We start from the raw sequence: 144,179 nt of genomic DNA on the forward strand, positions 1-144,179 counted from the left end.
ATAGAATGACAGAGCTTTATATAAAATGGAGCTTCATACAGATGAAAAAGCTGAAGTGAACTGTAAATGACCTGCTCAGTATCAAAGGTTAATATTCAGAAGTTTCCCATGGTCTACTGGACAGGATAACCACTTGCCAAATATCTGAGGTTGGACAATATTAATTATCCCACGTTTGTGTGGAGTTTAGAAATAAACACATGGAAAATCCACCATACCAATGAAACTCACAGTTCCAAAATGCTATTAACATAAATATCCTACTGATAAATTAATCGGTTACACTCATCTAACTGATATTTATTAAGTTCCTGCTATGTTGAAATATTATATAATCTTCTGGTTCAATATCAAAGATCACTGACATATTTTCACTTTTACGTCCTTTTTGCTTTTCTTTTATATTAGGTCAAAGATCAAGTATCTTTTCTCATATAAATGTTGTTACTCAATTCAGAGAAAATTGAGACATTAGGAAATTAGTATGATTTGTTCATTTTTGTTTTTTCTTTTCTTCAAATTAATAAATTAATCTTCTGGTATTTCAAGGATACTTTGAGTGGTTTTGATTTATTTTTTCTTAGCCTCTTAGATATTTTTATGGATGCCAGTAATCAATCAATATTCAAATCACAGAACTTCAAAACATAACCACTTCATCTCTGGAAGATTGTATAGCTCCTCTTTAAATAGCAGTTTATTTGTATACAACACAAAGATAGCTGGCACCTATACATTTTTCCTTAACTGGAATTTGAATCCATAGCCCCTTATTTGTTAAGTAGGTGCTCTGCCACTTGAGCTGTGCCCCCAGTTATTTTCACATACTTTTTTTCCTGAATAGGGTCTTGCATTTTTTTCATGACCAGTCTCAAACTGCAATGGCATACCCATGCCTTCTGAAGCATCAGAAGTACAGGTTTATGCCAGCTTATTGGTTGAGATGGGGACTCAGTAACTTTTTCCCCCTGGTTGGTCTCAAAATGCACTCCTTCTGATCTCTGCCTCCAAATGAGCTGAGATAACTGGTTTAAGCCACTGTACTGGTCATTAGATTTATTTTAATTAAATAAGATAATATATGAACATGGCACGATATGCAGAAAATCAAACAGTGCATTTTCTGTATTTTTATATTGTGATATATTTGGACATATATTGGACTTTATATACTCATATTATGTTTCTTAAAAATTGATTTAGCAAACGATAACACAAGCAGAATAGGAAAATAATAACATGTGTTTGGAGGTCAGACTTTGGCAAGGTCATTTCTAAGGAAAACCTGGAATCCAGAAATGGGTATAAAAGTTTGGTTTTGTGTGTGTGTGTGTGTGTGTGATGATTCACTGAAATGCTTAGAGTTCATCATTTTTGGAAGATGCCTAAGGAAACTTATTAGAAAACAGAGATATTTTAAATTATGTCTTCATCCAATGCATGTGGATACTTGAATTCCCTTGCAACAATACATTAAAAACCAAATATTAATGAAGAGAGCCAAATGCAAAGTGAGCATATTAATAAGCCAAAATCCAACAATTTTAGTAGGAATGAAAGATAAAAATATGTTTCATAGTCTCATATAATTTTAGCCAAAGAGGTAACTTTGAATCCTACAAACTATTACTTTCATATGCTATCTACAAGATTAACAAAGGAATAAAATAAGAAGTATAGTTCAAACTAATTTAACTTTCTCCATATTTTGTTGCTATGACAAAATTACTTTGACTGAAATTTTTAAGGGAAAGAAATTTGTTTAGTTCACTGCTCTGAAAGGCAGAAATACAAGGTTGGGAAGTCTAATGTGATGTGGGAATTGCACTGTGTCATAAAAAGGGAGGAAAGCAAAAGAGTAAGTGGTCTGTAAAGAAGAATGCAAAAACAGGAGCAATTCATACAGTAATTAAGGCAATTCTGGAAAGTGGGAACTTACTCACTCCTTCAGGAATTAACCCAGTCTTGGCTTTTAATGACATCTGTCTCTGATGTCATTTTCTTCATATTCTTCTTATAGTTCTTCTCTCCTTTGCCCAGTTAATGTTGAATCCTCCTGTTTTCAATCTATGGACTCCTTCTCTCTATATGTTTTAGTGATTTCATATAATTTCATAGCTTAAAGTGGCTATTCATAGTATATGCACTTAAATCTGTACCCCAGACTTCTGTCCTAAACTGTAGACTCATGTATTCAACTCTCATCAATTTGTCCCCTGAGATTGATAATAATCGTAACAACATTACAAAAAAGTGAAATCTAAATCTTTTCCTATTTCCACTGTTCAGAAATACAATACTAGAGTTTTAAGCTAAGATTTCTCTTCTCATATAGCCAGTATTATCACTACCTCCAAAATATATTCAAAACTTCACTTATTTTTACCATCATAAATTTTTCTTTGCCTTTCTGCATAATTTAACCATAATTAGAATGACAAAGACTGTGAAGACTATGAAACAGATGGCTACCCAGGATTCATATTGTCCAAAGGTAGCAATACCTAATACCAACTGGGAATTGCATTGCAAAAGCTTTGGTAATGAGAAGAATGATGGAGTGAATTCAACTACAATATATTGTAGAAACTTTTACACATGTCACAATGTACCTTCAGTAACACAATAGCATAATAAAAATGAAAAAACTCCCCCAAAAGTATTAGGTTGATTGCTGTATGCAATCACTTGATTGAATTTAAAAGGGAGTATGCTGGGTGAAAGAAGCCAGTTTTAAAAACATATGTAGCATATGATCCATTTAAATGACATTCCCAAAAATACAAAATCATAGATATTTAAAAAAGATCAATTGGTCAGGTTTAGATTTGGAAGGAAGGTTTAGCTACAAGGGGGCATCACCAGAAAGTTCATTGGATTAACTGAGCTGTAAATTTATCTTACACAAAATCTATACTTGTAGCAAAACTTATGAAAGTGTGCACAAGTGAAAGGAAATTTTAGCATATGCTAATTTAAAAATATATATAAATGCAAAGCATGGTAACACTCATATCCATTGACACAAGATAGCCTTCTACTCATTTCCCAACACAAGTATTACAATGTTGTAACATTCTGTATAAAGAACTTGTTTAACATGTTCCATTTTTGTTGTCTGTTCCTTTCACTAGAATGTAAACTCCAATGTACAAGAATGGAGATTTTTTTTTCTGCTTCCTACTGACTTAGTCCCATTATTTGAAAAGTGTATTGCAAATAGTTGATTATAAATAAGTTCAAGTTGAATGAACAAATGAAGGCATTTTAGAACACATTAAAATATTCTCACTTTAAGTCACAGGACATATGCATAATGATAGTTCATCGAAAACTGAGTCCTCCTGTTCAAATATTTCATATTTCATCATAAAAAATGGATAATATAAAAGAGAAGAAATTGCTAATTGTACTTTGATTCTCTTATCGCAGTGGACTTTGTCTTGCTAATCAACTTGTATTATGTATTAGTTTCTTTCTTAGTAGTAAGGTAGTTGCAGAAATTGAAATAGTCTTTTCATGTATTTTATCAAAATGCAATGTCTTAAAATATGTAATTGTAACACGATGTACCAAGAATTATAGTTATAATATAACTACATATTTTGCTTTTTGGCATATTTAATTTTATGATTGTTAATGGTCAATATTTGAATTATTTTCTTATATACCAAATAGATGAAGACAAGTTATCTTTTTTTCAAATGTTTCCTTTCTTTTCCAGTGCAGGAATTTGAAAAATATTTTTAGATGAAACATACTGCCAGTTGTAATTAAATCTGAGTTTATTGGGGGGTAGAGTTTAAGTTTTAGTCTTAATGCACTAATTTCTTTAGCATTTTAATTCCTTCAATATTGAAAAGCAGAGAAGTAACTTCCTTCTCAAGAACTAAAGTCTGGCCCACCTTCATCACTCATTCATCACTTACTATAGTTGGTGAAAATTTGCCCAAATCTATTGTCACTATCAGAAAGACATAGTTTGATAACTAGTACAATTTTCCTTTTTAATAGGTTTGATACGATATAGAAATTTTTCCAATATTAATTAAATAGCTAAAAATATTTCAATGATTGTGTTAAAACTTTGAAAGCTCCTCTAGTGAACTTCTTGACTTAACATTGAACTCTCAGTCACCAGCTTGCAATCCTGATTCAGTTTCTTCCAGGCTATTTCATCTACTTAAAACTAAAACCATGTTTTGTGAGCACACTAAGTTGCAGTGTAAAGCTGCTTTACTAATACCACTACTAATAAATACTATTAAAATACCTACTTTTAATAAAAGATTTCAATTTGCCACAAATTTTCACAGCATTAAATTATTATTTAAAACTCTATTAATGAGCATTTTAAATCATGTTTGCCAATGTCATTATATAACTGTGAATAAATTAAAATTATATTTGAAGGCTAGAGGTATACAGACGTTTCCTTTATATTTTTGATCCTCCAGCACAGTGGTTCTGTAAGGCTGGTACAGGGATCCCTGGGGTTACAAAAACAGTCAGGGGCTCCATAGTTCAAAACCGTGTTTGTGATAATGCAAAGATATCATATCTCTTTCGGATTTTCAATTTCTCATCAGTGTATTCAAATAGTAATGCTATAGTCGAGTATTAGTGGGAGCAAATATGAGAAAATAGTCAGTATGTATTAAACTAAACATTAAAGAGATGTGCAAAAGTGAAAACCATATCATTTTCTTAACTTGGGGAAGGGGTAAAAATAACATTTTTCTTTAAAATATTCTTTTAACATGCAGCAGTTAATATTAATATGTTTAAATGAGAATTTTTAAAATATTCATATTTAATTTAAAATATAGAAAATGTTTGTAGATAAAACCCACATTAACAGAAGTTCTTTGGAAACTTCATTACTTTTGAAAACAGAAAGGGATCTTGAAAGTAAAATATTAGAGTACCAGTGATTTGGTGAATAGTGATTAGAGCAGTGCACATATAACAAATTCTAGATTTAAATTTCTCATTCTTTCTAACATAAATTTTGTGCTCTGTATTCTTGAGTCAATAATAGAGCCTGGATGTTTTGAATTTACCTTTAGTTATTCAAGTAAGTCTTTAGGAAAATTTTTAAAACAAAATAGGGCCTCAGTAAATAATACCAAAGAAATTTCTTGAATGTTCTGAATTCATTAGTTCATATTTTATTCCTCAAGTCATTGGGTAAAAATGTGATTGTCTACTTTGTTAGTTGTCAAAAAATGTAAAGAAGAAACAACACTCCAAATGTTGTAGCAATAGAAGACATCCACGAATGAAGAGAACAACATACTCCTTCCTAAGTAGAGAAACACCCACCTCCTCACTGAGAAGAATTCAGTAGTTTCTGTCCATTGAATTTGTTACTATAACTCAATTGACCAATAACTGGGATCTTATTGGGCAAAGATGCAAGGATTCTGCATTTTTAAGTAGTTGCACACTGGTTTTGTTTTCAACAATCTTAGACATTTTACTTACTTACTATGTTTCAAGCATAATGTCCCCAGGAGAACTCTTGATGGGTAGTTGTAGTTAAAAAAGCAGCTAGCAGTAACATATTTCCTGAAGCAATTGGATGCATTTGCATTCAAAGACACCATCATGTGTAATTATCTTCACTTCAGCATAATTTAAGTCAAACTTTCTGACAATAGATAATCAATAGATCCTATGATGGGTGAGTCTTGTTCATATTATACTTGTATTATTTTATTTCTATACATGTCTTAGTGAACACATAAGGTTTAAGATACAAATCTGATATTTCATGTTTGCAATTGTAAGTCGATCTATGAAATTGTATTGTTATTTGCTCTGATTTTAGAAATATTGTATGTTTTGAAGAAATATTAATAGTGCAGTACTTTTACCTGGGTAATAGAGGGTGGCTGCTGAAGACTCAGAAAACCTTAGTGGTACAAGTCTTAAATTTTCATCTTCTGTGGGAAATCACCTAACTGATAGTTTTCTTCTGCAGTACTTTTGGTAAAATGTACTTGCTTTATTCACATACTCTGTTGCAAGCAAGTTTGTATAACAGTTTGTCTGTATAGGAAAATAAAATATTTCTTTAACTTATATGAACTAATTATATTCTATTCCTTAGGAATAAAAATAATAGCCTAAATATTTTATATGATGGTATAAAACCTACTGACTTTAGCCATTATGTTCCCTTCTAAATCATCTATTTCTCTAGGTGTTGCTAGTTCTTGTAAATGCTTATAATATAAAAATAACAAAAATGTATCAATTGGAGTAGAACAACATGATACTGGCATAGAAACAGACATAAAGACAAATGGAAAAGCATGCAGGACCCAGAAATAAACCCACACAGCTATCGTTATCTGATTTTTGACAAAAGAGCCTACAACATACTTTGGTGCTAGGGAAACTGTTTATGCAGCAGACTGCAAGTAGATCCAAACAAAAATAAATTCAAAATGGATCAAATATATTAATCTAAGTTCTGAAACTTTGAAACCACTATAGGAAAGCGTAGGGAAAACAGTGGCAGATATAGAAAAAGGCAATTATTTTCTGAAATATAAGAAAAGAAGTAAAAACAAGAATTGATAGACCGGATTGAAACAAATAAAAAAAAATTTCTGCTCATCAAATAAGACAACTACAATAATCAAGAGACAACCAACAGAATGGAAGGTGAATTTTACATCTATTGAATAGATAAAGGATTAATATCCAAAATAAAGATCTCAAAAAATTAAACACCAAAAGAACAAATAATACAATTAATAAACGGACAAATGAATTGAGCAGACAGTTCTCCAAAGAAGTAAAAGTGACTAATAAATATATGAAGAAATGTTCAACCTCCTTAGCTATAAAGGAAATGCAAATCAAACTACATTGAGATTTCATCTCACCCCAACTAGAATGGGTAATCATCAAGAAAACAAATTCCAAATGCCAGTGAGGATGCAGGGAAAAAAGCAACTTTTATATACTATTGGGAGAATGTACATTAGTGCAACCACTATAGAAATTAATATAGGGTTTCATTCATAACTAAAAATAGACCTATCTTATGAACCTGATATCCCACTATTGAGCATATACCCAAAGGAGTATAAATGAATTTACAAGAGAGATATTGTCACACAATATTTGTTGCAGTGCTGTTCACTATAATCAAATTGTATGATCAGTCTAGGTGCTTCACAATGGGAAGCAGATTGGGGCAAAGCAGTAAAGGGGTAGAGGCTTTTTATAAAATTTAAGTTGTTATTATCACTATAAATTATTATAACTGTGGAAATTTTTTATATAATACTTATGATAACACAAAGGAACTATCTATGTACTATAAATAAAAGGAAATAAGAAAGGATTAAAAATATGTCACTATAAAAATTAACACAAAGGAAGACAATAAGGATGAAAATGAAAGCAGATAAAAACTTTACAATCTATTCAACACCATTTACAAAATGGCAGTAATAATCTTTTCAATATCAGTAAATTCCTTTAGTGTAATTGGATTAAATTACCTCTCTGTGTTAGTAAGCTATCTGCTGCTGTGACAAAATGCCCAAGAAAAACAACTTAAAGGAAGAAAGGCTTATTTTGGCTCATAGTGTCAACCTATGGTCAGCTGCTTTTTAGCCCTGTGTTGAGGCAAAACATCATGGCAATGGGAACTCATGTCAGAGGCGGCTGCTCACCTCTTCCATCCAAGACACAGAAAAAGCCTGAGAAGAAGCCAAGGACAAGATACAGTGTCAAGGGCATGCCCCGGCCCCCAGTGTCATATCTCTTCCAGTTAAGTTCTGTTCCAAGTAGCCCATTCAGCTATGAACTTATCAATGACTTATTCCATTCATGAAGTCAGAAGCCTCATGACCCAATCAACTCTGACTACTTCTGCTGGACCAAACTTCAATGCAGGAGGCTTCAGGGGACATTCAAACCACATCTAAATCACAGATTGTGACACAACTTGCTACCATCTTAATAAGCTCAAAATTTGTTTAACTAGGTCTCTACTGATTTATTGATTAATTTAGAAGGTATCAATGCTCTTATAAATTGAGCCTTTCTATGTTAAAACAGAGTATAATTTTTCAGTAGAATATCATGGTAAATTTTTCTTACATGGCTTTCGGAGGAGTATAAGTATTTTCTTAAGAGAGGTCCTACAATTTGTTTTATTTCTAACTAGGTTACTTAGTAAAGGATCTTTCCTTATAAATATTTTCTAAGAATTTTTATTTCCATATACTGTTTAAGAATAAAATTAATATTTTATTAATTTTGCAGCTAACATTCAATAACTTTGAGTCTTTTCATTGACTCTCTTGTATTTTCATGTTAAACATTCATTTCTTCTTCTTGTTTAGTACTTCTATTTATTTAAACAACCAAAAGAATGTAGTGTACAATTTTTGTTTTCTTCTTTGTAAGTGTGGTTGTTGAAAATTTCAAATTGCTTATGGTTTTGTACTTTAGGGGAATAAGTTTTATCATTGTTGCCCTTTACTTTTACAGCATTATAATTTACATGTTGAAAATTTAAAACATATAATTTGACAGGTTTCATCATAGTCATCCATAAGAAACAAGGTAATGACTATATCCATTACCCCAAAAAGATCCTTGTGTTCATCTACAGTCTTTTACTTCTAACCTTACCCTTGACCTCAGCATCTTTTAAACTACTCTCAATTGTTCTACTTTCTGTCATTGTAGAGTAACTTTCATTTTCTAATATTATATGCAAATGGAATCATATACTATGTGTTCACTATTGTTTCTTCTATGCTATTGAATGTATTGGGGTGGAACAGATTTTTTTTCTTTTTATCTTTTTATCTTATTTCCTAGGGCCCTTTAAATTACATTAGCTAAGGACAGACTAACAAGAGAAAAGAAGTTTACTGATACATTTATCATTATTGATCTTATACATGTTAGCATTCAAAGACAAGTAATTTGAAGGAAACTAGAATGGTGAATTTTATAGCAGGTTAGTCAAAGAACAGTTTCTTTCATCTATAAATGTGGTATATTTTAGGGTAGCCTGAACATAGAAATTGACTTAATTTAAGTATAATTTTAAGTGGACTTGAATCACCTAATTTTACTCTCAAGCTCTTATCTTTTCATATTCTTTATAAAAATTATCTTCAGAAATATTTTTAATTTTATATAATATGTAAATATTTGAAGGATTTCTGACTGTTTCACATGATTCATAAAGATACTGTCCAAAATGGAGGTAAGATATTTCAGAAATAATTTGATGAATCCACTAAGGATGTTTTCTTATATTAAGTTCGCAGACATTTTTTTTTCTTTTTGGCAATATTGGGATTTGAACCACTGGCCTCTCAATTGTTCAGTTAGGCCTGTGCTCTAACTACCTGACCTATACTCACAACCCTCTTTTGCTTTAATTATTTTAAGGTTGGGTCTTATATTTTTGCCCAGGACCTCCTGCTTAACTAGGACTACAGATAAAAGCCACCACACCCAGTTTATTGGTCAAGTTGAGGTCTCACTAACTTTTTGTCCAAGCTGACTTCGAACCACAATCTTCCTTATCTCAGCTTCCTGAGTAGCTAGGATTATAGGCATGAGCAATCAGCTCCCAGATACTATGTTTTCTTGTTTAGCAAAATTAGAATAATTTTCAGTAATGCAGTAAAACTAGTAGATAACATTTCAAAATGAAGTAAGATAAAACAAATAGTAAATCATTGTTTTTTTCTATTGTGTAACTGAATCCCCAATTTCCTCAAATAATTCTTTTTTTCCTTCCTTTCTTCCTTCTTTCCTTCTAAGGCAGGGCCTCACTATGTACTCCAGGCTGGCCTAAAATTCACGATCCTCCTGCCTCAGCCTGCCAAGTGCTGTGAAAATAATATTTTCATACAAATAAAGCAAATTAAGGAGACTGGCCTATAAATTTTCCCACAAAATTAATATGGAAAGGCATTTTAAAAATTTACTATAATTCATTTCCCTCATTATGTAAAGAAAATGTTACTTTGCAGATTTTATAAATTAAAATTTAAAAGTATGATAGCTCTGTTGAATGAAAATGATTAATCTGTAAGTGTTTTTGTAATGAACTCATCATCGAGGAGACATCAGTGACTAAGAGAGGCACAAAGGACTGTGCTCACATGTGGATTTAATTGATTAGGATTTTGGTAAATAACCCTTAGATTGTATTTGAGGATACAGTCAGAAAAACTAACCATTACACTGCCTTCTCATGGGTGTAGTTTTGATGATGTCAATTTACATTTTAACCCTTGGATTTTTTTTTCAACTTGAATTTAATTTTCCAATTTTAAAGAAATGCAATTTTACAGATGTAAGCCCTAAGAACTCTTATCAGCAGAATTAATTTTCAAGCTGTGGATTTCAGCATATTCCTTGCATACTTATGCTGTACCAGGAACTTTACAAAAAGGAAGATAATTTGGCCACACAGGTATTTAGCTAGTCTCAAAGTTTTAATCCAGCCCAAGAAACCAACTTGCAAATTTCTATGTTCCATGGCTGAATCCTGTGCTGGAGATTCAGATGAATGAACAACATGGGCAGCCTTTATAGGTGAAGAGTATGAGGTAGGCAGGGGACTGTGGACCATATGGGAGAGGCATGGCAAGGACAGGAAGTGAGCTGCTTCTGGAATTTCTAATTCTCTCTTGAAGCCATGGTACTGAAGCCTGGTGTCTACTGTTTACCTTCTCCTCAGTGGAGGGACATTTACACTAACTGGAGCTGTTCTATGACTCTAAGGAACTAGGAAGCTAATCTCTGAACCATTTAAGACCCCACATCTCAATTGTGCCACCATCCCCAGACCCTCCCCCCACTCCCGCAGAACCTGTTTTGTCCTCCTATTCTCCAATTTTGTAGAAAAAAAAAAAAAGAGATGGCCTCCCTAATCCACTTCCCATGGTGGCCCTGGCCAGTTTTAGATTTCTATATTCATTCCTGTACAGTGAGTACATCAACCACATTCAAGGTTTTGTTTTCCTTCCCTTGCCCTATCCCTCCTGTGCACAGCCTCCCCTTAGTGTGATTTGTGTCCCATAATAGTGCTGCATTTGTTTTAGGTCTATAATCTGCATATGAAGGAGAACACGTGGCTTTTGGCCTTCTGAGCTTAGCTGAGTTCACTTAAGATGACATTCTCCACTTCCATCCATTTACCTGCAAATGACAAAATTTCATTCTTCTTAGTGTCTGAATAAAATTGAATTGTGAATAAATACTTTTTCTTAATCCACTTGTCAGTAGTGGGGCATCTTGGCTGTTTCCATAGCTTGACTCTTGTGAATAGTACTGCAATAAATATTAGTATACAGGTGCCTTTGCAATAATCTGAGTCTCATCCCTTTGGGTATATCCCTAGGAGAGGTATTGATGGATCATATGGCAGATCTATGTTGAGTTTTTTAAGAAGCCTCCACATTGTTTTCCAAAGTGGTTGTACTAGCTTACATTCCCACCAGCAGTGTATGAGGGTTCCTTTGTCACCTGCATCCTCAGCAACATTTGTTGTTGGTGGTATTCTTGATGGTAGCCATTCTAATAGGGGTGAGATGGAATCTTAGTGTGGTGTTGATTTGTATTTCTTATATGGCCAGAGATGGTGAGCATTTCTTCATGTGCTTTTCAGCCATTTGGACTTCTTCCTTTGAAAATGTTCAGTTGGGTTCATTTGCCCATTTTTTCATTTGGTCACTGATTTTTTGGGAATTTAGGTTTTTGTCTGATGTATAGCTAAATAAGATTTTCTCTCACTTTTTGGGTGGTCTCTTCAGTTTAGAGACCATTTCTTTTGTTGTGTAGAAGCTTTTTAGTTTCATGTAGTCCCATTTGTCTATCCTTTGTCCTAGTTGCTGAGCCACCAGAAGAGTTTCATTTTTGTGAGTCTAACAATTGTTAACGATCGGTTAACTATTACTTATTAAGCATCTGCATGATTTTCATGTGGCAAATAGAATCTAAATAAATTATTTTTCTGATGTATTAAGAGAATACATATGATGTATGTAGAAGGTTATTCATATAATAAATAATGAAGTTCTGTTATGATTTAAAGCTAAACATATCATTACTCTCAGTCTTAATGAACCATCTGTAAAATGGAAATTATAAATGCTTAGTAGGATTTGATAAGGATTAATGATTATATTGGTGAGATAATACATAATACTCATACTTAAAACAAGTAGCAACATAATATGTATCTAATGTTGGTTATTTTTAAATCATTTAAAAATTTACATTAATTTTTGATATATAAAAGTCTAAAAAAATTTACATGTAAATATTATGGAAATTCTGAAAAGGCCAAAACCTTTAAAGCTGAAGAGGCCTATTGAATCTTAATGCAAGAACTGAAACATGGAGAAAGGTAGGTAGATCTTGAGAAAAATTGCTATAAAAATGGTGGGACTAAAAATCTTGCAATGTTTTTGGAGAAAGCTGAGAACAAAGATACTGATTTTGATTTCAAAACTGTTGACTTTAGAGAAATGAAAGTAAATCCTATAAGCTGTGTTCCACTGGTTCATGCCTGTAATCCTACTTGGGAGGCTAGGATTGGGAAGATCACAGTTAGAGGCCATCTGGGGCAAATAGTTTGCAAGATCCCATCTCAAAATAATCAGAACAAAATGAACAAATGGTATGGCTAAAGCATAGAGCACCTGCTATTCAAGTGCAAAACGCTGAGTTCAAAATTCAGTTCTCTCCAAAAAGAAAAAGAAAATATATGTAAGTAAAAATGTACAACAGAAAGTTAGATATATTGCATCTTAGGTGAGAAAATGAAGCTACAAAAATGTACAGTGAAAAGTAAAGCATATAGTAAGTTAGCTAAAAGAAAAACTAGAAAAAAAATTGAGTAGTTTTTTACATAGAGATGACAACTGAATGGTGAGATCTCTGACAGATAGGAGCATAAGATAAAAAGAGGTCTGAAGTAATTTTAAAAGTGAGGAACCTTTTTTTTGGGGGGGGGGCTGGTCCATGTTGTGAAATCTAGTCCAATATTGTTTTGACAGTCATGAAAAATAATGTCCACTTTCAGAAAGCAAATGTTTTTCCTTAAAATCCTATCTCCCCCAACATACGACACAAATCAAATTCTATTTTATCCAACATGTTGTTAAAAAAATAGATTAGATAGCTACATCCTTTCTTAGGGAAGAATTATTTCTCCAAATATTTTATTCCTTTGGTATAGAAAATCTTAGTGGTAGAGGAAAGTATCTTTATTTTCTAGTAATGTGCATTTGAAAAGAGTCCAAGCAAAGGTAAATTTTAGACAAAGATCATGCATTGACTTTAAGGGCCCTAAATTAATACTGATAATAAATCTATCAAATCTTTTTTTGTACCTGAAACAGAGCCTGATATTGCAAAGTAGCTAGGCAATTGCTGAATAAATAAACAAAAAATCTGCCTCATACAAATAGTTTTTAGAAATATCCTGGGGAAAGTCCAGATTATGTATTTAGCTAAATATATCTGTGATAAAAAAATACACATACTATGTAAAATATTTAAAACCTGGCAAATTAGTTTTCTATTTCTCCCCTCACTTCTAATGAATAGTCACTTATATCTGAATATTTATTATAATTTGATGGAATAAAGGCTAGGGTTCATGAAGAAATTTATGGTTGTATTAATATGGCAAGTGCTAAATAAATTGCCTGATATGTTCATGAAAAATTGTATTTTAGAAAATGATCCAATTTGCTTTAGTTGTAAATGTGGTAGCAAATGATCTTTCCAGTTTTCTACATGATATAAAAGTCAGAATCTATCAGTTTTGAAGTATTAAGTAAAATGGGTTCATTTTTGGGAAATCCTGTTGTTAAAAGTGACCTATCAAAAAAATAGAAATTCTTACCAACGAATTGTTCATGAAGAATCTCATATACTATTCCCACCAAAACATTTCTTGGAGCAGAGTTGATTTTCATGCCAGCAAACCAAGTGACTATCCAAACAAAGTACCTCATTAGGAGTTCTATGAGGTCTTGTTTCCGGTCATCTGGGTAAGAGTAAACAGTATTGTAGGTATACTGCAAGTGACATGTAACTATGAATTTTTTCTGGATTATACTTACTTTGAATTTAATTTAAATAACTTAGTCTAAGACTAAAATTAACCCCAAAAAGCAGTATGACTTTATATTGTAGCTATAGGTTCACAGACATTCTAAGGAGGAGCAATGACAATGTTGGTATGATAACCTTTATTAAACATATTCCTAATGAAAACATCAGGGACATTTGCAAACATAAACTGTCTTCATTAGCCTGTATTCTCATTAAATTAGACAGTTTTCCTGTTGTTTTCTAAAGAATTTCCCAACTTGGGACTTTCTCACATAGTTAGTGAAGTGGCGGTGGGAGTATCATTCACTGGTTTGTACTCTGTAATGCACAACTGACATTAGTTAACACGTCAACATGTTAAAATGGTCATGCAAACTTCAAAATGTGGAGAATGTGAATATTAGACCTGGACAGGTTTTCTTGGTCCAATTGCTCTTCATCGGCCTGGAAAAGTTAAATTAAGCCCATACTTCCCTTTCACACATGTCTTTTTTTCCTTTTTTAAGTTATTATTATACTGGAGCTACATTGTGACACTTACCAAAACTTTTACAATATATTGTAGTTGAATTGACCCCCTGCACCATTCCCCTTTATTTTCTCCCATGCTTGGAATACTTTTAACAGTTTTCATTTTTCCATTTTTATACAAGAGTATGTAATATTTCCAGTACATTGTGCTTCCTTTACCCTTCCATATATCCTCCCCCTCCCACCTGTACCATTCTCAAACAGGATCTGTTTTACCTTCCTGTTCTCCGATTTTGTTTTTTTACAAATGATATCTAAGGAGTTTCACTGTGACGTTTCCATGTATATATGTATATATGTATTATAACTTGAATTGGTTTGGGCCCTCTATTTTTCTCCTTTCTACCTTAGTCCCCTTCTTATGGTGATTTCAGTAGGTTTAAAAATTCTATATTCATGCTTGTATAGAAAGTACACCAATAATATTCATCTTTTTTTAGTTTCCTTCTTTTACATTTCCTTTCCCATTAGTGACCTTGCCTTAGTGTGACCTGTTTTTGAAAATATCATTTGCATTTGTATTGGGTATGTATTCTACATATGAGAGAGAACGTGTGGCCTTTGGCTTTCTGAGCCTGGCTAACTTCACTTAAGGTGATGTTCTCCAGTTCCATCCACATTCCTGCAAATGACAAAATTTCATTCTTCTTTTGGCTGAATAGATTCCCTTGTATATGCATACCACATTTTCTGAATCCACCCATCAGTAGTGGACATCTTGGCTGTCCACATAGCTTAGCTATTGTGAAAAGCTCTGCAATAAACCTGGGTGTGCAGGTGCCTTCATTGTAACCTGACTCACGTTCCTTTGGGTATATCTTGAACTTATCATTGATGTGGATGGACACTGAAGCCCGTCTTGGAAAATGGCTGATGTAGTCTTGATGACAGATTTGTAAAGAGCACATCTTAGACATGATTTCTTTTGAGAACTGCCTTATTACTGTCATTTAACTTACATTTAAAATTCACATGCAGCAGCCAGTTAATTAATAAACACTTTTCCAATTAGGCTAGAGGTGAAAAAGCAAAGAAACTGAATGTCCATGTTTCAATGAGAATTTACTATCATTAAGCCCTTTACAGATTTGGAATTGGAAATTAATTTCATGGAATCCTATGAATGTAGTTCAATGTAGATTTTACTTATTATCTTTAGAAGTATGAAATCACTTTATTGGATTATAAAACACAAATTTCTAATCTGGTTTCAGGTTCTTATTTTCTTTCCAATGAAATATGGTTTTGGGTGCATAGAAAGTATTTATTGCAAAGTAGGTAAATCTCACCATACTGAAAATATGGGATTAATGTCAGAGCATCCTCTAGTTACTTTATTTCTAGTTAATTCAACTGATACTTGTGAAACTTCTACTTCAGGACTGTATTCATAAAATAGTCATTCTAGAGAAATATTCATCAATTTAAATTTCTTAGTCATTTTTATCTTGCATATTTTCCATATGTAAATGAATATTTCATATTTGAAAGTTTTTTTCCTGTAATAATTTTCTTAAAAATAAAATTTCTATGGAAATGCAGTAAAGAAAATTATTATTATTTTAGAAGTTTTAGGATTATTTTCAGGAATGTGATATATTTTCAATATTTATGACAACTAATAACATTTTCCTGAGACATTCATTTTTATTATTTCCATTTAGTGGGAATTTTAGAGTGGTGGTAATATTACACAGACAAAATAATTTTTTACATACCATATGATGAATACTTACTAGGAATAAATCTACTTTTATCTATTTGTTCCTGGAGGATTAAAAGGCACTCTTTGAATATTGACATGTTAGGTGTTTTTCAACGACCTAGATTTGAAACAATGAAATCTTTGCCATCTATTTTTGTCCATTCAGGTTGATCTAACAAGATAGTATAAACTCAAGTAGTTTTTAAGCAACACAAACTCATTTCTCACAATTGTGGAATCTACACAAAGCAAGATTTAGGCTCCAGCAGATTTGAAGTCTGGTGAAGACCTATTTCCTGTCTCACAGATGGTGCCTTTGCATTGTGTCTTCAGAAGGTAAAAAGGGCAAAAGCCTTTTCTTAGGACATTTAAAATAAAATCCTAACGCCATTTGTAAAGGTCCTATCCCCGATCCTAGTCACCTTGAAAAGAGCCCACCTTAAAATACATTCACCTTGGTGGCGAGGATTTCAACATATAAATATTATGGAAGCATAAACATTTAGGCCCTTGCACCACCATAGTTCACAATCAGTTCAAAGCCAGGCATGTTGGCATTCCTGCCACCCTGGAACTTGGGAGGCTGAGGCAAGAGGATCAGGATTTCAGGGTCAGTCTGTGCTATGTAGCAAGAATCTGTCTCACAAAAGGAAAATGAATACAGATGTGATGAAACAAATAAACTTTTTTCATCAAGTGGCAAAACATGAGATTAATTTTCTATTTAATTTTACGATTACTTATTGTGATACTCCTTTTATGATTTTTTTCTCAGTTTTATCATTTTATTCAGGGTATGTGTGCATATCATCTCCTGATTTGTGAAGACAATTGTTAAGTTACGTAATGGAATGCCAAAGAAGGCTTTAGATAGTATACAGAATATAATTAGCAACCTCATGATCCACAGTAGATACACCTAAAATTTCATCATTAGAATTCATAATCCATATGTATTCTGTGGCAAGCTACTCTAATTAAGGGATCCAGATATTCAGTCATTGAAAGAAAATACATTATTTCTCTCTCATTTAATATTCACAGAGAGATGAACGGTCTTGGTGAATAGATAAGTAAGGTCTAAAAGGTAGTCCAGCAATCTAAGACCCTTCTAATGTTTTAATCTCCTGCCTCCTGAGGAATACATGCTCAAAGCTCTCTTATAAAAATCAATCTGTATTTGGTTCATAGAAAGAATTAAGAAGAAAATGAATGTAGAGACTATATGTATGGAGTTTGGTTTCATTCCAGTGGCTGGAATTTTGTCAGATAGGCAAAGCAACATGAGAGACTGAAAAAATATACTCCATAGGCAGAAAGTCACAAGTCCCATTCTACCACTAAAAGGAAGAAAAGGCAGAAAATGAAGAATTAGTTCTACTGGTAGTCAGACTGCAATAAACAATGTTTTTTTTTTTTCAATGACACCATATTGCTGCAGCAAAAATTGACTTTGAGTGTGTTCCTGCTTTGTTACCAATTAAGTCTGTAGCTTAGCTTTGCTTCTCCTACCTCCTGAAGAAGGATTATGACACCTGGCAACTGGCTTGCTGAATTGCCCTTGCTATGGACATTATCCAATCCAGGTCGAGTCTCTTCTTCCTTAACTGATCTTTATAGTCACATAGCACAAATTCAAACACTATAATAAACCTCTTCCAAATTCATCTTACTAATATAATCTGCTCTTCCTTGTTTGGCTACAATTGTGTTCCTGATGGTCTGTGGCTGGTGGGACTTGACATGGCAGAACTGTTATGAGTATATAAATGGATAGTCACTGCTTTATCCTGGTCCATGCAAAATACCATCGAGGACTTCTGAATTAAATAAGGACAGGCAAGGCACAGTTCCCTCTAAGAGTCTGAGTCTTACATGACTACTAGAAGCAACTGGATAATTTTAATATGAGATAACTTACAATAGGACTATAATAAAAGAAAAAAAATCCATCATTATAGGAGGATAGGAGGAAGAAATCAATGGTCTTGAGAGTAAGGAGAAGGTTTTAAGGAGCTCTTTGAAAGATGACTGATATCAAGTAGGCCTTGAAATGAGGATTTAATTTACATTAAGAAAGGACAAACCAGATTCTTGACCATGTAAACATAAATATAAGCTTAACAAGTGGAAGAGACTTATTAGATGCAGGAGAGTGAGTCAATTACAAGATTTAAGATGAAATGGAAACACAAAATACATGGAGTTTTAACAAAAGATTACTAAGTTTGGTTCTGCGTTTCTAGACTATAAGTATTATTGAAATATAACAGTGGAACTCTGACTAGTTGAATTATTTTCAAAGGGAGAAGTAGATGGGTTTACTTTAGGAGAACAGATAACTCTAATGATTTTGAAGTATGGAAAATAAGCTAGGAAGCATTACAATAACCTAATTTAAAGTTACAAATTATTGCAGCAGTAGTGAAGTGAAAAGAAAGGACTGCATATTAAATATTGAGAGAGAATATGCAAGACAAAAAGTGTCTCTATGTTTCTGAACAAAAAAATCTGAAAATTTTGAGCCTACGTGACTTTGAGAAAAGTAAAGACATTAATTGAGATAGAGAGTTAGATAAGAAACAGTCTTTATGGAGGAGTTCAGTTTCAGGTCTGCTAAAGGTGAGTGATCTGAAATCTAGTGTCTGAAGCTTGTGGGAAAAGTCATGTCTAGAGAATGAAGCCTGGAAAGTCTTCTGTCCCAGCCATCTGTGATGACAGCACTTGAGGACATATCAGCACGCTCAAGTATCTTATCTTCTGGAAGTTCTTCACACAGCTCCTATTCTTGTTTTTTTTCATGATGGTGCTATCTACTTTTCTTACTGTGTCTTCTTCTAAATTTCTTTGCTTCCAGTGTTTATTGTGTGTCCCTAGGTAGGAGTCTGGGTTTCCTTTTTTTTTTTTTTAACATTTGTGTCTACATTTTCTTTGAGCTTCCAGAAATTACAACTCAATTACAGCAACTCCTAGAGCCTCTTTCTAGCTCTCCTCCACTCCCCATGTGGTCATTGTCTATTATTTTTCTTTTTTGCATGGTTCTCTGAAAGCAATAGGAACATTCTTGGTGATTTAGTTATTTGAAGTACCTTTGTATCATCACTGTGAAAATCAGATTTTTGTTTTCTCCTTTGTCACACTCTGGTGGCTAGCAACATTAGAAATCAGCATATATCTTTCAAAATCTTGCAACTTTTAACCTAAAGTACATATTTGATATACATGATTTAACTGACACATTTGAAATTCTGAAATGCAAATTTAAAAGTCTGAAGACATCAGATCTATGAAGAGAGTATTTTAGCACTGATATGTTTAATTACAGTCAGTGTCAATAACCAGATTTTATTCTGTCTCAATCTTGTTGTTTACAATTTATTCTATTGCTTGAACCAATTCAACTTTTTGGCTATTTTGCTTTAGCCAGTTTTAATTTTTTTGTTTACTATTTGTATACTTTGTTTGTATGTATTTGTTTAAATTTGTATATTACTAATAAAAAATTCAAATTAGCTGTCCAATAAATCAGTACATTTTGTTAAGATGGCTTTTTTCCTTATCATATGTGGTTTCTTTTTGTTTGTAACTGAATATGTTTCCATTATGGTTATGACTAAACTTATCTTCAAAGCAATTCATAAACATATTGCTCCTCAATTTGCTGAAGTCCATTGGCAGACCAGAAACAGAGCAGGTTGAGGTGTGGATCAAAGCACAAGAGAAATTTCTTAAGGCAAAGGCCAGCTCATTGCCAGAAAGAGACACCAGGATATGAAGTGGAAAATAGGAAAATTTAAAATCACATAAAGTTTTTAATTAGAAAGCAGAAAAGCTATTATTTAAAATATTCTTATAACTAAAGTATAAAGAAAACTAATGAAAACTTTATGGATTCAGTTATAATTTAAAGATGTACAAAGCTAGAAAGAAGTTTGCTGTTACTCTTTTTTTCTTTCTTACGATGGTACTGTGGTTTCAGCTCAGGGGTAAGCTGTTGTTCTACCACTTGAACCACACCCCCACACCATTTTTGCTTTAGTTATATTTTGGAAAGGATCCCCTGTTTTCTTCAGTGCTGGCCTCTACCCTTATCTTCATACCTACACCTCCCACCTAGGTGAGATTATAGTTGTGTTCCACCACAGCTGCCTTATTTGTTGAGATGGAGGTCTCAGTAACTTTTTGTTCAGGCTAGCTAGCCTTAAGCCATGATTCTCCTGATCTCTGCCTCTTGAGTAGCTGGGATGACAGGCATTCACCAGGTCTGGCTCTACTCTTACTGTTTTTTTTTTATCATTATTATTCATTTATTCACATGTGCGTACATTTTTTGGGTCATTTCTACTCTTACTCTTGAAAGAAGAAAAAAAGTTGGACAAACTGTTAATAAACTATTGTCCTTTATATCAACAGAGAACTATAATTGTGCAGAAAATAACCTGAAATTTAAGTTTTATCCATGTTGCTATCTGAATCAACATTTAGAACTTTTCATTCCTAAGTAGGTTTCCATTGTATACTGGTAGTGATGGTCACTTTAATTATTTCCAGTTTGAGGAAATTATGAATAAAGATATTATGGAAATTGTCATACAAAATTTACAATCATCTAATCTCTATCACTCACTAGGATTTGGATTTTGATTATTTGAAAATATAGCAAATTATGGAGAATTGGCAGTTTAACCATATCAAATTTTCCAGCCCATGCAAATAATACCTCTTCACTTATTTTGATCTTCATTGACTTCTTTCATCACAGTTATGAAGTTTTCAGAAGAGATTATCTATATATATTTAGTAATATTTATACCCAACTTCTCACTTTGGTACGGCTATAAGCGATTTTCTATTTGCTTCTATGTTTATATCTTAGCTTTGCTTCCAGTTGGTCGTTGCTGTTATGCTGGAGCTCAACTGACTGCATATTGGCCTTATATTCTGTGGCCTTGCCACCAGTACATGATGCTCATAAAGGATTTTGACATTAATGGATTTCTCCACATAAGTAATTATTTGGTCTATAAGTAGAGAGTACATCTTTCTATGACATTGAACTTAGCTTTCTGCCCAGTGGGGCCATTCTGTGGTGATTCTCATCTTGTTTCCAGTAACTAGGAGTTTTCTGATCACTCTAGAGTCTTGTACTAATCCAGCTTTGCTGAATTTTATTGTTTCTGTTAATACACATATTCAGATTGACCCAAAAGTGAGCTGCTCACCTCTGTGTGACTACGTTTTAATGTACATTCTTTTGAAAAGGTAGTGACAGACTATGCACAGAACTCAAATATTTTTTCAGTCAGTCTGACTCTGGGAGAGTAAAGCTGCAAAAATGGTAATAGTCTATAATAACTCATTCCATTCTCAGTCACCCCATGGATAAACATTTTTCTTAGCACTTTGTACATAAAAAGGTGTGTGTTTAAATAAGTAAATACACTTACCCATGGTTTGTCAGTTATCAATAGTACAGCCTCCATTTTTACCCATATTTTTCATATTAAATTCTTTGTACTCAAAACACCATACTTGCTTAAACTAGTGGTGAAACAGATTCTAAAAATTTTACTGTAATGACTGACAAGTGTTTACAATATGATTTCTGATAATTAAATTAGTGCTATACATAAATAAATAGATAAATAAAATGTTGACTTATTTCTGAATTTACCTGCCCACATATCTCACTGTTATGTTTTCTTGTTATAAATTTGGTTGGTTGTCAACCTTAGGATTAATAACAAGATATGGATTGGCTTTTATTTAATTATTACTTCTTGTGAAACACTATCATTTTTTTTACCTGCATGCATTTGATTTAAAAACTTTCTGTACCTAAATAAAAGCAGGCATAAAAAAATAACATACTCAAATGGCCAGGAAAGAGACTTACATCTTCAAAGCATAGGGTGGCAGAAAGTACAGAAATTATTTGTATAAATAGCTATAAATCCTGTTGTGTCATCTCAAGCCTTGTGATTCAAGAAACTTGCTCTGTGATTGGCTTTATCATATTAAGTGTCACATTATCTTTTAATTGCCAGTTCCCAATGTTTTACAACTTGTATTTTTCAAATATGCTTCTTTGTTCGGTGAGAACTTAAATTCATGCAGAGACAAAACAATTATTAAAGAGTACTCAAGTAATGAAGTAAATACAGTTTTGAAAAGAGAAAAATAATTAAAATAACTATTTTTATGTTCTTAAGATAGTTCCTAGCTTCTAGAAATCAAAGATTATCTAGGAGCATGGTTATTAATTAACTTTGATTCTCAGAGAAATATTTATACAAACTACTTCCAGGGTTAAGGCTTTTAGCAATTGCATGTTGAACAGAGGCATATTAAAAATTGATAGGCTAGTGGGGGTGCAATAAAACTTTATGAGTGGGTCAATATATACCTGAGTAATTTCCCCTGATCCTCACTTTAACAACCTTACCAACTCCAACACAACGTAGCAAATAGGACGGCTATGAAATAAGGTAAGTGCTTAGATCCTACTACACAGCTACTTTCATTTTTCTAAGCAAATGAACTTTTCCTTGATTCATGTTAGCAATGCTCTTATCTTCACTTGTTTAAAATAGTGAAATAATAAAGATCTAAGATGCCATTTTAAATATAGAGTCCCTTGCACCAAACCCTGAGAAAAACATTCTAATTTTTAAGATTGAGAATATTTTCTTTGTCCTGTCCACCATTATAAATTTATCAGAATTAGGTAGAATTCATAGCAATTTCTGTTTAAATATTTTCTATAGAAGAAAAGAAGATTGAAAAATATTTTTGAAAAATGCAGGGTTAGTCTAAATTATGACAACATACATTTTCTTTGATAGAGGCAGAGTAGAATGCTAGATTTATAACCTATTTAAGATTTAAGATCTGTCATCAAGCTACCACTCATTTTAAGAGGACATTCATATGTGATTTCCCAAAAAAGTTTTACTTGAAATTATTGTGCTTCTAAAACATATGATCACTGTAATTACCAAGTGCAGAAAAAGGGTAAGTTTAGTACTTATTGCTTGTGAGCACTCATATGTCTAATTTAATTTGGGGACAGGAATTTTGTTCTAATTTTTTTAGATAAAGGAAGGTTTTGTCATTATAGCTTGTGTGTATTTTATTTTTTACTTTCATTTATAAAATGAAAAACATATTCCTTCTTTCCGGCTAAATGAAACATAACTAGGATATTGCTTTAAGTTTCAAGTTAAATATTTAAATTAGCTAAATGTTAAAAATGACCATGTTACTTTTCACATAAAATTGAGCATCTAGGTTTTGTTTTTAAAAAGCTTCATATGTCAGAGAATGCTTTGTATCATGAAGACTAACCTTAACTTATAGTGAGTTTAGTTTCTTTGAATATTACTGATGTAATAAACAGCTTAGCTTATATATTCACAATAGGAAACTATGCTGAAATTGAATGCTAATCTTTAAATATTAATTAATAAATACTATTAAAATAATCTTGTGCTTACTCATATCAGTCTCTGAATGACTTTCATGATTCATAATATGAAGAATGTAAAAAATGTCATTGAAGAAATTCACATAGGCATAGACATGCTTGTGCTATGGTAAAATGGATGGAAAATAGATTAATTATGACCCCAACTGTAGGAATAGGCTCACTCTAAACCATGCCAGTTGATTCCTATAGTAGATGGGCAGGAGTTAAAGAAGCTTTAGCAGTAGGTAAAATGGAGGAAGGGTATCAAAATATGCTGCAGTGTTAAGGGAGAGGATGAAGGTTTAATTCTGAAATAGTTTGGATACAAAATCAGTAGCGCTTACTTGATAACTGAATGTGGTAGAAAAATACGGGAGAGGGAAAAAGGTTTTAGGTTGGGAAAACTGGGTACAATAAATAACATATGGTTTCAGGGACAGGGATCATGGTGAAGGAGAAAAAATTAAAACGAGCAATTTATAAATCATTTACCATGAAAAGTCTAAATTCTACCTGGATATATGCCAGAATACAGAAAGTCCATGGAAACGTCAAGACCTGGAAAAAGTGAGAGATATGCAGTAAAATTAAATTAAATATGATTTCAGACAATTATTGTGGAAGAGTTCTTTGATAATTTAATTTGGTATTGTCTGTGTTGTATCTCAAATGCAAGAAGTTAACTCTCTAAGGTGAGAATTTACTGTACATGTTACACCTGTTATTTCATGGAAGAACTTAGTGTCATATATTTTGAAATGTTTTAAGATATAGCAAAATCTGTCAAATAAATACTATATTTCCAAATATATATATTTACATCATTTTCCACAATATTGTTATATTAAAGAAGTGTTGAAATTGGAGCATTCATGGGTTAGACTATGAAGAACTGAATTATTTTAATTTGAGGTATAATTTATTCTCTCTCATTTTAGAATTCTAAATTACAGAAGTCAGAATAGTGAAAGTTAAAAAATAAAGAAGTTTTCTTTGTCTTGAAAAATGTTTTAGGGTGTGAATTTGGTCAAAGTGCATTATATGAATAATACATGGAAATATTACAATGAAGCCCCTTTGTACAATTAATGTATGTTGAAGGAGAGACAGAGAGAGATACTTTAAAAGGAGAGGACAAAACACATGAGTACATGAGCTTGGAGATTCTTTATCTTCTCTTTTTTCATCTTAGTTGCTATGTGATCTGCACTGCTTTTACTTAATGCTGTGTGTGTTGCTTTCATTTTTGTCAAGTAATCAATGTAGATTACTTTAGATTAAAAAGTGATAAAGCTATCTGCATCAGTTTGCATTGTGCTTAGTAAATTATATATATGAAACTTCATAATTGATTGTGTTTTATTGTAATTATCTATTTTACATTTTAAACACAATTTTCTTTCTTTCTTTAGATGGCAAGGAAGAAGTTTAGCGCATTAGAAATCTCTCTGATTGTCCTCTTTGCCATTGTTACTATAATAGCTATTGCCCTAGTCATTGTTTTAGCAACTAATACACCTGCTGTTGATGGTAAGTAGTATTACACATTCTTAGACATTATGGTGAAGTTATGAAAATGCTATTGCATAGTTTTGGATTTTAAACATAATTTGTGAGAAATGAAATATGTAAAACAATCTGGGGTTAAGTTATACAATTACCCCCAACTTTTTCTGTTCATTATGCTCCAGTTATCTCAATGAAAATGCACTAAAATTAAGGAACTCCTGTGTTTTGACACTAATGGATTTTCTTATTTCTGTTACCTGAGAAAGAGAAAACAGGTAAAGGAAGAAGTGTTTAGGTAGGGTAGAATTAATTCTATCTTTTAAGTGTTTTTACTTTTCAGTGAAAGTTTAAATTTCACGAATGAGACAAAAGAAGCATTGAAACAATATTTACAATAATGAAAGAAACAGTTTTGAAAAGAAAAACCCAACTGAAACTTTTATATTTTTAAGGTAGTTCCTAGCTTCTAGAAATCAGACTATGGTATTTTAAAATGTTATTAGGATCTTTTTTTTTATGACAAAGTATTGAAGTTTTGGATGTTTTTAAATGCAAATTTGATTTAAAATTTTTAATTATATGCATATTTATAAATTCTTTCTTTGCTTGGAATTTTTCATTTCTTGAAAAATCCATAAAAATGATTTAATGTCATGCTTTATTTTCCTTCCTCAGAAATAACTCCTACTTCAACTCCAGCTGGTTTAGGAAAATGTCCCAGTGAGATAAATGATGCCACCAATGAGAGAATAAACTGCATTCCAGAACAATTTCCAACACAGGTCTGCAAAACAAATTCTTACTATCTTAATGAGCATACATGTTATTACCCTAAGATAACTGCTCAGTATTTTGTAATTTCACATTATTAAAATCTAGGCATAAATTTATGGTACCTCCATATAAACAGATGATAAATAACCTAAAAATAACTGATATTACTAAATGTGTTTTTCTGTATCTCTGTTATTTCAAATTAATGTTTAGTATTCTTTCATGTTTAATAAGATATTTTAATATAATAAACCTTAATAAATTCTAATTTCTTATATCTCCTTCTTAGAGAAAATATAACCTTTGATAACATAAGATATTTGATTGAGAATACTTATGTTCTTTTATAGTGTTTGTAATGATGGTATTAAGAAGAATTTGACAAAAATAAAATAACACTCACTTAAAAATATTTTTTATTATTTGGCAGTTAGGAGTGAAGAAGCACAATGGAGAAAATTAAGGGTAGCTGACTGGATTCATGTGCCCTTATATCGACTTTCCCTTTTTAATTCATGAAACTATGAGAATAAAAGGTCAATGAATGTATGTGTGTGTGTATATATTTCATATCTTCACATTTAAATTCTGTAATATTCATGCAAAATCTCACCTCTCCAACTCTCCCCACTACACCCAAAATAACTGCTTTTGCTACATTGGAGTTAACACATAATTTTTTGATTGTAACATTTTTCTGTTGGGAAACACTAGAAATAGCAAATCCTATGGCTTACTCACTGATATAAAAAAAGCTGTACAACATACTGGGGCACACTGAGGAAAGTAGCTATTTGTCAAGAAATGATTGAGGCTTAACATAAAATTTTATTATGAAAAAATGCAGGTTGTAAGTCTGAAAGGGAAACATTTAAAAACCAGTGGTTTAAGGTTTTAATGCTTACTCTTATACTTTAATGTTAATCTAACCTGTTAGGTTGCTGAAGAGTGTTTTCAATTTGAAACAGATTATTCTTCAGTAAACATTTCTACATGTGTCATTTAAGAATACAAAGTGCACTTATTGTAAAAGTGTAACTTAGCACATCTAAATTTCTTTTTGTTTGTTTCTTTTTGCAGTGCTAGATACCTAAGCCAGGGTCTCATACCTGTGTGTGTTGTATACTCTGCCATTGAGCTACACAAGAGGCTTCACATGAATTTAAATGGTGCACTGAAATTTCTAACTAGAAAAATAATAATTTTAATGAGTTTCTGATATTAAATAAATTCTCATCCACTGAATTTTAGACTTCTATGGGAACTTATAGAGATTGTCACTGCTAAATGAATATGTCAGAGTCATTCTGCTAGCTCATTGGCAAAGCTGGAAATAGAAACGTGGTATGACTAGTTCAAGATGAACACATGTTCCATGGTCTCAGTAGTCACTGCTATTATCAGCATCTTGTGATTTTTCTCTTATTGGATGAGTTTTGCAAGGTAATATTTTTCTACTATGGAAAAATTGATTAAAATCATGATGAATGAAAAACTAAATTCTACCTGAAAATAGGAAAAACTTTAAAGTTTTTCTTCATTTCCTTTCTGAAGTGTGAATTTCAAATGAGATTTTATTCAAAGTCTTTTACTTGTATTAAATTTAGTTAAATATATTTGTATACTTTCAATAATATTTTATCACTATTACCTTGGAAGATTCTTTAAGATACTTCAAATATTAATTTTCCATCATCTTAAGTAAACACCTTAAGACTTATCTCCTTAATATATGTGCATATATACTTGAAATTCTAATTTTGAGAAGTGTATACTTGAATATTTTTAGCTAAACATGGTAGTTAAGATTGACTTTAACAAAAAGAAGATCTTCTAATAATTTCCTGAATTTTTTTTAATTAAAAACTTCTGGGGCTTGGAGTGTAGCTCAAGCTGTAGAGCACCTGTCTAGCAAGTGCAAGGCCCTGAGTTCAAACTCTAGTACCACTCAAAAAATTCTATTAGTTTATATATATACATACATAGATATATGTTTATGTATACATATGAAAAAAGATCATGATTGCAAAATACCTCAAAATAAAAAATTGGTTATATTAAATTTATTGCCTATATACCTTATTTTAATTAGTTATATTAGTTGTACAAAGGATTTTTATTGTGGTATTTCTATATGTGCACATAATGTACTTTGTTCAGGTTCACCCCCTTCTATTACTCTCCTTATAACACTACCTACTTCTTGCCTTTTTACCTTTTTAGTGGGTTTCATGATGCTATTTCATACATGCATTAAACATATTTCAATCATATTCACCCCACTAACACCTTCTCCTTTTCTTCTACAGTTCTCCCTGCACAGTCCCACTTTTACATTCATCTCATAGCATTATTATTTTCTTTTTAGGTCTCTATTCCACATGTGAGAGAAAACTGGTTTCCATAGTGGCTATAATAATTTACTTTGCCACCAAAAGTATATAAGCATTTCTTTTTTTCCCTACATCCTTGTCAGCATTTATTTTTTTGATTTTATGATGATAATCATTTTGACTGGGATGAGATGGAATCTTAATGTCATTTAATTAGCATTTTCTTCATGGCTAAGGATATTGAACATGTCTTCATGTATGTATACATATTTGTACTTCTTTTGAGAACTGCCTGTTTAATGGACTTGTCCATTTATTACTTGGAAGTTTTGCTCTTTGGTGTTTAATTATTTGAACACTATATGTTTTCTGAATATTAATTCTTCATCTGAAGGATAGCTAGAAAAGTTTTTTTTTTCCATAATGTAAGCTAACATTGTTTCCTTTCAGGTACAGAAACTTTCTTAATTTGATGCAACTCTGTTGATCAATTCTTGTTCTTATTTCTTGAGCAACTGGAGTTGAATTTAGAAATTCTTTGACTATGCTGTGTCTTCAACAATTTTTCCTATGATTTCTTCTAGAAGTTTAAAAATTTCAGATCTTCCTTTAAGATCTTGATTCCTTTTGAATTTATCTTTTTGCATGGTGGGATCTGTTTCAGTTTTAAACACATGGATATCTAGCTTCCAAACACCACTTGTGGAAGAGGCTGTATTTTTCCAAATTAAATATTTGTAACTTTGTGGAAAATCAGAGAGCTGTGATGTGTGGAATTTTCTCTGCTTTTCTATTCTATCCCACTGTTCTACGTGTCTGTTTTGGGGCTAGTACCATGCTCTTTATTTGGTTTCTGTGTTGTATTACATTTACTGATTTGCATATGATTAGCCATCCTTGATAGCTTGAAAATACTTATGATCTTTTTAATGTGTTGTTTAATTTTCTTAGTACATTTTTTAATGAGAATTTTTGTGTTTATGTCTATTAATTCTTTTCTTTGTGTGTCCTTATTCTGCTTTGGTATCAAGATAATACATGTCTCATGGAATGAATTTGTTAGTGTCCCTTCTCTTTCTGTTTTATGGAATAGCTTGAGGAGTCTTGATATCACTTGTTTAAAAGTCAGGTAACATTCAGCAGTGACTCCTTTTTGCCCTGGGCTTTTCTTTGTTGGAGGATCCCTTCTTAATGCTTCAATGTCATTGCTTGTTATAGATTTGTTTAAGTTGCTCATATCTTCTTGTTTCAACTAAGTCATACATGTCTGGAATTTACTCATCCCTTCTAGGTTTCTAAGTTATTTAGAATATAAATTTTTGAAGTATTCCCTAATAAGCCTCTAAATTGCATGGGTATTCATTATGATAGCCCCTTTTCATCATCAATTTTATGAATTTTGGTCTTATTTAATTTGTTTTGGTTAGTTTAGCTAAGGTTTTGTCAACCTTGTTTGTATTTTAAAAGAGCCAGCTGTTTGTTTCATTGATTCTTTGTACTGTTCCTTTAGTCTCATAGCTCATAGCTACAAACTTTCATCTTAGTACTAAGTTTGCTGTATCCAAAATGTCCTGGTAAGTTGTATTTCTATTTTCATTTAATGCTATGAGGTTTTAAATTACCTCTCTTATTTCTTCAATGATGCATTGATCAGTCAAAAATGTATTGTTTGGTCTCCATTTGTTTGAATAATTTGTGAAACCTCCTTTGCTATTATTTCTAGTTTTATTCCATTGTTGCTTTGATAAAATTCCAGAATTTATTTAAATTTTTTGCATTGTTTTATGTCCTAAAATACAATATATTTCAGAGAAAGTTCTGTGGAATGCTGAGAAGAGTATAAAACTGTGACTATTTGGTGCAATATTCTTAAATATTTGTTGTCTATTTGATCTATAGTGTTGTTTAATTTTGAAACTTCTTTGTTGATCTCGTTTGACCTATCTATTGGTGACACTAGGTTGAGTAAGTCATTTATTATTATGTTGGGGTCTTTTGTGCTTTTATGTCTAGTAGTGTTTGTTTCATGAAATTGCGGGCATAGATATTTGGTGCATATATGGTTACAGTTGTAATATTCTCTTGATCATTTGTTTCCTTTATCAATAGGAAGTGACTTTCTTTGACTATTTTGACTAACTTTTCTTTGAATCTGCTTTGTCTGATATATCTGTGGTTATTCCAGATAACTTTGAGGTTCTGTGTGCATGGAATACTTTTTTTCCATCCTTTTATTTCAATCCTGTTTTAGTCTTTGCCAGTGAGTTGTGTTTCTTGTAGGCAAAGAAAAAAAATAGTTTTGTGTCTTGTTTTCTATTCCAAACTGCCAGTGTACCTCTTTGAATTAGAAAATTGAGACCCTATACATTCAGAATTATATTGAAAAGTTTGTAGCAATTCTTGTCATTTTGATGTTTGTGTAATGTTTGATTCTTTATCCATATTTGCTCATCTATTCATCTAGAGATACTTATTTCTTGCAATATTTTTATGGTTGCATTTATCTAACTCTTCTTTGTGTAGAGTTCCTTTAAATATCTTCTAGAGTCTTGGCTTACTTGTCAGGAATTCCTTTATGTTTTGTTTATCATGATAAGTTTTTATTTCTCCTTCAATTTGAAATAGATCTTTGCTGAATACAGTTGATTGGAAGTTACTTTTTTTCATGGCTTGAAATGCATCATTCCACGACCAACCTGCTTTTAGAGATTCTGTTGAGAAATCTTCCAATGAGTTTTCCTTGATATGTGACTTAGCACTTCTTTCTTGCAGCTTTCAACATTCTTTTTCTTATTCTGTATACTTAATGTTTTAACTATGGTAAGGTTTGGGGAGGTTCTTTTATTGTCTGTTTGATGTTCTAAAAGCTTCCTGTACCTGAATCATATTTCTTTCTGAATATTTTGGAAATTTTCTGCCATTATTTTATTTAAATATGTATTCTATATTTTCAGTTTTTACTTCTTCCCTGTCTTCTATGTTCAGACTTTGTAGATTTAATCTTTTAATGGTATCCCAGTGGTCTTTCATGTTCCTTCCTTACTTTATTTTCATCTTTATCTTGATGTTGACACTTACCTTCCTTATTTTCAGCTCTGATATTTTATCTTCAAGTTGATCCAGTATACTGGAGATGCTTTCTACTTAATTTTGTTTTCCAGATGTCAATTTGAATATTTTTTAGGAACTCTTTATCTTCATTGAATTCCTCTTTCATATACTATATTTTCTTCCTTATTTCACTATACTCTTTTTTTTGCATTTTGTTTGAATTTATTTGGCTGTTTATATATGTTTTCCTAGAATTAATTCAGGTACTTATATCCATCCTCTTTAATTTCTTTAATCATTCTTTGAATTCTTTGTGTAGGATTTCATCTATTTCACTCTCATTGGTGTCTATTCTTGCAGAATTGTTGAATTTTAGATGAATTTTTCTAATATTTCTTGCATTTGTTATAGTTTTTGTGTTTATGCATTGGGATTTGTGCATCTGATACCAAGTTTTTAATGTAAGTTTTAATAACCTGTACTCTCTCATTTTGAGTATTTTCCAAGTTCAGTCAAGGCTAGTGTAGTGGCAGTGTTGAGTTGTAGTTTCTCACCACTGGAGTTGAGGAATAGCTCACTAGCCAAACATTTGGCCATGCTTTCAGGGCACTGAACCTGATTTCCTGTACCCTCAAAATAGAGGGAAGGGAACTAGCTAGTGTCTCCTGTAGTTCTTTGTGTGCAAGTTGGCATTATATGTACTTTGAGAGAGAGAGACTGGTCAAGATTCAGCTGTCCATGCCTGTGCTCCTCTCACTTTGGATGCTTCCCTTTTTTGTATACTTCCCTTTTTTGTATACTGGAGTCCACTGAGAGCCACAAGGAGATTTGCTGACAGTAGGCCTGGCAGGTTCCCATTTGCTCCTCAGGTTCCCATATGTAGCCCTAATGACAGCAAGTACAAAAGCAGAAGGCTATCCCTGTATGTGTCAGTTAGTGGGAGAAGTAAAAAGAGTCCTGATTCTGCACTGGTGGTGCAGAACTGAGGGATTCATATGCTTAGCTGCCAGTCGCAATGCTTTCATACCTCATTCAGCAGTTCATACCCTATGGGAGTGAAGAATGTTGGGAAATTTTATTATTCACAGTACCTGTGCTTTGAGCTGACAGTCTGGCCTATAAGCAAACATCCACACTGAAGCTAGCAGACCACTCCCAGAGGCTGAACACTTTGCCAGCAGTGGGATTGGTGCTCTCTTTCTGTAGTGATCCTCAGATGTTGGGACTTGTTCTCCACCAGGGAGAATGTGTCTACTGACTTCTGCACCCTTGACTTGCCTAACTTCCCACTGCTTAAACTTGTCAGTGGGCACAGGTAAGACCCTCTCCTTCTCTCTATCCACATCTTATGGTCATTCAATTCTTTAGACATTGTGGCAGGGTTTCCAAGACACTCTGGGAAATGATTTTCCCATGCTTTCAATACCCTAGGATATCTCTATTTTGAACAGTAAGCCATTTTTCAAGATGATGTCTTGCTCTAGTTTTTCAAGTTGTGGGGAGCAAAAATTGTCTTTTTTTTCTCCAATACCAGACTTTCACACAGGAAATATCACCATCACACCAAAGCCCTGCACTGCATTTGGGGATTGGGGGATGTATGGCATTGTCCCCCGGGTAGGTCTGCCTATCTGTCTCCAAGACTTTTCAGCTTACCTTATGGTGGAGGATTTGGCTTTTCCCCCTTCCCCAGGGAGTCAGAACTAAAGCTAAAATCCCTCTACTCTGTCACATTTCTGTTTCTCTGTGATTTTCAGATGTCCATTTCTTCTTTTTTGGTACCCAATGTTCTTCCTCTCTTCATCATTTCAGTATACTATATCTCTTTTGTTATCTGATTTTTCTAATTTACTGTGTCAAACAGAGAAAGCTTCTACTTCACCACTTTGTTCTGAATTCCTATAATTCATTTTTAATTAGAAGTCACACATACTTATTTTGCAATGAGAAAATGCAGAATATTCAAGATACTAATTTTAAACACAGGCATCATTCCATGCAGAGTGCATTAGTCAGCCCAGGCTGACTTATAAAATCACCATTTCTACTGGATTAGGGACACACCCTTATGACATCCTGTAACCTTAATTGCCTTCTTAATACTTTATCTCCAAAAATACACATACTGTGGGTCAGAGATTCAACAGATGAGTTTGAGAGGAACACAATTCAGTTTATAACAATGAACCAATCTACTGTGTATTGTTATCTATAAATCAATGTATAGACTTGTGATTCTAGTCTATGTACATACTCATATACAAATATAAGAAAATAAGAATATGATAAATTCATTGAATTTTTGCATAATAAAATTTAATGAAAATATTAATGCATGTATATTGTACTTTAATTTTGTGCTTCTTAAAATGAAGTCTAAGAAACTTGTAGTTAGATGACAATTAAAAATACAGTGGAAAATATTTAAAATCCAGAAAAATAAGAACAATCAAACATACAAGAAAAACAATAAAATATTCACAAATTAAACTAAAATTAATAACATTTTTATTTTGAAATGCATACTTGTATACTTTCAATAATGTTTTCTCATGAAGATGTTTGAAAATCCCTTAAAATAATTCACATATAAACTTTCTATCATCTGAAATAATCACCTAAGGCAATGATATATCACATATATGTAGATATATTATTTGAAATTGCAAATATGGGATGTTTATTTAACAATATGAATGGGATATGGGTTTTTAAACTAATACTTTGGTGTGAGTTGAGTGATGCCCTCCCATAATTCATGGCTCCCTGGGATTCCAGAATGTGACTTTATTTGGAAATGTAATGCATATGTAATTATTTAAGACTAAGTCATATGGGATTAAAGTGTATCCTAAATCTAATGACCAGTGTCTTTGTAAGATGAGGAGATTTCTCAGTGAAAAATGAGAAACTCACGTCAAGTGGAAGCAGAGGTGGGAACTATGCAACTAGAAGACAAGGATGCAAACTGCTGGAAGCCACAAGAAGCCAGGAATAAAACAAGGGAGGAATTTTCCCTTTCAGAAGCATCATGCTTCTTTTGCCCCTTGAATTAGGGCTTCTGGCTTGAAGAACAGTGAGAGAATTAATTTCTGTTGCTTTAAGCCATTTCTTCATGATAATTATGTCTACCCTAGGAAACTAAGGTAGTATATTTCGAGAAACTTAATGTCTATTTTAATATTTTTTGTCAAAATATCATTATAATGTGCTTGTTTTTTTTCTCTTGTATTTAAAACAATCATAACTTTACCTTTCCAAATCATTGTTATCTGTATTTTGTTTTCTGCTAATATTTAAAAATATATATCTTAGAAATACTGCTATGAGTGATAATTTTTGTAGAATAATTTCTTTGTATGGCAGGGACACTTTCCACAAGTTAGGTAATTCTAGGTAAAATTGCCCAGTTAAAAAAAATCACACTTTCTTGACTTCCTGGTAGATATCAGTCCTCCACAATGGTAGGATCCATTGGTACTATTGTTTGTAATTTACACGTATGCATATATGCATGTATCTATATATCTTTGTGTGGATCTGAAACAATTTCATTTGATGTGAAAATATGAAAGAGATTGATCTATTCTTTTACTCAATTAAGCATGGAGACTTTTATTTATTTTTGAAACAAGCAGCCCAGAAAAATATCTCAATAGGTATGCAAATTATGAAATGTGTGACAATATTTAATTTTATTATTAGGTAAACTTTCACCAATAGCTTTGTTAATGCATAGCATTACCAGGTTGCTCAAATTTTTTTAAACAGGACCTTACAGATTTTTCCACTTCACATAATATTTTTTAAAAAATTTTATTTTTGAGTGAGCATGCATTAATAACACAATGGGAGCTACTTTGTGATAATTCCATATATGTGTGCAGTGCACTTTGAATAAGTTCACTCTCTTTATTATATTACCTACCATTCCTCCTCTCACTTCTTCTATTCTTCAAACAGTGTTTGGTGGGTTTCTATAAAGGAGACTACATAATACAAAATCACAAACTCTTTTCATATAGATAACAAGCTTCTTAAAACTCTTAAGAGCTTTTTTTTTTTGTCATCTAACTGGGGTTTGAACTCAGGGCTTCACTCATATTATACAGTTGCTCTTTTAAAATTCTTTTACTCATTGGATTGCAGTAAGTGATTGTGATCATTGGCATATAAAGTAGTTAAAATACTTCAAATAGTTAAATGTCGAAGTAATAAATACCTGAAAATAACTCTGTTAAAATCTTTCTAGGTGATTGAGTTTATGTCTGTATGCAACTTGAAACAATTTTTACAGAATAAGTATTTCAATTCTTTATCAATACTATGCCAAGAGTAAATTATAATTTTGCAGAGGGCAGGAATCTTATTTTTGTGGTAGTAATGGTGTTTGTACTCAGGATTTCATGCTTGCTTTGCAAGTTCCCTATACTTGAGCCACACCCCTAGCTCTTCATTTAGGAGATGTCACTTTTGCTCAGGTCAGCCTGGACCTAGATCATTCTATTTTATTCTTCCCACTGTTGCTGGTATGACAAGCATGTGCCAACACTTTAATTTTTTGTACCATTGAGATGAAGTCTCTTTTTGACTGGACTGGCCTTGAACCATGATTTGCCTGATCTCAGTCTGCCAAGTAGCTAGGATTGCAGGTGTGAGCCACTAGTGCTAAGCAAGGAACATTTAAAATACATGACTTTACAATGATGTATGTGGATGCATGAATTTGATAAGTCACAACACAGAACATATATACTGGAACTGGAACTGATGGAAATAATTCAGTTTTTTCAATATTTATATTCCTTCCAAGTTGAAAGGAATAGAAGAACAAATGGTGTTAGGGCATATTAGGTATTAAACTTTTTACAAGCTTTCATTCATTGGACAAATAAAGCCTAGCATATCTGATAACAGAAATATTCATATTATTCATTAAAAATTTTTTTCAGGTAGTTTGTGAGCAACGAGGCTGCTGCTGGAGGCCATGGAATAACTCTGTTGTTCCTTGGTGCTTCTTTGTAGATAACCATGGTTATAATGTTGAGAAAATTGAAAGAAAAAGTACTGGTGAGGACTGCCCTGTCATTATAATTTAATAATACATAATTTAATATAATGTGTTATAATGGAAAATGAATTTTAAATTTTCCTTTAGAAAAACATCTTGAATAGAATCAAATAATAAATATGTACACCAAAAGTGCAAATTAGCTGTACTGAAGATTTATTTATTTGCATGACTACATCTTGAAAATTACAAAAACACATTATATGTGATAAGTGCAAACAACTGTAAATATCTGTATAATATTTAATAATTGTTAAATTTTAACAATGAACAATGAATTCACTCATACTTATTTTGATTCCTTTTTTAAGGACTTGAAGGCAATTTAAACAGAATACCTTCTCCTACACTATTTGGGGATGATATTAACAGTGTACTCCTCACAACTGAAAATCAGACTCCCAGCCGTTTACGGTTTAAGGTTTGGTTTTTGATGTTTCTAAGAAAATTTGATAATATTATATCAGTTACTTCACTTCTCTGAGTCTGCTTGCTAAAATATAACTTAATAATAATACCATCTCCTGCACTTATTTGAGTACTATAATCTATGTAAAATTTCTTGGGGAGAATAAATGCTCAATAAATGTCAGTAATTTTTTGAAATTATTTCAACTGTGTTAGTTTAAATTTTAATTTGAAAATATGTGAAGTGTTATATGAATGCAATTTATATTCACCATTTCTTTTTACTAGTTGACACTCATATATATGCTTAATTTTAAAGAAAATAATTCTGCTATTTTAAATAAGCAGCTTAGTAGCATTTTTTAAATTCAAGATGAATACATTGCTATATGCTTTGTACAGTTACCTTTTTAGCAACAAATTCACATGAATTAAGTGATATTTATATTTAGTTAGCTAATATTTGTGTGCTGTGAGTTGAACACAGGGCAGTTATTGTCCATGCTAGACAAATGTTCTACTACTACGCTATACCCACAGACCTGAGATATTTTTAAACAAATTTTCCTATCCTTAGAGATTATCTAAGCAGGTGAATGGTAAACAGGTCCTAGATAATGAAATTCCTAAGTCTAGTATTAAAAATCAGTATTTGATAATACTCTCACAGATATTTATAGCCATCAGTGTAAATCTTTACCTGATTTTATATGCAGAATTTTAAAGCTAATTATTATACCTTTTCATAACAATTTATATACTTTATCTGTGCATAGCCATTCTAAAATGTTAAAATTTAGGTTGTGATCATGTTTATAAAGACTATGCTCCTTTATAAATGTATTATGTTTGGAGAAAGCATTTAGTAATTCACATTTGGAAAATTTTGAATTAATTTGTTTTCATTTATTTCAATCTTTGCAGATTACAGATCCAAATAATGAAAGATATGAAGTTCCTCATCAGTTTGTAAAAGAATTTACTGGACACACACTTTCTGAAACATTGTATGATGTGGAGGTTGCAGAAAAGCCATTCAGCATCAAAGTTACCAGAAAAAGCAATAACAAGGTTTTGTAAGTAAGAATTTCACATCAATAATCACTTGGATAACTAACCCATTTTATTAGATTACTATGGAATAGAGATGTCTTAATGTTAAAACGCTGTCAGAAAGAATAAATTTCCTCCCCAGTGAGAGTGTGTGTAAAACTTTGTAAAGATTCTGATGATAAGAGTTTTGTTTTCTGTGGAGGAAAAGTACTAAACACGAATGAGGAAATGTTCACGGGTGACAATCAAAGGTGAGGGTGGAGAAAATAACTGTTACATTTGAAGTTTTGTCTACATTTTTACATTTGTGGAAGTCTTTTGTGTCTTGTCCTCATTATGTATTGTATTCTTTTGGAAGTTTGCCAGCTCAAGTGGTTACTATTAGTGAGGTAATAATTACCATGGTAAACTTAAAAGAATTTTCTTTTGTGTATATTAAATGAAGTATAGGTAGAACTCGCATGTAGAATTCATTGGCTGGGGGCAGGTGTAATAGAGACTAGGGATTTAGAAACATCCTGTAAGAAAAACTTCAGGATGATTGCTCTTTCATTTGCCCAAAATGTTAATTAACCAATGGTGAAACCAGACTCTCAAAAATTGCTTTCATGAAATAGATTTTAATATTTTTTGCAATTGGCTTTGCTCTCAATCATAAATTCTAAGTGAAAGAAGGCAGACAGACATATGATACACAATTTCAGTTAGATGCGGAATCTATAAAAGCTGAAATCATAAAATCATAGAGTAGTTGGTTATCAGGAATTAGGGGAAGATTTTGGTGAAAGTATTAGGAAGAATAAGTTTTCAATATCTATGGCATCATGACTTTAGTTAATAATTTAATGCATATTTCAATATTACAAGAATAGACTAAATGGTCACACCACAGAAGTAATAAATATGTGTAGTGATGGTTATGTTAAAATAGCTTGATTTAATTATTTTGAAGTGTATATTAAACGCTCACATTATACTTTATAAGTGCATATAACATTACAGTTTGCTAATGAAAATTAAAACTATCCAATGCCAGCTAACATTTCGTATACTACATGTTTTGGCCTGCATAACATTTGTGACCAGTTTTCCTTTTTAGGAAAAATGATTTTGAAATTTATTTTGGCATAAATGCTAGATATGTGAAAAGAATATGTAATAATAATAAAATAAGTATTATAAATCTTAATTCCTGGAGCAAGGCAGGACTGGGTTCAAAACCTGACTCACATGTCTACCTTTTGTAATATTTGAAAATATGAATTTTTTTCCCATTTTGTGTCATCTATGCAATGGGATTGATGATGGTCATTATGCTCGTTGGTTGTGGTGAATATCAAAGGAGAAAATGCATATGGAAAATCACATGGGAGATGGGAGAAATTGTGTTAATGTGACAAACAAGCTCTAGTTATGCAGTAATTTATGTGCTCCTGAAAGTGAACACAGCTAAAGACTAAGGTCTTTAAAATCAAATATTCCAGATGTGGTTAACCTAAAGCCATATTTTTGTAGAACACTTTATGTGTTTCTATGTCATTTCTTTCTTTCTTTCTCTCATGATTCAGATTTGATACCAGCATTGGTCCCCTTGTATACTCAAATCAGTACTTACAGATTTCAACCAAACTTCCAAGTGAATATATGTATGGTCTTGGGGAGCATAATCATAAGAGATTTCGTCATGATTTATACTGGAAAACATGGCCAATCTTTACTCGAGATGAAGCTCCTGGTGATGTAAGAAATTATCTTTCTTGTTATGAATAAAATGAGTACATCGAGCAGATAATATTTGTGGCCTATTTGAACCATAGTTTCTTTGCCATTACTAGTTAAATTACTTGGGTATCAGTGATACCTAATCCAGAAGTCTATTTATTTTAGTGATGATATACAGTCAACTCATACATTAACTCAGTGGCTAACAGATTTTGTGAATGTTTGAACAGGCATTTCTAGTTCCCGAAAGTTTTCTTTTGACTTTCATTTTTATATCTCATCATTCCTTTTCAATCACCTTTGTATTTTGCACACATAAAACATGGTGTTTGAAATTATTCTAGCTTAGTGTTACACCTGTTACTAATGTTAAACTAGAGTAATACCAAGCACCAAGTTTCACATGTTCCTGTGGCATCTTCCTGTTTTTCAAATGCCATCTCTTGCTTCTTTGTCCATTTTCCCTGATCCACAACGTGTGGTAATATTCTGTCACTTCCAGTCATTGCAAGGCGGTTGGTTTTCTTTCTCAGGACTGAACTTTGAGTTTTTTCATCATACAGTATGTCATTGAGGCTTCATCTGAAGTTTAACCACATAAGAACTTTTCCCAAGCTCTTCTATGAATAGTCTTTGCTTTCCAACTCTTCATTTACTTACATGGTAGTGTAGACAACAATCACAATGTATTAAGTCTGTACACTGTATTTCTTTCTCCTGGGTTGTGAGATTCTTGAGGACAAAGAGTGCACCATTTATTTTTATTTGTGTTAATGAGCTTTAAATGTCAATGTTAACTATTTAATTCCACAAATGAATAAGTGAGTGGTTATTTTAAGAACCCCTTGGCACAATAAATTCTATTGTCTATATCATTGTTATCTGTAATAAACACCAGACCGAGACCCTCATACCTATCTCTCTCCCTCCCTCCCTCTCTTCCTCCTTCCTTCCTTCCTTCATTTATTTTTTTAAGGTCTTGGGATTGAACTCAGAATCTCACACTTAAAGCTTTTTGCCACTTTAGCCATGTTCCCAGCTCTTTTTGCTAATATTTTTCAGATAAGGTCTCATGCTTTTGCCTGGGGCTGTCCTCGGACTGGTATTCTCCAACCTCTACCTCCAAAATAACTGAAATTAAAGACATGAACCATCACATCCAGCTTTTAAGATAGGGTCTTTCTAACTTTTTGCTCAGGCTATTCTCAAACTGCATCCTTCCTATCTCTACCTCTCATATAGCTGGGATTACAGGTATGAGCTACTATGCCCAGTCTACCTTCTTTATTTTAACTATCCATATACAATCATTCAGGTCAGGAATGAGGTGTAATGGATAAAAACACCATTAAATCATTGCAAATAGATTATTAAGCTTATCAAGTTATAATAAAAGATGAATAAAAGTAAATAAGCTACCAACATATTGCATATATTGTTATATGCCTTATATGTTAATATAAAATAATTATATGTTTTATGCTGCAATGTTTGGTATGGAAAAAAAGTATTTATAAAGGCCATTTATACATATTTAACCTCTAAATTTACTTGTGATTTTAATTTTCAAATGTTTGCTTTGTAGAATAATCATAATTTGTATGGCCATCAGACATTTTTCATGTGCATTGAAGATATTACTGGAAAATCCTTTGGTGTATTTTTAATGAACAGCAATGCAATGGGTAAAAGTCATTTATTTAGTATATTTAAATGAAATGTTTTACTACTGTCTTTATGCCAATCATAGAGAACAAATGTCAGAGTAAACTCCTTTGCAAATGATATTTGCCATGTGAAATTCTTATAAATAGGTCTTGAAAGTAGTAAGATAATTATTTTTCATATCCATGTTTCTATCTTAGAAAGAGGTAGCTTTGTTGTGACATAAGGCTCTTTCCTTTCCCTTCAGAGCAAAAGTAAAAATCAAAGAATGCTCTCATTCCACAGACTCACTAAGCCAGATAAGTTAATATGCCACTGCCACTAACAACAAGAATGGTCTTTGTCAGGACAGAAATTGAAGGAACAATTTTTAGTGCACTATAATTCAGACAACGTAAAATCTTTGCTTTTGGTTGTGAATGAAATTTATAATTCGTGGGTGAATCATTGGTAGTAAAAGTTTATAAACAGTAATGTTCCAGAAGGAGCAGTATGTTACGCGATTATCCAATTATATAAAAATTGTTAAATTAAAAACCTTATTTTTTCCTTAGAAGTTAATACATTTTGGAAAACTTTGAATTGAAATGACTAATTGATACCATTGTGGAAAGAAATATATTTCTTTGAAGAAGCTGAATCCTTTACTCCTTGCTAAAAAATTTCCAGAAGAGTTTGGCCAATTCTGTAAAAGAAAATTTTATACTACCCAGTCTTAAACCTCATACATGGGGCACTCCATTTTTTAAAAATGTTATTCCTAGTGTCAATATGTTATTTCTTACTAATTTTTTTCAAAATAGTATGAAATAATGTAGTTAATTCAAAGTACTTTAATTTTTCACTATGGTTGTTTTATTACTATGTATGTTCTCTTCACACATAATTTTCCAAATTTTGTTTTATAGAGATTCTCATCCAGCCTACCCCAATAGTAACTTACAGAGTTATTGGCGGCATTCTGGACTTCTATATATTTCTGGGAGACACCCCAGAACAAGTAGTTCAGCAGTATCAAGAGGTGTGTGTGTTCAGGGATGTTCTAAACAATGATTATCTGCTATATTTTTTTTTCTTGTAACAAGTCCACATACTTAAATAACTTTTTTTTTCATATTTGGGACTGCTTAAGTATATATATTTTACATTTTACCATTTTAAAGATATGAATAGGTAGTTTTTATTTTTCCCCTGTAAAATGAAACCTACATGTTTTTATGTGTCTGTATTATTTATTTCAAAATTTTTTAAAATTTTAGACAACTACGCTCAGAAGTAATATTTCTTTGATATATTGCATAGTAAGTCTTTACTTGTTCATGACCTACTTTACTGGAATTAAGCAAAAGGTAGTATCTAAATTTCAACCCTGAGAATAAACAATGAAACTGTGGGACAGAGGTTACTTTGATAAAAATAAGAGTGGTGTGTAGGAGAACAACTTCCCGATTATCTTTTATTCTCTTCTTTTAATTCTGTGATGTATATATACATACATATATTTATCTATGTCTTGGCAAATGCTACTTTCTCAAGTGGTGCATTTTCTGATTTATTTTAACACAAAATAAACAGAAGATGAGTTTCAGAATATGAACTTTATTGAGGGTCTCCCAAAAATTGTAATAGTAAATGCAAGAAAAATTTTAGGATGTAATTAATACTAAACCTTTATTTATAATTTGTAGAGTACTTGAGAAGCAGAATTAAAAGCACATTCATATTAGTTACTAATGATAAATGTATTTATCTTTATTAAAACTAATTAAATATCATTTGCCTCAAGCTCGTTGGATTACCAGCAATGCCACCATATTGGGCTTTAGGATTCCAGCTGAGTCGCTGGAATTACCAATCATTGGATGTAGTGAAAGAGGTAGTACAAAGAAACCGAGAAGCTGGCATACCGTATGTAAGTAGGAAGGAGATTTTGTGGGAATATATATGCCTCCTTAAATATTGATAATCAAATAGAGAGTTACCAAGGATATTTCACTAAACATTGTTGCATAATAAGTGTAATGAATTGTCAGTACATTCTTTAGCAGACAGCTGCTTTTTTCATGGTAAAGTATATTTTGTCACCATATACAATGTTCAACCACTTAACTGAAAGTTATAATATATACTTTTGAACAAATATTATAAATTATACTAGAATACATGTTTAACTGTGAATAAAATTATATTTACATTAAAAAAAAGCCTAGTATTTTAAAAATAGTTTCCTGAATTATGTAGATTTTTTTTGATGCAATGAAATTTATGTATATAAGTATGTACATATATACTCACAAACACTTACATATAAAGTATTTAGTCATCACTGAAAAAAATGCAAATTGTCATTTAATGCTTTTATACTTAAGAATTAGAAAGACAAGGATCAGAGGTAGAGTGTTTGCCTAGCTAGCATTCTTGAGGTCCTGAGTTCAAACCCCAGCCCTTGGAAAAGAAAAAAAAATAATTAGAATACCACTAGAATGTCTTTTTCAACTATTTAAGGAAACATATTACGCTAATTTTCAGGATGTACAAATCACTGACATTGACTACATGGAAGACAAGAAGGACTTTACTTATGATCACAATACATTTAATGGGCTTCCTGAGTTTGTTAAAGATTTGCATGAACATGGCCAGAAATATGTTATCATCTTGGTAATGATAAATTTAATATTAAAATACTTTTTGTACTCAAAATTTTTTAATTAATAGAGGTTACACAGTTTCTTTGTTGTTGTTAGGACCCTGCAATTTCTATAACTAACCGTTCCAATGGAGACCCATATGAAACCTATGAGAGGGGAAATGAAAAACATGTTTGGGTAAATGAATCCGATGGAACTACAGCACTTATTGGAGAGGTAAATGATGACCATCAGCTTATGTGGCTCATATTTTCTGTTCTGCAACAGCAAAACTTCTGAAAATATCTGTGAATATATTTGTTTTCATCTTTTGACTTGGTATCATGATTGTGGAGAGAAAGTTAGAATGGTTAAAACAATTCAGTTACACAAAAAGTAAATAGAGAGCAAATAATTTACATGACTATAAACCTAGCTAGAGCTAATGAATTAGAATGTATAACTCATATTCTTACCAAAACTTTGAGAACTATATGCAGAAATTTGATATAGAATAATTAGTAATATAATTTGAGTGCCATTTTGTTGGGCACTGAGTTTTCAGATTTGCATTTGGTCCTCACAATAAAGCAACAAGATATTATTAAAATTCCTTAGAGGTGAGAAACTGAAATATAGAGCAGTGAAATAGGTTTCCTAAGATCATGGGACCAATGAGGAAAAAAGTAGAGAAACTGAACAGATCTTCAATGTATTTTTATCTAGAAAAAATATTCTATTGGCAGCAAATTTATAAGACGTGTCAAAAACCACAATAATGTCTCGGCAAATTGAATTGGTTATTCTACTTCTGTGATTTAACAAAAATAAATAAAATGAGGAAATAAAATATCTGTCCAAAATACTTCTTTGTTATATTATTAACATCAATGAAGAATATTCTATTTCTACTGACTACATCCCTTAAACTGAAAATTTCTGATGACAAACTTTTTTAATTATTGCAAGCTTCATTAGACCCTTACATTTTCTTACTCAGAATCCTAGAAATGACCTAAACAATGTATACACATGTGAATAAATGAATAATAAAAAACTTTAAAAAAATCTATTAGTATTTCACAGAATATATTTTATTAACATCTTTTCTGTTGGACATAAACAGATCAGATAACTTCTCTAGATTATTTCAATATAAAACAGTATAATTTATCCTAGTATATTCAAAATTGAATTCTTATTGTGTAATGTTATGACTTAACATAATAAGTAAAGTAAAATAATTTAAAGAAGCATAATTGATAAAAGGGCAGCATATTGTTCTGTATTTAGTAGCATGGACTGAGGTACAAAATTGTTTGGGTTTGAATTCTTCCTGCACCATCTATTAATAAGGGTACTTTAGATAATTTGTTTAATTTCTCGCTGTATCATTTTATTTATCTGTAAGGCACATTTACATATAGTACCAAAACCATATGTAAAATAATGATACAAATCATATCTTCCTCCTAAATTTCTAATAAAGATTATTTGTTAATAATTACAAAAATGCTTAGACCAGTACCTAGCACTTATTAAGTGTCATACCTATGTTCATTGATAAGAAATAAATAAGAGTTTTTCCTTGGACTATTTGGAAGAAAATGCCTTTGGTGATGAACTAATATATAGTTATTTTTATTTATTAACCTAACCTACAAGAATGTTCAGAAATAAATTTAGGTGCAGTCAAAATATCAACTTCATCCAATGTTTTATATCTTTTCTTTCTAAGATACTTTATGCTTTTCTTCTCTTTCTCTTTAAATGTTCTCTCTTGAATGGATCTTAACATATGAAGAGATTATTTTCAATGTAGATGGTGTATGAGTCACACATACCTACAGTAGTACAATATTATAACGTTAACATTTTTTAATATTCTTTTGAACTACATTAGTTTGAAATTCTATTTATTTTATTTTATTTATGCATATATGTAAATGATCTATTCATGTAGGTGTGGCCAGGATTAACAGTGTACCCAGATTTCACTAATCCAGACTGCATAGATTGGTGGGCAGAAGAATGCTATACTTTCCATAAAGAAGTGGAGTATGATGGAATTTGGATTGTAAGTAGCTGTCTTAAGCCAGTTATTTAAGACAAGGAATGCAAATGATTTATCCATAAAAGTTAATGATGTATGTTTTTCTAATTTATTCAACCTAAATTTAAATCTCTTACATTGTTTTTATGTAATGTATGAATATGAAACCTGTCATATTCACAAGATGGGAAGGACAAAAAATGACTAAAATTAAATTGTGTTTTTCTTCTCTAATAATGCAATTTATGGAATAGATTTCATCTTTGTAACTAAAGTGTTATATTTTTATGATTAGTAGTTTATCTGAAAAAGAGAAAATGAGATTTAGAGATAAACCTATAGGAGTACAATTCCAAAAACATTTATGGAAGTCTGCAATAATCAAGCAATTATAGTAATGTTAAAGTGAATAAGTCCCACACCATAGAAACTTTCGTTTGAGTAAGCTGTGGAATTGAACAAATAAAAATTAGCAATAGGTTGTGTTTTATCTCAAAAACCAGTAACAAACCATATCCTAGATTACTTGTAAAATTGCTAAAGGAAAACACAATCTTTTGAAGTTTCTTTGGATGAAGTTTCATACATGTACATAGGCTTATGATGCAAAGTCATACCGGCTGATAATTGACAATTTGTATTTAGTGACTTTGATTATGGTCACTATAACTGTACCTGAAGAAAGGAGCTACCTGATGACCCTGAAATCTGATTAAGTTTACAAAAACATCAATAAGCCTGAATGCAAAGAGAAAAGGAAGAATCTTTTTTTGAAAAGTACAACAACTGCATAGAATCCTATATATCCTAGCTATATTTTCTTTGGTTGTTTAGGTCTATACTAATTTTCTTTTTTGATATGCTTGTTATTCATTTAGTCATTATTTTAATCATTAGTTTATTTAATCAATGAATAATTTATTCGACAAATATTTATTTTGTACCATTTATATATTAGGTGTGTTGTAATATAAATTGGGAAGAGTATGCTTTGTGAAAATGAAACAGAATTGAGTAAAAAGGTAGCATTATCTTCAGGATTTCTATGATATCAACAGAATGAAGATGGACTATGTTTAGTTTTTTATAATATAGAATCTGCAAGATCATACTGTTAATACTTAGCTACTGAAAGAAATAATAAAACTGTATTGTGACTATGTTTTTTTTTCATTCTAGCTTTCAAATTATTAATTTTTTTCTGTAGTTATTTTTGTTGCTGTTGTTCTCATTAGGAAACACTTTGGTTCAGTAGAGCAGAGTTATAAATAGTAGTGTTGCTTGACTAATGGTGAGAGACACCCTGATTGTGCAATACAAAGGGAGAATACTCCATTTCCTACATCACTGAAGACTGAAACTCACAGTGCAAAAATAGGAGAGTATGGGGGTTATAAAAAGCATTTGAGAAAGGCAATTTTCAAGTACTAGTACAATACAGTTACTTATCCTTAAAATGACGAAATCCACAATAAGATCAGTATGTTTTCAATGCTCAATAAATATCAATGTCAATTCATACAATATAAAAGTAGTGGTTATTTTTGCTTGTTGAATTTCCAAACCCTATTGAAAAATTATTTCTAACATTATTTCCCTATGTTTGGATCATTTTTTTCTGTTAAAATGACTGTTCTGTGAAAAAAAATTATTTAATTCATGAGGTTTTATTTATTTTAAGAAGAGGACTAACTAAAGAAAAAAGAAAAATAGAAGCTTTATTTTATGTTGTTTAAAATTAGTTTTATAATTACTAGATTTGTAATTTACTTTTTAAAATAGTTAATGTTTTTGGATTTTAAGTATAAGTATTAAAATGTGCTTGCAAATTAAGTAAGGTTAATTGTAAATGAAAATAGATTTCTGCATATGAAACAATGCACTTAAATTCTCCTTTTTCATCATCATTTTTGAGAGAAATACTTGAGAAGTAAGAGACTAATGACATGATTTCAAAATAAAAATGTCAGCCATTATTTTTAAAATTCAGAGTTCATCAATTATTTTAAATGTGGAGGCACATTTTTGGATGATGTTTTTATTATGGTTTCATTTTTAAAAATATAATAAACAAAATTTTTCAATGAGGAAGTCTAATACCTTATTGTTCAGTATTTGGAAAAAATCCACTGAGAAGATATATTATAATACATTTGTATATACAAATAACTAGAGCTTATTTGGTCATATTCTGCCCACAATTCCTGAAAATTTTATAAAAGATTAAATTTTATTACAACATTAAATAAATGTGAGGCTGTATTTACTTAGAGTAAAATTTAAAAATTAATTGAACTTGTGGGTTCTTGAAGATAAACAAATAAGGTTCATTTACACTTATTTTCTTTAGAAGGATTCTACCCCTTTATTAATTTTATTGAGATAGACAAACAAAACAATATAAAACAATATAATATTCTTGGTAATTTCAAAGAAGTAACCCCAATGTAGCTCCAAGTAATTTTATACTTTAAAATATGAGCATTATTTTCCCTCATCCATAGCTACTCAAAACACATTTGGAAAAAAGAAATTAAGTTTTCAATGAGAAATTGATTTTTAATCTGAGCACCTCATTTAATTTCATGTGATGAGTATCATTGAATTCTGTTTATACCCATAATCTTGATACTTCAGGAGTAGTTTGAGAATAATAGAGATGTATAATCAGTGTAATGAGGTCAGAAAAAAAACAAGTAGGCATTTCAACAAAGTAAATAAGTAGTTTTAGTTGGTACCGTTACAGTTTTGTGAAAAAAGTTTGGCAATAATTTAAGTGATTTATTCTTACATTTTTTTGGAAAAATTATTTTTATTATTCTCTTAGGGACTCTGTCAATCTCTAAGAACAATATCAAATCAGTTGGTAAATGCTAATTAAATGTCTGAGTCAATTCAGAAAGCAGTAGAGGAGATGGACCCAACTACCACAAAGCTAATTTAGGGATGTTGCAGCTATAGAATGTATAAAAGATGGAACAAGATGAGAATGACTCATAAAGTTGAAAACTGGTTTGGGTATTAAAATATGGACATGATTTGCACAGGAGAAGAGAAACTAAATAGTATATTTCTTCTGAAGGAAATAGACTTCACACAGCCAATGATGTTTTAGACTGGTGTTTTCTTTGAGAACAGAGAAAACTTATTATGCAGATGTGAGAAATAACCTTCACAAATTTGTAGAAGGCTTTTAATGTAATTAACAAAGAACATATTCCTTTAGCATATGTGCTGTGATATTATATATATGTATATATGCATATATAAAATCTCTTTTAGCTCTAGCCTTTACTTAACAGGTTATGGTTATATTATTAATAAATGACAAATTTGAGACCTATGTTTAAATGGCTAGAAATACCTTTGAACATAATATTCCACCACTCTGTCTCCAAAAGATGTTTAAGTTACTGACTCTCAGAATGTGATCAAGTTCACCTGGGGTTTCTTGAAAATCTTTCAGGAATTCTAGAATAGCTTAAATTATTCTAGGAATAATTTAATCATTATTTTAAATCTGTTTGTTTCCATTTTATTTACTTTAAGGACATGAATGAAGTTTCCAGTTTTATTCAAGGTTCACTGAAAGGCTGCAATGACAACAAATTGAATTATCCACCTTTTATTCCTGGTAAATTTAACTCTTTTCCCTAATTACCCTTAATTAAGAATAGGTTTCATCTTAAATTCTAGCAAATATTTTGTAAATCACAAACTTTGGTATAATTTCTAAATCCTGAAATTAGTGTTTCCTTTTCTCTCATACAAAATATTCCCTAGCTAATATTATATTTTAATAGATTAATCAACCATAAAATTAACTCTAAAATGAGTCTATGGGAATGTAGACAAACATTGGACTATTTGTTCATGGGTTTATTTATTATTAAAATTAGTAAGTATGAATCAGTTAGTACATACTAATGTAAGAATAAAAATAATACTTTTTCTGCCCTCAACATGATCATAGGATAGAAAACTAATTGGAAATTATTTAAGTTATTTACATCCTGTCATTATTGTTTGATAAAGTATGGGATTATATAGCATACTATAAAAAGGGATAAAAAGATTAAGATGGATAAATATATCTTAAGAAACATTTCTTATGTATTTTTTCTTAGGTATTCTTGACAAACTCATGTATTCCAAAACACTTTGCATGGATGCAGTGCAGAAGTGGGGAAAACACTATGATGTTCATAGTTTGTATGGGTACAGTATGGCCATAGCAACTGAGAAGTAAGTGCACTTTCACTCAGAAACTCCTTTTTTACTGTCTAGAAAGGATCTAGATAATTTATGAGTACAGTTGGAAAACAGGAAGAATAAGAAAAAAAGAAAAACAATATTTTCAAGCTAATATTTTATGGCATTCAAAATATCAGATCCTTTACTTATATTGATGACATTTGGAATTTAGCTATCAAGAATTACATGATATATGTATTTAATTAGGATTTTCTTAATTCATATATTCAAATTATCCTTCAGAATTGTGTTTCCTTTTGCCATCCCTGAAAATAATTGCTTTCTAATAATTAAATTTCCAATTTGTCTGAGAAAATAGTGCTCCAAGAACAGGATTTTAGCTATCTTCCAGAAATGAATGTTCTGATTACAATGTATTTTATTTTATTTTTATTTATTTATTCATCCATATGTGCATACATTGTTTGGGCCATTTCTCCTCCCTGTCCCCCGCCCACCCCCATCTCCCCCACACCTCCATCATTTCCAGGCAGAATGCATTCTGCCATCTTCTCCAATTTTGTTGAAGAGAAGACATAAGCAATAAGAAGAAAGACATATTGTTTTCTCTAGTTTGAGGTAAGGATAGCTATACAGAGAGATTCCTAACATGGCTTCCATGTACAAGTGTATTACAACCTGAATTGATTCATCTCTACCTAACCTCTTCACTACTTCCTGGTCACCTTCCCATAGTGACCTCTGTCATTTTAAGGTTACTGTATTACCTCCTCTACAACACATCAAACACTTTCAAGTTTTGGGTTTCGTACCTTTCCCTATTCTTCATGTACCTGTTCTCCTCTTAGCATGTGACCCACGTCCAGTAATGTTACTACATAAAATGTATTTTATAAATAGCAGACTACTAAGTAATTTTATAATGCAATGAGCTACTTGTAGGTAAAGGAGAACATGATACAAAACAAAAGAAGGGCTCCATCCTATGTTGATTTCCTGTTATTTTCCCACATCATTTATTCTGCAATGCAATAGTTAATAAAATACACATTTCAATAAATTTGTAATTTTATCATAATTTAACAATTGATGAAGTGCAAATTCAAATCCTTCCTTTTCTGGTCCCAAATAATACCATGATATCAAAAAAATTGCAGGCTGTCTTTATAGTGTTAGGTTATTTCTCTATTTTTTTTTTAAACCCAGCACACTGCTGTATATTGTATTTTTTAGGTCAATAAATTCTAGAATAGGGAAAAAAGAACACCCTACATTTCAATATGATGCATATTGCTATATGGAAAATCCCTCCAAATTATATTTTAGTAAGATAGTCTTGAATGATTTTATATACTGAATTAAATTTTATGTATTTTTCTAATTATTTTGCATCAATGGAAAAGTATCAATATAGCCAAATACTTAATAAGAAGTATTACTAGTAGGTGTGAATAGTAACTAATTTCTAGAAACTAAAAAAGATTTTAAATGCCTGACACATATGTAAGTTTTCTTATTATTGCTTACCAATATTTGCAAATGTAGACATAACAAATATTTAATAATTATACTATGGGTTGCTAGGCAGGCATTCTACCACTTGACCCACTCTGTCTGAGAGTTTATGCCATATACTGACAATACAGATATTGAGTGCAGGTCACATGCTTTTAATTTGGTAAAAGATGAGTGAAATCATTCAAATCTCAGTCATTTCTAAAAGACTTCCTTTCTCAGTGCTTGATGAGAATGCATTTAAACAAGTAAATATTAGTAGTTAAAAGTAGTTAAAGGTGGAAATAAAATTTTGACTAATAATTCCATATTCTATGATGTCTTGGGAAGTAGTAAATACACAATTGAAACTAATATTTCTTAATTAGTAAGTATCAATTATATTTTTTTTAAAATCTTATTTATTAATTTGGTTTTATTTTTAGAGCTGTAGAAAAAGTTTTTCCTGATAAGAGAAGCTTAATTCTTACCCGATCAACTTTTGCGGGAACTGGATATCATGCTACACATTGGTTAGGAGATAATGCAGCTTCATGGGAACAAATGGAGTGGTCTATCACTGGCATGCTGGAGTTCAATATGTTTGGAATGCCTTTGGTAAGACAATTTTATATATATACATACATATAAATACACACATATGCATGTATATGTATGTGTATATGTATATATATAGCTGTATATTTATGAATATATCATAAACATGCATACATAGCAATATGTTTATAAAATCACCCAATTACACTTAATTTGGGTTTTGACAGTGTCAGGAATCTGAGCCACATCCCTATCTCTGACAGTTAAAAAGTCATATTAATGACTTCTGTTAACAGTATTAAAAAGCATGTTACAAAAACAACAACAAAAAGAAGCCCTCAAACTTTATTCTTAAGGATTATGTGAGAAGCCCATGGAATATATCAGAAAAATAAAAATTTTGATGATATCTGTGATGTTCAAAGCACGAGACTAGATAAATGGAATTAACAAAATTCAATAAAATCAAACTAATTCAGCAAAAAATATAGACAGTAAAAAATATTTATATAATAAACATAAGCTACAAGATAAGGTGGCAGTGAAATATCTAAGTAAACTGATAATAAAATAAATGTCAAAGTTTAAATATATTTAAAATGCTTTATTACCAGCTTAGTTTCAAAAGAAAAATAAAGCTATTTCCTTTTTTCTACAATAAATGGTAATGACAGAGAACTGCTCAAAATTTCAAAAGTGGAGAAAATGTACAGTAGGAAATTCTAAGCAAGAAAATTGAGAGGTCTCTTCTTCCATTAACAAAAATGAAGCCTCCAATGTTGATATTTGAGACTAAAGAGAGCTGTCTTCTATGTGGATATTTAAAGTCCATTAGGTACTTATAGTGATTCATTTACTCTTTGTTGAATATGCCTGAGTAAAATGAACACAGAAACCAGCAAACTAAGCAAAAATCTTGAATGTGCAATCTTACATTTGAAAAATACAGGCACTTTGTATATGTCAAAAACTAAACTGAATGGAAATGGAGGAAAGCACAACAAAATATTTGAATTTTGATAGTTTTATTTCTTATCAAACCTTGTGTGATTTTAGCTAATTTAGTATTTAGAGGAGTCAGAAAACCTTAAATACTTAAATTAAAAGCAAAGAAAGCCAGAAGGGGAGTTCTCTACGGAAGCTGAATCAGGAGGTTTCTAGTTCTTGAGGCCAGACTGGGCTGCTTGAAGAGACTGTGTCTCAACAACAACAACAACAACAAAAACTCAAGAAAGACTGAATTTTTTTAAATTTTATTTTTTCATTATTGTTGTATTGGGGGTACAATGTGACATTTACAAAAGTTCTTACAATATATCATAGTTGAATTTACTTGAAAAGTATGAAAAATATGGAAAGTGAAGAACAGTAACTAACAAATGTTAAGAAATGAAAGTAAGAAAAACAATTAAGGCAATGTATCAAAGTGTTTGAAGAAATAATTCAAAAAATGAGAATCAAAAATATTTTTTTGAAAATTTGAATATGATACATCAATTTATAGCATGTATTGTCAAAAAAATATAGAATATAATGAAAATGTCTATTATAGGAGCAAATCAATAGATAATAACTAGTAAATATGAAAACAAAATATGGATATCTTTGAGAAACTATTAAATGATTTCTAAATGAATTAATGATTTACCATATTCACAAATAAAGTAGATCACTATTTTAGAAAATGGCATTGTCCCCAAATTGTAATCTAATTTCAGTGCATGTGAATTTGTACTACCAGATGAGACTCTAGTAATTAACACAATGACAGATCTGTGGATATTCAAGTAGAGTAATCTGGAAAAATAAGATACAAGTCTATGAATATATGGAAATTTGTTAAATGACAATGCTATCAGAGTAAGTGTGCATGGAAAGTATTAAGTATTCATGTGGACATCTGCTATACAATCACAAAATAAAATAAAATGAGTCAATTTCTGACATCATATGCAAAAAAAATCACTTCAGGTAGGTTAAAAACCTATGTGGGAGAAGTAAAATTTTGTCATTTTAACAGAAAACATAGAAGGATAGTCTTATGGCATTATATTATAGGTATAATTTCTTAAACAGAACCCAAAGGATACAAATCATAAAAGTATATACATTTGACCATAATAAAATTAAAGCTTTTGACAATCAAAGTAATTGATTAGTATTGAATTTATAGCATATTCTGTGCATTTATAAAAAATAAGAACAATAGTAAAATTAGTAAAAAAGAGATTGCAAGTAATTCTATAGAAAGAGGACCCCATATAGACTCATTTAAAATATTAAAATATACTCAACTTCCCTAGTAGTCAGAGAAAGTAAAGTAAAACTTTGGTGAGATACTTCACAAATAGAATTATTATGAAAATGATCAATAGTAAAATTAATGTACTGCCCCTGTGCTTGTAAAAGGTTACAACCACTTCTGATTTTAAAAAATCAGAAAATAATCCTTTGAGTACATGTCATATAATAAGAATGTTTTACATATTCATAAGAGCCTATGCATTCATTCCCTAGAAATATTTTTCATAGTCATCCAACAGAGAATGTGTACAACATTACTATAACTGAATCTTACAGCAAAGGAAAATGTACCAGAATGCATACAACATTCCTTTATACAAAGTTAACAAACATGTAGATTAATGCTATATATTGCCTACATATTACATAATTATGTACAGAAATAAAGAAATGATGTTAAGTAATAAATACTAAATTCAAGAAAGCATTTTCTGGAGAAAATGCAAGATGAACTTATGTGGGTATGCATTGAGTGAACCTCAATTTCATTTGGAATAATTTATTTACTAAATTCAACATGAATACATGGTCACAGTTTTCTTATTTTACTTCTATAATAATATTGTTATAAACGGGAAAATGAAGTTAGATTAAATTTTGAATTAAAACTCAAGATATTTTAACATAATAATTTCATGTTTATATAATGAATGAATGATTCAAAAAGAAAAAAAGGTAAAAATCCACAAGGCTATGAAAATATACACAATGACAATGAAAAAGAATATGATCAAATGTGGTGACACACATCTGCAATTCCAGAAATAGGGAGGCTGAAGCATGAGAATAGAATGTGAGTTCTAGTCCAGCCTGTATGGCATAGAAAGACTCCTCTAAAAAAGCAAAAACAAAACAAAACAAAAGAAAAAAAAAAGAGTAAGGAAAACAGAAACTGGTTTAAGGAGACATATTTAAAGACTGCAAAATATACAAGTGATTGTAAATAATGCACCTGTATTGAGGCATCAAATGTGATGTTCAGGACAAATTCAAAATTTTTAATCTTATAAATTAGAGATCCGTTTATTATTTAGGTTGGAGCAGATATCTGTGGATTTTTATATGATACCACTGAAGAGCTCTGCAGACGCTGGATGCAACTTGGGGCCTTTTATCCGTATTCTAGAAACCATAATGCTGATGGATACGCTGTAAGTGACTCTTGTACTTCCATGTTTTAAAATAAAACAACCAGATTTTTAACACAGTACTTAACTATGTGTATACAGAAGATATGGTCTGGAAGTTTGTATCATTATTCATATAAAAATGGTCTAATAAGGAAATCAAGAAGTAAAATATATATTCATAATATAAATACTCATTTAATTCTAAACCATACACAAGTATGTTAAATTACTAGTATTTTAAGTGAGAAACAGAACTTTTGTAAAGTATGAATTCTTGGATTTTAACAATGAAAACTTCAGGTAATTTCTCTTTCATCAAAATATAATGTTAAGGACTTCTAGAAAGAAAAGCATCAAAGTAAAGATACTTGCAAAATGATTTGAGTTCAGAGTTTTCTATTATAAACTGGAATAATTATGTCTGTACAAAGCAAAACTGACCCTTTTAAAACATGGATCTGAACTGGCAAGAGCAGAAGTAGAAGGTGAGAGGAAAGTATTCTACAATCCCAGAAATCAGCAAGCTGAGGGCTCAGTCAGTTAAGTACCCATTGGATAAGAAACCTTTCAGTCTCCAGAAAGAGTTTGCAAACAAAGTCCCATTTCCATTTGAAAACAGTGACGACTACTCATTCAGACTATAAGGAGGCATGATAGAACAAAATTTAAAGCAATAAATTAGAGATTAGTTCCTTCATACTACACTAAAATGACATTTAAGAGCAACACATATCCATAGGAGATTTTAATACAAATTACACTATATTCCATATTCATTTTTGTTCTTTGAAAAGCAGATGACATAACAATTAATGTGAAAAAATAAAAAGGAAGGACGATGAAAAAGAATGAGACTTCAAACCACAGTCCAGGACTCAGCCTGGTAAGGCTGACAGAGAAGAAAGGCGGTTAGTAGGGAGAATCTTGTACAAACTGCAGCCCAGTTATAACAGTTTTCAATCAGGATGATGAGGTATTTTCAAGGCAAAGATGACCACTGAAAGAGTCCTGAATTTCCCAGAAATTGTGTGCACTGCATTCATTCTGTACTTCATTCAGTGGCTAGGATCAGGCCAGGGGAAATAGGAATTCAGAATACTGTAAGGTTGGAGCAGGGAGGCAGTGAACCATAACCGAGGTGTAAATGGTGTAAATGGTTTCTTGTCTGAGGGAAAGACATTGTTCTAGTGTTCTCATTAGAAATGCTGTACTTTAAGGTTCAAGTCTGCATGCCGGCCTTGCAGCTATGCTCCCTGTGTTCCTAGGCCAGGAGTTTATGTGGGTTTTCTCTAATGGTAATGGCAAGTGACAAGACAGCAAATCTTAAGCTACCACATGCTTTTGCTTGAATAGGTCCCATGTACTAAAATCCCATTAGTCAAAGTATGTCATATGACATAATTTGAGCACAAATTCAAGAAGTAGGGTACACTTCACTACTAGTATAGATGACAAAGTTACAAGGTACAAATTGTGAATGTAAAGAAGCATGAAAAAATTGAGCCAGTAGTTGATTTGATCACATTTAACAGGGTTTTGAAAACCTCTGCTATGTTTGTTGTGGCAATATAGTCAGAGGAGAAACGAAGTGACACTCAGAGGAGTGGAGAACTCAGATTTTAATTTTACGCTAGCGGGCCCAGATGTGTACCTGTGACTGATCCCTGAATAAAGGATTCACAGGAAATTTAAAAGGCAGTGCAGGGCATCAGGTTACAAGGAATGTGCTCTCCCATAAAGTAGGGCTAGTAGTGGGTTAGAGACCTAAGGTTTAGATAAGAACAGCAGGGGAGTCCTGCTTTGGAAAGTTTATTTACAAGTGGAGACAAGAAAGGCAGGAATGGGTGCTTATCTCTGCATGGTGCCTTTCATCTAGGTTCTGAACTTTTGCATGGTTCTAATGGGCAATTCCTCACAGCTCTTTCTGAGGTTACAGCTTTTAATTGACAGTTTACCATGTTTTATGACTCTGTTTCAAGGCTATCTTCCTCCTCATGTTAATTATTAAATTTTTTCTAACTTTATATTTAAACAAGAAATGTCCACTTTAAAATGGAGTGTAATTAAAATGTTGCTAAAATATTCAGACACTTTCATCAGTGTGAAATACAGGTTTTTTTTTAACTTCTTATAAACAAGCTTACATTTATATAATTTGCTTTTAAAATTTGATTTAAATGCTTCTAATTTAATTTTTCACTGATAGTTTATTTTAATTTCTCTTTTTTTTCCCCACAGCCTCAAGATCCTGCATATTTTGGACAGGATTCACTTTTGGTTAAGTCCTCAAGGCACTATTTAAAAATCCGCTACACTTTATTACCTTTCCTCTACACTTTGTTTTATAGAGCCCACACATATGGAGAAACTGTAGCAAGGCCATTTCTTCATGAGTGAGTACTACATATAGGAATTAAAATTTTTTCTTTTGGTGGTACTGGGATTTGATCACAGGGCCTCACACTTGCTAGGCAGGCACTCTACTGCTTGGCCAGCCTATAATGTGTTTTAAAGAATACTCAATTACATATTAAAATGTTAGTACAGATAAGTCAAGATATAATGTAGATCTATGCTGATTTTTTCATTTGTATAAATATTTTTATGATTTTTATAATGAGCATACAAAATAATCTGATTATTGTGAGAACTGAACAGAACCTACAAGGAAAAATAAATAATATATCAGGGAGATATTATCAGCATCAAAGATTAAACTTAGAATTATTGAAAGCACATCACGTATATGTTGTAAAGTCTTCTAAATTTAGATCGATAGTATAAAAAATGTGAATTATCCTTATCCTTGTATATCATGACCAGGTCAGTTTTTTTATCAGGAAATAACTTAAATATATTTTAAAATGCATATCAAAACTGGAATTTTATGAGAATGTTTAAAAGGAAAGAATTAGATCATAAAAGATATCTGATACATTATGAAACTGTCTTAAAGGAGAAAACTGGACAGGATAATTGTTTATTTTGGATTAAAGTAACCATATCATCAGGGTGGGTTTTTTTTTGAGTAGCAGAATGAATGTCTTCCTTCCTTCTTCCTTCTTCTGTTTCTTCCTCTCCCCTCTTCTCTTGCTTCTCATCAGATGATCCATGAGAGTTGTATTTAAACCTGTATTAAAATGATTGATTTAAAAGAACATTTTAAGGAAGTAAAATTAAAATTAATACTTATTATCAGGAAAAATTAAAAGATAAAGCAAATAAGAAATTTGGTTATTTTCATTCTGCATTGATACATCTTAAACATCTTAAACATTGTCACTGTTCTTAGGTTTTATAACGATACAAACAGCTGGATTGAGGACACTCAGTTTCTATGGGGCCCAGCATTACTTATTACCCCTGTTTTGAAACAGGTAGGCTTTACAAATTTAATAACTTTATCATTTAAAGGGAACTTTGCATAATCAAATTCATAATTAATTACAAAGCATCTAGGTAATTTTACTCATTCAGTTAAGTTCACAGAAACATTAAAACTTTGCTAAATTATAAGAGGAACTTGAGAAACATTCATCAGAAAACATTGAAAAATAGAAAATTTATGTGTTCCTGTTTTTAAAATGTGTGGATATCCAGGGACGAATACAGAAATGATCATTTTTACATTCTCAATAACCAAGTGGTTTATAGCAATACAAATATGCAGATGAGTTATAAGATGAAATAATTTCATCTTTGCTTCTGTTTTTTTACATTATGTCATATGAAGTTAATAAATAGCCCCTAATATTATCCATAGGAAATACTGAGTGCAACAACATAAAGAAATTTTCTCTCTTTGAAAAATGGAAACCAACATAATATTTGATAATATTTTTTGCTTTGAATGCTTTGAAATTCTAAGTGGTATATATAATCTTGCTTTAATTTAGGGAGCAGAGTCAGTGAGTGCATATATTCCTGATGCTACATGGTATGATTATGAAACTGTAAGTAACATTCACATATTTATGGGCTGATAGGTGTTATATTTTCAAATGTTTGTATATGAAAACTTAAATCCAAACACATGGCATAGTTATTTTTATGAGTTCTTTAATTATTATTCCAAGTTACACAACTGTATGTAATGGTATAAGTATCTTTGTGCACATGAACTAGACTTTAATATGAAATTAGATTGTTCAGTACAGAGATATTTAAAAGGGAATAAAAGGAGAATTGTAGGAAGTAATGTTTCTCTCTGTTTTGCAAAAACTTGTGACAATCTTCACATTTCTAAATTGAAAAGACAAAATAATATTTCATACAATTCATTATTGCAATTGTCAAAGACTTCTTGAGAATTATTTATTTTTAAAGTCATTACTTCATATATTTACTGAGTTTGCTAAGCAGAAACAATAATCTTTACAAAACTTTCTAGAGGTTGCTAACTTAATTTTCCATGGGCACCAGTTTCCTCATATTTATGTGTCTACTATTATTAGTTCATTTATATGTATTCATGGGCTAGAGTGTAATCATTTAAACTTGTATGCTTTGTGTGCTGACTATATCAATGTAATCCCCCCTTTTTAACTCCTGTTTTATTACTTTATGATTAAAGTCTTTGAACTTTTCCAAGTTATTCCTAAAGTGTATGATGGAAAATATGAAACTTCTTATCCCCAATTTTGAACTATAGTCACTCTACCACTGTGTAAATAGAGCCTATTTATTTTGCTTAATTGTATTTTGGTAGCAGCTATTCAACTATCCCTTTTTCCCCAGTGAACAGCATGACGATTCCTCAAAAAATTAAAAATAGATTCACTATAGGATCCAGCTATCTCACTTCCTGATTTATATCCAAAGGCAGTAATATGAACATATGAAAGAAATACTTGCACTACTTTGCTTATTGCTGCACTATTCACAACTGCTAGTATATGAAATCAACTAAGCTGTACATCAACTGATAAATGAATAAAGAAAATATGATATATGTAATGAAATGTTATAAAATCATAAAAAAGAGAAATATCCCATCAGTAGCAGCAAACTGTATGAAATTGCAAGATATTTTCTTAAGCAAAATAAGCCAGAGAGGAAGGCTAATATTTCATGTTCTTTTTAATATATGAATACTAAAAATGTCAATCAGCATGATGAAAAATGGTTAGAAGCCCATTAACTTTAAATAGAAAATAATACTAAAAAATGAAGACTAAATAATCAGTAATTATTTCAGAAAGGAGATTGTTTCTGTGTTTATTTCTATATTTGACAGAAAGTGAACTTATTTTTTTACTGTTTGTGTAGTAAACTCAAAGAATTTTCCTTAAAAGTTAGAAGACAGTATAGTACTCAGTGTCGCAACATGAAAATTCGAATTTTTGAGAAATGAAGTTTAAAGTCTTCACTATTAATAAAAAATTACTCTTCTAAATATTAGGGTGCAAAAAGGTCATGGAGAAAACAACGTGTCAATATGAATCTTCCAGCAGATAAAATAGGACTACATCTGAGAGGAGGTTACATTCTCCCCACTCAACAACCTGAAGTAACAACCGCAGCAAGGTAAATGAAGGATCACTAACTGAAATCTGACATTTCATTTGTGTGAATAGCTCATCTTCTCATTTACAATCAGAAATTAATGATTATACTTTCACTAGAAGGTGTTTGAAAAACAGTGGTATTTCTTAACTAGCTGTCATGGTTATACATTTAAGTTTTACAAATATAAATGCAATATATATATGTATATACATGTGTCTTGTTATTAAGTTAGAAATGTATTTCCTGTACCAAAAATTTACACATATTCTCTATGGAATATGCTGAATAAAGATAATCTCTTGTTCTTAATTAAATATGAAACATTAATATTTTCATAAAATTGAAAGATGTGTCAGTTTTTACATATTTCATCTTTCAATACACAAATGTCACAATGTTTTTCTTGGAGTTAAAATGTCTTAACTTTGAATTGGTAAATAAATGGATATTTAAGATTAGATAAAGAAAAAGAGAGAAACTCTGTTGTTTAGAAGAGTAAAATTTAGAAATATTTAAGAAAAAAGAAGTCATTTGCAAATTCTGGTCCTCTATTTTGCAACATTCATTCTCAAATGTCCTGTTTTAATTCATCTAACCACTATATTCCTTACCTTCTTGCTGTATTTTGTCTACCATGTATTGAATATCTGAAATTATAGTACTTACTTTTCCTTGTATGTAGTGTGTCTGTTGACTTAGTCTATAAACTTCATGAAAGTAAGAAGTTGCATTTCACAGTGTTAAATTAGTAACAGTGCCTGCCTCATAATAGGCTCTGTATTTCCTGTGTTTATTGAGGTAACAAATTAATAAGTTAATCTATGTATTTTAGTAATTTAATTATTAAGTGTTCTAACATTATTTTTAAAACTCTTTCATGATTATGTTCTCAGAAATTAGTTATAATTTAGACCCTTATTGAACAAGAGAAAGAATGTGTGTTGGAAGGAATAAATTATGTGTGGAATAATTTTTGGGTCACAGGGAAACTATTTTGACAAGAAAAAAATGTTTTTTATTGATCACATTTCTTGTTTCTGTTTTATTGGCATTATTTGTAAAATTATTAGAGAGTCCACTAATTATTTTAAAACTTTCATACCATATTTTCATTATTTTGTACATAAGATGTAGACTTAATCCATTGTAAGGTTATGCTAGTTGAACTGAGCATTGATATGAACCATTTAATTTTCCTTATTTGAATTGAAATGTTACATTACTCAGTTTTACAGATGTCATCACCTTCAAAAATTCATTACTACATTTTTGTATTTATTTATTTTGCATATTTCCCAAGAATATAAACTATCTCTGTATTCACATAACAACTGTCATTGAAAACTTTAATATTCATGTAAATTTATGACTATCTTACACTAATTCAGAACTTATTTATAGGATATTTCACATTATAAATTAATTTTTAGTTATAAATGCAAATGATTTTACTTAACAGCCGTAAGAATCCTCTAGGACTTATCGTTGCACTAGATGAACATAATACAGCAAAAGGAGATTTTTTCTGGGATGATGGAGAATCAAAAGGTGAGTGATATGCTTTTAGATGTTTATCCTGCCAATGTGACATTTTATCTGCATTGTTATAAATTGCAACCTTAATGGTAATTTTAGGCTTGGTGGTTACTTTATGAAATTTGATACTATCACTTGACTTACATATATTTTATTAAAATACGAAGCTTTGTGTGTTGGTTTGTTACTATAAAGCCTTTGATATGTACACATATATCTTTATATGTATACTTTACATATACATACCACTTTATATGCTGTATTAATATTTTTAAATTAGCACAGTTAATAAGTTTCCTGTTGTAAAAACTGTGACAGGTTTCCAATTGTAGGTAATTATAATACATAAGATTGTATTACTTCAAACAAGAAAAGAAACCCAACATTTAAAGCTTTAGTTAATTAACATCAAATTATTTGAGGTGTGAATATTTCACAATTTATTTCCATTATTGCAACTTAAATTTTGTTTGTTGACCAGCAAATTGTTGAATTCATTACATAAAAAACTAGTAACTGAGCTGGCTTATGTCATTAATTAACCCATAGTAAGTTATGCATTTAGATTTAATTAGTTACTTACAGCTTTTCTCGTAAATTTATATTTATTATCCCCTTTTCCTTAATAGATGATTATTAGGTGTTTTATAATTTGTGTACAAAATTTATAGCTAGCTTCTATTTTAATTCAGTATTTCTCAAATATGTATGAAAAATATTCTAAGTGCATTTAAATGTAAATGAGCACCCAAGTGTCTACCTTAATACCAAGAATTAGACTATGTATTATTGTAATTTCATATAACCTGAGAATATAGAATTTGTGAAAAAATTTTGGGTTTTTTGTGTGATGTATTTATAAAAATGGAGATATTTTAAAACTCTCACTGGGATTCAATAATTTTCTCACTTGTGATATTCACACTTAACCAACATTTGTTCAAATAAGTAATTCTAAGAATTAAAATCAAAATTATTCTATAAAATAGTCTATTCACTGGAAGATCTTTCTTGATGAAAGCTGAGTTAAGTAGTATTTAGAGTTATTTATCATAAGTGTCCTCCATTCTCTTGTATGTCTTAATGAATGCAATTTTTATGTCATTGTCCTGACTCCCAAATTCGTATGTCCGTATTAGACCACCGTGTACTTTACCTTTCTGCTTGTATATGTAACACAAATCTGAAACTACCTGTCCAAACAGAACTCAGCCTCACCATCATGTGTCTGTTGTACCTTGAGTCTTCTTTGTCAGTTGATGGTGACTTCATCTCTAAAGATGTCAAACATATTGAAGCTTACTATGCTCTTGTACAATCTCTCTTTTGATTCTTCATTCTAGATTCTCTTATTAGTTCTACTGCCATCACTAGTGTCTTCATTTTTAATTTTTGGTTTACAAGTGCATAGGTTTTGTTGATGCCTTTTGCAATTGACTTACAATCCAGTAGGTATGATTCCTTTAAAAGGTGATTCAAATCCTCACATCTTGTGCAAAACCCACTAACGACAATCCATTTACACAATTAGGAATCTCCATCCTTATACAAATCTGGAAGGCTTATCATGATTTGTGCTTTTGTATATCTACATACATTTACACCACACATTCCCCAATCCCCACTGCTGTTCATTTCCCCATTCAATGCCAGCAGACCAACAGTCTCAGTCTTCCTTAAATACTATGGACACTGAGCACACTACGGTGAGCCCTACAATGAGAAAAGGTTCCAAGCAATTTACTACATAGAAGTTCAGCAAAAGTAGATTCCAACTGAACCTAAACTATTGTAGCCATCAGATCCAGAATTTTCTGGATAATAAATTTTCAAGCAAATATACAACCAGTAGGGTGATCTTTAACACTGATTCTGAGTCTTATTTTATTCTTAAGGTTAAAATTATAAGTAAGATGGTGTCATTGATAGCATTTTAGATGAATCCTTGGATTCTATTATAATTTTAAGTTTCTGTCAAGTTATTTTAGCCTTAATACTCAATTTGTTTACAAAAAGCATGCTGTAAAAAGTTTTTTCATATTTATAAGAAAAAAATTAAAATTTTATTTAATTTTCCTCATTAAATTTTATTTCAGTTATAGATTAAAGTTTATTTATATCTTTAACATTTCCCAATTCATTCTCTTTCCTCAAATAATGAAAAGAGATATGAAATGAAATTGTGGTATGCCATATCTCCCCAGGAACAGCATTGCTGTATAAATTCATAGGTAGAGAACAGGATATAGTAGTGTTCAAAATAATACACTTGTAATAATGTATCTTTTACTGTAAGTTTTATTTTCTGTGAATTTCTACAAATATTTTACCACTTGTTGAAAAATTAAACCTTACGTTTACTTACCAAGAAGGTAAAACATCAAGTTAATTTGTTTATAAATGGTTGAAAAGTGATATAAAATGATCAATTTTTTAGTGTTTTTCAGCAATAAATAGTATTTAATCCTCAAAAAAGTGTTGTGTAACTAAAAAAAGAAGAGCAGATAATTTAGTTTCATTTTGATCAGATAATTTCTTTTTCCGTTTCAGATACCGTACTAAATGACACATATATTTTATATACATTTTCAGTTCAATCCGAGGTAAGAATTCTCCTGGGACATATAACTAAATGTATATTTTTTAATGTATAGTTTATTTTTTGACAGGGATTACTATTAAACCTTTATGTTTCCCTCCAATTTTAATGAAATGAAACAAAATCAATAGTTAAATTTAAAATATAATATTTTAAGATAATTTGCTCACAATTTAGAAATTCAAATGTGATAAAGGATTTTTATCATAAAATTGGGGAACTGAAAATTTAAAATCAATACATTTTAAAATGTTTTAATAGTCACAATGATAATTGGTTTTGAACTTGATTGAAGATGAAAAATGTATGCATGCTTTAAACTTTCAATAACTAATATGGATGATTTTCTCAGCAGTGTTTATTTATTGTTTTTGCCAAAGCCAAATTATTCTTTGTCAATGTTAATGTTAGAGTAAAGAGATTCGTAATATGATTTGTATCAGGAATGATTTAGTATATTTTTGAAAATATAGTTTTACAGTATATGTAGAAAAAATGAAAATTTGCTTGCATGGGAAGAGCTAGGGAACATAGAGAGGTAAATGATTGTATTTTTTCCTTTTCTCAAACCCTATAGTTATTACAGTTTTCATCTAATGACTTAATACTTATGTACTCTGTTTTTCTCCAGAACACTTTAGAAATTACATGCACACATTCATCATATGAGGAGGGAACATTTTTAGCATTTGAAACGATAAAAGTCCTTGGGGTGACAGAAACTATTACAGGAGTCACAGTAGAGGAAAATGATCACTTAATACATGTTCACCATAATTACAGTTATGATCCTTCTGACCAGGTAAATATAATGTTTTTAAATATTTTAACTGTCATATACTTTCCTAACTTAACACTGTAGAACCATTCAGGCACTTGTATTTTTTATATTGTTTTTATGACACATCTTTCTCTTACCTTCCATTATCTTTCCTTCCCTCCCTTTCCTTCCCACTTTCCCTTCCTTCCTTTCTCCCTCCCCCTCTCTCTATTTCATTCTTTTCTGTATAATGCCACATTAACTCCTCTATAACTTGTCCTCACACATTGCATAGTGGATACAATAAAGGACAATATTATAGAAATATGTAACTCTCTCTTTTTATTCTAGGAGCTTCTGTAATAAACAAAGAAATCAATTTTTTCTTCTCTGCATACTCTATAAGAGAATTAATGTTTACTTTATTTCTAGTATGTCTCAAGAATGTTCAGTGCCCTTGACCTCCCGGGAGCGGGGGACCACCAGGTTGCCTAAGGAGGGGTGAACCGGCCCAGGTCGGAAATGGAGCAGGTCAAGAATGTTCAGTGCCCTAAATTTCACATCTCATTCATTCTCTGTAGAACCCTCTTTTAGTAGGGATTTCTGTCTCATTTTACAGCAGAGGAAACTGAAGACAGCAGGAGATATAAAAATACTCAAGGACAATAAATGTCAGAACTAAGGAACTCATGTTTGGATTTAAAAATAATGAATATCATGCATTTTCTACAATCTCTTATAGCTATCCCATTTTTGAAGTTCTAACTTTTACATTTTTCTTCTTGCTATTCTTCAAAAAGTACATCAAAACTATTAATGATTGGTTTTGAAAAACTTCTGTGGTTGCCATATTTTTAGGTTGTTCATGGTTCAATTAAAAAAATAATCTTTACCTTTTCTTCTTCCAAGGTCCTTCTAATTACAGATCTCAACTTGAATCTTGGAAAAAGCTTTCGAGTGAAATGGACACAGTCTTTTGTAGAAAGTGAGAGATTTGGTTGTTATCCAGATAAAGACACTGTAAATGAAGACGATTGCAAGAAGCGTGGTTGTTTGTGGGAAACGGTAACAAGAATTTTAATTATGACTCATGATATGATTTCTGAATAAGCATTTCAGTTTGAACTTTTCCTGTTACACTTTCTAATTCTTCAACATATAAATTAAATTCATACAGGAAATTATGTCAAATTAACACTTCTGATAAAAAAATCCATCTTTAACATTAATTAATTCTTCAATGACAAAGCTTGGGAAATGCCAACTTGGTTGGATGTGTAAATTGCTTTCCAGTTACATTGGATGGTATAAATTTATTTAATAAAATAGCACTCTGTTTGTTGCACTTTATTAGACATTAGGGCTGTAAATGACCAGCTAAATTGACTATAATATTTGCCATTGGTAGATAGTATTCAAAAGCATTGTTTCAAGTTATTACAACTTATGAAACTGAGTAATGGGTTAGGTCTGTTCCACTAAGGGTAACAATTTCTATCTGATAAGTTTGGACATTCTTTCAACAAAATAATAATGGCCTTGGATGGCAGATGTTTTTACTAGTGTTACAGGATAAGAGTATAGGAAATGTCCACTCTTACTATGCTGTTCCTTATTTTGGGACTTTTGATTTCACAATGGGTTTTTGAGAGCAGAAAAATTTATTTCATACAACACTAGTTAATTTCTCCAGTAAAATTAAAATACATCTGCCAGCAGAATCCTAGGAATGTCTGCATTTGTATGAGACAATACATAGAGTCTCTGCTTCTAGAAAAAAAAATTGCGCCATTCCTCTTCATTGTTTGATAAAGCCATATAATTTTTATGATTGGAAAAGATCTAGGAGAAATTGATGATAGGAAGAAATGAGGAGGAGGAAAGAATCTGAGATCAAGGGAAGACAAATGGTGGAGTATATTTCATTTCTCCTGTACCGTCTGTTTAAATTACAGCTCTGCACTCAAATCCTTACCCATTCCCTGCTGCCTTCAGAGCATGCTTACTTACTTCTCTTATCAAAAGCTAAATAATAACACTAAAGCACAAATATTGTCTAGTCATGAAAATGTAAAATACTTTTCCTAGAGCTATTACCATTTCATCACATTACAGATTATTTTGTTTTGTTTTACCTTTTTGAGACTGGGTGTCACTCTGTATGTTAAGCTAGCCATGAACACACAAACTTCATTACTCAAACTCCTGAGTCCTGGGATTACAGGTGTGTACCACCATGCTCCACACAGGCCTAGTAGCTTAAAGATTCTGATATCAAATAAGTGAAGCTTTAACTTTAGGATAACATACATAAGAAGACTATTTTATTTGGTGATTTGAGCTATAGACATACTTTTCTGTGTTTCTTTATACTACACTGTCTCTCATTTAAAAAGTATTTATTGAAACCTACGGTATTCTATTCACTGCTCTTGTTGAACAAAATAAGACAAAATACACCTCTTCTGTTTGAGTTCATATGTCACTGTGAGAAAAAAACCAAATAATGTGCATTATATTACACGCATATTCTGTAGAAAAATTAAGGTGGGAAGGGAATGGGTGGAAGAATTCCAGTTGTATAATATTAGCAATAGAACAGGACAGGTTTATTTGGGGAAGTGACGTTTGCCTTAAAAAATGAAGGAAAGAATGGGTGGGACTAGCATTCCAGAAGAAAGAAACATCACTCTGAATTGTCTGAGAGGTAAGCGATTCCCTGGTTTGGTTCATAACTAGCAAAGAGGCCAGAATTCTGACACAGAATTAATGATGAGAAGATAAACAGGAGAAGAGATCATAGATGTTGAAAAAGATAATGTAGATCAATTATTCAGGCCTTTATTCAGTATTATGAGTTTTACCCTGAGATAGGATGCTACTGTGACACCTAGTTGACAAGACTGAACTTCCTTATTAATGAAACCAAAAGGCTGTGCTTAAAATAGACCAAGGCAGGGAGACCACAAATAAGTATGTGATAATAAGCAAGTTAAAATAAAATGAACAAAATGATTCAGTGTGGTAATAGTAGAATTAATAAGAAGTAATTCACTATGTGCTTATTTTTAAGATAAAGCCAAGAAACTTTGTTCTTTGATTGGATGTGGAATATGAGACAGACAAAAGATAACAATAGCTCCAAATTCTGATTTGATTATCTGGGGGAAAAAGTTATAAACAGATTAAGAAATCTGTGGGGGGAATATAAGGCTTGGCAAAGAACCACAAATTGTGGTTGAGATTTCTAATAAAATTCCAGTGTATCTATACATGTGTGATATGTGTTTAAATCTTTGAAATGGAGAGTTTTATATCACAGGTTGGCTATACAATTAACAGTCAGTATGTATGCAGTGTTTAAAGCCAGGTTATGATCTGACATCATGAAGGCTGTGAGCTTGAACAGATAAGGGAAGAAGATATCAAGGATAGAAACTTGGGTCATTACAAAATTTCATCAGGACAATTAAGAGGAATAAGTATGGAAACTGAGGAAGAACAGCAAAAGTGTTAGGTTGAAAGAAAAGAAAATACTGGATCCTGGAAGCCTAGTGATCAATATCTTTTAAGATAGAGAAAATAATTAATTGTGTGAATTATACTACAAATCAATAAAATGAAGTCTAAAAACTGACATGTATATTTCACACCATGAAAGTCTTTGATAACATTGAAAAGTAAAATATTGATGGACTGCTCAGAGTATCCTCCTAGTTAGAGGATTTCTTATGAAAATGAAGCAACAAATTGCAGACAGTTAATACACTAAGTATAGTAAATTATGTGTGTTCTCTAAAGAAAGCAACAAAACTTGGGGTAATAGCTGAAGAAGTTAGTGAGGTGATGATTTCTTTTTTACTTTAAGATGGAAGAAATACAATCAGGTAATACTGGTAAGGATAACTTGCATGAATGTAACATTAGCAGTGTAGAAGAGTGGGGAGGTGAAGAAGAAATGCTTTTGCAGGCCTTGTGTGTATTGGATACTCAAATAAAATGTTTTCTTTAGATATAAGTCAGACAGTACCTATCATGGAATAGGAAGTGAAGAGGGAGGCAGGTATGGTTTTTTAGTCATAATGTTTGTTCTGATGGCTTTCCTTTTTACACTTAAGTAACAAGGAAATCCATGCGGTGATGATGAGAATAGGATGGTCAGAGAAAAAAGAAAAATGAAGTGCAGGGCAGGGTGATGGGGAAGAAATAGGGAAATAAAGGATGATCCCATCACTACGACTCACTGGGTCTTTGTGACTACAGGAAGGGAGGACAGCCGCATGGTTGCACATATTTCTCAATGCTTATGTGCACAATTGTAGGCATTGAAAATGCAGAGTTTAGATTTTTTTTTCCATGATTGTGGTTTTGTCAGTGAGTGTAAGAAGTCTAGCGATTTGTGTATAGATTGAAAGTGAATGAGAAAGTGTGGCGTTAGTGATGGAGAAAAGATATAAGCTTGATAAGGAAGGAACAAAAGCATCAAGGGTGAGGAACACGTAAGGACTGCATGGTTTGGTTACTACGGCTGGCTGTGGTCACTGCTTACTAACATAGATGCCAAATATAAAACTACCTGTCTCCAAGGTTAACATAGCAGGAAATTATTTATATTCCCTAAGTCACTGCTAATTTCAGAAAAAAAAATATTACTTTTGGATTCTTCCTAATCATCTCTGAATTAACCTAATTTCATGCCTGTACTTAAAATTGACATCAGATCACATGAATTCAGTAATGATATATTGTAAGAGCTTATGAAAATATCACAATGTATCTCAGTACAATGATAACATAATAAAAAAGAAAAAGAAATCACATGAAATCTAAGGGTGCTAACTGGTCTACCATCATCTGAAAAACTCAGATCTAAAATTCTCAGAATTACATTTCAAGGAGTAACTTCTCTACTTCTAAAATATATAGATATATGTGTAAAAGGGCAGTTTTGTGCATTAAAAATGCTTAATGATATATTTTAAATTCAGTTAATTCAGTATTTCTGAGGTAATTCAAGTATTTTAAAATTTCTTTCTGTAGAATATTCTATGGGTCTTTACCTTTCTCTTTTTTCTGTTCTCTTCTTTCTTTTTCTTTATTTCACTTCTCCCTCTTTCTCTCTTTTTCTTTTAATTCCTTCCTCCCTCCTTCCCTTGCTTCTTCCTTCCCTCCTTCTTTTGTTCCTTCCTTTCTTCCTCCCTCCCTCCCTCCCGCCTTCCCTTCCTTGCTTCCTTCTTTCTTTTCAGTGCTGGGAATCCAACCCAAGGCCTTGAGCATGCTATGCAATTGCATATCCCTTATGCAATATATTCCCAGCCCTTATCACGTAGATCTTTAAATGCCCCTATGATAAAAAAGCTATGAAAATAACAATATTGATGGGAGCTATCAATAAGAAAGACCAATGAGATGAATGACAGAATTAAAAGGATAAAAGGTAGAAAAGTAGGTATGAGGAGTCATAGACAGACTTGGGAATTTTCTAAAGTCAATTATATTCCTGGTTCCTTTCAGGAAGTGCATTTGGAATAAGTATGATAGTATTCATATCAGGTAAGGATTACTTTAAACTGACACTTTAGCACCTAAAATCTGAGTAGATTAAGCAAAACAGGACTTATTTTTCTCTCACAGAAAAGAATCCCAAGCTTAAGACACTGGTCCTTTAATGTCTTCAATGCTTTGGGTCCTCTTTATTTACTGTATGATTTTTATCTTCAAGTTTTATCATGGTTTCAGCCAATGTGTTTGCATTCTACCCACATTTGGGGAATACAGAAAAGCAAAGGTCATTCAAATTTAACCAGTTTATATCCCGTTCTTTTGAGGAGTTTTGGGGATCATACACAACTTCAATTTGGTAATTGTAGATGAGTGTGCTGCCTTTCCTAGCAAAATAAGTCAATAAAAAAGGAAAACAAGGAGAAGGAATTTTGGTAAATCAATTAGTCTTTGGTCCACAGTTAATTATTTTTTTCCTAAGTCTTAGCTCTCACACTAATTAGCTCAAGTAGTTCTGATCTTTGGTCACAGGTCCCATTTTAAATACTGGTCAGGATGTAATTAGCCAGCATAGAAACTAGTCATAAAAGAAGTTGAACTAGTGTCATTATAATTAGAAAGCAAAAATCTATACACATGTGCTTTTGAAGGTTGTCACAGGCCCATTTTCACAAACACAAACAAATCATTATGAAGAGTAAGACCAAGTATGGGAGAAAAATGTATGCGTAAACATACTAAATTTTTGTAAGGGCAACCTAATCCAATTCTATTTGTTTCAATTGAACACTTGAGGCTTTTGACTTTCTCCTATGCTGGTCTATCCTTAGACTCAAAATATAAATATTTCATTTAAAATTTTGGAACATGGTGTCTCAAATGCATAATAGATATTTGCATTGTAAATCACATAATATGTGATTAAACATAAGTCTACACTATTTTTTTCTAATTTAGATTATGTCCTCTTCTCTTACGTATTTATCTAAATTAATCTCATATAATAGTTATACAAGGGGTTTTGTCGTGTTGTTTCCATATCTGCATACAATGTAACCTAGTTAGGTTTATCTCCACCACTATTCTCCCTCACACATTTCCTCTCTTTTTAAAATGACTTCTGCAGGTTTCAATGTTCCATCTTCATGCACACATGTAAAGTTCACTATTTTTTTATTCCAATATTCCAATATTTATATTTTCTGACAATGAACATACATTATTTTTAGGATTCTTCAGGCACCAATGCACCTGAGTGTTACTTTGCTAGAGAACACAACCCTTATTCACTTTCGTCAACTCAGTATTTATCAACGGGCATAATCGCTGACCTCCAGTTTAACGATGCAATTGAAAATACACAACTGCCATCTTACCCCATCTCGAGGCTTCGTATAGAGGTGAAATACCACAAAAATGACATGGTGCAGTTTAAGGTATGTTTAATATAAACTGTCCCAATATTTGGCAACTATCTTGAGATAAAAATATATTGCATCCATTAGATTTGGGAATTTCAATATAATATTAATTGACTTGACATTTTGATTCTTTAAAAATATAATTTCTGATAAAGCAATTATTAAGTAAAGAGTGAACAGATGAAAGTTCTCACTTTTGCTACCTGTGAATTATTAAACATGCAGTGGTAATTTTTAAAATTAATTTTTGTTAAGTAGAGAAATCACTTAGAATTAAATTATCTTCATAGTTCCATCAAAATAAACAAAACAGAATGCTTACTGTGTCCATTATTTCAAAAATACTGTTTTTAATTTTCTGTCTAATGCAATAGGAAATCAAAAAGAAATAATTTGTTTTAATATTTACAGTTAGTAATTATATTTTTAAGAACCACAGACACGAGCAAACACAAATTAGTTTAAACACTTATTGCATGATTATATGTTTGACAAAATATTGAAAATTTTGTTTAACTATGACGTGATATGAAATTATAAATATTCCATAAAATGGAATATTTAATCTTAAATGTTTCATTTTTCATTTCTTGGTCTGTGGAAAATGAAGTCCAAAGCATTTTTTAAAAGTTCAAAATAAATGTTCTATTTGATTCGAAATTGTTTGTACATACGGAATGCTATATAGGCTTTATTGGCCATGGATTTAGAATTAGGTATTTAGAATTGGTCAAAAATATTCTTGTGTCGAGCATAATCTAAAATTCTTTATATCTGTATGCTATGTCAGCAATAAGAACAAACTCTATATTCGTTACTATCTCTGTGCAATAGATTTATGATGCTGAAAATAAGAGATATGAAGTTCCTGTACCATTAAACATTCCAACCACTCCAGAGAGTACGTATGAAAACAGACTTTATGATGTTGAAATCAAGGAAAACCCTTTTGGCATACAGATTAGACGGAGAAGCAGCGGAAGAGTTATGTAAGTTACTGAATTTTTTGATATGAAGGATATTAATTTTAGCTTATGAATGGAAAAGCAAGTTGGTTGTATTGACAGCCTTCACAAGGCTAGAATAGCAACATGGTAAAAGTTTTAGCTGTGTAAAATAACTTTGCCAGTTTTAACAGCTTAAAACTGCACAATTAGCTTATCCAAATAACTATCTAAAAGGACTGGTCTGAATTTTCATTTACACTATGGAGTAGATAATTTTCATTAATTAATATCAGTCTCAGTGTTCTAATTGAGAGCCAAATTAAGAGGCATGATGAGTGTCAGTAAGGACAAGTAATTAGAGCTGAGATATGTAAATATGTTATTAGAATATTATTTATAAGGGATGCAATTCTTTTTCTTCCTGGTATTGATGGAAAGAAATTGAGACATAAATCTATATTTTTTAGGTTTCTGTGAATGAATTTATTTAAAATTATTGTCCTTATTTCAGTCAGGCTATACTATATTAAATATACTTTCATTTATTTTAAGTGTGATATACCATTCTTTTGTAATATTTCTCCCTTTTTGTTCCATATATAGAAAATTTTTGCCACAATTATCTCAAGGGAGAGAGATAATGAATGATATAGCATTTTGATGACACATATTATTAAGTAACTTTTAATTTGGGCTTTTTGAAGGAAAATGGTTCCTTTATTTTTAATTTGTTCTATGTTAAATTTATGTCCTCATGACTTTTCCATACATGCATATGGTACTTTGACCATATTGACTCCTCTCTCCACTATTTTCCCCTCCCCTTCTATCTCCTTACTGGTCCTCCTTTAATTTTCATGACCTTGGCTTTTTTGTGTAGCTTTGTATCATTTTATTTTGTTTACCCCTTGCTTATACAAATGAAACAAAACATTTGATACTTGATTTGGTGGGACTGCTTATTTCAGTTAACATAATGATTAGTCAAACATGAACAGTTATGTTATTTATATTATTTTTCACATATGAAATATGTTTTATATATGTGTAGTCCTTAACTCAGTCAAACAAAAATTGTGTTACAGTAATTTTCTGTAATATTTAACACCTGAGTCTAATTAGGCATATAGGGAAAATATTTTATTTCAGATGGCCAAAAAGAAGAATTAGCATTATGATTTGTGATATCATCTTTTATGCATTTTTGTAGGAATAGAATTTTTTTCTTTTGTTTTCAGTTGGGATTCTCGCCTGCCTGGATTTGCCTTTAATGACCAGTTCATTCAAATATCTACTCGTCTGCCATCAGAATACTTGTATGGTTTTGGGGAAGTGGAACACACAGCATTCAAGCGAGATCTGAACTGGCACACCTGGGGCATGTTCACAAGAGACCAGCCTCCTGGGGTAAGTACCAACACGCCACTCCTCATGAGGAACCAAGACCATTAATGGGATCCAGGTCACTACTGTGTAGCTTCATACTTCAGTATTGAAGTGCACAATGAAATCAGGCTAGAGATTACCAGAGCTACTACAATGATTTTCTGAAAAGTAAAAAATATTATCATAAATTTTTGATAAAGGTTAAGGAAAGAAAACATTTTGCTTAACTACAATAACAAGTCAGGATGTTGATGTAATTCTTTAACCCTTTCAACTGCATAGGAAGAACATAAAAGTTCATTATTCCTAAAAGTGACTGTTCAGAGTCCTTCTCAATTATTATTTTTCCTTCTCAGGCAATGATTTGATATTTTTTTACAGCTATAGCTGTATGCTTTTATGGGGTCAAACTACATCTTTAAAAATATTTCATATATTTATGAAACTTTTCCCAGAGTTCTGTCTTGTTAATAGGACATACTTTATGAATAATTTATTCACTTTACAACATATAATCTTAGTTATAATTGTTATAAACATACCATGTAAAATGCATTTTAATAAAAATATAGGTCATTTTCATTTTCCACATGTAATGTGTATGTAAAAGATATATTCAGTAACAAAATATAAATTTGTGTACTTTTGCAACCATCTTTATTGTGAGGTGCTTAATTTTCTCACATAATAGTCTAAACGTTTTTACTATAATAGCCCAAATAAAAACATGGTTTTTAATTTACATCATCTTGGAATAATGTTTTTTATCATAAACTTCTTAAAAATTCTTGGACATTGGTGTAGATATTATTTAATATAATCTTGTTTCTTAATACATAAAATTAGTGAAACTGAAGTGTGGGGAAATGAATTAAATGTTTTGTGAATGTAAAATTTTATATCTTTATTAGCTTATTTTCTTGATAGCTTGGTTATTTTAATCACTTTAATCATTTCTAGGACATTGTGTTAGAGAAAAAGAATTGTTAACTTATAAATAAAGGAGGATATATATCTTCTGGGGAAGAATCCAGCTATCCTAATGTCAATGACATTGTACATCAGTTAATGTGACAGATTTGTGAAAATTACATGTTTATATATTCATTCGCATGTACTAAAGCAGTCATAGTTCAAAAACAGAGAAATTATTTTCCAAGAGTTATACATTTATTTTAATTCAAGGATAGTTTGAGTGCACTAAGAAGGATCATTAAATTCCAAGTGTCAATTTATATTGAATTTTTAAATAACATTGATTACACACTATTGTTACTAAGTATGCATTATGCTTAATTTTTATTTTAGTATAAACTGAATTCCTATGGATTCCATCCATATTATATGGCTCTTGAAGAAGAAGGCTATGCTCATAGTGTTCTCTTACTGAACAGCAATGCAATGGGTAAAACACTTGTTTGTTGAATTCCTCATATAAAATATTACAAATTCAACTTTTTAATAAATTAATATCTTAGACATAGATAAAAATAGAGTCTTATTTTGGACTTCCAGATGTTACATTCCAGCCCACTCCTGCTTTAACTTACCGTACCATTGGAGGAATTTTGGATTTTTATATGTTTTTGGGCCCAACTCCAGAAGTCGCAACACAGCAGTACCATGAAGTATGATTGTGTATTTATTTTATTTTACACAATATTTTCTTTATATTGCAAAATCATCCTCTTATATCTTCTATAACAACTTTTTTTTAAAGGTAATCGGTCCACCAGTCATGCCACCTTATTGGGCTTTAGGATTCCAATTGAGTCGTTATGGATACAGAAATACTTCAGAGATAAAGCAACTGTACGAGGAGATGTTGGCTGCTGAGATTCCCTACGTATGTACATCAATTATAAGATAGTGTTAAATATGGAATATATAAAAGCAGAATGAAATACATGTTTAGATCTTGTTAACACCTTATAAACTGGATACACAATTTTTATATAATATCTGTATCAGATTGATAAAGGAGAAGGGATAACAACATTCATTTTCCTTCTTTCTCCTCAGTTCTATGACCTTGACTTGTACTAAACAAGTCTGCATGCACTTGTTCTCCCCTCATAAATTTTGGGTTGCATAGGCAGACAGACACAATGTAGAGTCCACAGTAATCTGTATCCATTAATTAATGTGAAAATTTATAGAAAAACTGTTACATGTGTAGCTGAGCTATGTCACTCCTGGAAAAGACAATAGTAGTAATGTATAATGCAGATTTGAGGTTTTGTGAAATATTTTCTTCCTTCAATATTTGGGAAATTATGTATTTTAAAGTACTACAAATAATCAGCTCCTGTACTACAGTATTTTATCAAGAATAAGGAATGCCAGGAATCCTCTTAGTAACATGTGAACTTGGTGTGTACGAGCTCATTCTAAAAATATTCAGAAAATCTTCATTTTAAGACTTTTGTACTGAGGACATTACCATGGGAAAACTGGTGATATAGACATATGTAAGTGCAAATTCAATTTAAAAAAGAGGTTTTCGGTATCATCCTACTATGTCACCCATCATTTTTGAAGAACTAGAAGAAGAAAGCAAGCTAATGTTGATTAACAGAAAATAATTAACATACTAGCTATTTAGGGATATATTGAAGATTCCATGATAAAATTTACACAGTGGCTAATTTAACTTTGTCCACAAATTTCAATATGTAAGCAGCTTTTATAGATAATACAAGAGGAATCAAACAATAATGGATGGTTTTTTTTAAATTTTCCTTTCCCCTTTTGCCACTATTAGAATTATTTGAAATTACTCCATATTTACTTTATAGTTCCCAGAAATAGAGCAGCAGTTTGTTTCTGTGTATACTTATGAAAAAATAATTTTTCAATTAATGTAATTTTGTAGCATCATAAATCCATTTACTTCATTTTTCTATTTTCTTTGGAAATTACATAACAAAATATACTGATTTAGAACTTTTACTTCTAAATGTTACTAAGTGAACGTTGACAAAACTGGACATGTATGCAAAGTTACTTGCCATATTCTTTCCATTTTTCTTTTATACAGGCTCTTGTATGTAGCCCTGGCTGTCTTCAAACTTGCAATCCACCTGCCTTATCTTCCTGTTGGTTGGGATTACAGGCATACCCCACCATATCTGTCTCACTTTTATTTCTAGAACACTGCATTACTTGATTTTTTAAAGATCAAGTGAAGAGCAGTTAAATTTTTATATCGCTGTTAGTTTCATAAATAGAACAGAATATGATATACTAGCTGCTGTGTGTTTTTTTGAAATTGCCACTATTCTTATGTATTTCAGGATGTTCAATACACAGACATTGATTACATGGAAAGACAACTTGACTTCACAATTGGTGAAAGGTTCCATGATCTTCCTCAGCTTGTTGACAGAATAAGAGAAGAAGGACTGAGATACATTATTATCTTGGTCAGTGATTATTTAATCTGTCATATTGTTTTGATTTTATTAATTCTCTTTAAATTATGGTAGGAAAGGTGTTTGAAATTAGGAACTATACCGTTTTGAATTTTACTCTCAATTCTAAAGCTTTCTTCCATTAAGACTTCATTTTATTTACTTAGGATGCCCACAGTTACCTTGTACTTAGGCATCTCATTAGACACAGAAGTCTAAGGCTGGGAGTCAAAGGCAGGATGTTTTCTAGTTACCATTCGGGCCACTTACTGGCCTCAATTTATAGCACTATCACAAAGTAAGGGTATGTTTTGTTTCCCATACAATTCTTGAGTAATTCTCCAGTATTGTTTTTGTTGTTTTTCACATTTAAAGCTCTGCCCAAGTTAGGAAGTCAGTGGAGAGAATTTTTATTAATGCCTTATAGGATCCATGGTAGGCAATCAGAAGTCTCACCAGAGAAATAAAACAGCAAAAAATGCTAACAAACTGACTTGAAATCATAGCTCTGCAATTTGTAAAGTTCTTAGAATTTTCTTCTAAGGAATTTTGAGGACAATAAAACTGTAGCAATAAAGTATTTACCATTTGTCCATATGAAAGTACAATCTTACAATAATAGAAAATTATAGTGTTTCACAATGGTTGCCTGTGTAGCTATACTTTTATTCCATATGATCCTTGTTTATGATTTGTTTTAATTCTAGGATCCAGCAATTTCAGGAAATGAAACAGAGCCTTACCCTGCATTTGAAAGAGGAATAGAGAAAGATGTTTTTGTCAAATGGCCTGGCACCGATGATATTTGTTGGGCAAAGGTAATCAATTAATGTATTAAAATATAATAATTATGAAAATGGTATTTCATTGAATATTAACCTTAACTAAAAATGTTAAAAGTATATTCAGAGGGAGAGATAAACAAAAATATGATTTTATAGCTCAGAAGACAAATTGTATTCTTTGAGCCAAGTCTAAATTATTAAAGATAAGGAAAGAATTCATACATGACAAAAAACCCAAAGTTACATTTCATTGTATTTCTTGGTATCTTTTGTGCTTTATTATAAAGTATCATTACCAGAATGGTTATTCATGATTGTATGTTGCAAGAGTCACTAAAGAGTTCTCTGAAAAGCATCTCACTAGTAAAAATAACAATGATTTTTAAGAGCTATAATTATATTACTAACTGGAACAAGGAATATCATTCACAAAATTTTGTGTAAGTAATAATATTCAGACCTGAGCAAATGAATATATTATATAAACTGCCTTGATTTTGTTTTATTATAAAACATACAAGAAAAAAATCTAATAGTATTTGTAATGAAAAAAGAAACCTTACAAAATCCCACAATGAGAAACATAATTAAATACAAAGTAACCTTTTTGGGGGGTTTTAGATTTAAATTAAGATATTAATGACAAAAGTGATGAAATTCAAACACAATCCATGCATTATTTAATTGTATGGCATTAACATTAATTGCTTGTTTTGATAATGATATCAAAGTTATATAGTATATTAATATTAGGGAAAACTGGATGTAGAAAATAGAAAAACTATACATAATATTTTTGTCACTTTTATCTAATTATAAAAATATTGCAAAATAAAATGGTAAAAAAATGAATTTTATGATACAATTATGGGAACATAATATTTTAAGAGACATACAATTGTAGAATGTGGTGTAGTGGCCACAGAGGGAAAATTTTCCCATTCTACTTTCTCCTCATTCCATATTCTACACATTTTCCAATTTCTACCCTCTCTTCCATTACTTTTGAGCACTATTTCCTATTAGTATTTAATCCCTTATAATACATTTGATTACAGTTGTTATATGCTTTTCATACTATTTCTCAACCAGACATATTTATTCCATGTATTGCTTTCAAAATCACCTACCACAAAAGTTGACCATTCTTTTTTTAATATTTTCCATGTTAAAGAACAGATTAACATAGAAAAAAAAAGAATAGTTTGTGAATGATTCACACATAAAAATTCTGATGAAATAATTGAATAGGTTGCAGATCTAGGGAGCTTGAGACTTTAATATACCTTTAATAACATATTCTCTTCATTTATGCCACAATCATATCATCATGAGTTCATTTTTAAGTGTTTTTCCATTTCTTCTCTCTTACAGGTTTGGCCAGATTTACCCAATGTAACAATAGATGAGACTATTACTGAAGATGAAGCTGTTAATGTAAGTTTTTCCTTGATTAACTATATTACTAAAAGAAGTTCAGAACTTTGACTTAACAGTGATTGTTGACCATTCTTTCGATATGAATACTTTCCTTTAAAAAGTAGATCGCTTCTCTATCAGACCATATTTAGGTCTCATTTACCTAAACTTTCCTAAATACAAAAAAGTGTCAGCCATCTAATTAAACAATTTTACATTTTACTTCATTTAATTTTGGTAATCATTCTTTAAAAAACCTATTTTCTTGTGGTAATAACACTTTATGTTAGATCTAATGTCAATAATATTTTATGTGTACAGTAAAGTATACATTATAGGGACTGTAGGGATAGTGTCCAGGATTTATTCATCATATATCAGTGCAATTTTATGCCCCATTATTGACAATTTACTGTTTTTCTCTTCTGCTAGCTTTGTACGTCTACTCTCTGCTTCTATAAATATGACAGTTTGGCTTACGTGATATAAGTGGAATCATGCAATGCTAGTACTTCTGTGATTAGCTTCTTTTTTTTTATTGTTGTGCAGAGTGTGGCTACATTGTAGCACTGACGAAGGTTCTTAGAATATATCAAGTATATTATACTAGAATTCACCCCCTCCATTGCTCTCATTCAGCCCCTCTCCCCATTCACGGAACAGTTTCAGCAGGTATCATTTTACATTTACGTACATGTGTACACATAATTTGCACTGTATTCATCCTCCTACCCCTTTTCCTGGCCACTTCTCCCCCCCCCCCACCTCCTGAACAAGTTCTGCCCTTGTGTTCTCCGATTTTGTAGAAGAAAAAAACATGAAAAAGAGAGACCTAACATTTTTGCTAGTTTGGTATAGTTACACAGGGAGTTTGCATGTGATAATTTCATGCATATATGTATTACAACCCCAGCTGATTCATCTCTTCTAATCCTTTTCACTTCTCCCTAGTCCACTTCCCATGGCAGCCTCGACCAGTTTAAGATTTCCATATTCATTCCTGTACAGTGAGCACATCAACCATTTAGTATAACATCCTCAAGATCCATTCATGAAAGTAAAATGAATGAAAAAGATATTTCATCTATGTGAAATTAAAAATGGAACAAGGATGATCATATTTATCTCAGAGAAAACAGATTCCAAGTCAAAACTGTCATAAGGGATAGAGGGACATTGTATACTGATGAGAGGGTTAACTCGTTAGGGATACAACAATTATGAATACATATGTACTCAGCAACAGAATAACAAGTATATAATACAAACACTGATAGAACTGAACAGAGCGATAAAAATCAATTTCAAAATAATTGAAATCTTCAGTACTTCACTTTCAATACTAAATAGAAAAACCTGAGAAAAATCAACAAAGAAACATTGGACTTGAACCACAAAATGTACAAAAGATACTTAACAAACATTCTTCCTAATGTAAGCTGAATTCACATTTTTCTGAAGAACACATAGAACATTCTTTGGGATATATCATGTGTTACATAATAAAACAAGCCCTAAATTTTGGAAAATTGAAATCATACCAAAATCTTTTCTGATCATAATGATATGAAACAATAAATCTATAATAGAAGGAAAACTAGAAATCACAAACACATAGAAATTAACACACTCTTGAATAACCAGTGAGTCAAAGGAGGAAACAAAGGAATTAGAAAATATCTTGAGATAAATTATAATGAAAATATAAGATAACGAAACACATGGGATAAAAAACACCTACATTGAAAAAGAAGAAAGATCTCAAATCTAATTTTATACATATAAAAACTAGAGAAAAAGAACAAATAAGCCCAAAGTTAACAAAAGGAAGAAAACAAAGACTGTAGCAGAAGAAAGTTAAATAGAAAATATGCAATGAAAAGAAAAATCATCAACAAAATGGGTCAAATGTCCTTTTATATCAATCAGACTGGCTTCATTATCACTCATGAGTGACTTGTGAATCTGACATAAACTTCTGATTTGGACACATAGGGTGGCTTTCACAACTTTTGTCCTGTGTGTCTGCTTTTGGTTTTACAGGCATCCAGAGCTCATGTAGCATTTCCAGATTTCTTCAGGAATTCCACAGCACAGTGGTGGGCGAGGGAAATTATAGATTTCTACAATGACCAAATGAAATTTGATGGTTTATGGATTGTAAGTAAACTGAAGAGCTGGACATTTAAGTTACTTATTGTGTAATGACTATGAAAATTCTTATTTAAATCTAATAATGTCAACATAATATTCTTTGTGAATATTTGCTCACTTTTTCCATACAACTTCCTTATGCAAAGGATTGCTAAAATTACAATTTTAAAAATTCAATACATGTATATGTATACTATTTCTTGGGCACTTTCAAGTTGACCAGTGAATCTGAGTAGCCTACTTTTTGAGTTATTAAAATGCATTAAAGAGGTTGGGCAGAGTGACTCATACTCTACTTGGAAGACAGAAAACAGGAGGATCACGATCTTAGGCAAAAAGTTAGCTGGACACACACCAACCAATTAGTCAGGTGTGGTAGTGTGAGCCTGAGATCTGATCCTATCTACACAGGAAGTTTAAATGGGAGGATCTCTCATTTAACATCAGTTTACTCAGAATTTTTTAACTGAAGAAATTTTATAGACATGCTGCTATGTGCAAGCCTGGAGAATATGAAAGTACATAGGACATAAGTTTAAAAATGAAGAAAAGAGATATGTAATTGCTATCCAAATTTATGAGCTGACAGATATTCATCCAAGTGTATGTCTGAGACTGACATCTTGACCTAGAGAAGATGTCTTGTTTGCTGGAGGAGGAAGTCACAACTGAATGATATTCAAGTTATAATGTTAGTTTATGGTCCATTTCCACATAACTTCTGAGACTCAGATGTGCAATTAGTAAAGATACTATTTCAAGTTTTCTGTATTTTAAAACTGTTTCTTGTAATTTTCAAAGTAAAACCGATTTTTACCAGGTTCAGGGAAAGAAAAGAAGATGGTAAGACATACACTATTATAATTTAATCTATGTCTTGGAAATATAAAAAATAATTTGTTATATGTGAATTGAATATATACTACAGAGGAAAATAAGACATTTTATATTTCTCAAAATTAGTCACAAGATTATAAAAGAAGTTAACAAATATTGAGAAACAAACTTTTTAGTGTCACTGAGATGCTTTATATGTTTGTTGGAATTCTGAACAAATATCATATTGTTCAATGCTATCGAAAATTACTTGCACTCCAATTGGTTCTTTTCAGAATATGCATTCTAATTCTTTAAAAGCTTTTTCCCCCCTTTCTCTTTCATTAAGGATATGAATGAGCCATCCAGTTTTGTAAATGGAACAACCACCAACCAATGCCGAAATGATACCCTAAATTATCCACCGTATTTTCCAGGTATGATGTCATTGTTGTGCCTTGGATCTTATCATGTTATTGTTATTTATTTACTGATGTGTGGATATCTTAGGAGGCAGAGAATAGAACTCATTTAGTAAATTTTCACCACCCATTCACACAATGTGCCATCCCTTAACCTTTTACCAGTATTATTTAGTACTATTCTGAGAGATAAATGAAGAAATTGTCTTATTTCTTTAACAAATTCTAAAGTTGTTTGAAATTTTTACTGCAGTTATCTTATGTTTTTTTCAAGATTTAAAGGTATTATATACAAGGCAATTTTTTTTTAAATAAAAAGGCTTTACATAAACTCCATGTTAGGCAAGAACTCTACTACTTGAGCCACAACTTGAACACTTTTGCTTATATTTTATATTGAGATAGAGTTACACTAACTTTGCAGGGGCTGGTCTCCATCACAAGATCCACATGCCTCCTATCAGGGAAGCTGGGATTATAGGGGCACACCACAATGCCTAGCTTTTAAATGAAAAAAAAAAGGCAATGTGTCCTACGAAAAAAGTGGATAAAAACAATCACAAATCACATTAGTATGGCTCTTTGTTTTGATACTTTATATTACTAAATGGATTTTTTTAAATAAAAGTTTATTTAGTCAGCATTTTCAATCTCAATTCATAAAATTTAGGGAAGTAGTTCTTTTTTAAACTTTTATTAATTCCTATAATTCTGTTACTACCGCAGATCAGTTTGCATGTATTTAGCATAGAAAAAGTATACAAATGGTTAAAATTGTTTAAGAACAATGAAATTTATTCACCAAAACAGTGTATCATTGTCTACAATGTTATAGTTAAATCACAGAATAAGTTATATTCTATGGCACATTAGGGTGCACATAATTGCCAATAATGTATTATATATCTCAAAGGATTTAGATAGGTGGATTTTTAATGCACTCACGCTAAAGTTTAAGGTGATGCATATGCTGATTACACTGAGTTAATCCCCAGTCAATGAGAACATGAATCATATCAGAACAGTTTACTTTGCAAATATATATATTCACACTCAAAAAATTAAAAAAATAAAAATAGTTACAAGTAACACATTTCCACACAGTACTTTTTATACTACATCAATATTTTTAATTTGTTTTCCCTAGAACTTACAAAAAGATTTGAAGGATTGCACTTCAGAACCATGTGCATGGAAACTGAGCAGATACTTAGTGATGGGTCATCAGTCTTACATTACGATGTTCACAATCTATACGGATGGTCACAGTTAAAGCCTACCTATGAGTAAGCAATGTTTGTAACTATCCTCTTTGACTCTGATCCATTTGATCTTGCAGCTCTTAACTTTAATGTTACCTACTTTAAGAGTCCTGCTGACCTCTTGTAGCTCTATCTTTCCCATTTTTTTCTCTGCAAACTACTTCTTTCCTCAAAAGACTTGAAATATGTTTCTATCAATTGATCTATCTATCATCTATCTATCTATCTATCTACCTATCAACTATTCACCTATCATCTGTCATTTATCCATCATCTATATTGTTATTATTTTAATTTTCATCTTATTCCAAAAAGAATTTTAGACCATTTGTATTTTAGTGGTCTCCATATACCAAGCACAGAACTCAATGATCAGTGTTGAATGAATCAATAAATAAACAACATAATTTGATGGTACCAGTTAAGCAATTAAAGCCTCACTGAAACTGTCATTTACATCCATTATTAGCAACTTCAGCATCTTTGATTCATCTTGAGCTTCTTTTTTAATGTTCACACTAATTATCTACATTATTAACAAACTTCAACATATGGCCAATTATCACAGAATGTTCATTATTCACTGCATATTATCCTTCTTTCTTTCTGCAGTGATACAGAAGTTGTATAATTCTGGGCATACAAAAGAGTACCCACTGGACATACATAGCTATTGAGCAAACGTGACTCGTGTTACTCAGGAATGGAATTTTAAAATTTATCATTAATTAAAAAGTATTAAATAATTAAATATGAAATAATAGGTAGATAATGGCCACTGGCTTTTTGTAGTCACCTGGAGATTATTTTTCCCTTTGAAACAGTCTTGTTATGTAACCAAGGCTGGGTTGGAGCTAAGAATTCTTCTGCCTGAGCCTCCTCAGTGCTGGGATTAGGAGATATTTTAACAAATGTTCATCTCGTTGAACTCTTCTATAGGCAAAACATCTGCATTTTAAGTGTTCCCGAGGTTGTTCAAATGAGCATTTAAGCTTGAAAATCACTATTGTAATACCTAACTGAAGTGGGCAAAAGAATGAAAGCATTTCGAAGTAAAATGTATGAATAAAAAAGCCTCTTGATTTTACATTTTGATCTTATTTCCAATACTTAATTCATTGAATGCAAAATAGGTGAGTTGATTAAGAAATTATTACTTGACTATATTATCACAAGCTTATTCACAAAATCCCCAAATAGAAACTTTCATTCATTTTAAAAGGGAAGGAAATAATTTTCAACAATGCCTTTTTATTGGGACAAATATTGTTTTTAATTAGTTTTACTGAAACATAATTATTGGGGCACCATGATCATCAACTAAGCTCACTTTGCCTGAAATCACAGATACCAAAGAAAAAAAAATTATAAAATTAATACTTACAATCAATATGCTCATTACTTTTTGTCATACTAGAAAGAACTATCCATAAAAACAACAAAATATTAAGAATTGACTAAAAAAAACTTGATGAAAGTTTTTAATTTAAAGGAAAATGAATAAATACTTCTTTCCATATAGGATAGTAACAATATGGTTTCTGACATATTATGGATGTTTACTGAATTTAAATGAATCAAAACATTATCTAATTTCAACTATCAAAATTGTGTAAATATGAATCTTTACTTCAATTTCTGTGTATAGACGAGGAAACATTTCTTCCTTTTTATCCACCTTATTCTGCTATACTTAATTAAATGCTTGTTTCAAAAAATTGTGTGAATAAGTTCTGGACAGGTAGAAGTAAAATATAAATTATTTGGCATATGCAAGTGTTAAGGAAATTTAAGATAGAATTCTACTTTTAAAATTAAATCATGAGGAAGAAGTCAGTACTGTCTGCTATAGAATGTTTTTCAATAAAAAATAAAAATGCATTTACTTAACACTGTTAATTTTGCTGCTGTCCATCATTTTTATTTATGCATGTTTTAAGGTACAATTTAATATTTTAGTTTTTTCAGCTCTGAAAAAATGTTAAGCTCTCTTTCAGAAAATTTTGAGGTAACATATATTCATTCATTATATGATTAAACACATTGACAATATAAAATGGCAGTATAAATTAATTGCATCTTATATTTAGGCAGATGTTAGTGAAGACATTTTATTTGTCATTGAGGAAAACTGAGAGAACTGTAAACATACCTTTTTCCTCAACAAACCATAGGATTTTAATGTTCCTCTTTGAAATGTAAATTGCTACACATTTGCTCTTCACTGAACATGAATTAAACAAGCAACTCATACATTGAATGGATTGCTAAATAGTATAGCATCAAATTGAAAAATTGCTGATAAGTGTGTTACAGAATGAACAATAGGCATCAAGAGCAAATGAAACAACTTCATACACATATCCCATCCAAGAATTATTCAGTCTTCAATTTATCTCTTTTCCTTATAATTTAAAATTCAGTGTTGTACTGAAACAATGGCTTTATTTCAAATGTAAGAAGAGGTATATTGTATGTAAAAATTTCAGAAAAATATTCAAGTATTATATAACTAACTGCATATTGTACTTGGAGGGCCTTTGAAATTACTAAATACATTTCATGAGAGAGACTTTCAGAGAACTAAATATCTTTGATTCCCTTTAGATATTTAGTAGTGTTTCAATATACAGTTTAAAAGCAATGGCAAGGTTTCTAATTGTAACTTCAAATGGAATGTAAAAAGTCAATAGACAAAGATTTTTAAAATTTTTTTATGTTTCTTTTTTTTTTTCCTTTTATTATTCATATGTGCATACAAGGCTTAGGTCATTTCTCCTCCTTGCCCCCACCCCCTCCCTTTGAAAATGTTTTAATTGCTGTGCTGGGTGTGGGTATATTGTAGCATTTACAAAGGTTCTTACAATGTATCAAATATATCATACTTGAATTATCCCCCTCCACTTCTCTTTCTCATTCCCCTTTCCCTAGAACAGTTTCAACAAGTCTCATTTTTTACATTTACATATATGTGTATTACACTGTTTGCACCATGTTCATCGTCTTACCCCCTTCCCCGCCACCTCCCCACCTCACACCGGTGCCAACCAAACCCCTTCTCCCCCCGACCCCCTGCTTTTGTAGAAGAAAAACATAAAAGATAAAAATGAAACAATTCCTGTTCTTTTTTATTCTTGGCAGTACTGGGGTTTGTACTCAGAACATCTCGTTTAGTAGGCAAAAGCGGTACCACTTGAGCCGCTCTACCAGTCCTATTTTTAAGTGAGATTTTTCAAGATAGAGTCTGATGAACCGTTATCTTCTAACCTCTACCTTTTGAGTAGTTAGGATCGGAGAAATGATCCACGGACACTCAGCTATTCTTTGATATTCTTGCATACTGAACTATTAGCAACTCCAAAAACCATATTGCCTTGTTCCGTTTAATATTACTTTCTAGGAAAATACAAGTGTCTTTTTTTGAAGTATGAGAATTTTGTTCTAACAGGAAGTAGTCTTGCTTTTTTTTTTAACGAAAAAGTCTAGTGTAGGTAAAATCAAACACAATACAATATACCTTTCCTCTGACTTGGAAGTTTGCTTAGCTAAACTTTCTATTAATTAGTTCTTAGTCACCTGAACAGATACTGAACACGTGTCTCTGAAACATAACTTTTTTGAATAGTGTGGTTGAGTTGAACATTGATATGGGTGATTTAAAACTCTTTTAAAACATTGAGAATTGAAACCTTTTCAGTTCCATGGCTTGATCTTTCACATTGTCTTCTTGCTAAAGGAGTTTCATATATATTTATGATATACTCAAAAACAAAACAATGTAAGCATTTTAACTTACAAAATAATTGTTATCTGTTTAAAACTAAAAATGAAATTGCATTTTCTGTTCTAATGGTGAGTATATTTGAGATGTGCATTGGGTTTCTTTCTATTTTTAATGAACATTATAATAGTAAATATTATGATTTTTTAAATAATTCAATAAGACATCCTGACTCCCTAAATTGAGTTATTTTATAAAATTATAGCAGAAAATCATCCTATACTAATTTTGTTTTCTCTAAGAGACAGTAGTGCATATTCTAAAAGGGTTTAAAGTTACTCAGTCATAAGATAGAAGTGTTTGGTGAATATAAATTGATTTAATCAGTAACTAAGATAATACTAAACTTAACTTGAAATTATTATCTTTTATAACCCCAACTAAAATAAAGATTTGTTATCCATTGTTGGAAGCTTTAAAATATATTTAACATTTTTAATTTGATGTTCTTTTCATAGCTTTCACTTTTGTAATATAAATGTGGAGTTTTTCAGATATTATTGTTCTTATAGAAGAATTTTTTCCAATAATTTATGATATTTTTAATAATATTTTAAATGCTTTCAAAGAAAGTGGTAACATAGCAATAATAAAATATAACAAAAAAGCTTCTATAATACAACATTAAAATTCTTTCTATAAGCTAAATTTTCCTAAGCTAACTTTTAATAGATGGCAAACTGTCTTATGGTTGAAAAAAGTTTCTTGTAAATTAACAAATTACACAAAGTTATTTGTAACTAAACCATTTGGATGTTTGGAACCCTGTTGGAAATAATTACAGTGTCTTTATAGTGATGGAACATTCTATCTTTAGAGGTAGGAAGTGATTTTCAAAGAAATGTTTTATGTGATGGGTTACAGAGGAGTTTTTTTTTAATTTAACAGCTGAGATTTCCTTCATGAGAAAATTTTTATGGAAATGTTTACTGCAGAACCCTTCTCGATCAGAAATGTGAGAAGGAATGTGTTATTAATTTAATGCAGCAGCAAGGAGTTTTTACAAAACTAAGACATTCAACAAGTATAAAAGAAATATTTTAGAAATATGTTTTTTAGATATAAATACATACAGAATCTGAGATTATCTTGCTTTTGTAAGTATTGTTATTGGCAGTACTTGGGTTTGAACTCAGAATCACACATGCTAGGCAGGGGCTCTTCCACTTGCATGTGTTCTGCCACTCAAGCCATTCCTCAAACCCCAAGTAATTTTATACTACTTAAATAAAATTAATTTTGCTTATAAGTTAACTAACTCAATGTATATTTTCAGAGCAAACTTATATTGATCATCAGTTACTTTATCCTCTATAGATTCAAGAATTTGTTTTTAAATGTAAACAAATGTATATTACAATAGAAGTATTCCTAAACAGACTGGTCCCTTTATATGTGTTATATAAAGTAATAAAGACAATCTTCTATTTTTATCATTACAAAGATGTAACATTTTAAGTTAATGGATATAACACATTGTCTCTGTTAGCAAAAGATGGTTTAATATATCATCTTTTGTTTATTTAATAATTTTAGTGTTACCTGTAGTTTGGTTTATGATATTTGTTATTAAAAAATTTATTGAACGACTTTTATATGTCAAGCACTTTACTAGGTGTAAAGGATCCATGGAACACTAAAACATAATACGTGACATCTGAAATTTCAAGATCTCAGTGCAGAAATTTTATATATAAACAAACCATTATAAACACTGTGGTCTTTGTTGTGACAAGCAAATTATTCTGTCCTGGTGACAAAGTTCATCAATAGTAAAGTCTACTTAATTAGATAATCCTGAGATAGTTCTGTAGTGCTTATATAAAATTATTTTTGAGTAATAAAACAACAAATGTCATTTCTTATTAATAGCTGACATTTTTCTGCTTTTATACTCTTGCAATATTTTATAGCCAGAGAGAAACAGAGGCAGAGAGGCAGACAAACAGAAAACAAAAAAGTGAGCTGGGCACTGGTGGCTCACCCATATAATCTTAGCTACTCAGGAGGCAGAGATCAGTAGGATTGCAGTTCAAAGTCAGCCCAGGGAAATAGTCCATGAGACTCTATCTCAAAAAAATCTATCCCAAAAATGGGCTGGTGGAGTGGCTCATGATGAAGGCTCTGAGTTCAAAACCCAGTACTGAAAAAAAAAAAGTGAAAAGGAGGGAAGGAGATACAGGTACATGAACACAGTATTACACTATTTGTAGGACTAGAATATGTTTTAATATGCCTAAGTCATTAATGTTATTCTCCAAATATTGAGGAAGAGAAATGAATGCTAAGAATGAAGAATTTTGAACTGAAGTTTTCTGATAATAGGTAAAAGATAATAAGGTATTATCATTTTAAAGACAAAATAGATAATTTTCTGTTTCATGTCTAGTCTTAAAAATTATTTTACTTATGCTAGATTCAGTATCTACATGTCACTGTGGTAAATATTGAAGTGAAATAAAATATCTTTATTTCTGTAAGGTTTTATTAAAAACACAGTGGGGAAAGGCTCAACAATAGAGCTAGTTATAATAAGAGACAGCATCAACCCCACAAATCAACCACTTTTTCCCCATTAAGTGTTTACAACTACAAATATTTGAAGAAAATTCCTCTTATAAAAACTCAAAATATACTTCTTTATTGTATTAGTGCAATTCAGAAGACAACTGGCAAAAGAGGGATTGTTATTTCTCGTTCCACATATCCTACTGCTGGCCGATGGGGGGGACACTGGCTTGGAGACAACTATGCAAATTGGGACAATATGGACAAGTCTATCATTGGTATGTGAGAATCACCATCTTTATCATTATCCTTTGAGTTTTCTATTAAATATTAACTTTTCCATTGTAGGTTCATATACCTCAGAAATCTTCAGAATTGTGCTTTTGATGTATTTTATGACACCGAACATCATGGAAAGGCATTAAGCCAGGTAGCAGGGTCAGGAATTTTGTATAGAAACTAAGGATTAATGTTCTCCAACTAGCTTGTTTTGATAAAATGTAATTTTATCATTGTTTGCCTCAGTTTCCTTATTGAAAAGGTAAGGAACTAGGAAAGATAGCATCTAAAGTTAAGAAAGAAATGAATAAAAATTCTAGATTGACAGGGAATAAGAATCACAGAAGCTGAAGAAATAAACATTTCCAACTAACGTTTTAATGTCCTGACAATAGGTAAAAGTTAAATATGATATTATTACTTTAAAGCAGAAATGCCTTTTCCATTTCATGTCTAGCCCTAAATCTTCTTTACTAATGATATATTCAAGGAAAACATTATTTAGACACATTCCTTTAACAAAGAACTGGGAAATCACATTTTATTTTATGGAAGTGATCATTTCTCAGAGGTTTTTATTTAATAAGGATAACTCAATTTGTTTTAAATAAGAAGACCTAATATGAAATAATTGCAGAAACAGTTTCATTGTTTTCAAAACTGAAATTGAGCAACCCACAGTCACATTCTTCTGTCTCTACAAAGTGTTCCAAACAGATTTCTGCTTTAAATATGTCATATTCCAAGAATCATGGAAATTTATAGCCTTATTTTTCATGAATATCATTAACACTATAAAGTGAAGAATGTATGAATTTTGTAAGAAATGAGAAAAGAGTATATGAAAAATTTGCAGAGTTTTGTTGAATTGGAATTGATATTAGAAAGACAGAATTTTATTTAATAGACTGAAAATTATTAAAATATACAAAAATTTGTTTTCTAAGTTTTTTTCCCTAATTTTATAGGTATGATGGAATTTAGTCTCTTTGGAATATCATATGTAAGTATATGTATTAATTTTATCTTTGCAATCTTTAAATATTAAGAACAAGGTATTCAAAATTAATTAAATATAACAATATCTTTTAGACTGGGGCGGACATCTGTGGTTTCTTCAACAATTCAGAATATTATCTCTGTGCCCGCTGGATGCAACTTGGAGCATTTTATCCATTTTCAAGAAATCACAACATTGCATTCATGAGAGTATGTAATTACTAATTTTTTTCCATTCCTTTTCCAAAACACCTTAGACTGCATCCTTACCTGGCTTATTTCCAGTTGAATGCTTTGAATCTCTTCATATTTATGAAAGACATCTTAACCCATCATTTTTAGAATTCCCTGACTTGAGTTATACTTAATTATACTCCGGGTACAGGGCTTGGTTAGCAGGCATACTTACCATAGTAGTTACAGTCAGGGAAAAATTGCCACTCAAATTTCTTTCAAACTGGAACAGAACAACAAAGCAATTATCTTCAAATTAAATAATTGCAAGATGAGCTGGAGATATGACTGAAGCAGTAGAGTTCTTGTTTAGCAAGTGAGAAGCCCTGAGTTCAAACTCCAGTAATACAAAAAAAAAAAACCAAAAGAACAAAAAAACTCTAAATAATTGGAAGTGAATGTCCTTTGCAAAAGTACATGGATAGATTTAAAAGGCAAATATTAAAACAATGGGTTGTTAAATTGATAAATAGTAAAAAGAAGCAGAGGTTTAGAACTGCTGTCTGTGGAATGACACTACTGCATTTCATAAAACTGGATGAAATTTTTGAGTGATATGTGAGACAATTCCAAATTTCATGGAAAATTATGAATGGTTAGAAGCTCAATTTTGTTACTCTCATTGAGAGAGTAACAGAGAAAAAATGAATTTGCAAAATGCATGTCAAGGAGGGGTGGAAGACAGCTGGCTTTCAAGGATACAAGCATATGGTACCATATTTTGAATGAATTTGAAAATGAGGCAGTAGAGACATAAGGTAATGAAATAGGAATATTTTCACAAGAAAGCTTGCTGTTTATAATTTAGATGGCTGTCACATTTGGGGAGGAGAGCATACATCAATTAAAACCTACACAGGTATTAATTTCAAAAAATAGTTTTTGAGAGTCTACCATTACATATTTACAGTTTTGACCTAGTTATTCACTATATTCCAAGGAGATGTAGAGAAAAAAGACAATTACATACATTATATAATATATGTAATACACATAAGTAGTAATTTAGAAATAAATATCTGTAAGGGGAAGTAAAGTGTTAGACATTTTTGGAGGTTCTGTTTTTGAAGGGACATTCCAGGAAGTTTTGGATGAAGTGACATTTGAAGAGAGATTTGAGTGAGAGAGAACAAAAAATATAATTATGGGGAGGAGTAGAAAATATTAATATATTTTCTTTCTCTCGATCACATGAAGTAGAAATATATTATAAGGTTTTGGTGAAAAAATACATGACACATGGCAGTGAATTAATGTAATTTCTGATTTTTTATTCTCCAAATAATTGCTAAACAGACAATGACTTCTGACTACTTAATTTTGTTTTGTTTTAGAGACAAGATCCTGTTTCCTGGAATGAAACTTTTGCTAAAATGTCAAAGACTATTCTGGAGATTAGATATACCTTACTGCCTTATTTCTATACTCAAATGCATGAAATTCATGCTCATGGCGGCACTGTTATCAGACCCCTTTTGCATGAGTAAGTGCAAAATTTATGCTTTCACTTTACAAAGAGATAGCTTTAATTTAATTAACTCAATAATTTTTATAGTACAAAACATTTGCTATTTTAATATGTATGTTGGGTTAATAAAGCATTTGTGCAAAAGTCTAGTAATAAACACACTAATATCCATTCCATAGTGAAACACATTAATCATTTAAAAGTGATAGTTATTTAAAATATCTACCATATAGTAGGTATTGTTCTAAATGTTTTCTATATATAATTACACTGAATATTTTCAAAAAGTCCCAGATAAAAGTAATAATATCTCTCATGATTTAAATAATTGAGGTTTAGTGCATTTAAGTAAAGTCTTCAAAATATAGTTGCCTGACTGAAGAAATCCATCCCACATCTTCCTGGAGATCTGATTGACTTCCCAAAAAGAGTTTAAACTTCTCCATACAAATTGAAAGGTTCAATTTGTGTATGACTAAATCTTGAAAATTCCATTCCATTAAGATCATTGTAAACACTTTTGTTTGTTCTATGTTAAAGCAAATGCAGATTCTTGTTGCAAATGTTAAAAATGTCAAAACACACAATCCAATAACAGCAAAAAGCCTTTAATTATTCATAAGACAGCTTGGCAGAGTCATTGACATAATTTTTCAGATTTTACCAGTGATATAGGAATAAAAATAGGGACTATTTTTTTCGAATAGAAACAAAATTACCAAAATAATAAATTAATGGTATGTCTGCTCTTTTTATAATAGGATAAGAGACCCAGTTTTTTTTTGAAAACTCTTCCTACATTAGAAATAGATTCTTGTTCCCTTATTTATCTGCAATAATCCTTCCTGTGTTTTTTATACCATTTTATTGATTCCTTACTGTTTAATTTATAGATTAGTCACCTTTTAGTTTTCCCTATTAACTTTCCAGAATTGCTGGACCATGTACTCTGGACCAAGTCTCCAACCAGAAACATTATAATTAACCATGCGGCTTCTTGCCCTATTGAGAACGCTTGAGCAGCTGCTCTCATACACAGTTCAAGGAGGAGCATTGGCCTCACTTATTGTAAAACAAAACAAAACCAAAACAAAGGAACCGACAAATTTTTAAAAATTAATTTCATTTGGTGAAAAACAATAATAGTTAGTAATGACTATTCTTAAACTATGCAATAGATTTTGAGGTGTTTTTGGTTATTTATATTCAGATTCTAGTAATATATACAAGAACAACTTTTTAAATTTAGCTTATATTAATTGTACAAAGAAATAGGTTTCATTATGACATTTCCATGTATCTATTATTTTTTGTTATCCTTTCAAACTAACATTAGAAAGTTGTAATTTAAGTAAAATATACAAAGCAATTTTTTGTTGTTTAGGTTTTGTTTTGTTTTTGATATATATGAGACATGGTCTTGCTGTGTATAGTAGGGTGGCCTCAAACTTGTGATTGTCCTGCATCGGTCTTCCACTTGCTTAAGATTACAGCTGTGAGCCACCATTCCTAGCTTCAAATTTTCTATAGCTAACAAATCAACATCCTTATGTACAAGTTTTGCAGTTCTCTTCCATGCTTATAAATTTGGCTTCCAAGTGTTTTGATCATATGCTGATAAAAGTTAATATATATTTCTATGAGCCCTTTCCACAGTGACTTGTCATTCTATTGGTCTTATATCCCATTACAACACTCTGCATTTTGTCAGAATATTTAATCATAGTTTAGCTTTCCTCTTAAATTATTGTACTACTACATATTCAGTTCCATGTTGCAAAATTCCTCTTAATGCTTTTAGAGTTTGGTTTTCATTTGAATCCACAAAAATCTACATTGCATCATAAGATTTTGTTATTCAGGTGAGAAATTTCTTTGACTTAATTTAATTATTAATAATTTTTTTCAAGATTTTTTCAGGAAAAGACAACCTGGGACATATTCAAGCAATTCTTGTGGGGTCCAGCATTTATGGTTACCCCTGTACTTGATCAAGTAAGTCCTAATACATATTTTGTAAAAAGCGATATTTTTTTGTTTATATATTTTTAATGATTATATCTTTTAATTTTAGCATGCAACCAGTGTATATGGCTATGTCCCTGATGCTCGATGGTATAACTACAATACAGTAAGCTTCTAAAGAATTCTTGGGAATTGACTAAACAGAAATCTGTAATATTTCAGCAATCCATTGATGTAACCAATAATATTTTTGTTTATTTTCCACTTAAAGGTTTAGGAGTGTAATATTTCTTGCTAATTACAGTTGAATCAAATTACATGCAACAAAAGGGAGTAAATTTATTTTGCTATAGTTCATAATGTAGTCATTAATTTATTTTAGCAAATAAACATGGAAATTTCACATTATATTCAAAAAGTCATTGCCCTTTACTGGTTATGTAAAATGATCATTAAAAGTGATTCAATCTTTTCAAGAATGTTGTGCATGAAAAGTTAGGAGCAGCTTTGTGACCTTTCAAAATCCACACATTTTCTGCATATGAGCACCACAAAACCAAATAGTTATAAATTATTTTCAAAGCTATCACAAGGACCTATATTTAACTAGGTACTAAGGGTAGTCTTTAAGCAACATGATTTCTTGAATAAATGTTTGCAGTTTATGTTTTAAATTGAAAATTATATTATTTGATTTTAGTAATATGCATCCATTGCCAATATTCTTGATGGTTCTATTTCTTGTTCCTCTTGTTCATTTTCCCACCCCTTTGATTTCCAGGGTGAAGATATTGGTGTCAGAAGAGAATTTGTTAACTTTTCAACTCCTTTTGATGAAATAAATCTACATGTCCGTGGTGGTTACATCCTACCCTGTCAAGAGCCGGCTAGAAGCACATTCTACAGGTAAGCAAACTGTTTTCAGGGCTTTAATTAAATTTTGCAATATATCATGCTAGAAATGTCAGTAATTAAAGTGAGTCTAAGATATTTAGCTCACTTGCAAGCTAAGTTAGCCTGCCACAGTGTCATGGATACTGAGACAAAGGACTTCATTATTTCCAGCATAGTAAAAAATAGAAACTTCACATTCGACTTTCCTTGCTGCTCAAGTCCCATTGGTATGAAATAAGATGGTCAAGGCAGAAGCTTCATAGGTAGCAGGTTTGTGTGGTTGCCAAGAACACCCAAATTTAGGGAACTGAATGTTTTATAATGGACCAGGAGCAAAGCTATCCATTCTTTGCTTGGCAGAAAGACATTACTTTATTGTACTAGACAGTAAATAATAATAATAGTAAGAATACATTTTTAAAAATCCTACACTATATTCCAATGCTGTTTACTTGGGTTTTTTTTAATGTTTTTTATTGTTCTCCTGGGTGAGAGTGCATTGTGGCATTTACAAATGTTCTTACAATATATCAAATAGTTTACTTGTTTTAAAAATAATTTCAAAAAGTTAGTTCAGAAGGAAAACTGTCAGTGTCTCTGCAGAAGAGATGTGCAGAAATGCACAGACTCATGGAAAATTCTTTTTATAAGACTTACCCTTTTAAAATAAGAAAGCTTCCCACACTAAAATACAAAGTGAAACTTCAAGTCCAAATCAATTAATTCCATTTTATGAATTTCTTTATAAATTTTAACTCATGTAATTTAGAGGCATTCTCTTTCCATCAGTTCTCTTTTCTGTTTACCTGTCTCTTGCTCTCTCTTTCTGTCTTTTGGTACATTTCCTGGTCCTTATAATTCATAGAAATTTAGCTATTCATTAACAATAGTAATATTACTTTAAATTACTAAGTTTATTACTGTCTGCAGAAGAACATTTGTATCTTTGTTTTAATTCATTTATTCATATGTGCATACATTGTTTGGACCATTTCTTCCCCTTGCCCCCTGCCCCTTCACTCTCTCCCAACCCCCCCTTGCTTCCACGCAGAACCTCTTCTGCCCTTTTCTCCAATTTTGTTGAAGAGAAAACATAAGCAATAATAAGAAAGACAAAGGATTTTTGTTAGTTGAAATAAGGATAGTTATACAGAGAGATTCCTAGCATTGCTTCCATGTACAAGTGTGTTACAACCCAAATTGATTCATCTCTACCTGACCTTTTCACTAGTTCCTAATTACCTTCCCATATTGACCTCTGTCACTTTAAGGTTTATGTATTAGCTCCTCTGCAGTGGGGACATCAAACACTTTCATGTTTTGGATTTTCTACCTATCCCCATACCTCCCGTATGTGCTCTCCCCTTAGCGTGTGACCCAAGTCCAACAACATTGCTGTATTTGCCCTAGATCTAAAGTCCACATATGAGGGAAAACTCAATTTTTGGTCTTCTGAACCTGGCTAACTTTACTCAGAATGGTGTTCTCTAGTTCCATCCATTTACTTGAGAATGATAAGATTTCATTCTTCTGCATGGCTGAGTAAAAGTCCATGTTGTACCACATTTTCTTAATTTATTCATCAGTAGTGGGGCATCTTGGCTGTTTCCATAACTTGGCTATTATGAATAGAGCTGCAATAAACATGGGTGTGCAAGTCCCTCTGGAGTAACCTGTGTTGCATTCCTTTGGGTACATCCCCAGGAGTGGGATTGCTGAATCATATGGCAGATCTATGCTTAGATTTTTAAGAAGCCTCCATATTGTTTTCCAGAGTGCTTGCACTAGCTTTTGTTTCCACCAGCAGTGTATAGGTTTCCTTTTTCTCCACATCCTTGCCAGCACCTGTTGTTCCTGGTGTTTTTGATGATAGCTATTCTAACATGGGTGAGGTAGAATCTTAGTGTAGGTTAGATTTGTATTTCCTTTATGGCTAGAGATGGTGAGCATTTTTTGGCCATTTGAATTTCTTCTTTTGAGAAAGGTCTGTTTAGTTCAGTCGCCGGGTGGTTGGAAAGTCTTGCCAGTTTTTATTCCTGTCTTTCAGTGGCAGCTGCTTAGTCAGCTTCTCCTTCAGTGAGGTGTGGCAGTTTGGGTTTGTATATTGTCCTCAGGTTCCAGAAAATAGCTCTGTAGCCCACCAGGTGTTCTGGTTTGCAGTTGGGTTTTTGCTGTGTTGGTTTATTGGGTGCTTGTTTCTTTGCCTCACCTGCTTTCTCTGGGGCCAAGGTCAGAGATTATCAGCTGGCTCCCTGCTGTCAGCGTGTTATGATGGTTGCTGATTGTTTTTCAGTTTTGCAGGGTCATTTGACTTTGGAAGTTCCTCACTGGCTCTGGAGATGAGATTGGTGGACAGCTATCTGCCTTATTTCAGGCAGCAGCTTATCACTCACCTGCTGTCAGCCCTTCTGCCTATCCAGTCTTTGTTTACTGAAAGTTACTGTGGAGATCAGTTCCTTACTTCTCCTCCTTTCTCCAGTGTGCTTACAGCACCCCGCTCCCTCTGCTGTTCCTTTTTAGTACCTTGTTTATTATTCACTTTTTGTTTTGTTTTGTGGGGGAGGGGAGGGTGTCACTCTGTCCAGGGAGCTATGCTGGTTTATCCCAAGGGTGGCTGTGGGAATACCACATGATGCTTATTTGCTCACCTCTTGATTTGCCAGATGTCTCCCAAGCAGGTTTGGAGCAGGAGTCTGGCAGTGCAGGAGCCCTCCTGTTTTCTCAGTGTAACGTGGCATGGAGAAGCTCTGTATGGGCTGAGGGTTCAGGGTGTCAAAGTTTTTATTCTTCTTTGTGCTTTTTTTCTGCCAAGTGTGGCTCCAGGGTTTCAGCAAGATTTTTGGTTTATGGAGTTCATGCTGTCTGCTTCTGCACTCTAGTCACCATCTTCTCAACCACATACTTGTCTTTAAGTGGCCTTTTCTTATATAAAGACCAAAGAAAATACAAATTTTCTGTCTGTCACCTTCATAATTTTTCATAAAGTCAGAAATCTCATGTTTTTTGTTTTGTTTTGTTTTTAACATATATTCCCTACATGGTATTCTCTTTCACTTACCAACATGTCCACTTTACCAAGGAGCACAGTCCCATTCTAGCTCGTGTTGTGGATGCAAGGGTGATCCTTTTCTACCAGGAATAGCAAAAGTTTCCACCATCTAAGTTGCTAGTTGTTCAGTATTGGAGAACTCTATCTATTTTTCTTTTTTTATGCTACTTTCTTGGTGATGTATGTGCTCACATTCCAGTTGCTGTGAATTGACTCTTCTTATCTCCTGTCACTGTTTTTTTATATATCTACCTATAATTTGTGCCCTGAAGAACCATTATCTACATTATGAAAGATGTTTTTCTGTCTCTCTGTCTTTTCTCTTTCTCTCTCTCTGTAGGGGTAGTGGAATATAAGGGAGATGGGTTAAGGTATATGGAGAGTAGAATGCAAGTTGTGAAACTTTTTAATCTAAAACATTAATATATATTTGGAATTGCATTAAACCAGATTGTTGATGTGTTTAAAATATAGCTGGTATTTTACCTTAGTGACTATTAACTGAATACATATAAACATTCATGTTCAGATATGTCAATATCTTTTACTTGAAAAATATCAAGTTATTGAGGAGGCATGCACTTTAAGACTTTGGCTATTTAGAAGATTTCCATGACACTACATCTAGCAAAAAATATTTTGCCTTAGAAGTTCTTCCTTGGCAACATGCAGCTATTGAGCCCAGATGCTTCCCACAAATTGTTATAGAGTAAACATGAGTGCAGGGATTTATTTCACAAATAGGCCTAAGTAGGGATGAGCTTGGGAGATAGTATCCACTACATAGGCAGCATATAGAACTTGCTGGTTATTCTGTACATACTTACTAATTTCCAGTGACAATTGAATAATTTATATTTGGAAATGTAAGGAAGCCTTAAATTTTAAGAGACTAAAAATGCTTTGAAAGTCATAATGCTTAAATGGTTAATGACTGGATTATTAGAGAGAAGAATAAATGTATTAGTAAACATAACTTGGTCTTACTTATTCTACATCAGGCTAATTCTGACTATAGTAGTGAACTCCAAATCAAAAGACATTCATGGTGTTTTGTATTAAACATGATGGATTTTACAATTCGTGTTATTACTAATTCAATTTTAAAAAAGAAACTTCATAATTTTCTTTGTTCAACTGTTTGCATTCTTCTTATTTGCTATATTTGTACGTATTCCTTTGGATACCTACATGAATATCATATCATATAAAATGTGCTATCATACAAACATATAAAATTATGTATTTCTTTCTTATAGTCGAAAAAATTACATGAAGCTCATTGTTGCTGCAGATGATAATTACATGGCACAAGGAACTCTGTTTTGGGATGATGGAGATAGCATAGGTAAGTAGTCCACCTAGGAGATGAAGCATATATCTGTTCACATTAGTTTTATATTATTTATTATGGTAGTTTGGAAGCTGAGCACAGACCTTTTTATATTATTCAAAGCTAAGAGAGCTTAGTTATTAGTTGAGTCAGCTTACATAAACAAGTGTCGCAAATATTTAAGGACTCCTTTTTTATTTTTGATGTATTTAATCCCTATATTAAGTTAAAAGCTAAGGAATTTGTGTGGGTTGGGATTACCTACAGCAGAAGATAGTGCAGTGCTAGTCACATAGTATACATCCAGATTGTGTAAGGTCATCCAGCTGAAGGAGCTGTACTCTATGTGAAAATGTTGATGCACAAGACATACCTCTAAAACAAGGAGATAGTCCAGAAAACAAAGGAGTGAGTTTGGTCTTGGTACTTTGTGGCTCTTGCTTTTGTTTGTTTGTTTTTGTTTTTGAATATTCAATATTTTATTATAAAAAATATCTTTAAACATAGTTCTATGTTTATTTCATCCATGAGTGTGCCTCAAGATGGGACTGAACAGCAAAGTCTCAGCTTCTGTGTGCTCTGTTGTCCCCTGACATCAGAAGTTCCTGGGATTCTTTGTTAGGCATGCTTGTCATGGCTCATCTGATTCCATTAGTTTGGGGAGAAAACCAAATATATGTTTTTCAGCAAAATACCTCCAGCAGAGTTTTATACTAAAAGTAAAAAATGACTGCAATTAATAGTGCCACCTCTTCCAGGTGGAATTCTAAATATTTTTGTGACACAAACCTTGGTTATAAGAAGTATCACTTGTGAGAAGCTGAAGTTCTCATGATATAGTTTTCTGCAATTTAAATAAACTGTCTGATGCAGATAATAGATCTTCATTAATAGGAAAGATGAGTGTGAATCTTCAATCAAGTTAGTGCTCTGCAGGTGTAAGAGTAAGAAGCTATTATTAAATAACCTAGATTTAAAAATTGAGCTGAGAATCTTATGTAAAGCATATGATTCAGGGAAAACCTTCCTAACAGATGTTGATTTAAATGGTGAAGAAACCACCACTTTCCCTTAAAACCCTTTGCCTTTAGAGCACAACCCTTCATTAATACATTAAAAGAGGCTCTGAATGTTTGCAGCCTTTCTTTTTCAACTGACCCACCAGTATTTATTTTGAATTTGCCTACGATTTCCAGGAATGTGAAGTTGAGGTATGCGTAATTCAAATCCATTTGGCACTAGAGAGATAAACCTTCTCTTAGAATTTTTTTCTCCAGCGTTTCTTATCAAACTAAGATTCAGAAGCTAAGAGGTGGGCCTTTATCTTATTTGAATTTCATAACTGTCTTTTCTAAATCCCTGGAAAATAATAGTATTATTCACACAATTCTTTATGACTTCTTCAGATGTATAGAATTTGATCTGGACAATTACAGCTGCAAATTTTGTTGTATTTCACAATATTGGCATATTTAACCAAATTAAATGTAAATGCTTCGAACAATGCCCTGAAATTTCTTGGCTATATATCAACAATAATGTACAATAAATACTATTCTCTGAACTTCATAGGTCAGAATCTCTAAAAAAGTTTTCTTTCATAGCAAACACACCAATCTGACTGATAAACACTCATTTGATGCTATAATTCCTTTTAAACAAATACATACGAATTTTGTGTTATAACTTGCAGACAAATTCTATCAAATAAAATCAAAGATAGATAAAAATTATCTTGTCACAGAACATGTTTAAATTAAGTAAATGTGACCTTTGTTAACTTTGTAATGTTATAAGTTAATTAAATATTATTCTGTCCTACTTACCCTAATGAAACAGATATGCATGTGCCCTTAACTAAGACCATACATATTATTGTCCTCTTATGCAAGCAAACTGCTCATCAACTCCTAGTATCTGTCTCTTGTTTTCTTTATTAATTATTTGCTTAAAGATCATTTTAAAAACTTATGCTAATACTGTCTATTTAAAAGCTAACAGTAAAATACTTAAGGCATATTAACACTGATATACCTTATAATTCACATTAAATTAGCCATGTATATGTTAGTATATATAGAAAAAAAATTTGTTGCAGAATGTCATTTTATTATAGACAAAATTTGCAGCAAATTAATTTTCAGTAAATTAATCTACATAAAGCTGTTATGTATATGTAGACAAGAAGTTAAATTACACAGATTTTATTCCAATATGCTTCAGTCATTTACTTGACTATATTTTCCCTTTACATCTCCTGCATTCTTGTTCACTTTTTTACTTATGAGCCTAAAATTACAATCCAAGGAAAACTGGGCTTGATTCCAGGCCTTGAGAGTACTTAGGTTTTCACTTTTGTCCATTTATTTAGATCTTTTGGGACTGATTCTCCTCTTCCTACAATGGAAATAATAATAACACATTATGTCCTAGAGTAGTTGTGATAAAGTTCTTAGAATTTGACAATTAGGATGCATGTAATTACTGTTAACTATAAGATTATTATTCCAAGGACAAACTTTAGTTAGAAGTAGATATACTCCTCCCTTTTTTTTTAAGTTTTATTTTTTTTAGAAATGCATCAATAGAATTTGGTACCTTTTTTTCTCAGAAAGAATAGTGTACTAATATTTACTGTTGTTCTTCTTCAGAATAAACATATACCATTTTTTTTCTCTCTACAGACACCTATGAAAGAGACCTATATTTCTTGGTACAATTTAATTTTAACAAGGTATTTCAGATCATTTTTATATAATTGTGTTAACAAATGAGTGTTATTGTATGTTTATTGTGTACACATTATTTCATTTCAATTATACAAATAAATAATTTCCTGTACTACAAAATACATTGTAGATAACAGATGCATATATAGTCTTTAAAGACTTAATTTTTTTAATGAAGTTTTCAAAATATTTCTTTTTTTATAGACAATTTTAACAAGCACTATATTGAAAAGTGGTTACATAAACAAAAGTGAAATGAGGCTTGGATACATCCATGTATGGGGGGCAGGAGATACTGCTACCAATGTGGTTTATTTAAAATACAATGAAAATACCGAGGCACTTCAAGTTAATTATGAGGAAGAAAAGAAGGTAAGTGACCTAAAAATACTTTATTAGAATTCAGCTGCCCCAAACATGGATTTCTTGTCTTTGTCAGGTCTAAAGAAACATAATTATGAATAGACTAAGATCTGTTTCATATATTCATTTTCATTAAACTTCCAAACTTATTTTCATATCATTATCTGTAGTAACCTGTCACACAATTTAATGATATCTCTAATTGTCCTGACATAATAAAAATAATATTAAAATGAATTTACTAAGCTTCCAAGTGCTATTATCCTGTGTGACAAAGTGCATCAAAATTTATTATTTTCAAAAGTAAAATGTATACATTTGAACACTGCTTATATCTTACAAAAGTATATTTGAAAATCCTTCCAAAAGTAATTCTTCCAGAACTTGTGAATATAGGTGTATGAGAGTGACAAATACAGACCAAACAAGGAGTCAGGATTTTGTGTAGCATTTCTCCCAATCATAAGATTTAGATTTTGAACAATTTTAGGGCTCCTTTTTCCCCAATTAAATTAAAGGTGTAAGTAAACAATCTATCATGCTGCCGCCAATCATAAATTCTGTAAATCTATGTGCTCAAAAGGTATATTTCCAACAATATAAACAGCTATTACATTTGATCTATGTTTAAGGTCAGGTCTGCACAACTGAAAGTGTGGGACTCTGAGATTTTAAACTTGTACAAAACAAAACAAACTAGCTATTAATCAGTCACTTTCTATGAACTTAACTTACAAAATAACAAGTTGTTTGGATTCGATTTTGAAGAAACACTGTGTCTTGGACAGTCTTTGATTCCAGTAGATTTCATAGGGTGAGAGTTCAACAATACCTTAGAAGCAGATTCTTCTACTTCTTATATGATACTTGTCCTACCGTTGTGGATGTTTTGTAGGCAAGCTGAATTTCTCCTTTAATATAGAATTATGTCTTCTTTATTGCATTGAATTAATATGTCTTCTTTATTGCATTTCATAATTTCCTTCCTTAAATTATGTCAAGATTGAGAAAGTATGTTTTTGTGTATTTAGTGTCCTTCCTTGGTAAAATAAAAGTTGATAACTTAACACTTTCTACCCATTTTTCTTCATTTAAAAATGTTGCTAATTATAAAATTCTAAAGTAAAGGAATCACTGATACAGTCTTGCAATCTTATGTGGCCGACCAAAAAACTGAATCTAAGAATAAGAGTGAAAGGTTATTAACCACAACTCAAAATAATTTTATTGCATTGGTCATTGTTTAATCAGAGCAAAAAATAATGGTGCACTTTATATTTTCTTTCAATTACTATTACAATGGTAAATAAAGCACATAGCTTTTATTATGAGATGAAGCAAAAAATGTCACCTGAAAAATGTCAAATGAGTTGCTGAAAAATGATGAACGTTGTTTCAAGTTCATTTTGAACAAATATGTGGCATAAAAACAGACCACTTAAAAAGGTTACTCTACTTCTGTAAAACATATTCACAAAGAATTTTAAATATTAGAAAAAAAAATTTACAAAGTTTCATTATCCCAATTATTTCAAGATAAAATAATTCATTTTAACCAACAACCAAATTATAAGGGGATCTTCTTATAAGTACATTTAAATAAAATACATATTTATGAATATTTACAGTTTTCTAAGTCTTCTTAGTTATATAGGAAAAGAGGAAGATCTCTGTCTTTCTGTGTCAGGTTGCCCTTCTGCATACATGTGGGAACTTTATACAAAGGATGAATTAACTGCCACACCAGTACAATTTTTTAAACATTCTCCTAGAAACAACTACATCTAGTTGATTTTTTTCACAACCTATTCAAGTTATGTGGGGTATCTGCTGCAAAAAGAACTACATAGGTTATGGTGTATAAAGGATCAATTTTAAATTTAATTAATGGATATTAGGCAATTATTAAAGTTTCACTTTTAAACTCTTCTCATAAAGTATGGTAAATTTACCCAAATTTGCTGAGTTATAATGAATAATAAATTTCATAAAACTCTTAGGAGAGTGCCTGAAGTATGAAAGGTAGTAAAGAATATCAATATTCTTTTCTGTGTCTCATATATTTGATGATTAATTCCAAACATTCTAAGCCAAGTTTCAGAAAGTCATGTAAGTGCAAATTAGAAAAAGCAATAATGGTGAAGTCTCATATAATCATCATACCATAAGGATATGATTAATGATTGCCTAGCCATAGCTGCTTAGTTGTGATCTTCATGATTATACCTTATATGGTCTAATTGAAATTATCTCTAGTGAATGTAAGTTAAAATATGCAAAAATGAAATCATTAGCAATAAAGTAAGCTTTCTTGAAACCATTTGCAGTTGAGGTAAAGGAAAATGTATTTTTAAATCTGACTTTCGGATATGGATGACTAGATAACTGTTGAAGGAGGAAAGTGCAGAGTGTCATGTAATACAGTTATAAATAACTCCAGCCTTAAGAATCACATGGAAAGAGAAAACTAATCCATGTCAAGATAATCAGTCAATAGTCTTGTTTTTTCATGCAACTTAACAGTTAAGACATCTTGTAATTTATTATAAAAATGGATAGGTTGGTTGATATTATTGCTGTAAAAGTTGTAATTCTACAACAATTCATAAAAAAAATGAAAAACATACTTTTTTACATAAAAAACATGTTAAATAGGAATAATCTTTGTTAAAAAAAATACTTTGTTATTATTGCTATAATTAAATTATTGGTTATAATTCAACAACCATTTGCAATTTCACTTTTTTTTTTAAGATACTAAGTATTGACCTAACAAACAGTAGTGTTACTCTGGATGAACCCATAGAAGTCAGCTGGTGATCAAGATCAACATCAGTTGAGTTCCTGAGGAGACTTCAACTAACACTTGGCTTAAATTTCACAACACATGAAAGTTTTTGTCTTCACTGAATTCTTATTGTGTATAAATATAATTTCATAACCATTTTCTAAGAATTATTGCACTGTGTACATCATAGTACTGCTGATGTCATTATACTAATGTGTTTTCAATTGATAAAATACATTAAGTAGTATTTAAATAGTAGTATTTACCCTGTTAAGTAGTAGTTAAATCTGTAAACTTTTTTGTGTATAACTTGAATATAATTAAACGGAGTGATTTTTAAATTAAGTGAAGTTTTATATAATTATAAATTGTACATGGTATTTTCTTCAATACTTTGTAGACTTTTTATGTAACAAGTCACAAGATTTAATTATTTTGTACTATGTATATCTAATTAAGAAAGCAGAAAATAAAAATGTATATAAATGTACTAAAATGTGCAATTTTTCTTTATTTTCCTAAAGGGAATTCTCTTATTCAGTTTGGGCTGCTCTAACAAATTACCATAATTTAGTGACTTAAACAAGAAATATTTATTTTTTCACAGAAATACTTATTTTTCACAGTTTGTGAGGATTAGAAGCCTAAGGTCTGCATTTGCAGACCAGTGGCTGGTGAGTGTTTGTGGACACTGGCATAACAGGGTCATCCTCATCTGTCGAAGGCATATTATTGAATCTGTGTTTACCCTCACATGACAGAGAGGATGCATATTGGTCAGTATTCTTGATATGGAAACTCCACCCTCATGATCTAACTAGGGCCCCCAACTCCAAATACCTTCATATTGGTGATTGATTTTCAATAAATGCATTTTCAGGGAACAGAAATACTAGTGTATAGAAGAAATTCACTTTTTTTCTAGTTTTACTTCATTTACATTTATTTATTCTATTTATTCTTAGCTGAATAAATCATCCTTACTGATCCATTCACTTTTGAGGACTCAGTAAATAATGTCTTAGAATAGTTTCCATCAGTATTTTTTAACAGTTAGATTACTTCAACCTTCTTAACTATGTATTTGTGACTTAAGAGAATTCTTTTCTAGTTAGAAAATTAGAATACTGTTACAATGGAATATTTAAGACAATCATAACTCAGAATACAAGGAACCAGGTAAACAATAAGAATGATTAAAAGCATAATAGCAATGCATTAAGTTTACTTCCAAGAAATATTATAGTAATTGGAGGAGAACTGAAAAACGTTAATAAATTATAAAACCAAGTGCTAGAAAGGCATCTACAATCACTGCATATAGGATTATAAAATAGCAGGATCATTTTTGGAAGGTGATCACTAAATATTTATGAAACCCACGTTTGTATATTCCCATTTATCCTAAGTTCCACCCTTGAAATGCTCTTACAAAGGCACAAAAAAGTACTAAACATACTTGTTATTTAGAAAGAAAAAACGTCATCAATTGACAGCTATCTGCTTGCAGTTGACTGAACTCCAAAAGCTAAGCTCCAATATTTACTTGTTGATTTTCTATTGAACATAAGCAATTTTTCCTGAACACCAATATCAAACAAGTTTACTTTGTACTCACAAATGAATAAAACAGATATAAAACCACATCCTAATCATATTTAAAGGCATAAGTACTAATCAGCTGTACTTTCATTTGACACAATCATCTAATTTTTTTAACCAATTGCAGTTTTAGTCTATTTCATTCCTTCTACTGCATGAAAAAAATCAATATAACCAATCATAATATTGCCCTAATTGTGAAATCCAGAGCAACCTGTGCTTCCTTGAATTCTCCCCCAATTCAAATGGCACAATCCCAGTGCCATCCCCCTTGGAACCTCAAGCCGAGACACTCATGTTTTCCAAGAAATCGTCTAATTTGCCTCACAGTTAGTAAACTCAACTTTGTTTGACTATTGGTGTGTTAATGGTACAAGCAGAAAGTTTGATTGTGATAACCAAGAAATGGCTGCCATGTTAGGTCTAATGTCAATACCCCTTTAGAGGCCTAAGCCACTTTGTAACAAGAAATGTTGTTTCCCATGATTAAATTAGCAAAAACATGCTGTTTTGAAATATAGGACTAACTGATGCACTGTGAATATAGCAATTTTATTTAGTTTTCAATTTCATATTTCATACTTGAGTGTGAAGAATGTCAAGTTTCTTGTTGGTTTGTTTGTGGGATTTGAGCTTGAATGCAGACCTTCATGCTGGCAAAGCAGGGACTCTACTGCTTGAGCCACACCTCCAGTCCATTTTGCTCTGGTTATTTTGGAGGTGGAGGTCTCAGGAACTGTTTGCTCAGGCTGGCTTCAAACCACAAATGTCCTCATCTCAGCCTCCCAAGTAGGTAGGATTACAGTGGTAAGTCACCAGTGACCAACAAAATTTCAAGTATTAATATGAAGAGATAGTAGTAGATTAGTTGCTTTTGAGTAGCTGTCATTGTATAAAGGAGATTCCTACATTTGTCTCTCCCAAACAACCAGAGGAAATCTATGTTTCTGTGACATATTCCAACTATTTTACTTATTATGCTTCCAGGAAACTGTCATGGTTTGAACATGCACTGTCCCCCGCAGAGATTGTGTTCTACACCTCCAGTTGTAATGAGAGGTGCTGTCTTTCCCCTGTTCTAAAAATTCCGTCTTGCTTTTCCCTGTTAAGCTAAAATAAATACTGTCTAAAACTTCAAAAAACGGTGTTCCCAGAATGTTATGTGTTGAAGTCTCGGTCCCCACCTGGTGATTCTGTGTAAAGAGATGACATAAACTTTAGGAGGTCAGACCTATTTAGATGAAGTAGGTCACTGGGGGTGGGTCTTTGGTGACATAACTTGTCTGGGGTCCTTTTCTCTAACTCCTTCATTATTTCTTATTCCTGTCTGTCATGAGATAAGTAGCTCCTGCCACATATTCCCGCTGACCTGATGTTCTATCTCACTATAGGCATAAAACAATTATTTCCTCCTTTAACTTGTTTATGTCTGATATTTTGTCATAATGAAGAAAAATCCGACTAATAAACAGATATATTAACTTATCTTGTCTTATAGAAGACTTGATGTACTTTGAGGAGGATTTTCAGGTTATCAATAAAACTTTGTTGAATAGTTTTGTGTTGCTCTACAATGAGGCATAACTACAGTTTAAAAATCATTTCAGTGTCCAATGGTCAGTAGGCTAAGCATGGTTTAACTGAACCCTTTTCTGAGGGCCTGACAAGGCTGCAATCAAGGAATTGGCTCTGCTATGTTCTCATCTGGAAACTAGCCAAAGAATCAACTCTGACACTTACTTAGATTGCTGGCAGAATTCATCTTTTTTCTATCTATAGGCCTGAAGACTGCTTCTTGCAAGTTGTCAGCTGAAGGCTTCTCTTTGCTGCTACATGTTGCTCTCCTATAATCTCCATACTGTTCTTTGCTAGAAGTGCTTTCTTACTGTGTACACCTGCTTATTCAATGAAACAGGGAAAATCTCTAGGAGACTGCTGGTAGGATAAAGGCATATATATTGTACCATAACAATGGGAGCTACATCCTATCAACTGTATTATATTGATCAGAGCAAGTCGCAAATATTGTCCACACTCAAGGACAGAAAATTACACAAAGGCATGAATACTAGCACGTGAGGTTTGTGGAAGAAGTCTTAAATTTAGTTAGCTACATCCCTGAACTGATCTATGTGCCAAACCATAGTTTAAGTTCTGTGAAAATTGTTGATTTGGTAACAGAGTCTCTCCTTTTCTCTTCCTTCTTTCCTAGGTGGATGGGAGACTGCTTTTTGCAGTCAGTGAGAATGCATGATACATTGAGTTTAAAGACATGGTTGTGAAATCAGAATTCACATTACTGGATGTGTATTGTTCCAATTTACCAGATATATAAGCATGGATTGCAATAATAATTAAAACACATGCTTTGTGTCAAATATTTTCCAAATATTTTAATATTTATTCATTAACATTTAGTGTGTAATATCATTATCTCCATTTTCTAAACAAGAAAAAGAACAGAATATTTCCATGATAGTATTCTGAGTTTTATTTTCATAGTACTCACACTCTATCACGTTTTAGCCCTTTCTCATCTTTAAAAATCATTTGAAACATATTTGAACTCTTTTTCTAATTACTATTTGCACATTTCAACTGAAAATCATTACTATAAAGAATTAATACATCTAGTTGATTGATGTTTTTATCTTAACTACTCAATTATTCAAGTATTTATGCTTTTATTTGCTACTATATGAAAAGCTTCTTTTTAGAGAATTTTCTTTTTCCTTTTTTATTCTTTTTTCTGCAGGCCTGGATTGATCCCAGGGCCTTGGGGTTATGGAAGGGCCTTACCACCAAGCAACATCCCCAGCTCTTGACAAAGTTTTCCTAATTCTTCTCTAATGTTCCCACAATGATGTCTTGTCTCTTACTATTTTGCCTTGTTTTTATTTTATTATATTCCTAAAAAGGCATAATAAATATAGCTCCAGGCTGGATAATTTTGTCATATTGCACAGACTATAACTGATTTATCTTTGCCTAGAATTTATTTATATTTATCTTTTGTTTCACACATGTGCATATTATTTTTAAGAACATTATTGTCTTCATAACTTTCTTTGATATCTTTTTTTTAAGAAATTTAAAAATTTCTTAAATTTTAAATTTTAATATTTAAAATCCCTGGGATCAATCCAGGGCTGCAAAAAAAAGAAAAAAGAAGGAAAAAGAAAATTTTCTAAAAAGAAGCTTTTCATATGGTAGCAAATAAAAGCATAAATACTTGAATAATTGAGTAATTAAGATAAAAACATCAATCAACTAGATGTATTAATTCATTATATTGATTTTCAGTTGAAATTTTTTATTTGTGAGCTAAAAAGTGTGATTACATTAAATTTTTTAAATCACTTACACTTATACAAAATAAGTACGGACAATGCAGGGATGAATAAGTAAATGAACGTGGTTACTGTATTCAATCACTCAATAAAATACCTTATAAAATGGCAATAGGACTGTAAAATCCTAATACATAACTTCAATCTCATATTTTCTTGAGCCTTTTTATTTCTCGTTTGTCATTGACAAGGAGACTTATTAAGTTGTTTGGTATTATATTGTATTTTGATGACTAGACATAAATGTCAAAGTATCAACGCCCACTGCTATACTTTATTCATTATATTTTATACATTCCTATTTGTACCATGACTATTCTGAAAGCTGAAGAGTACATAAACTCACATGAACAGAGAATTTCTAATATTAGCTTTTACAACACAGTATAGACCCCTAATTTAGATTTGTATAATTATATTTAAGGTTAATATTCATGAATAGAAATTTTTTACACTTAAACAGCTTGTGAAGATTAAATCTGATATGTGCTTTACTAAATATAAACTGCGAATATTTGGTGACCATCTACAGAAATACTGAAGCTGTTTTTACTTATTTCCCATAACTGATAAATTCTAGGGTTACTTTGAGTTGTGGGCCTCTGTGATTTATAGGCATGTTGGCATATGGAGAACAATTTACAGTTACTTCCAAATTTCCTAGACACTTGGTTTTGGGTATTTCCAAGAGAACTGAGTAGAATCTTTGTTTTAACAGTAAAAAAAATTTTTGACAGTCAAACTCTTTCATTTGAATTTATAGAGATATAGTACCATTTGTCAGACAGCAGACCTCCCAGAAATGTAGGAGTTTTGACTACCGTATAGAATTGAGGTACTTTGTAGACAGCTGTTGTGCAGTGAAGGCTTTAATTAGTCTCATTATCAGTCCTATTTTTAGTTCTTTGCCTCTATATTTAAATTCAATCTGGGCAAGGTTGAAGTTGCAAGGAGCATCCCCTTTCACTTCCATTGCTGGCATAGGCACCTCTTCCTGACCCCTGCTGCTGTCCTCTCCCTTTGCTGTCACCCCAGGTGCCATGACCTTCCTCATAGGAAGTCCCAGAATCAAAAGAGGAAGGAAAATATGAAAAAAAACCTACTACATTTTATCATTTTAAAGAACAATTTGTGGACATTAGATCAAGGGCAAACACAACAAGGGGATTGGACTATGAGCACATGATAAAAGCGAGAGCACACAAGGGAGGGGTGAGGATAGGTAAGACACCTAAAAAACTAGCTAGCATTTGTTGCCCTTAACGCAGAGAAAGTAAAGCAGATACCTTAAAAGCAACTGAGGCCAATAGGAAAAGGGGAACAGGTACTAGAGAAAAGGTTAGATCAAAAAGAATTAACCTAGAAGGTAACACCCATGCACAGGAAATCAATGTGAATCAATGCCCTGTATAGCTATCCTTATCTCAACTAGCAAAAACCCTTGTTCCTTCCTATTATTGCTTATATTCTCTCTTTAACAAAATTAGAGATAAGGGCAAAATAGTTTCTGCTGGGTATTGGGGGGGGGAGAGGGAGTGGTAAGGGAGGGGTTGGGGGCAGGGGGAGAAATGAACCAAGCCTTGTATGCACATATGAATAATAAAAGAAAAATGAAAAAAAAAAAAAAGAACAATTTGATCTTAAAATTTGCTTTGAGACTGCATTGGGATCTATAACATGGTATTAGTTGGATGTAGCTCAGCTCTGGAGTCACTGGAAGGCTGGGCTCGGTGGAAATCCAAGATGACAACTTTATTTGTATTTAGTGTTTCCATTTTCATCCTCTTGGCCTCTCTCTGCAACTGAGTTGTTTTGTTTCCTTATGTGAAAGCTCAGAACTCCAAAAGGCAAGAAATAACACAGTTAGTAAAAGACATGGATAAACCCAGATTCATACAACCTGGCTGGAAGAAATATTCTCCTGGAAGGAATGCATGTTCAAGGTGGGGAAGAGTGATAGCAGGCATCTCTGTTGTCAAACAACAGATTTATGAGGTTTAAAGTCTTTTCTTTTGCCTTCTCCATTCTGGTTTTTTGCCTCATTTTTGGCATTGAACATCTTCGGCTTCTGATATTAAGTTCATTTGAATTTATATTTAGGTGATTGCCATATTATATATAAGCAAGATAATTTGATGAGAAAATTTATTTATACCCTAGACTTATTAATTACCTATCTAAATAATTTGAGGTTAAAAAATTAAAATAATAGAAAAAATTATAAAACTGGAAGATTAAATTACTTGGAAATTAAGCCTGAGCTATGTAAATATTTCTGCATATTTATGTTTTTCTTTAAAGTTTGTCTTCATAGAAAATATGAAATTAGGGCTGAAGGCTTAGCTCAAGTGATAGAATGCTTGCCTAATAATCATGAGGCCCTGGATTCAATCCCAAGTACCAAATAAAAATAAATAAAGAAATCTTATGTTTTTTTCCTTTGATTATTAGATTGTCCAAATGGCAAATTTGTATTTGCCATAAATATAAACAGTGGGTGACTGGAACACAGGAATAAATAGGATATTTTAATAAATAAAAAAAGAAAATAATGATTTTGTCTTGTATTTATCTTAGAAAATCAGGGGAGATGAGAAGAAATGTGAGGATAAGGAAATGACAAGCCAACAAAATCTTGTTCTGCCAGGATAAAATGTAGTCTATTTGAAATTACTATTTTTACCTACAGCAAGGGTGTGAGCGCAGCTGCAATCTGCACATGAAGAATATCTTCATGGAAGATTGTTTGGTTCAATCAGGTAGAAAGTATTGAAACTCATATTTTGAGCAATCTGAAAGATTGTAAGATTGGAAGCTTTTCCTTTTGGTTCATTGCTATATTCATGGATATGTTTCATAATTCTCACAAGCTGCTTAACACCATGGGAAGTAAAATAGCATTTTTTAGACTCCAATGTGCTTTTGTGTATTGTACTCCAAAACATGTCTCCTCTCTTTTTCTAAAATTTAAATATTTTTCTTCTTTGAATTTATTTAAATTGTTATACTTTCTATTTCAGGCTTGATTAAAATTGGGAGAAATTGTTAAAGTGTATTCTTTCCTAAAGCTCTCTTTCTTCTTTGCCAGTTTTTATACCCTTGTACTAATCTTAGTTATTTCATAAAACTCAGAAATTGTCTTTATATCTATACAAAGATGTTTCTTCAACTTATCATGTCATGTAAGGTGTGAGATTATTGGTCTTTCAACAATATAATTAGTCTCTTAATCACCCAGAGCTTTCACATTTTAGTTTCCATTAATATTCCTGACATGTATCTGGTCAAGATTTTCCTCCATTATTGATGGGTATTTTTATTGTTATTTTTGCATTGGGGATACATTGTGACATTTACAAAAGTTCTTAAAATATATCATAGTTGAATTCATTCCCTCCATCATTCTCCTTTATCTCCTCCTCCCCCCATTCCTGAGTTATTTCAAGTTGTCATTTTTACATTTACATACTTATATACATAAGATTTCCACCATATCACTTCATACACACTTTCCTTATATTCTCCCTTTCCCATTGGTACCAACCCCCTTCCTATTCTCTGTTTTTGAAAAAAATGACATTTTTTTTGTTAGATAACTATACAGGGTGTTTCATTGTTTCATTTCTGTGTATGTATGTATTATAACCCAAATTGGTACATCACCTCTATTTTTCTCCTTTCTTCCTTAGTCCCCTTTTCCTGGTGATTTCAGTAGGTTTAAAATTTTATATTCATTCTTGTATAAATAGTATGTCAACCTTCTTATCTTCCTTCTTTTACACTCCTTCTATCACATGTGACCTCCCCTTAGTGTGACCTGTTTTTCATAGTTTTGCTGTATTTATATTTGGTCTATATTACACACCTGAGGAAAAACATGTAGGGTTTGGCTTTCTGAACGTGGCTAACTTCACTTAAGATGATGTTCTGTAGTTCCATACATTTACCTGCAAATGACAAAATTGCATGCTTCCATGACCTGCTTTGGTATTCATGTTCTTTCACATCACCTTCGTGAGCAATAAGTTTCTTTGAATTAACTTTGTATTTGCTGTAGATACAAATGTTGGTTTACTTTTTATATGAACATTAATGATAAGTATCATTTGCTTGCAAATATCATATTACTTCACAAGACAGATTATATTAAAATACATTAACTAGAAAAGAAAACCGAAATTACTGTAGTCCCATTATCACTATAGAATTTGGAGATTTTTTTTCACTAGTAACTTTAGAAAAACACAGTCATACAATTAGTTGGAATGCACAATTGAAAAATGAATACAATATAAAAGATGGAAAATTTCTGATTACGGTGTACAACAATTATTTGGGAAAATGATTATCTCAGATATAATATTTAATAGCATTTGTCATTAAGTTACCCTAAAATTTTATCTGATCTATTTAGCTAAATTGCAACTTATTTTTTTATTTTTATATTTTTTATAAGTTACTACTAATATTCCTTTTCTTTATGGTACTGGGTGGAGGTACATAGTGGCATTTATATAGTTTCCTACAATGTATCAAATATATCATACTTGAATTCACCACCTGCACCATTCTCCTTCATCCCTCCTCCTCAGATTCCTGGAAAAGGTATCATTTTTGCATTTGCCTACATTTGTACACATTATTTGCAACGTATTCATCCTCCTACCCCTTTTCTCATCACCTCCCCCTTCCCACTGGTGCCAACCCCTCATCCCCCCGACTCCTGGGCAGAATCTCTTCTACCCTCCTGTCCCTCAATTTTGCAGAAGAAAAAGAAAAAGGATAAAAATAAAAACATGTTGTTTTTGCCAGTTTGAGACAAAGATAGCTACACGGGGGGATTACTTGTGTTATTTCCATGCATATATGTATTATAATCCCAATTGGTTCATCTCAAGTTATAGTTACAAAAAGTAAAAATTTGGAAGTAAGATTATCTCATAAATCAACATTCAGTGGCTAAATTACAATATGTAAATTAAATTTAGAAACATTGCGTAGTCCCTAAAAGTTTCCAATATTATTTCCCTGTCATAAATCTTTCTTTGTCTTAACCTTCCTATGAAATTAAGATATTCTAGCCTATTTCTCAGTAAATGCCTGGATCTTCAAATTTTCCTCCAAATATTCACAGATTTTGTTGTCCATCACTAAATGTTTCTTGATCCCCAATGATACTCTTTCCCTGGCTGCTTATTAATTCCAACTTTAGGAACTTCACACCAAAACCCTACCATGAGTCTCATACCCAATATTTTTTTTTCTCCCTTACTAGTTCCTTGGACATTTCATAATCATCTTAAATGTGAAGTTTTCAAAGTTTTACTTGCCCACTGCCCCAATTTTATTTTACTTGCCAAATGAACTCCACATCAATTCCTTCTGATTTTGGAATGTAATACCATTATTTACCCTGTAGTTTGTGGCAAAGTTTGGGATTTATTCTGGGAAATAGTTTCTCCATTATCCCTCAGATCTAATGTGTCTTCATACCCTTTTGATTCCAGAGACTAATGTAAGTTAATCTTCTGTTCTTTATCTCTCTTGCCATGATCAAAGTACAACATTATTAAGATTTATCTGGCTCATTACAGTAGACTACATATCACTCTTCTTTCCTCAGTCTCCTTAATTTTTGCTTCTTCTCTATGTCTTCTCTCTAATAAATCAACTTGTTTATTAATAAAAACTAATACAATACCACTATTATGTTCATAATTGACTTAACTTTTGTCTTAGGACTGAAAGAACAACTTTCAGCCTAGACTCTCCTTTACCTAATGAAGATCTTGTCTACACACTTAACTGGGCCAATTTCCCCTTCATTCTCTCAGATTCACTTGTTTTTTATTGTTTTTATATTTATTCATATGAGTATACATTGTTTGGACCTCGTTTTCCTCCTGCCACTACACCCTTCCCTGCCCTCCCACCCCCCACCTTCCTTCCAGGCAGAACCTGTTCTGCTCTCTTCTTCTCCAATTTTGTCAAATAGAAAATATAAGAACTAATAAGAAAGACATAGCATTTTTGCCAGTTAGAGATAAAGATAGCTATACAGAGACATTCCTAGCATTGCTTCCATGCACATGTATATTGCAACCCACGTTGGTTCTTCTCTACCAAACCTCTTCCACTACTTCCTGGTCACCTTCCCATAGTGGCCTCTGCAAGTTTAAGATTACTATATTTGCTTGGCTACAGTAGGCATATCAGCCACATTCAAGATTTAGGTTTCCTTCCCTTTCCCTATTCCTCCCGTGCACATTCTCCCTTAGTGTGTGACCCATGTCCAATAACATTACTGCATTTGTTTTAGATTTATAATCCACATATGAGGGAGAACATATGATGTTTGGCCTTCTGAGCCTGGCTAACTTCCCTTAAGATGATATTCTCCAGTTCCATCCATTTACTTGCAAATGAAAAAATTCTTCTTTGTGGCTGAATAAAATTCTACTGTGTATAAATGCCACATTTTCTTAATCCCTTTGTCAGTAGTGGGGCATCTTGGCTGCATCAATAGCATAGCTATTGTGAGTAGTGCTGCAACAAACATGGATGTGTAGGTGCCTTTGGAATAGCTTGAGTCTCATTCCTTTGGGTATACCTGTTGGAGTGGTATTGCTGGATCATATGGCAGATCTATGTTTAATATATTTTTTATTATTTTATTATTCATATGTGCATACAAGGCTTGGGTCATTTCTCCTTCCTGCCCCCACCCCACCTTACCACCCACTCTGCCCCCTCCCTCTCCCCCACACCCCCTCAATACCCAGCAGAAACTATTTTGCCCTTATTTCTAATTTTGTTGTAGAGAGAGTAGAAGCAATAACAGGAAGGAACAAGGGTTTTTGCTGGTTGAGATAAGGATAGCTATACAGGAAGTTGACACACATTAATTTCCTGTGCGTGTGTGTTATCTTCTAGGTTAATTCTTTTTGATCTCACCTTTTCTCTAGTTCCTGGTCCCCTTTTCCTATTGGCCTCAGTTGCTTTTAAGGTATCTGCTTTAGTTCCTCTGCGTTAAGGGCAACAAATGCTAGCTAATTTTTTAGGTGTCTTACCTATCCTCACATCTCCCTTGTGTGCTCTCGCTTTTATCATGTGCTCAAAGTCCAATCCCATTGTTGAGTTTGCCCTTGATCTAATGTCCACATATGAGGGAGAACATACGATTTTTGGTCTTTTGGGACAGGCTAACCTCACTCACAATAATGTTCTCCAATTCCATCCATTTACCAGCAAATGATAACATTTCGTTCTTCTTCATGGCTGCATAAAATTCCATTTGTGTATAGATACCACATTTTCTTAATCCATTCGTCAGTGGTGGGGCATCTTGGCTGTTTCCATAACTTGGCTATTGTGAATAGTGCTGCAATATACATGGGTGTGCAAGTGCCTCTGGAGTAACCTGTGTCACAGTCTTTTGGGTATATCCCAAAGAGTGGTATTGTTGGATCAAATAGTAGATCAATGTTTAGCTTTTTAAGTAGCCTCCAAATTCTTTTCCAGAGTGGTTGTACTAGTTTACATTCCCACCAACAGTGTAAGAGGGTTCCTTTTTCCCTGCATCCTCGCCAACACCTGTTGGTGGTGGTGTTGCTAATGATGGCTATTCTAACAGGGGTGAGGTGGAATCTTAGTGTGGTTTTAATTTGCATTTCCTTTATTGCTAGAGATGGTGAGCATTTTTTCATGTGTTTTTTTGGCCATTTGAATTTCTTCTTTTGAGAAATTTCTGTTTAGTTCACTTGCCCGTTTCTTTATTGGTTCATTAGTTTTGGGAGAATTTAGTTTTTTCAGTTCTCTATATATTCTGGTTATCAGTCCTTGGTCTGATGTGTAGCTGGCAAATATTTTCTCCCACTCTGTGGGTGTTCTCTTCAGTTTAGAGACCATTTCTTTTGATGAACAGAAGATTTTTAGCTTTATGAGGTCCCATTTATCTATGCTATCTCTTAGTTGCTGTGCTGCTGGGGTTTCGTTGAGAAAGTTCTTACCTATCCCTACTAACTCCAGAGTAGTTCCTACTCTTTCCTGTATCAACTTTAGAGTTTGTAGTCTGATATTAAGGTCCTTGATCCATTTTGAGTTAATCATGGTATAGGGTGATATACATGGATCTAGTTTCAGTTTTTTGCAGACTGCTAACCAGTTTTCCCCACAGTTTTTGTTGAAGAGGCTGCTATTTCTCCATCGTATATTTTTAGCTCCTTTGTCAAAGACAAGTTGGTTATAGTTGTGTGGCTTCATATCTGGGTCCTCTATTCTGTTCCACTGATCTTCATGTCTGTTTTTGTGCCAGTACCATGCTGTTTTTATTGTTATTGCTTTGTAATATAGTTTGAAGTCAGGTATCGTGATACCTCCAGCATTGTTCTTTTGATTGAGTATTGCCTTGGCTATTCGTGGCCTCTTGTGTTTCCATATAAATTTAACAGTAGATTTTTCAATATCTTTAATGAATGTCATTGGAATTTTGATGGGAATTGCATTAAACATGTAGATTACTTTTGGGAGTATAGACATTTTTACTATGTTGATTCTACCAATCCATGAGCATAGGAGATCTCTCCACTTTCTGTAGTCTTCCTCAATCTCTTTCTTCAGAAATTTATAGTTTTCCTTGTAAAGGTCATTCACATTCTTTGTTAAATTTACTCCTAGGTATTTGATTTTTTTTTTTTGAGGCTATTATAAATGGAATTGTTTTCATACATTGTTTTTCAGTTTGGTCATTGTTAGTGTATAGAAATGCTAATGATTTTTCTATATTGATTTTATATCCTGCTACCTTGCTATAGCTATTGATGATGTCAAGAAACTTCTGAGTAGAGTTTTTTGGGTCTTTAAGGTATAGGATCATGTCATCTGCAAATAGGGATATTTTGACATATGTTTAACATTTTTAAGAAGCCTCCATATTGTTTTCTATAGTGGTTGTACTAGCTTACATTTCCACCAGTGGAATGCGGGTTCCTTTTTCCCTGCAGTCTCACCAACAAATTTGTTGTTGTTCGTGTTTTTGATGATGGCTACTCTTGGGTGAAGTGGAATCTTAATGTGGTTTTGAGTTGCATTTCCTTGATGTCCAGGGATGTTGAGCATTTTTTCATGTGTTTTTTTTTTTAAATTTTATTATTCATATGTGCATACAAGGTTTGGGTCATTTCTCCCCCCTGCCCCCACCCCCTCCCTTACCACCCACTCTGCCCCCTCCCTCTCCCCCACACCCCCTCAATACCCAACAGAAATTATTTTGCCCTTATTTCTAATTTTGTTGTAGAGAGAGTAGAAGCAATAATAGGAAGGAACAAGGGTTTCTGCTGGTTGAGATAAGGATAGCTATACAGGGCATTCACTCACATTGATTTCCTGTGCGTGTGTGTTATCTTCTAGGTTAATTCTTTTTGATCTAACCTTTTCTCTAGTTCCTGGTTCCCTTTTCATATTGGCCTCAGTTGCTTTTAAGGTACTGAGAGCTACTCTTGGGTGAGGTGGAATCTTAATGTGGTTTTGAGTTGCATTTCCTTGATGCCCAGGGATGTTGAGCATTTTTTCATGTGTTTTTGGCCATTTGGACTTCTTCCTTTGAAAAAGTTCTGTTTAGTTCAGTTGGCAATTCTTTATTGGTTGGTTATTTTGAGCTCCCTGTGTATTCTGGTTATCAGTCCTTTATCTGATACATACCTAGCAAATATTATCTCCCACTATGGTTGTGGTATCTTCAATTTAGAGACTTTTTTTTTTGTTGTGCAGAAGCTTTTTAATTTCATGTAGTACCATTTGTACATCCTTTCTCTTAGTTGCTGGGCTACTGGAGTTCTACTGAAGAAGTCCTTGCCTATACTTATTGCTTCCAGAGTATTCCTTGCTCTTTCCTGTATTAACTTCAAGTTTTTGGTATGATATTAAGGTCCTTAATCCACTTTGAGTTGATACTAGTACAGGCATGGATCTAGTTTCAGTTTTTTGCAGGTAGATAACCACTTTCCCTAATGTTTGTTGAAGAAGTTGTCTTTTCTCCATTGAATGTTTTTGGCACCTTTGTCAAAAATAAGGTGGGCATAGCTGTGTGGATTCATATCTGGGTCCTCTATTCTGTTCCACTGGTCTTCATATCTGTTTTTGTGCCAGTACCATTCTATTTTATTGTTATGCCTCTGTAATATAGTCTGTAGTAGGGTATTGTGATACCTCTAGCTTTACTCTTTTTGCTGAGTATTGCATTGCACAAGAGACTGAGTATTCACAGTCTCTTGTGTTTCCAAATGAACTTTAGGGTAGATTTTTCAATCTTTGTGATGAATATCATGGGGATTTTGATGGGAACTGCGTTGAACATGTAGATTGCTTTTGATAACATAACCATTTTTTACTATGTTGATTCTACCAATCTGTGAGCATGGGAGATCTTTCTACCTTCTGTTGTCTTCCTTGATATCATTCTTAAGCTGTTTGCAGTTCTTGTAGAGGTCATTTACAGCCTTTGTTAAGTTTATTCCTTTGTATTTGCTTTTTTTTGAGGCTATTGTAAATGGAATTGCTTCCTATATTCTTACTCAATTTGTTCGTTGTTTTTGTATACAAAGGTTACTGATTTTTGTAAGTTAATTTTCTATCCTGCTACATTGCTGAAGCTGTTTATGGTGTTTAGGAGTTTTTGGTAGAGTTTTTTGGGACCTTGAGGTATAGGATCATGTATTCTGTAAATAGGGATACTTTGACTATATCTTTATCTATTTGTATTCCTTTTATTTCTTCCTCTTGACTTATTGCTCTGACTAGGGAATTCCAGGACTGTGTAGAATAGGAGCGGGGAGAGTGGGGATTCTTTTCTCATTTCTGACTTTAGGGGAAATGGTTTCAAGTTTTCCCCATTAAGTATGATGTTGGGTATAGTTTTTCATGTATAGCCTTTATTATGTTGAGGCACATTTCTACTAATGCAGTTTTCTTAAAGCTTTTATCATGAAGTGGTGTTAAATCTTATCAAAGGCTTTTTCTGCATCTATTGAGATGATCAAGTGGTTTTTGTTTGCTTCTATTAATGTGCTGCATTACATTTATTGATTTGCATGTGTTAAGCATTCTTACATTCCTGGGATGGAGCTGATTTGGACATGGGTGAATGAACTTTATAATATGTTGCTAGATTCTTTTTGCCATTATTTTATTGAGGATTTTTGCATCTAAGTTTGTTAAGGAGATTGGCCTATAGTTCTCCTTTTTGTATGTGTCTTTGTCTGGTTTTGGGATGAGTGTAATAATGGCTTCATAGAAGGAGTTAAGCAGTGTTCCTTCCCTTTCTATTTCATGGAAAAGTTTAAGGAGGGTTGGTATTAGTTCTTCTTTAAAGATATGATAGAATTCAGGGGAGAAATGATCAGGTCATGGACCTTTATTTTTTGGGAGACTATTGCTGCTTCAACTTCATTTCACGTTATACATCTGGTTACATGGTTAAATACCCTCTTGGTTCAGATTTGGATGGTCATAAGTATCTAGAAATTTGTCCATTTCTTCAAGATTTTCCAATTTATTGGAATATAGGTTCTCAAAGTAGTCCCTGATGATTCTCTGGATTTCCTTGGTGTTTGTTGTTAGCTCCCCTTTTGTGTTTCTGATTTTATGCATTTGGGTCTTTTCCCTCCTCATTTTAGTCAGATTTGCCAGGGACTTGTCAATCTTATTTACTTTTTCACAGAACCAACCTTTTGTTTCTTTGATCCTTTGTATGGCTGTCTTGGTCTATATTTCATTAATTTTGGCCCTTATTTTCATTATTTCTCTCTTTCTGCTTATTTTGAGTTTTGCTTGTTCTTGCTTTTCTAGGACTTTGAAATTAAACATTAGGTCATTTGTTTGAGATCCTTCTGTCCTTTTAATGTATGCACTCATGACTATAAACTTTCCTCTTAAGACTGCCTTTTAGTGTCCCATAGGTTCTGGTAGGTGGTGTTCTCATTTTCATCAACTTCCAGGAACCTTTTAATTTCCTCTCCTGTTTCATCTATGACCCACTAATCATTGAGCAATGTTGTATTCAGGTTCCAGTTGTGCATTTTCTGCTGTTGTTTTTGTTGTTGAGTTCTAGTTTTAATGCATTGTGATCAGACAGAATGCATGGGATAACTTCTATTTTCTTATATTTGCTGAGACTTGCTTTGTACCCTATGATATGATCAATTTTAGAGAATATTCTATGGGCTGCTGAGAAGAATGTATCTTATGCAAATATTGGATGAAATATTCTATAGACATTAGTTACATCCATTTTATCTATGGTGTGATTTAGTTCTAAAATTTTGTTATTGATTTTTTTTGTTCAATGACTTATCTATTGGTGATGGGGCATGTGAAAGTTTCCCAGTACCACTATGTTGGAATCTATATGTGACTTTAAGTTCTTTAGAGTATGTTTGATGAAATTGGGTGCACTGACATTGTCTCCTAGGTTGATAATTGTTATTTCCTTTTGGTGTATTTTCCCTTTGATTAGTATGAAGTGTCTTTTATCTCATTTCATCAATGTAAGTTTGAATTATACTTTGTCTGATGTAAGTATTGTTACTCCTGTCTGTTTTCATGGGCCATTGGCTTAGTACGACTTCTTCCAGCCTTTCACCCTAAGCCAGTATTTGTTTCTGTCAGTGAGATGGGTCTCTTTCAAACCACAGATTGTTGGATCTTCTTTTTTAATCCAGTTTGCCAAACAGTGTTTTTGATGGGGGAGTTGAGTCTACTGACATTCAGTGTTAATATTGGTAGGTATGTGGTGATTCCTGCCATTTAGTTGTCTTTGTTAATTAAGGGTTTGATTGTGTGCAGCCGAATCAATGCTACTCTCTGATTCCTTGTCTTTTCTTCTGCTGTGGTTTGATACTTCCCATTCTTTTGTGGTTTTCTTTGCTTTCATCATCTGCATGCAGAATTCCTTGTATAATATACTGTACTGGTTGCTTGGTGGTCATATATTCTTTTAGTTTCTCCTAATTGTGGAAGATTTGCATTGCTCAATCTATTTTGAATGATAGTTTTGCTGGGTAGAGTATCCTAGGGTTGAAGTTATTTTCATTCAGTGCCCGAAATACCTTACTACATGCTTTTAAGGTTTCCATTAAGATATCTCCTGTGATTTTGATGGGTTTACCTTTATATGTTATTTATTTTTTCTCTCTTACAGCCTTCAGTATTCTTTCTCTGTTCTCTGTGCTTGTTGTTTTAATGATAATATAGCATGGGTAGGTTCTATTTTGGTCAAGTCTCTTTTGTGTCCTGGATGCTTTCTGTACTTGAGTGGGCAAAGATTTTTTGAAATTTGGGAAATTTTCTGGTATTATTTCTTTGAATATATTACAAATCCCTTTTGCTTGGACCTAGTCTCCTTCTTCAATGCCCATGATTCTCTTGTTTGGTCTTCTGATGGAGTCTCTTACTTCTTATATATTCCTTTCATAGCTATTGAGTTGACTTCAATTTATTCTTCTTTTGAAAAAAAATTCTATTTTATCTTTGTGTTCTGAGATTCTGTCTTCCATTACTTGTTCTAGTCTGTTGGAGTAGCCTTCCACTGTGATTTTTGTTTATGTTTGATTCTTTTTACTGAGGTTTTTCCATACCTTTGGGCACCTCCTCTTTTTTATTTTCATCTTTATTTCATTTTTCTCTTTTTATAGTGTCCTTTGTTTCACTTTGGTGTTTGTTTAAGTCATCTCTGTGTTCATTTGTTTGTTTCTGTGTCTTCTCATGTACTGTATTTTTGGTATCTTGAAATTTCTTGCGTGCATCTTGTACATTTCATACCTATTAACACCTCCATAAATTTCTCAGTGATTTCTTTCAAAATTTCTTCTTTGAGGGTGTTTTTTTGGGCATTGTTGAGGTACTCAGTGACATTCATCATTGTTTTGTTGGGGACAGGAACTGGGTATGCATTTTCTTCATTTCCCACTGTATACTGTATTGAATTATATTTTTGAGGAGAATGGTTTCCATCCCTTCTTCTTCTTCCCATCACTCCACTTGGTACTGTGTAACTGTGCTCTTGATAAGTTAGTGGTGGCTTTAATTGCCTGTTTTCTTTCCCTTGTTTCAATTTTTTTGTTGTGACTGTCTTAGTTTTCAGCTAGGTTGGTGTGCTATTTCTGTCCCTGGCCTGTAGGTATAATTTAGCAATAACTAATTCACAGGTTCAGTGCCCAATCAGTTCTTTATATATTGTATAGAAGACCTCTGGTGATATTATCTGTAAACACAGTGGGAGTTGGGGGGCGTAATGCTTGTGAGGCTAGATATAGAAATTTGGGAAATTGGTTAAGGTGGCACTAAAAGGGAGGGTAGGAAATGGAGTGACTGAGTGGGGGAAAAGCTATGGGGGCTGCTGGATTTTATAGCCCTTGTGTGTGTTTGGGTGTATGTCTGTTATTGTAGTGTAGGGGGTTTGTGTCAGGGATTGCAGGAGTTGGGGTTGTGTAAAGTTGTTATGGTAGAGTAGTCAGCAGGGAGTGCATGTCAGAGGGAGGAGTAAGTGTGGTAACAGGTTGGGGAGGATGGGAAGGGAAAGTTAATATAGGGTGAGAGAGTGGATAAAAAGGAGCAGAAAGAGTATTTGGGAGGGAGAACAATGTATTGTAGCACAGGAGAAGCAGTGAGAGTGTAGGGGGTAAGAATAAGTATGAGAAGATAGTGATGGTGATGTTACTAATACAGAAGAGAAAATAGAACTTAAAGCAAAATAAAATAAACCCCTCAATAATAGAATGAACAAGAAGAAGAAAAGAAGAAAAGAAGAAGAAGAAGAAGAAGAAGAAGAAGAAGAAGAAGAAGAAGAAGAAGAAGAAGAAGAAGAAGAAGAAAACAGAAAAAAAAAAAAACAATAAAAAACACCAGGTTTAGGGACAATAGGATTTCAGTCTTTTGTAGTCTTTTGTTTAAGTTCTGGAGTTATTCCTGCAGCATATAGTCCTGGTATCGGCATACAAACAGAAGCTCTGACATGGTCTCACCAGGTGACTAGCTGAAGAGTAGTATTTGGTTACTTCTGTCCACAATATTAGTTGGAGTTGTGAGGTGAGGTAAGACTGTCCTCAAGGACCTTATAGTTCGTTAATTCTTAGCATGACTCAATTGTTCATTTTTAGCACTCATTAGCATGGATGCACTATACATTTAAATTACATATTGGTGTACTCTTATCTCCCACCCTGTTTGTGAGTTCTTTGACAGTATGAATTTATTTTATTTGTTCACTAGTATATCCTTAACTATTAGAGAATGGTCTATCAGTGATAAGCAGTCAATTAAATTTTGGAGTGAATTAGTGTATTTTATTTCATTCTGACAACCTTAAAATTTGCATTTCACCTCTGTTTTCTACATTAGCTTCCTCATGGCAGAGAATAGATTGGACTCTCAAGTGCTTGGCTATAAAATATTCTGGTTTGATAATCATGCTCGTATGAGTAGGGAGAGGCAGAAGGGAAAGTATTTCCTTTAATAGAATTATTACTTTATATAGACACTATTTCTCAATTTCTAACTATTTTAAATGACATATATTACAGACAAATCAGAAAGCATTCTGATAGATTTTTACATTTAATTAGCCATACATGTGGCAAAATTTACCTGACAGAGGCTGCATTCTTTACCCTAAAACATCAAAATACAGTAAACATTTGCACTTGACACAACAAAAATATTGTTTCTTGCTTTCTTGGTTCAACATATCCTAATAGGTGTAAATTGGTTTGAAATGGGACTGAAATGTGTTTCATCTCTTCAAATATTGTTAACTTTAAAATGGCATTTTCTTTAAAAGTGTTATTTTCTTTATTAGGAGCAAAGTGATAAAATGAAAACTTTGAAAGGCACATGCTTCATTTTATATTTATAGTGGTGAAATTCCCAGAAATATCCAAACATTATTACAGCTACCTTCATAACCAAAACCACAGATTTTTTTTAAAAAAAAGCTTTTATATTTGCTCAAACACAGGACTGCAATAATGAAATAGTCATCAGGTCATCTGAAATCTTAATCTTTGGTTAGTTATAATACTCAATTGTGACACGCAGAAGAATGATCCATCTGAAGCTATCCATGTCCAAATTGCTATAGCCTATAAATAAATATGCAGTTAACAGAGCCTGAGGTAGAAAAATGATACTGAATTATTTGAGTAGTCTAAAGATAATCACAGGCATCCTTAGGTCTCTATAAGTGGAAGAAAGTCAGTAAGAATGGGTCAGTCTAGTGAATTGGCCATTTGTCTTTGAGGTTGGAAAGGAGCACAAGACAAAGAATGCATGCAACTTATTGAAGCTGGCAAAAGCAAGTAAATGGATTTTCCCCTGGAGTCTTCAGAAAGAATTGCAACTCTTCCAACACCTTGGTTTTAACTTGCAAGAGTTTAATCATTTTAGACTTCTGATGTTCAAAACTATAAAATAATACATGTGGGTCTTTGTTACCCAATAGTTAATGCTTTAGTTTATTGTGTATATTTTACATTTTTGTACAGCAAGGTATTTTTTATCTTGCAAATATATTTTAACTGATATATAAAATAAAAAATTGCACATATCAGTGTAATAGCATATTATGTTTTGATGAATGTTATATTGCATGATGTTTAAACCAGGTTAAATATATGCATGACCTCACACATTTATCAGCTATTTATGGTGAAAAAATTCAAAATACTTTCTTCTAGCTGTTTGAAATGTGAAGTACATTATTTTTATATAGAATTTCTTATTCTTGCTTAGCCTTAAATTAGTATCTATTGATCAGTGGTTATCAATTTCTCCTCCACACCCCACTCTCCTCACCATATGGTAATCACCATTCTACACCCAAGTTTTGTGAAATTATTATTTTTTAAATGGCATATATGAATGAGTTTATGTGGTAATTCTTTCTCTGTTCCTGGCTTATTTCACTTAAAATAATAATCTCTTGGTCTATAAATGTTCTCATACATGTCAGGACACACAAAATCACACACAAAATCACACAAAAAATCACAAAGAAACTCTAGAATTGAATGAACCATAGATCTAATGGACCTGACAGATGTCAACAGAGTATTCCATCCTACAACAGCACAATGTGCATTATTCTCAGCTGCCCATAAAACTTTTTCCAGAATAGATTAGGTCACAAAGTAAGTCCTAACAAATATAAAAAAAATTAAAATAACCCCCTGTATACTGTCTGAGCACAATGAAATAAAACAGGAATTCAGAAAAAAAAACAGAAGAAAATACTCAACTGAAAGCTGTAAAACAAGTTGCTCCATGATCAGTGGGTCATCAAAGAAATAAGGGTGAAAATCAAAACATTTCTAAAATTTAATGAAAATGAAAACACAGCCTATGAGAACCTATGGGACACTGCAAAGGCAGAACTCAGAGGAATGTTTATAGTCCTGAGTGTGTATATTAAAAACACAGAAAGATTTCTAATAAATGACCTAATACTGCATCTCAGACTCCTAGAAATACAAGACCAAGCTAAAAATCAAAACTAGCAAGAGAGAAATAATAAAAATAAGGACCAAAATCAATGATATGGAGAATGAAACAAATAGAGAATAGACCAAATAAAGAATGGACCAAAGAATCAATGAAAAAAAAGCTGGTTCTTTAAAAAGATAAAGGAGATTGACAACCCACTTGCAAATTGGACTAAAATGAGGAGGGAAAAGATCCAAACTGATAAAATTAGAAATGAAAAAGGGAAGAAGACAAAAATCACCAAAGAAATACTGGGAATCATCAGTGACTACTTTGAGAACCTACATTCAAATAAATTGGAAAAGCTAGAATAAATGAACAAATTTCTACATACATATGAACTTCCAAAATTGGACCAAGAAGATGTTAATCACTTAAAAAGATCTATAACACATAAGGAAATTGAAGCAGCAATAAAAAGTCTTCCCCAAAAAGAAAAGTTCAGGACCTGATGGATTCAGTGCTCAATTCTACCATACCTTTAAAGAAGAATGAATACCAATATTTCTCAGAACTTTCCATGAGCTAGAAAGGGAAAGAACACTGCCAAACTCATTTCATGAACCAAACAACACATTCATCCCCAAACCAAACAAGGACACAACAAAAAAAGAGAATTACAGGCCAATCTTTTTAATGAACACAGATGCAAAAATCCTCAATGAAATAATTGCAAACAGAATTCAACAACATATCAAAAAGATTATGCACATGATCAATCTGATTTCCTCCCAGGGATGCAGGGATGGTTCAACACACACAAATCATTAAATGTAATACAGCATATTAACAGAAACAAAGACAAAAACTATATGATCATTTCAAAAGATGCATAAAAAGCCTTTGATAAAATTCAACATCCCTTCATGATAAAAGCTCTAATGAAGCTAAGAATGGAAGGAATGTACCTCAACATAATAGAGGCTATATATGACAAGCCTATAGCCAACATCATGCTAAATGGGAAAAAACTGAAAACATTTCCTCTAAAGTCAGGAAGAAGTCAAGAGTTTCTACTCTCTCCACTCTTACTCTACATGGACTTGGAATTCCTAGCCAGAGCAAAAAGACAGAAAGAAGAAATAAAAGGAATATAAATTGAATATGAAGTAATCAAACTATCCCTTTTTGCAGACAACATGATATTATACCTAAAATACCAGAAAAACTCCACCAAAAATTGCTAGACACCATAAATCTCTTCAGCAAAGTAGCAGGATACAAACTCAATTTACAAAATTCAGCAGCTTTTATATACACCAGCAATGAACAGATAAGAATGAATGTAGGAAAATAATTCCATTTACAATAGCCTCAAAAAAGAAGAATTCTTAAGAATGAACTTAACAAAGAATATGAAAAACTTCTACAAGGAAAACTATAAACCACTGAAAAAATGGAAAAAGACTGCAAAAAGATCTCTTATGCTAATGGACTGGTAGAATCAACATAGTGAATAAGACTATATTATCAAAAGCAAGCTATATGTTCAAGTAATTCCTATCAAAATTCCAATGACATTCATCACAGAGATTGAAAACTAAACCATAAAATTCATTTGGAAACACAAAAGACCACAAATAGCCAAGGAAATACTGAGCAAAAAAGAGCAATGCTGGAGGTATCACAATAGCCAACTTCAAACTATATTACAGAACAATAACAATAAAAACAGTATGACACTGGAGGAGAAACAGACATGATGACAGTGGAACAGAATAGTAAACCTGAATATAAATCCATGCAGCTACTTCTACCTGATTTTTGACAAAGTCACCCAAAACATAACATGGAGAAAAGACAGCCTCTTCAAAAAATATTGCTGGGAAAATTGGATATCTGCATGCAGAAAACTGAAACTAGATCCATGTCTATCATCTTGTACAAGTATCAATACAAAGTGGATTAAGGGTCTCAATATAATCCTGAAACTTTGAGGATAGTGAAGTTGAGTAGGAAATACATTGGAATTAATAAGCATAGGCAATGACTTCCTAATAGACTTCAAATGGCTCAGCAACAAAGAGAAAAGATTGGCAAATGGTACTACATTAAATTAAAAATTTATGCATAGTAAATGAAATGGTATCTAAGTTGAAGAGGCTGTCCAAAGAATGGGAGAAAATAATTACCAACTATATATCTGACAAGGAATCAATAACCAGATTATACAGGGAACTCAAAAAACTAAATGCCCAAAACATCCATGCTCCAATCAACAAATGGGCAAAAGAACTGAACAGAGATTTTTTCAAAGGAAGAAGCCCAAATGAGTGAAAAACAATGCTCAGCATCCCTGGCCATAAAGGAAATGCAAATCAAACCATATTAAATTTGTGTCTCACTCCTGTGAAAATCGCTACCATCAAGAACACAAACCACAACAAATGTTGGCAAAGTGGGGAGCAAGGACCTTCATATACTGATGGTGTGAATATAAATGAATACAACCACTGTGGAAATCAGTACAGAGACTGCTCAAAAAACTAAAAATAGAACTGACATATGATCTCCAAATTCCTTTCCTAGAGATAAAGGAAGTAAGTCAGGTTACAACAAAGACACCTGCACACCCATGTTTATTGCAGCATTATGCACAGTAACTAAGCTATGGAACCAACCAAGATGCTACACTGCTGACAAATGCATTCAGAAAATATGGTATTTATATACAATGGAGTTTTATTCAGCAACAAAGAACAATGAAGTTTTGTTTTTTGCAGGTAAATGGATGGAATTGTAGAACATCACCTTAAGTGGAATTAGCCTGGTTCAGATGGTCAAACACCACACATTTTGTCTCATATGTGGAATACAGACCTAATACAAATATAGCAATTCCATGAGAAACACATTACAGGGAGGTCAAAATAGGGGAGGGTAAAAGAAAGAAGTTAAGAAGGTGAATATGGTCGATGTACTCTGTAAAAGAATGAATATAGAATTCTTAAACCTATTGAAATCACCATAAGGAAGGGACTAAGGCAGAAAAAAGAAAAATAGAGGAGATGAACCAAATTGTCTATAATATATATGTACATTGAAGTCCCACAAAGAAACTACCTGTGTAGCTATCTTAAACAAATAAAAATGTCATTATTTTTCCTTTTCTTTTTTCTTATACAAAATTTCATAACAGAAAGGCTGAACAGGTCCTGCCTGTGTGGGGTGGTACCTGTGGAGGATGGGGAGGAGGTAGGGAAAGTTTGTGGGAGGATGACTATGGTGCAAATACTGTGTACATTTGATAATAGATAAATGATATCTATTGAAACTATTCCAGGAAGGAGGTGGGGGTGGGGATGAAGAAAGGTGGAGGAGGTGAGTTAAAGTATGGTATATTTGATACATTGTAAGAAGTTTCTTAAATGCCACAATGTACTCCCACCCAGAAAACAATAAAAAAATGAGTTGGAAACAAAGCTAAAAATGTCAGTAAACTCATTCTTTTTCATGGCTCAAGAATATTCCACTGTACATATGTATTGCATCCTCTCTCTCCATTTATCAGTCCATTTAAATGAATTTCCATTTTTTAGCTTTGGCGTATTGTGCTGTACTGAACACGGGAGGGCAGGTGTCTTATCAGTAGTCGAATTCCATTTCCTTTGCACCTATACACAGGAGTGGGATTTCTGGGTCATATACTAATTCCACTTATGGAGGATTTTTCATGCTGTATTTTATAATTCTATAGTAATTTTATTTCCACCAATAGATGTATTTCATTTTTCCATATCCTTACCAGCATTTATAATGTTTAGACTTTTTAATAATAATTATTTTTTATTGAGATGACATATTTTACTATGGTTTTGATTTACATTTTCCTGATGATTTATACATACTTGTTGATCATTTCTATTTATTCTTCTGATAATTGTATATTTATGTATCCTTACCTTTTAAAAAATCAGTTCAATTCCTATTAGGTTTTTGTATTTCCTTATGTACTATCGTTACCAACCCTTTGCTTCTGATGAGCAATTTGAAAATATTTCTCCCATTCTGTAGGTTGTCTTTACATTCTTGCTTATTTTGTGCTTGCTATGCAGAAGCCTTTTAGTTTTATGTAAACCCACTTATATAATTTTGCTTTTGTTTCCTATGTTTTGGGGCTATTGTCCAAAATTTCCTTTCCCATTCCTGTATCCTGAAGCATTTTTCCCTATGCTTTATTATAGTGGTATCATAGTTTTAGGTCTTACATTTCAGTTTTTTATCTGTTTTTAGTTTGTTTTTACAGGGGTCCAGTTTCATCCTTCTGAATGTGGATATCCAAGTTTCTCAGCAGCAGGTATTACAAAGAAAGTCCTTTCTCCAATATATGATCTTAGTGCCTTTGTCAAAAAATAATATATATTAATATATGAGTTTCATTCTGGAGGATCTTCCTTACTGTCTTCTATAATTCTACATAGAATTATCTCTCTCTTGCTCTTTCTCTGTCTCTCTTTCTCTGTCTCTCAGTCTCTGTCTCTGTCTCTCTCTCTTTATCTACCTATCTACATAGATTAGATAGATAGATATCTATACATAGATAAATATAGATATATATAGACAAAGATATATATATCTGTGTCTCAGGAAGATGCCCAGTTACTGTGGGCTAAACCTTTTATCTATTGTCCAAGGACATTCATATACATGCTCATAGTTATCATCTTGGAATAACTATGTATTCTGGCTCCTGTATCAAACAGAAACTCTTCTAACAGCAATACTTTGACAATAAAGTATTGTATATATTGCTATCTAGAGCCCCATAGTATGGTGTAGACTATCAACAAGCACTAATGGGAAATCTTTATGACTTTGGTACATTTGTAATTATATTTCTCTGTAATAAAATGATAATAACATACTATCTATTTATACATTTGTATGGGTTAAAGGAAATGATTAATGCAAGGAAATTAAAGAAGTCAAGTATCAAGAGTATATCTCAATGGAACCATGCATGCTACCAAAATTCAGATACATAGAAAGAGCATAATGTACAACAACTCTTGTTAATTTTAGAAGACTGTATTAAATAGTAATACATGCCAGGGTCAGGTGTTCATGGATATACACCTACTATTTGTATACATTTTTCAAATTAGTTAATCCTAACTAGCTTATACTCAAATAAATGTACAGACATACTCACCCAGAAGTTAGCAATAAATTGTGTTCCCTTGTTTTTATAATGTTAAGTGTAGTTAACATAAATAATCAATTTAAATTTAATGGACATTTATTATTAGATAAATGATTTTCTTTTGGCTATTAACAGATGACAGCTAAATATAAAACATATGATATACGAAGCACAACTTTTTAATAGATTTTTAAGTCCAGTTTTATTTTGAGTTTTTAGAGTGAATTTGGAGACCATTTCCTCTTTACCCCTGTGTTAGGCAAAAAATTGCATCTATATAGGTAGCTGGCATAAGAAAACACACTGTAAGCTGTTGAGACATAGCAGGTAGGGAGAAAGGATAAGGGGGGTAATGGATGAGATTAATGTGATTAAAGTACAGATGAAATACAGTGGAGAAACCTCTTTGAACAATGCATATATGATTTAAAATGAAGGACAGGCATGGGAAACAAGTCCTGTAGGGGATAGGTACTGGAGGGAAGGGGAGAGTGAATGGAGAGAGTGAAGGAGGGCAAATATGGTCAGTGTGCTTTATGTACTTAGAAGAAAATAGAGTGATGAAGCATGTTGAAATCATTTTAAGTAGAGGGGAGGGCGGATGAGGTAGAATAATGGTGGGGTGAACTTGACCAAGGTACATTGTAAGTATATTTGGAAATGTCATAAGAAATCCTTGTGCACAACTAATATGTGCTAATAAAAATGATTTAAAAAGTATTGTATAGTAAACACAATTCACTTGAATTACTACTATATGTTGAGCTTGATAAAACACACAGTAAAATAACCTTAAACAAGCATATTATAATATTTTGAAGGGATTAGTAAAGTTATATTTTGTTATTTTTAATTATGCCTATTATTTAAGTAAAATTTACTATATTGCCATTTTAAAGTAAAATAAAATTATAATAAGAAAATGATATTAAAACACTTCAAAATATATAATCTGCATATGACTACTATTCTACACATTTTGATATTTATACATCCACAGATACATCAAAATGTTTTTGATAGATTATTTAATTTTCAATGTTACTGTAATAGCACAAAAATTCCAGTAGCATCTATGTCTTTCATTTTCCTCTTCTTATAAATTTTATAACTAATACTATCTTAGAGAAATGTGTAGACTTGTAATTAGAAGGGATACTACACTACAGTTTCATTTGAAAATGTTATTTTGGAATGATTTACTTAATATGTCACAAGGGAAATGTTAGAAAATGTATTAAAATTTGATTCTTTTATTTCTCTGACAAGAAGACAAACTCACTTTCCTGTTAACTTTGGCTTCCTCTTGAATATCCTAAAACTACAGTTTAGGATATTCATTTCTAGAAGGATTTACTTAATTCTTACCTTAACTAGAAAATGGAAACTTATTAACCCCCTTCTAGGGTTCAAAATTTTGTACAAACCAAGTACAAAGATAAAGTTTAGGTAACATTTGCCACAGCCACATTAATGTTTTGGAAGGGACTGACACACATGGAGAAGGAAATTCTATTGAATTTTTGATGCTGGGTGGGAAGTTAAGCCCTTTCCCAAGTAAATGATTTACTTCCACATATAAGAATTCCAGCATGTGTGTGATTGAAATTTGTGCCTCTGCAAAGTTGAAAATCACTGTCTTATATCTACCCACTCATTATTTAATTGTGTATACCTAGAGTGCAAATGAAAGGTTTTATGGCATTTCATTTCAGATGTTTATATTTTAACTTCAGGTTTGAATTTCAAGGAGTTGCTTCAAAGTTTTTAAAGGAGCCTATAACTCTCTGTTTTCAGACTGCTTGAGAAAGATGAATCCATTTTTAGTGACAATGAAAATTATTTTTCCAAGTTTGCTGGTCTTTCAGGCAGGTTCTGGAAAAAGGATAGTTCAAGAAGGAAGGTCTAACATCTGGCCAAATACACTGATTTATCTGTATATTTACTTTTTACAGAGCTGTAAAAAATGTGCATTTATATTTTAGCACTTTAAACTATCAGATAAATTTATTATTGTATTTACAAATAGAGTCTGCTAGCTCTGAGATTAATAATATCTGTATGTTTTGAATTTTTATAAAACATTTTGACATAGTTGCTCTATGCTTTATTTTGTAGAAATGAATTTCAGTGGTGTAATGAAATGTAGAGCAAAGATGATCATTTGGCAGAAAAAGAACACCAAAAGGAACAGCAGTTGCAAAGTCCATTTTTGGTCCAGAAAACTGACTAACTGTAATGCTCATGTGATTTTGTTATTTGGCTTGGAATATCGCAGTCCCATCAACTGAGACATTGAGATGATATGGTGAGGAAATGGCGGTAATTCCAGAATATAGAGCAGAAGTTGCATGACATATCATTCAATAGTTATCTGCTGTAATTAACAGCCTTATTTTTAATGTACAAGGAAGGAGGGGATCAGGTAGTGAGAAATCTCTAAATAGGCATTGAGTAAAAGTAGGGAAGTTAACTATTCCAACCGAGACCTTTCTGGATCAAAATCCAATATCTGACCTAGTATTCCAGTTGATATCATGTGTATAAATAAAACAAATTCAGTATGTCATATGACATAAAGAAAACAATGAGATATAGACAGAACTCTGGGGAAGAGCAGAATAAAGGGAGCATTGCAAAATCAGGTAGGATTGGTCTCTGTGGTATTAAAAAAAAACAGAGAGAAGTCAGACAGAGTACACAATCTCACGTTAAAATGAAAAAAGAAACATCAAGGAAGCACATGAAAAAATATATTTTTACCAAATTTCAGTAATGAAATAGTGGAACTGAGGGGGAAACATGTCTGTGACCTTTAAGATGCAATGTGAGCTCAACAGCCACATTTTTAAAACCAAATGACAGTTTGCAGATAAACACATTCTGATCATCACTGTCATATTTATGGGGAGCAGGAAGAATTCAAACCATAACTTTAGGGAAGGTAGAAATCATATTTGATTTCATTAAGAGATAACTGCTAAAATGCATAAATATTATAACTTCAAATTAGATCTCTTTCATAGACAGTCACAGACTGCTGATATCTTTTACTTTTTTACAATCTGTGTACTTAAAAGTATTTCAATGTAAATATATCTTATGCACTATAATTCTCATATCTACCTTTAAAAAAGAGGGGGTAGTTAAAGAAATTGTGATGAAGAAAAACAAAATAAATGAAGTTGAATTTCCAGAATTATACTCCATTTTCACCTTGGCTTAGGTGATTTATTTCCTTTTGCCCTTATCTTAGCAATGTTTGACCCCATGATTTGATTTTATACTTAATAGTTAGAAAATGCTTTCTATAAATAGGCATACATCACAGTTGTTTAAAATAAAAGTTCAATAGTATTTAAACCATCATGCTTAAAAACTCTAGTAATAATCAGACTACTCAATAATATTGAAAAAAATGAATAGAAGTCAAAACCTTGAGGGATGGAATTTCAAAATCTGAGTGAGGTCAGGTTACAGAAAAAATTTCTATTCAGTGCTCATATTTCTTCATTTTTGTCCAAAGTAAAAATTTGTACACTGGTTTCTTCAGTACATTTTCCGCTGCTATAACAAAAAATACCAGATGCTGAGTAAATTACTTAAAAAAATGTTTAGTTGGTTCTCAGTCCTACAGGCTGGGAAGTCCAAAATTGAGAGGCTACATGTGACCAGTGATTTCCTATTGCATAACATGGAAGAAGAGACCAAATGGGAAAGATTACAAAACAGGAAGGAAGGGAAAAGAAGCCAAGCTCCCCTATTTTGTAACTGCACACTTAGGTGCTGATCAATCAAAAATGATGAAAACTTTAATATCATTATGATGTGGTGCTCCCTGATCTAATTCTCTTTTAAATGTTCACATCTAAGTATTATCACAGCAGTAATTAATTTTCATCATGGGTTTTGGAGGTGACAATCAAGCCAAAGCCATGGAGAATTTAATATATGAGATTTACTTCAATTATGTAAAGCAAAAATTAATTCTTTTCCATCGTGAAATAAAATGTGATTGTTTTTCAACTTTTAATTTTAAAACATATAAACAATTTCTAATCCAATATAGCTACAACATTCATCAATGGCAACTAGTCAGTATATTGGTTTCAAGAGATGATGCTGAAAAATATCTGAAAAATTCTATGCTCAAGTTTCTTTATGTAGATTTAAGGTTTCATTAGCATATAGAATGTGCTGTTAAATCTTGGAATGTAAAACACATACAAATTGGTTTACACAGTGATTTCTAAATTTATGTATTCATGAAATCTATTTTCCATACCTTTTAGGTTCCAGTGCAACTAGTCAGGAAGAATATAATTTGTAGAGTATTGGCATAGTCCTCTACCTTAACACTTACTTATTCTCTTAGATATCGGTTGCACACATTTCTAGGGAAACAAGAAACCACTTTTCTGAAATTCCTCTCTTTTTCCTAGATGACAAAGTCATTTTGAAATCTGATCACACCAACAGCTGTGATTTCCTATGAAGAACATTAACACTATGATTCAGATTGCTGTTTTCCAATTTCTCACATGTATGTATATGTATATATACTTATAGATATATATGTGTATGCATATGAAAATGTGTATGCATTTGTGTATATATGAATAAATAGATGGATACTTATTTAAATATGTTGCTTCCTAGCTAAGTCTTCTCATCTCAGGAGAACATGGCAAACTATTAAAATAATTTGAATTTGTTGTCACAGAATATTAGACAGTACTTTCCATTTGTTAGGCTCTAATGACTCTCCTGGGATATAAGGTAATAATTTATTATGGTTTTTCAAATATTATCATGGGAACTTGTTATAGTATGAAATGGATGAAATGCCGTACTTACTGGGCAAATATTTATTCCCTAATATTGCTTCTTTTATAGCCTAGAAAGAAAAGGGATTTTAAAGGTCCATTGGGTTGTGTTATTTATTTATTTATTTGATTTTTTTATTTATGTTTTGTCAACTAGAGCGTGAACTCAGGTCATTGTAGTTGCGAGGCATGCACCGTATTATTTAAGCTATGCCACTAGCCCAAGAAAACAGATTTTTTTATGTTTTAAATTTACTTGCACATTATTATTATTGTACTGGTGATACAGAGTGACACCAAAGTGCTTATACTATGTCTTAGATTCACCTACTCCATCTTTCTCCTTCAACAGGTCTCATTGTTCCACTTTCATATATCAATATATTATACTCCCACCATATTCACCCTATTCCACCTTTCTTTATGCCCTCTCCCATTACACTGGTACCAGCTCTTCAACAGAAATTGTTTTACTTTCGTATCCTTTATTTAAAAAAAGATATTTTTGTTTGTTTATGACAATTGTACAGGGAGTTTCTTTGTGACATTTCCTTATGTATATATATTATACATTGAATCAGTTCATCTTCTCCATTTTTATCCTTTCTATACAAAGTCCCCTTTGGTGATTCCAACAGGTTTGAATGTTTCATATTCATACTTGTACAAAGCACATCAACTCTACTCACCTTCTTTACTTTCTTCACTTATCTTATCCCTCCCATTAGTGCCCTCCCCTTAATGTAACCTGTTTTAAATTTTTGCCCTTCATTTTTTTTTTGTACCTTAATCATTAGGAATTTTGCCTTGGTGTTTTACCTATATTGTGTTTAAGTCATCCTAACCCCCTCCACTGCACTTCCTTATCTTTTCACCCCTATCCTGTGTTATGTCCTGTTACTATACAGATTTGATATATTTCATTATTATTTGCAATCTATCTTCCCTCCATTTTTTCCTTCCTTGGTCTCCTCTACAAGCTCCACTTTTGGGAACATGCTCTGTATGTATTTTATATATATAATATTGCTTGTGTTTCTATCGGGCCTACATTTCACATATGATAGAAAACATGCAGCCTTTGGCTTTCTGAACCTGACTAATTTGACTTAAGATGATGTTTTGCAGTTTTATCTATTTACTGACAAATGACAAAATTTCATTCTTCTTTATGGCTGAATAAAATTCCATTGTATATAAATTACACATTTTCTTAATCCATTTATTAGTTGTGGGACATCTTGGCTATTTCCATAGCTTGGCTCTTATGAACGATGCTGCAGTAAACATGAGCGTGCAGGTAACTTTATTGTAACCTGACTTACATTTCTTTGGGTATATTCCTAGAAGTGGTATTACTAGGTCATATGGCAGTTCTATTTTTAGATTTTGAGTAGCCTACATAGTGTTTTCCACAGTAGTTGTACTAATTTACATTCACATCAACAGTGTTTGAGGGTTCTTTTTCGTCCCCTACATCCTTCCCATCATTTGTTGTTGTTTGTATTCTTGATGGTAGCCATTCTAACAGGAGAAATGTGGATTCTTAACATGGTTTTTTTTGCATTTCCCTTCTGGCCAGGGATGTTGAGTATTTCTTCAAGTGTTTTTTTGGACATTTGAATTTCTTCCTTTGAAAATGCTCTGTTCTGTTCTGTTGCCCATTCTTTCTTTGGGTCATCGATTTTTTCGGAGTTTAGTTTTTTTGAGTTCTCTGTATATTCTGGTTATTAATCACTTATCAGATATATAGGTGGAAAATATTTAAGATTTTCTCTCATTCTGTGGACTGACTGTTAAATATAGTGACCATTTCTTTTGCAGTGCAGAAGGTTTTCAGTTTCATATACTCACATTTGTCAATCCTTTCTCTTAGTTGCTGAACCACTGAAGTACTATTTAGGAAGTTGTTGATATGTGAATATATTCCAGTATATTCCCTACTCTTTCCTGCAGTAGTTTTAAGGTTCAAGTTTTGCACTAAAGTATTTAATCCTCTTTGAATTGATATTTGTTCGGGGTGAATGACATGGATCTCGTTTCAGTTTTCTGCATGTAGACACCCAGTTTTCCCAGAAACATTAGTTGAAAAGGATGTCATTTCTCCATGTCTTTTTCAAAACTCAGGTGGGCATAGCAGCATGGGTTCTTATCTGTATCTTCTCTTCTCTTCCCTTGGTCATGTCTGTTTTTATACCAGTACTATGCTGTTTTTATAGCTATAGCTCTGAAATACAGTTTGAAGTTAAATATTGTGAAACTTCAGGTGTTACTCTTTTTGCTCATCATTGCCTTGGCTGTTCATGGTCTTTTGTGCTTTTATATGAATTCTAAGGTTGATTCTTCAATCTCTGCAATGAATGTCTTTGAAATTTTGATGGTGATTGCATTGAATGCATAGATTGCTTTTGGTAATATAGCCATTTTCACAACTTTGATTCTGCTAATCCATGAGCATGGGAGATCTTTCTATATTCTGAAGTGTTCTTCAATTTCTTCCTCTTCAGTGGTTTATAGTTTTCATTGTAGAGGTGTTTCACTTCCTTTGTTAAGTTTATTCCCAGGTATTTTATTTTTTTGAGGCTACTCTAAATGGAAATTTTCCCTATATTCTTTCTCAGTCTGTTCATTATTGCTATACAGAAAGGCTATTGATTTTTTAATTGATTTTATATCCTGTTATTTGCTGAAGGTGGTTGTGATGTCCAGGAATTTTGGTTGAGTTTTCTGGGTCTTTTTCATATGTAAAATCATGTCATCTGCAAATACAGATAATTTGCCTTCTTTTCCCATTTAAATTCTTTTTATTTCTCCTTCCTGTGATTTATTTTAAAACTTGATTGTTAAGAGAAGTTCCTAAAATCATTTTTTTTGGTGGTGCTAGGATTGGAACTCAGGGCTTCACTCTTCCTAGGTAAGTGCTCTACCACTTAAGCCACTCTACCAGCCCTTTTTTCTGTTGGATATTTTTGAGATAGGACCTTATCAACTATTTGCCCGACTGGCTTTGAACTGTGATCCTCCTGATCTCTGCCTCCCAAGTACCTTTGATTACAAGTTAGAACCCCTGATATCCGGCCTAAAAAATCAAATTTTTATGTTTTCTTGTTACTAAGTATAATTCTTATCAACAGCATCATGTCACTTTTCTTTCAATGCTCTAATATTTTTTTTTCATTTTTCTTTTTCAATGCTCTAATATGATGAAACATTTTCAGATTCTATACAGACATGGGTTGTTAAATATGACTACTGCAACTGAAAACAAAATACTCATTTTTAATTTAGTTTTACTGTCTTTTCCATAGCATAACTGTGATATTCAAGAGCAATCAAGTCCATGTATTCCATTGCACATTCATAGTCATGTATTATTTTGCTTCATTTTTTGTGTAGTAATTTTGTTTTTTAATTAACAGATACAATTATATACATTTGCCATGTACAATGTGATGTTTTCAAAGAAGGAATGACTAAATCTAGCTAATTGACTAACTGGTTGAGGATGGCAATCCTTCATACGTTTATCACTTTTTGTGGAAAGAACACTTACCATCCACACTAGTATTATTTTTCAAGATACAATATATTGTTATCAACTA

General features: G+C 31.9%; 1 protein-coding gene across 2 annotated transcripts; it reads left to right on the forward strand.

The window, feature by feature from the left end:
* The first annotated feature begins 22,677 nt into the window (after nucleotides 1-22,677).
* On the forward strand, nucleotides 22,678-108,546 carry Si (sucrase-isomaltase). Of its 2 annotated transcripts, none has more exons than XM_074073862.1 (48): nucleotides 22,678-22,854; nucleotides 25,247-25,364; nucleotides 26,019-26,125; nucleotides 36,454-36,571; nucleotides 36,884-36,993; nucleotides 37,905-38,056; nucleotides 39,602-39,773; nucleotides 41,341-41,440; nucleotides 42,329-42,441; nucleotides 43,207-43,332; nucleotides 43,950-44,081; nucleotides 44,168-44,287; nucleotides 46,014-46,127; nucleotides 49,653-49,737; nucleotides 50,231-50,348; nucleotides 52,259-52,430; nucleotides 55,709-55,825; nucleotides 58,043-58,197; nucleotides 59,097-59,181; nucleotides 59,701-59,757; nucleotides 61,206-61,330; nucleotides 62,772-62,860; nucleotides 65,399-65,451; nucleotides 66,079-66,249; nucleotides 67,117-67,272; nucleotides 72,939-73,145; nucleotides 73,965-74,119; nucleotides 75,316-75,484; nucleotides 76,772-76,868; nucleotides 76,979-77,091; nucleotides 77,184-77,309; nucleotides 78,760-78,888; nucleotides 79,584-79,694; nucleotides 81,036-81,098; nucleotides 83,124-83,240; nucleotides 84,400-84,487; nucleotides 85,620-85,758; nucleotides 92,168-92,301; nucleotides 93,271-93,305; nucleotides 93,395-93,511; nucleotides 94,870-95,018; nucleotides 96,914-96,998; nucleotides 97,078-97,134; nucleotides 97,750-97,874; nucleotides 102,171-102,259; nucleotides 104,929-104,978; nucleotides 105,178-105,345; nucleotides 108,091-108,543. In XM_074073862.1, the coding sequence occupies exons 2-48, from the start codon at nucleotides 25,247-25,249 to the stop codon at nucleotides 108,154-108,156; spliced, it is 5,454 nt and encodes a 1,817-aa protein (XP_073929963.1). In that variant the 5' UTR covers nucleotides 22,678-22,854; the 3' UTR covers nucleotides 108,157-108,543. The 2 variants fall into 2 exon arrangements, with proteins under 2 accessions (XP_073929963.1, XP_073929965.1); XM_074073864.1 differs by lacking the exon at nucleotides 22,678-22,854 and adding an exon at nucleotides 23,874-24,526 and having other exon boundaries at nucleotides 108,091-108,546.
* The last annotated feature ends 35,633 nt before the right edge of the window (nucleotides 108,547-144,179 follow it).

This window comes from Castor canadensis, chromosome 5 (genome assembly GCF_047511655.1).
Source record: "Castor canadensis chromosome 5, mCasCan1.hap1v2, whole genome shotgun sequence".
Taxonomy (NCBI): domain Eukaryota; kingdom Metazoa; phylum Chordata; class Mammalia; order Rodentia; family Castoridae; genus Castor; species Castor canadensis.

Bases quoted from the DNA above. Each gene is read 5' to 3' on its own strand.
- Si (XM_074073862.1), top strand. From the start codon at position 25,247: ATGGCAAGGAAGAAGTTTAGCGCATTAGAAATCTCTCTGATTGTCCTC. The intron at 66,250-67,116 runs GTAAATATAATG...TCTTCTTCCAAG, and splicing joins GTTATGATCCTTCTGACCAG to GTCCTTCTAATTACAGATCT. The intron at 77,310-78,759 runs GTATGTACATCA...TATGTATTTCAG, and splicing joins TGGCTGCTGAGATTCCCTAC to GATGTTCAATACACAGACAT.